The sequence below is a fragment of the Athene cunicularia genome (assembly GCF_003259725.1).
Source record: "Athene cunicularia isolate RWA chromosome 2 unlocalized genomic scaffold, athCun1 chr2_part1, whole genome shotgun sequence".
Classification (NCBI taxonomy): domain Eukaryota; kingdom Metazoa; phylum Chordata; class Aves; order Strigiformes; family Strigidae; genus Athene; species Athene cunicularia.
In genome coordinates, this window is record NW_020799095.1 from 42362383 (window position 1) to 42465016 (window position 102634).

General features: G+C 37.4%; 1 protein-coding gene across 1 annotated transcript; it reads left to right on the forward strand.

Moving 5' to 3' along the window:
* Positions 1-2646: 2646 nt before the first annotated feature.
* Positions 2647-62806, forward strand: VIPR2 (vasoactive intestinal peptide receptor 2). Its single transcript, XM_026842589.1, has 12 exons — positions 2647-2806; positions 16534-16641; positions 20345-20442; positions 36675-36772; positions 41116-41257; positions 44201-44351; positions 45272-45332; positions 46663-46732; positions 52020-52111; positions 55072-55201; positions 55288-55329; positions 56571-62806. Exons 1-12 carry the CDS (start codon positions 2767-2769, stop codon positions 56742-56744), a joined length of 1206 nt encoding a protein of 401 aa, XP_026698390.1. The 5' UTR covers positions 2647-2766; the 3' UTR covers positions 56745-62806.
* The last annotated feature ends 39828 nt before the right edge of the window (positions 62807-102634 follow it).

Consider the following 102634-nt stretch of genomic DNA (forward strand, 5'->3'; position numbering starts at 1 on the left):
GAGCGCGGTCCCCGGCGTCGGGCCGTTCCTCGCCCAAGCGCTTCTTCCCCGCTGCTCCCACCGGCTGCCGGTGGCCACCGGTAGTTTGCGAAGAGTTTTCACAGAGCACTGCCCTGCTACGGTGTGGAGGGTCCCTGGTAACCGTAATACGGGGAAAAAAACCCGCACCATGAATTTCTCTTTAATGGATGCAGCCGCGTAACAACGTACAAAGCGTTCAGAATATTGAAGACTTCAAATTTAGGGCATCTGCTTTTAACATCGATATGTTTTTAAGCGTGTCTTCAGTTTTCTGAAGAAGTCTATAGTGTTGCTGGAAACATGGTTAATAAAAAATTGCCCTCTAAATCTTTCCACTTTTTGATACTGTAAATTTTAAAATAATGGATGATTTCCACCAAAAGTCGGGAAACCGTGCTGAAGGTAAATTTAAGCTGCTCGTTAGAAGAAATTTTTTTCCAGTCAAACTGCTGTTCTGGACACATCAAAAACTGTTACATCGCTAAAACTACCGAGACTCTCCTCAGCTGGATTTCCAGCTAACTGTACCTTTACAATGTGCAACACAGTGCACACGGTTCTGCGCTCAGTGGTTACAAAGGATAACCTGCCCTTGGTAAAGCAGAGGGACAGGTGGATGAGCACCAGCCCTGCAAGGTGGTGAGTGCCCTCAAAATCCATTTTGGGGTTCTTGATGTGTTTCAGGATGTGGTCAGTACCACGTGCTCTTGCACCCTAAATCTTTTTAGTTTGAAGTATATCTGAGTGAAACGGGTGTATACATTAGAACAAAGTCTATTGCAGTTTGGTGTGCATCCCAGGTTTGCAAAGTATATGTTGTGTTACCTTTGTGTGCTAACAAATTTATGTTCTCAGAGTAACCTTTGATATTAGATCACTGGTACTGGGAAACTTGTAGTTGTTTTGGAAGTATGAGAGAGAGCTGTCATTTATTTGGCAGGTTTCTTAAATTGCAGTGGCAACTTTGATTTATCCCTCATTTAGGTAACATTTTTATTTACTGGAACCTACCTTTCCAAAATCCTGTAATTATACTACTTTCTGATGAGTAGGATATCTGCTCTCAGTTACTGAATTTTTACAACTGTAAAAAAAGAAAAGATTCAAAATCTGTTGTGTGAAAGGAAAATACAATTAAAACCATCATGTATACATGGGGCTTTATTTTCCAGGGGAGCTATCTGGAAAGTAGATAATACATAACAAACCACAAATATTTTCAGTATAACACTGAACTTTCTATTGTAAGTGCTAGAAATCCTAATTTATGTCAAGGATCTGTACAAATTCACTTTAAAAAATAAAAAAAAATCTGCCCTAAAATCATAATTTCAATAGTCAATGTAGAGAAAAGATGGGGAAAGGAAGTAAGGTTCTGATATTGTAGGTGGTAAAATGAGACATTTGGAGAAGGGACAGATTTTTGTGAGTTTTCATGACAGCTCCTGCTGTTATGCTGATGGCTATTACACCGTATTTTTAAAAGCTGCACAAGTGGCTTGCCCACAAGGAGACTGCAGAATAACCAGGTTCTCAGTTCTAACTCTGGACTCTGGGTCCATGCAGAATAACCAGGTTCTCAGTCCTAACTCTGGACTCTGGGTCCATGATCACAGCTTAATTAATTAAGTACTGCCATTTTTAATTTTTTTTTTTTTTAAGAGTTTTTTTTTTTTAACCAGATCCTGTTACTAAATGTCTCTTAAAAAGAGTGAGAGAAAGGAGAAACTTGGAGAGACCACCCTTTTCTTGGTAACTACAAGTGTGAGGATGTCTGGAGTACTGCATATTCACATTTTACTTTGTTATGATGCTATCTGATTTGAGCTAATCACACTGTCCCTTCAGCTTCAGTGATGTTTCCTGCTTTCCCATTTGTCACCTACTACAGTCATTTCTCCCATGCAGTCTCTTACAGACTCTGCATGTTTCTTTATTATACTCTGTCTGCTTCTGTGAATCCAACTGACTTCAGTACAACTTCCTGGTGTCTTGTTTCTCTCCCCAATACTGTTACTTCTCTGTCTCTTCACGTGGACATAAATAACCTTTTCTGAAAACGAAGGAACTTGGGGCAGGGCTATAAACAAGTAAAGGCAATAGTGCTTTAATTTTTCAAGGAGTGGAGTTTTCTTCCTGTGTAGCACTTGCTTGAATCAGATAATTGTGCTCTGTGGCCTTCAGGAGATAAAATATACATGGTAGAAAAGGGAAGAAAAGAAAAATTTACCATGTCAAAGAAAAAGCAGTTTGATCAGTTTTCAGGTTCTGTGATTTGTATTAAACTTTCAGCATTCTAACTTACCCCAAAGCCAAAAAAAAGCAAATGTGTTTACCTTCCTGCTTCAGTTTGACTCAGTTTTTCCAGAGTAAAAGACTCATGAAACAATATTGGTGAATGCACTAGAAAGTTAAATATTTTCTTGTAAATGACAACTGCCTTGAAATGCTGCAGGAAGGAGCCAGTGAACGCTCTAGTAGATTATTTTGACATTTTGTTTTGAAAAGTCAACGTGTGAGAAGCTAAAATAGGCAATGACTGGATCTGTAAAATGCCTAGCACATACCTGGGCAAAACCAGTGCCAGTTAAAGTTGTGGCTTTCATTATTACTAGTTGCATCCTTCATAAAGAATCTTAATTAGTGTTTCAAGACCCTAGCCTGTTTGTTAATTTGACACAGGTGAATGGTGTTCATCCAGAATGCAGATTTAAGCTGGAGATTCACAAGGAGGAAACAAGGTGCATGGAACTTCTAAAGAATGCAAAGCCAGTGGACTACAAAGGTAAGAAAAGATAAGCTGTAATGTAGCGTCAGCTGAAGTATTCAAGATTTTCTCCATTTACCATCTTTACTGTTGCAGTTGCTGTATCTGTAAATTATAATTTGATGTATTTTAGAATTTATGCAGCTTTTGCATTAAAGGTACAGCTGCAAGCAAGCATGTTGTGAGAGGTGTGCCAGGTGCTAGACATGCACTGGGTGGGACACTAGATGGGAGCAAGTGTATTCTCATGTTTTAAGCTGTTGCTGCTAGTATTTTCTGACTGGTAGAGAAGCTGCAGGCTGGTGATGACAGGATCAGCAGAAAAAACAAGTCTGAAGTAAAGTTTAAAGCCTTGGATCCAAGCATTTATCTCATTTATCTCTAGCTATGGCTGAAAGTAAAGTACTAGCAACAGGAATGATCTCTGGGCTTCCCAGACAGAAGATGTTTCAGATGGAAGATCAGATTGACACCCACAGTACCAGAGTCATGCAAAGGAAAAACTGGACAGTAGTGTTGTAGTCAAACCCCAAATTCTCTCTGTTACTTTGTTTTTATTTTCTCTCTACATAGAAGGATAAATATATAGACACAGATACAGCAAATGTAATTTAATACAAGAAAGAAGGAAGAGGAGATGTAGTTTACTGTTTTTTAATTTTAGATTTTACTATATTTCCTTGCTAGATTTTCATGTGAGTAGAACAAAAAAAAAAAAAAAAAAAAAAAAAAAAATGTTTTCCTTGTAAGTTGGAGCTGCTAATAAAGCCATTTGTTCAGCAGGCAAAATACAAAAGTGACTGATAAATCCAGGCAAATGAAAAGCGAATCTGTAACATTAAAGTAGCTGGGGCAGAAGTTGGTTAAAAGGTTTTGGCTTTTCCGTAAAGTTGGAAGTGTGTATTTATTACTTTTTTTTTTTTTTTAATGGAAAAGATATTAATGGTTTATGATTAGTTATCTTTTGTAAACCATATGCTGGAAATTGCGAGCAGAAAGCAGTTTCTACACACCTACAGGTGAAAAGGCAAAAGTGCTTCTTGGAGTGCTTCATTTGCATACATTTTCTGCCCAGCACTCTGGTAAAATGTGAAATATTGAAAGGAAGGATGGGCTTTCAGTGAGGCTTAGATAAAGGGGAAAGAAATTTTAGATCTAAGGGCAACTGAACATTTCTTGATTCAAAACACAATTTAGATTTTTACAAAGTAATTTCGCATCTAAAACTAATAATTATATTTCTGTTGTTAAATGATCTTTAAGTGGCTGGAAGTAATTAATTTCAAATTAGTTCTACAAAGCTCTAAGCCTCGTTGGTGTCCTGCCTTTTGATATGGTAGTCCAGGTATGTATCATCTCAGAATGACTGGGCTCCTTGGAATACTACAGCTCTTGGAGTGTGGTTGTTTTCCTTTGGCTGAAGTAGGTGATACATAGTGCATTTGTTTTTTCATATTCACTGTTTTGAATGCACTCTGAAGATGATTATGGTACTTCAGGGACTTGCCATCTGCAGTGCTCTGTGAGCATAAACATGAGTCCCAACTCATGATGGTTTCTCCACCTCTCTTCTTGACTTAAATGTGTAACTCCCACTAATATCAATTTGTATACAATAATTAAAAGTATCAGCAGCAGTTTGTATTTTACTATAATTTCTCCTCTTTATTAATCCAGAACAGTAATTAGGAAAATTATAATAACAGGGAATAATTTGCATGGATATCTCTCCAAGTGAAATCTTACTGGAACAATTCATCTACATTTAGATTTTTTTTATTTATGAGTGGTGAAGAGAGGCGGCTGTTACATAGATAATACTAGTGTGAAGCCAGATGGAAAAATAATTACTAGCCCAGCTTAATGAATTGAATCTTGAATTAATAAATTCACTATTAGCTATTATACAGCTTTGAAAGTCAAGCTTTCTTCAAGATCCACTTTTGTGATCCAGATGCTGGGCTGCTCCAAGGGTATCCTTGTGCTGCACACCAGTTTTATCTTGGGTTCCCTAGGGGAAGAAAGAAATTTTCTGTTGATATTTTCTTCACAGTCTCTTTTCACTGGAAGAGGGGTGAGGCAAACTGCTATGGAAGGACTTCATGCCTTGGAAGGACACAGTATGTCTGATAGTGTTGATTCAACACTGCAGGTCGTGATAAAACAGCAGTGGAAGGATTTATAGATTGCATTGAATTCCTGGCTGAAACTAAGGGAATATTCTATTTTGTAGGAGGCTGGAATAAAGGCCCTGTGGTAATGAACCCTTAAAAACTGTATGTTTAATGTTATTAATGTTACAGGAGACTTCATCCTATGCTTCATGTTACAGATACCTTTACCTTTGCCCGTTCAGAAGAGCCTACGATAAATATATGCATTTGCATTTCCAAAAATACCCATTTCTCTATGTGCCCTTATTTTCCTAATAAGCTCTCTGTACTCATACAAAGATGCAAGGAGTATTTTGAACAGAGACTTTAAGAATGTCACAGTGATACTCTGACTATTGATAAAGAAGAATTACTAATGAAAATTGGCAAACTGGAACTAGTCCAAGTCCTAGCTCCACACCTAAAACTTGTGGTACATTTGAAACATAATTCATTACAATAAATTCACAAATCCTATTTCACTTTCTCCTGAATGGGAAAGATGGACACTTTTCTAACTTTAGTATGCACTACCTGCCTTACAAAAGCTATAATGAAATCTAGTGAAGGTACTGTATAGAGTTTGGAAACAAAGATTCACTGAGATTTTCTACTGGAGGCTTGGGCCTCCATTATCAAAATCAGCGGGATTTTTTTCATTAACTTCTTGGGCACCTGAGAAGCCTTCACAGCTCTAAGTAATGTGCTCTAGAATTTCTAGCATGCATGGCTACTGAATTTTTAAAGATCCAAATTTTATGGGACAGGCAGTTTCTCCTTTGACCTAAATGGCAATTACATACTGCGTACCTTATTTAATACTTCTCAGCTCCAAGTTAGAGTCAAAGGAAAGATTTAAAGGTGGTTGTAGGGTTGCGTGGTTTTTTACGTAATAAAATGATGTTATAGTCATCTGAGCTGCCTCATAACATCGGCTGAGGAATTTCAGTAATTCTTGTAGCGCACTTAAAATCACTGACTACGAATTCTGTGAAGGACTTGATTACTTCATGGCTTAATAAAGCAACAGGGTGTTTTGCAAGGAAACACTATATCAATACTGCACAAATATCCTTTGAATGATGCTAAGGGTATATTAAAACCACAGGACTGACTTTGTCTAAATTCTGCTCATTTACCAACATCAAACTGTTAGACATTCGGACCTCCTGCTTTGCACCCTTTGGGGGATTTTCAGGCATTGGCACTACTCTTCTGTTAGTGGAGAGCAGTGCACTCCATTTAGGGAAGAAAGTCACTCTCCGAAGATCTGTGGCAGTGCCTTCCTCTCTGTAGCGCTCTCTAGCAAATCCAGTTGTTTATTTTATGAAGGCTGCATTGGCTTCTTTGTGCATTTGTTTCCTTCTTTCCTCATATAATTTGGCACCTAGGGTATGGATGCACCTTAGCTGGAAGGCAAGGAGAGGAATTTTTTTGTGTGCTTTTTTTGGAAGGCAGATGAATTGTATTCTAAATAGCTCATAATAGCTATGAATTTTGAGGTCCATATGGAAAACCACTAATTTATTTTTTACCTATTACTGATGGCTTGTCGTCTTACAAAAAATAGAAAGCTTCCAATAAAAGTGATTGAAACTACATCAAAATTGGCCCACTGCAAATTTCTATCTTTATTCAGTATTTAGAATTTTTCCTTATAAAGTGATTGACTTGTTTCTGTTTACCTTTAAATGAAAAGAGAAATCTTATGGTCAAAAATACGGGGTTCTACAACAAAAAGTTCTAAAAAGATTTTGTTATCAGAAAATTAAGTCTAGAGGGTTTTTATTCATTTTGGACTTAGTGGCTGCACAGTTAAATGAGTCTTTTTGGCTCTTGCTTTCCAAAATGTGTTTTTGAGAGACCCATATGCCAGACAACATTTTTAATTTTAGATATCACATCTTAACTTTGAGGAAGGGATGTAGACAGAAAGAGAAATGGCTTTGAAAAGAATTTCATAAACTTCTCAGAGAGACTTCATAATGCAGCTAGTAATAGGAAATTAAAACAGAACTACCAAAATTATACTCTTACTTATTCATAAATGTAAAGCAAGAGGGACGAATGTTTCTATATAATCCAATCTCCTGAATTACACTGCCAGTAGAATTTCACTCTGATTCCAGCACTGAGCTCATGATCTTGTGGGTGAAACAGAGCACGTTTTTCTGGAAGCTCTTCAGAATGGTGGGATGAATATTAAAGTGTTGGACCCATGCCAAGTTATCCAAAAGTTAGTTTATCCAACTAACCTCTGCTGTTAAGGTTATTTTACCAGTAAGAAAGGTGTTTATTTTGCATTCTAATCCACATACACACACATCTCTGTATTGCACTGAAGGACTGACTCTGAGTATAACTAAGACAACCTGACAATCACTTTCTCCTCCACATCAATACATAGGAGACTTACACAAAGCCAGGTGAGGCATTTTTTTGCTAGGTGAAAAGGAATCTCCTCAAAATTCTTGCTTTCTTATTCCTTCCAATCTCATCAAGGTCTTCCATCAGTTTTTGTTTGGTTTTGCAGCTATTTTCTCTGTAGGAGTCAGTAGTTCAGACTGCAGTGTTGCTTAGAGTTATTTGAGGTAGCATTAAAGGTAGAATTAAATGAAGTAGTAGGATCATGGAACTTCCTTTCATGCAGCACCAGTAGTTCTTGGCAAGACAACTTTAGCTTTCTTGAATCTCTGTGCTGCTGCTTTTCTAGCTGTAGTACAGATGTGGCTATGTTTTAGTTCACACATTTTTTTTATGAGGGGAGCTGAAGGGGCTGCTTTGAATGACTATCTTGGCTTCCATTCACTGAAGTATCATCATTAATGACACCGTATAAAACTGATCATCTCTATGGTGTTGACAGTGTCTGGGCTTTATGGAAGCTATTCTTATTTATTTGAAGGTAAAAAAGAGGCAGAGCTGGTTTGTCTTTTGAGAAGACTGGGCGATAGGTGAGAAAGGATGTTGAATGAAAGGAGTTGCCTACTGAAAAATAACCAACAGGAAATAAACTGCAAAGACCAAGAATCAGCCTCATTCAAAAATCTCATATAATAAAGGTTACTAAGGGTGATAGTAAGAAACTTTTTTGGAAATGAGAGAGGCAACGTGTGGCCACAGATATACTGGACAATTTTGAAGGTCTGAAATTTCTACCCCCCTGCAAAACGTAAATAGAAATTCAGCCGCAGGCATTAATAAATGGCAGTTGAAGCCCTGAAAAAGGAAAGTGCACAGCCGTAAGTGAACTTACTGTGTTTTTCAGAAGATTCTGAAAGAAGCACTGGAGTCTTGATAAAGACATCTGTGGCCATGGCAGTCTACTCTCCATGACATCCAAAGTTCAAATACCACAAGCCATAAGCTTGTATACCAAAACACTATAAACCTCCAGCAAATACAACAAATAGCACATGGGTTAGACATAATCCAAACTAACAGAAATATATCTGGTCCCGATATACAGAGTCTTTTAATATTTTGTGGTGTGGCTTATATGAACAGTAGATTGATATTTAATAATATTTTTTGAAGAATGTACAGCATATCTAAATTAGGGCAACATGAAGATGAAGGTACCTCTTGAAGTTTTGACTATACGTCCATTAATATCTTTGCAGTATAAGAGAAAATGGTGTTCTTATAGTAAGATAAGGGTGCTGTCCAGTCATACAAAATAAATGTTCTTGTCTCCAAATAATATTTTGAGTAATTGGTAAGAAGGATTTATTTGGCGGAAAAATGGAAAATGCATTTTCTTTTTCAGAGGGCTTTTTTCAAAGTGTTTAGCTGGCAACTTCCATGTTTCCATACAGAACTCTAAAATTATGTAAATTACATTAAAATATAAAATTGTCTTACGGATTCTTTAATGAGAAACTCTTCTTCAGAAGGGAAATAAGGCATTTCTTCTGAAATGTTTCATTTAGTGAAAAGCCAGTAATCCCCTAGAAATCTCAGTAACAGTATTTTTGCCATTCCTGGTAATAGTGCTAGCTTGTGAAAACCTATAAACTTCAGAGACTTTACATGAATGTGAGGTAAACTCATTTGGTTTCGTTGTTCTGTTTAACTAGCTAAATCTGATGTATACTGTAGACTTCCAAAATTCTACTTGCTGTGTATGAGTAGTTTTTGTTGACTAGTAATTAAAAACATTTTCCTTCGGATTTCCTCCACGTGTCTAAATAATCAGACCTTGTGTACGCTTCGGTTTCACAACAGCGCCTTCGTTCAACATAGGCATATTGGAGCTGCTGCTTGAGCGCTTTGCGGGCGGTGTTTCCAGTTTCACATGATCGCAGGCTGGCAGCTCCTCGTGGAGGGGGTTTGGGGGCCCCTGGGCGGGCAGGCCGGGCAGGGCAAGGCCTGGCAGGCAGAGCCCATGCTACCCCCAGCCAAGGCAGCCAGAGGGCAGACATGGGCAGGACCAGCCCCAGACGTCAGGCATCTCCCTGGGGTAGGGACAGGCAAGGACATTAGCCTGCAGGTGGGGGTCAGGGTCGGGCCTGGTGCAGGGAACCAGGGTTGGACACAGCCCTGGGGTGGCCGAGCAGGGCCGTGGTGGAGGGTCGAGGCCCAGGCAGAGGCAGGCACAGGCACTGCTGTGACAAAGCTGAGCTCAGGTGCGCTTACAGCATCGCTGAAGGCCCAAACCTGAGCTTAGATGGGACCCTGAGCAGAGGCGTAAGGCTGGTCAGGGCCATTAAGGCCTATTAATGCACTCAGGGCCCTGACCGAAGTAGGCAGCATAGAGCTTTAGCAAAGTAGCTTGGAGCAAAGGTATTTTTGCTAGTCTTATTCCTGTTACCACTTTAAGCAGTTCGGCTGTGTGTTTGCTTTGCTTCTACTTTACTAGCTTGCTGTTTCTCTAGTGCCTCCTTTTACTTTCTTTCTTATTACTTGTGTGAAAATGTGGAAAGAATTTCAGTCTGTATATGTTCATAAATTCTCATGCAGTCTAAATTACATGCTGTGGCATTCAGACCTACAGTCTAGAGAACATTGCCCATAAGAGGTGAGATTGCTTCTGCTTTGTCAAGCAAAGTACAAAAATCAAAACGTTTCCCTGTTTGAAAAATAAACCCTAGACTAGCTGACAACTTTCTGGCTGATTTTCAAAGCACTCTCTCTTTGTTTCATGTATCATGCACGCCTAGACAGTTTAAAAAATGCTAAACCTCTCCTTGAATTGGAAATTTAAAAAATCCAAATGCAAAGTGCCACCTAGTGGTTAATGTGTAGATTAAACGTACATATAAACAAAACTTTCCAGTATAAACCAATGTGTTACACATTTTTATAGGTGAAGAAGCACATCCACGTAAGCAAACTTGTTGCTCAGAGACTGGATCTTTTGATAGCAGATTGGTGAATGTGGTGACAATACTTACATAAGCTCAAAAAAAATCAGAAACACAATGTAGTTTATAGTCTGCCACATTTCCTTTCACTATGAAGTATCTGCGAACGCATCACAAGCATTAAAGACCAAACATTCAAATGAAGTGACGCGTTGAAACTAGCTAAGAATAGCATCTACAATATTATCTGGAGGAACTGGAGGGAAGAGCAGTAGAGGAGTGATACCATGGCCACACTTTTGAGTCATTGAGCAGAGGTTTTCTGGGAAGATTGATTGTTTCTTTGGATACGCTTTGAATGACACACCAGAGAAATACATGATGCAGATAAAGAGGTTGAAAAGAGATTGGTATATGTAGGGTGCAGGAGTGTTCTTCTAGACAGCACAGAAATAGGGATGAAGAACCTATTTTTCTTGCCTTTCATAGCTTCATTAATAGGTAAAGAAGAAAGTAAAGAGTATAGTAGTAGAGATGTGCAGAAAAAGTTGAGGAGCTAAGACTAATCAAGACCTGGACTGGTTTTATATGTGTACAGAGTAGAGTGAAAGGACAAAAACAATCAAGGCTTGAGAATTTATTGAAGTAGAATGCAAACATAGAGACTGAATCCATTAATGAACATAAAAGGATGAAAATATACATTAAAATACATTTGCATACTTAGAATATTTTTTTAAATACTATAAATAGAAGTGCAGACATATGAAATAAACATTGGAGCAATTTGTTTTATTTAAATTTGATATATTTTCTACAGAATTATGGGTAAAATTGTTACTAGAACTAAAACTTAAAACTTTATTTAAAGCTAAAAATAAAAATGTTTTGTATCTTAATATCCTTTGGAGACAGCAGGAAACAGGCTTATATATGTGGGAGATGAGTAAAACTTCTAGAGAATAAGAGTGTACATAATGATTTTATGAAATGCAGCAATGATGGATGACAGTCCAGAAGTCATAACACCAAATGAATTAATGGCTGGACACAGAGTAGTAGAGAGCAAGTGAGTAGAGAGGGTAATATCAAGCCTGATCAAGTTAGATTTCTATGTGCAGAAAGAGACACATTTAACATAGTATTTATCACCTCTTCATTTTCCAACAGTGTAGGTATTTATAGCACTGTAGGCTTCTCTGTAGTCACTGGGGAGAAACAGGCAGTTGTTGGCAGCAATTAATCTGGCCTATTTTCATGTATTTTAGGATGAAGTGAAGAATTCTTCTGTCACCCTCTGACAATATTGCATATGTTTTTGTTGTAAAATGATACTATGGTGGGTAAAGAGCAATATCTACTTGAAGACCTGTGAAATTCACCAAGGTCTCCAGTTGTGCCACATTTAGAATTTCCAAGATCAGTGGGAAACTAATTCCTAGTTTCAATTGTGCACAGTTAAGCTCGTGTTTTACAATAGGGATATGTTTTTGGGATGGAAGAGACAAATTGATGCAAGTGAAGTAAGAATCGACTTGTTAATTGTATCCTGCCTCTGCAATGGGGTATGTTTTGCGAAGTGAAGAAAAAGATATATGACTGCAATATTGTCAAAACATCTGTAGTAATAGGAGGAGAGGGAAATGAGGAAAGGTGTGACTTGAAAGCTCAGAAAATGCATATTGTTTAACAGTTGTACTTCTAGCAGCCTCTAGCAGTGCACCAGTAACACCATCATTTCAGCATTCAAACCTAGACCAGTTTACAGAAGTACACTGTAGTCAGTGATTATAAATGCCTCCAGGACATTTCAGCAGTTTCATCAGAATTCCTGTACCATAATAAATAAGCCTGTAAATATACATAAATTGAGGCTTAATGTTCTTATTGGAATTCTGATGACAACAACTCAAGTTTCACTCTCATAATTGTTGATGCATTTGGATGTAGCCTAGGTGCAGAAAATAACATCTTTTGTGTTATTTCATCTATTTGATTTAAGGAGTCTGAAAAAATATCATTCTATCCTGTGCTGTAGATGCCTGTGAAGTCTTAAAATACTGAAGAAAAAGTGTAAAAAAAAAAAACAAAAACCAACAACAAAACAAACAAAAAAACCAAAACCATTCACCAGAAAACACTAGTGACTTGTAATGTTTTGAATGTCAAAAACTTGTTTACTGATTTCCTTCCTGCAAAGCTTGTTTCAAGTTTTGATGCAAATTGTGTTAGTTTTGGTGGGAATAGGACTTGTACCTCATTTTTTCTGTATAATATTGCATGTAATTGAAGCTTGAATAAAAGTTTTGTGGGTTTTTTTGTGGAAAATATACTAATGGAGCTCTGAAGTCTATGTTGTTCAGCTGCCTTTTTATCAAAACCTTAGCACAGTCCATACAGCAGTGTAACAAAAATTTATAAAGGCCTCTGAACTGTTTGCAAGTTACTGTAGCAAATCCACAATCTTACAGAAAGCATATTGAACAAAAGGGAAAATTTGTGAAAGTCATCAGCATTTATGGGTATGCATGAACACTTTCATGACTCATGTCAGCTCTCACTTGTTAGTGGAAATGAGGATGAACTAAAAAGGTCTGAAGTCGCACAAGATGCTAATTAGTCTTGTGTACTCTAGGGGTTGTTTGTGCTGGCTCAGTCAGTACATCCATCAAAGCCAAAAGAGTTTCATTTTGTGACTGTAGTTCTGAATGCTGGCAGATGAAGAAAATAGTTTCTTTGTCTTTCTGATTACTTGTATGTCACGTTGTTGATGTTGTTTCTGGCTTAAAATCAATTGGGAAGGAAGCATGACCTGAATTGCCTGAGGTAAACATTCTTTTACTTTTCATAAGCCCTGGTGTTGCATCATAGACAGTTGGACTTGATTTTGATCCAGTATTGCAACTCAGGAAGCACCTAAGCATGTTTAAGTTCCATTGACTTCAAAGGGTATGAAGATGACTTGCTCAGATGTAAACCTCTTAAATTATATACAGATGACCAAGTCAACATCATCTCAGAGATACTGTTACTAAGGCTAACAGAAATTCCACAAGTGCTAGAAGGGAGTACAAGGTAGACAGGTATAATGAAGCATAGATAAAACTCATGAGTTAATTATTAAAGAAATGTATGAACTGCTGTAGAGGGTGATACACTAGAAAGGACAAACTTTGCATGATCTCAGGGAAAACAGAAGTGTTTATGGAATCTAGAGAGTATTACACTCTGAGTCAGTTGCTAAAAACATTCATTCAAGAGGTAAGGACCAGAAACTTGAAAAGAGTTAATTGTTAGTGGGAACAGGAACTTCTCAGCCAACTGTGGAATACAGCTAAAATGAATTTCACTCTCACAGTTACTAGTCCTGAGTAAGTCTCCCTTACCCTAAAGTAAGGCTACAAGGAGTCAGATACGTTGGTCTAGGAGTCAGAGTTTGTTTAACTTGGAGAAGAGTGATCTGATTGCTATTTTGTCTACCTAATGGGCTTATAGAGAAGATGGAGTCAGACTCTTCTCAGATGTGAACAGAAGAAAAACCCCAAGAAACACAATGGGAAACAATGGAGGTAGCCTGCAGCAAGGGAAATAGTAATTAGATACATAGAAAAATTCTTTGTGGAGGAGACTGTGTTTGTGCAGGTTACCCAGAGAGGTTGTGATACCTCAATTTTTGAAGATTTTTGATGCTTGACTGGAAAAGGTATTGTAGTGAGGGTGGGTGTGTGAGGTAATGAACATTTAATACATTTCTTGTATACCTTTTTGGAGGTTGATACAGCATAAAAGGCAGTGGAGGATATGGCAGTACATGATATCTATCCACACAGATAAACTTTGTGAAGTGTTCCCATTAGTAATCCCTTATTTTTGACATAATCTTTCTGAATTCAGAACAGATGCTTCATTTAGAGCTGTATAAACCCAAAAGGAGTGAAGAGAAGAAAGCCAGTCCCCATGCACAAGTGACTCTGGAGAACAGCATTTCCTTGGGAAACTGTATAAAGGGGACTCTATTGAATTGGTGACCAAATGCAAACTTTACCCCATAATCCTCCTCTCAGAAATACAGAATCACAGAATCATCTAGGTTGGAAAAGACTCTGAAGATTATCCAGTCCAACCATTAACCTAACACTGACAGTTCCCAACTACACCTTATCCCTCAGTGCTGTGTCAACCCGACTCTTAAACACCTCCAGGGATGGGGACTCCACCACCTCCCTGGGCAGCCCATTCCAAAGCCCAACAACCCGTTCTGTAAAGAAATGCTTCCTAATATCCAGGCTAAACCTTCCCTGGAGCAACTTGAGGCCATTTCCTCCTGTCCTATCGCTTGTTACTTGGTTAAAGAGACTCATCCCCAGCTCTCTGCAGCCTCCTCTCAGGCAGCTGTAGAGGGCGATGAGGTCTCCCCTCAGCCTCCTCTTCTCCAGACTAAACACCCCCAGTTCCCTCAGCCGCTCCCCGTACGACCTGTGCTCCAGACCCTGCACCAGCTCCGTTGCCCTTCTCTGGACACGCTCGAGTCATTCAATGTCCTTTTTGTAGTGAGGGGCCCAAAACTGAACACAGGAATCGAGGGGCGGCCTCACCAGTGCCGAGTCCAGGGGTCAGATCCCTTCCCTGTCCCTGCTGGCCACACTATTTCTTGGCCCCCTGGGCACACTGCTGGCTCCTGTTCAGCTTTCTGTCAATCAACACCCTCAGGTCCCTCTCTGACTGGCAGCTCTCCAGCCACTCCTCCTGAAGCCTCTCATCTTTTTTAATCTCCAAACCCTATTCTTGGTACAGCACAGAGGCTCCTTCCCATCTATCACACTTAGATGTCTTCAAAGGAAAGCGAGTCCCATGGGAATGCTATGCCACTGGCTCTCATGCTGCAGCTAGGGCAAAATCCACCTGCCACATTCTTGTGCTCCCTAGTTTACATATACTTTAAAAGTAACTTAAACTTAGAAAGTAGGATGCTAGACACTTTAAGTCAACACAAACTGTCCAAGTTTAATTGCACTAATATGGTTTAATACAAATATAGAACTTTAAAATATTCCTTTTTACATCTTTATTTAACTCAGGTGGCTTGATTTGGGGCATGACCTCACTAGCACAGGTAAATGAATAGTGAATTGCTAATACTATAAATATGCTGAAGAACAGTATTATACATGCATGTAAGCAATTTCTAATCCAAGTTTCATGTTTTCTACTGAGAGGAACAAACTGTCCCTTACACTTTCTAATAATCTTATGGAGATAATATTGGTAGGATAAAATTTTAATTTCTCTCTTTAGCATTAATTACAAATTTAAATTGTGAATTGTCAGTTGCCTTATTTGAAGACATAAATGCCCAGAATTTTGCATGTGATTTTTTTCTGAGATAGCTCAAACTGAGATAATGAGTAACATTTCCTTACTTTTTTGTCATCATAATTCTTCTTAAGACTTATATTCAGAAACCTTCATAACTCTTCACTTAGCTTAGAAGGCAGGCATTATAAGTAGACACCTTTAAACAAGTGGAGCATGATTGATCCAAGAGCTCGTAGTGAACTATAGGAAGATTTACGCTCATTCACAAGATACTGCTTTTGGGCCACATTTATTTAGGTATCATCATGGGCAAAACTGTAACAAGTATTTCCTACCTACTAGTAACGAGATGTTACTAGTGCTACAATAAAACATGCCTATAAAATTTAATGACCTCCCCTTCCTGAAATCAATGTACACAAGCATTCTTTGTTCAAATCCCTGTTATTTAGTTTAGGAGAGGTGATTTTATATGTCCGTGCCCATTGTCCCCAAAATTCTCCAGTCATGGTGCGCTCCTATTGTATTTGTGATGCTGAGTCTGATGAACTACTGAAATATTTCTTTGTGATGTTCTAATCTGCCTATTACTGCAGATTAAAAAGTTCATTTTAACTGTGTTTAAGAGATCCCCAAAATTTTGGAAATGTTAGTAATCCATATAAATACTCAGAAGTTACTTTTTAACATTTATTTTCTTAGCATGATCCCATCAAAATGACATAATTTTAATGAGACACTTTACAAACAATATGTTAACTGACCTAAAAATATACTGATTAATCAGCAGACTCTTATGATTCCTTTACTGTTTTCATAGAAATTACCATGTTTGCATCTTTCTTGAAAGAGGCTAATCCTTCTTGAACTAGCCATCCAAAGTTTCCACCAAGTCTTTATAAGGTAAATACAGTAGGGTGATTCAGACCAGACTGAGCTTTCAAATCTTTTACTGCTGGTTTTGTTTCAGGATGTGTTGGAAGCTGGGATAACATCACGTGTTGGCGTCCTGCGAGGATTGGAGAGACTGTCACTGTCCCTTGTCCAAAAGTATTTAGCCTTTTTTCTGGCAAACCAGGTATTTCATTTTAAGATGTATTTTTGCTGGCTTCTCTTTGGTATTTTATAACATAATGTGCTAAAAATGGTTTATTTGCAGTTTAAGGTTTTTATTTTCTTTTTAAAGAGTTAAAATAATAGGTTCTTAACAGAACTCTTCATGATATATCATGTAAACATAAAATAATTGTGTTCCATGTGGTGTTCTTTGAGTCAGATACTAAATATATATTCTGGTATAGTGACACCATGGCTGAAGACAGTTTGCTCTTTTTTACCTATTAGTGTTAATTATTAAGGCAGCTGAGCTTGACTGATGTCTTTAACAGTTTCAGGTCACATGCAGGTAACTCCTTCTGTGCTTAGGAGGGGAGCTCTTCCTTGCCTGCATGACAATAATGAACCAACATTAACATTTAACACCTAAAAATTATCACTATTGCTGTTTAAGGTTGTTATTATAAAACCTTTTATTCTGTTTTTTAATGGAACTTGAAGAGAGCTCCAGGAACTCAGATTGCTGAAATGTTTAGCTGTTTTAAGTCTACCATCCTCTGTACCATCTTGTCAATACATTATATTATCGTTTGACTTTGCACTTTGGCTTGTGAGTGAGGCTTTAAAAATAGATGATGCACACACAGCATTTCACATATGTATCTCAAAGCAGAGCAGGAAAAATCTTATCTGTGTTGCACAGGTGAGGAACCTTTATCATGAAGAGCTGGTGAAAGATGCAAAACTTATCACAGTGATTTAATTCATCTTTTGAGGTCTCTGTAGAGACCATTGTAACAATATTACTTTTAACATAGAGGCTAACATGGAGTATGACTAAAAGACCTTTATTCTCAAAACTGCTGATTAAGTTTCCTTCCCTAAAAAATAGATAACTAAAACAGTCTACAGATGAGAAAAAAGGTTTTCATTCTTGGAGCTGGTGAATCTTGATTATTTTATCATGATGGTCTAAACAGTTTATAAAGGAGAAGGTATGTGTAATCTTCACTAAATGTTGTAAAATCTATAACAGTATTCAAATAACTCAAAGATTTTAAAGTGTTGTCATGAAACAGAGAGGACTAATAAATATCAGCAATTGAAAATGTGAATTAAATCAGCTGCTTCTATCTGTTTGCCAGAAGATAGAGCATGCACACTGTCTCTGGAGTTTGGATGTTTGATATTTAACAACTGTTAGTACCTTATATTACAGTAACATTTTAATTTTCCTATAAAACATCTATAATAAATATTTAAATCTAAAACCTTCACATTACAACTGTATCTCACTTGGGCATGTTGTCATTAAGACTGAAAGATCACTTCCTGTTTATAGTTTGCTATAATTTTCTTGTGTGTAGCTTTTTATATAGTTACTTGTTTACTTCTTCCTTGTGGAGCTAACAGGATCATTTGTTAGAGGCATCTGTTAAGAGGATTTTTAAAAATCTTGTCTTTCTATAACTTCAGAGAAGGAAGGCAGCAAACATCTTGTATGGTTGATTCAATTAAGATCTAATTGTGTCAGCACCCTTATAATTCAGTTATGGTCAGGAACATATAATTTATTTAATTCATACACAACACATGTGAAATTCACTTGATTCTTATGGCAGGAAATTATTAAAATATCTTTAAATTTAACTCTTTATTTAGCCAGATTTGTGAAATGTATGCTTTAGTTTCCTCAGGATTTAAGAGGAATTAAAATTATACTACAAGATGATCTAGACTACCTTATTTTTTATGGAAGCATTCCAGATCACAACTAGGCTTTTAAATACCATCAATTCTTTAAAGGATTTCTCAATTTAAATTGTGAATTAAAAAAAGTAGTTGTCTTATCATCTTTACAACTTTTGGAGGACTGGCTGTTAATTTCTTCTTTGATGTCACGGAGATAGTTAAAGTATACCACATAATTAATTCTCTATTGAATATTTGTAACTTCATATTAAATTAATTTTTACTGTAAAAGTAATCGTATTATCCTATAATGGGTTTTTTTTTTTATTGTACATGATAATGTAGGTATCAGAGAGTTATTTTTTATTTTATATATGAGTATCAGAAAGTTATTGAATTAAAAAGTGCATTTTTAATTGAAATATATGTGTCAAGTTGTAGGTTTTAAATGAGGTCGACATCTGAAATATTTAATTGCATGGAACAATACTATAGAAATAAACAATGTCTTCCATAGGATATTGCCTAACTGTCTTTAAGTTAGAAGACCTTACAGTATTTTCAGTAGAAAATATTTCAACATCTTGAGTACATAGTCTTTTTCTTGCAAAACTAGCTTTGACGTAATTTGTGGTTCTTTTAACACATTCCTGTGCTCTGCCTCGTCAGAGAATCTTGATGTACTTTTAAAGTGAAGACTCTTCAGAATGCATAAATAAGTTACATTTTCTTTAAAAAATGCCATGTCTATGCCAAATGGCAGAAATGGTCCTTGTTGTTTGAGGAGACACTGTAGTTTGAGGTCAAGGCCTTGTTATAAACTAGAAAGATTTGGTTGTTCGTTGGTCAGCTGTTTGTAGGATATTTACAACTTTCCACTGAAGACTTTATACAAAGAAGAAATTCCAGTAACCAATAGCAAGATAAAAATCAAAGCTTTAGTTTGGAGTGTATATAAACACATTTGGTTAGTCTTGGCCAAAGTTGATCTGGGACACATAAATTTGTTCTTGTGGTGAAAAACAGGCATCTTTAAGTCAGTGAGAGACTACTCCAAACCAAAGCAGTACATTATTATAGATTTCAAATATAACGGATATAACAGTTGCTGTAAGAAGGGCAATGGGCAGTTGCTTATGACCTAACATTGTAAGAGTAAGTTATAATAATTTTAATGACTATTCCTTATTCTCACATCAGACTCTTCAGTTTTCTCCTATTGAAGCTGATCCATATTGTATGACTTTTATTTCGTATTCATTAGATTAAAGAGTAGAATTCTGGGTTGCCTCTTCTCGTCTGCATGACATTATCTGCAAAAAGAGTCAACTTCTCCTTTCAGTTCCAACCAAAATGTCCTTTCTGAAATTAATAGATGTTCAAAATTTCTTTCCAACCATCCTTGTACATCTCCTGTATGTTCCTTAGACTACATTGTTTCAGTGTTTGGTTCAAAGGGTGGGATTTGGCATGCATATTTATTTCCCTGTTCTTCAACCTATTATATAATTTGGCCTTTAAAGTGCGTTACCAACTGTACCAACATTTGCTGTACCAGTAATTCATCACCATAATAAGAGCTTTTATAACTCTTCAGTAGATCATTTGCTATTGCCTTCTCAGAAAAGCTTAGATAGGCTAGAACAACTCTCATTTAAATTACTTTTCTACCAGATTACCTACAAATTATCCCCTTTATAGAGTGACCTGAAAGACCCCTTCAGAATACTTTAGATAAAACAGCAAAATATTACAGGCTTTTGCAGATGTAACAGAAATAGCTGTTATACCAAAGCAGAAGCCTGCCATCACAGCTTGGAATTACGTTTGTACTCTAGTGCAAAGGCAACTCAGAGCAAGAGTAAAAACCAGGTAATATGAATGAACAGCACATGAAATGACTGAGTTGCTTTAACAGGAGTGCTAGAAAATGCAGGATGTTAACAGAATGACAAAATTATGTTGTCTAAAGACTCATTGATGAGGAGACTTTGGAATCCTCATGATTTAAATTCTCAAATTTTGCTTTACAGGAAATATTAGCAAAAATTGTACGAGTAATGGGTGGTCAGATATTTTTCCTGACATCTTAAGTACTTGTGGATATAATGACTATGAAGATGATTATAAGGTAGGAAAAATACTTTTTCTATTCATTTAGATGCTGGTGTTCAATACAGCTATCAGACATACTGCTTCTAAATAGTACCCATTTTACTCTGTTAGAATTAATGAAAATCTGTAGTAATTTTTGGTAGTATTGATTGCCATATGCTTGGGTTGCAAATGTCATATAAGATAAAATCAGAAATATAGAATTCAGTAACTGTTCGAAATTCAAGGCGATAAATGCTTGGTAATTGCAGTAATGCATCTGTATTTCTAATACTGCAGTGGCACTCAGCTTGTGCAAAATATGGTTTGCATTGTGTTATTTCTAGAAGTTTCTATCATAACAAATCCTACTACTGTAAGAATCAGTTAATAATACATGCACCACTTGATACCAGTGTATTGTTTAAGTAAAATAGAATTAATTTAGGTCATTGAAATTATTGCAGATTTATATTGGACCTTAGCAACTAAAAGTCATTCAAAAAGATATCACGATATCTTAAGTACACTGTAAATGGAAAAATGAATTTGTTCACGTTGCAGATACTCTTTTTTGTTCTTTTTGATGAGGGAAATAATTTTTCCATCATGTTTTGCCTATTTTCTATCTGTTTTCATGCTAAGGCTAACAGAGCAAGATTTTGTTTGCAAGCATGAGCTCACAGTCTCAGTAAAACTCTTAGCATGCACAGATTAAGTCCTCTCATGAATAAAGGTACTTGTCTGGTTGGATTTTTCTGGGTTTTAGTACGTGTGGAATAGCACTAGCAAATCTCTTCTGTCTGTTTTGCAGAGATGTTCTGTCATTCTAGCTAAGACATGCAGTTCTTGCCATCTCTTTCTGTATTTAAAAGTCCAGCCATTACTGTAGTTGAAAATAGATAATAAAGAAAATGGATAGAATATGTTGTTTTCCCAGCTTTTTTGAAGACACATTCTAAAACATCGGTATCATCCGACAGTTTGGGAACACACATGCATTGCTGCTAAAACAGCCATTTTAAAACACTGTCATTCAACCCAGACATTATTATGTGGAGTGAAAATGGGTCAAGACTTAAAAATTCAAATTAACAAAAAAATAACATTTCAAGTAGTGAGAAATACTTAATTAACAGATGAACTAGTATAATAGAAAAGCAGTTCTTGTTTGACATATTCATTACTAATTTAATGGAGGAGAATGAAATGTGAGTTGACCATACTTGCAGGAATGAACCTAGAGAAAATGGAAATAGGAAGTAGTAGCAACATTTACAAAAGCCAGGTAAAAAAAAGCAAATAAATTAGGATAAAAATCAGAAGAGAGATGTGGAAAGTGGATACTAAAAATATTATTAACAAAAGTACAATAGATAGAATATCATAGATGTCTAACATTGATAGTATATGAAATAAATGCTTAGCATGTTTCAGGGAGGGAAAGGGAAAATACAAGAACTGATTGTATTTGAAGCAGCATTGCCTGAGGGTCCTGTCCTTTTTTCTCAAATACCAGTGTCACTGCTTAAAGAATATTCTTTGTCTGAAGATCATAAACTGGTTATTTCAGTGGGACAAGACAATAATCCTTTTCTAACCTTAAAGCTGACAAGTCAAAAAAGTGGATACAATAGTGCTGGCTTGTCAGAAGGTAAGCTGTTCCTATGCAGATATTATTTTTTTTGTAGTTAAAGAAATTACAAAAGTCATCAGAGTAAAATCTGGAAAGGGAGAAAGGAAATCATATGTTTAAATCTGTCTCTTCATGGGAGACTATAAAAAATGCAAATATCATGCAGTTGAGAGATTTCAGGAGGTATTTGAGGTTCTACATCAGCCAACTGTTACACAGAAGAAAGATATTTTCTTGAATTCAGATCTTAGTCTTCAATGGTAGAACCTCAAAATAAAAATTCTTTACTCAACATAAATCAGTATATTTCATTTATATTTGACCTAGAATTTCAACAAAAAGATCTAAAAATGATATCCTAAGTATCTGGATACAAAATACTTTGGACACTAAAATGTTATGCAACAATATGCTTTGTGGATGATGTATGAGGTTGCCCTCAAAGTTACAGTAACTAAGAAGATCATATTTTAGGGAAGGTGGCAAAATACTTTTCTTATGGCAAGTCTCAAGTTTTCTTCTATATGCTTTCTCTGAAGACAGTGTTAAAGGAGAAGATAGAAACTGTCTTTGGTGTGAGTTTGGTGCCTGCATCTTCACTGCTGAATGACTTTCCGTTATAGATCTAATTATTTATTCTTGTTTTTTTGCTGTCTTTTAGGATAAGGACTTCTGTCTTTACTTCAAAAGGAACTTATTTCTATACATATTTTATAGTTATTTTTTATATATATATTTATATTTATATATATATGCATACACCCAGACATATATATCTCTCCAGATATGCATCTATTTTGGGCAGTTTTGAATATTCTAGAGAAGGCTTTATAGAGATCAGTGAGCAAATACTGAACAGGACATTTATTAATAGATACAAAATTTTTATGATGAAAATGCACTGAAATGAGAAAGCTTATTTAAAAATACCACAAGCATGTCATCTGTTATTTCTCTGCTGAAAGAACTTGTCTGCTTCCACAGTTTGCGTTGATTTTCCTGAGAGTTAAAATGTTCGATTTTGTCAGTATACCATGTCAAATGGTATATTAGTAGGTACTATAAAAAGAAATGGTTTGCTTAACATTTTGAAATTAACTATAATTTCCTGATACAGCACTCTTAAATTGAATGTTTTATTTTATGTTAGATGTTAGTATTCTTTAGTGCTCCTACCTGTATTTATTGGGACTAATTTGACAAGTATGACAGTGTCTGAACAAATTATCTGTTCGTTGTTATCACATCAAATTGTAGATCTAAACCTTTATTTTATACTTCCAGTCTCTTTCCTATAAGTGAATTGGTTTCTGCTAACATTCAAGATCAAGTTTTAGGTTAATCTCAGTAATTCAAAGGTTTTGCGCTTTTTTTTTTTTTTCTTTTTTCTTAGTTTGTGTTGAGCTCATGGTAGCACAATGGCAAAATGAATAGCTTGATTTGACCATGCTAGAAACACACCTCAGGGTGTGTTAACCCAACCCAAGCCTCACTGCAACATTTCTTTGACATATTTTGACATCATCTATCTAGGCTGAACAAGCTAGAGATGTGTCCTAGCTGTCTTCAGAGGGTATTCAACAATCTGTCAGCATTCTTAATACACGACAAGGTGCTTGGTGAATGTAAAGGACTGAAAGATGTCCACATTATTTAAAATAATGACTGGCTCTGTTAATACAGCTTTGTCTAATCTTAGCATGAATTGTCCTGAGATTTATTAGATCACACAAAAAAACCCAAGTTACAGGCTATGTGATTTGAATGCAGAGGGTCAGACAAAGACAAATTAATGGAGAGAAAGATCCTCGGGGCTATTAAATGTGGTGATACTATTGCAGCTTGTGCATAAGTAGAAGCATCATCTATGGAAGTAGTATTTCCCTATTTGGCCACTGTCCTGAAGCATTCACTCTTAGGCTGCTGTCAGAGAGAAAATCGTGGGTGTGCTAGCCACTATGCAATACAGATACACCAGCCAAGACAAGTGGAGTCAAGGCAGTGAGGTCAGGACTGACAGAAACACTGTCTTGAATGCCGGTAGCTACCTTTAGAAAACAGATGCATTACTACTGTCTGTGAAGTGGGTCATTGCACTGGACTAATGGATTGTTTGTATTGAGTCTGAACTGAATCCTTCGCTCTCAAAAAAATGCAGTGCAGGGCAGCCATCTACCAATGCTTTTTCTGTGTGCCTGTAAGTCATGTTATATTTATTTACATTACATTCTCCATTTTTCATTACCTTTTCCATGAGATGTGATTAAGATACCACTATTCCTTAAAACAAATAACAAGATCTTCCATTGACATCAAGTGAGAAGGAGTATGCCTGAATATAAGCTGATATTCTCTCTTGTAGAGCACAGTGGGAATTTAATTTATTAATTTCAGACTGTCCAAAGACACTGCAGAATACCAGTATGCTGTGAGACTGTTCACATTCATGGATACACATATGCTGGTGCACATTTACACAGGAAAATATGGAGGTTTATGCATTTATAAAGTTGTCATATCTCCCACTATGGTTAGGGAACTTTTGAATAAGAAGATACTCTTACTGACATAATTAAAATTAATGAAGCAATTTTTACTTAAGGCAATGTTGGTCTCATCTTTTTTGAGTGATGTTTAGGCTTAAGGTGAATTGAAGGAGAATCATGTCAGAAAAGGGATAGCATTAATTACTTGCATACAGATTATTAAATACCATGAGGAATACCAGTTTTATTACATATATTTTTAGTAAATTTTACTTTTCTCTGCATGACAAAATATGTAAAAGTACCTGATAAGAAAAAAGTAAATTGTCCACAACATGTAATCCATCTGTTTATCTCAGTGTATATTTATTTACTTATAAGTAATTACTACTGTGTTGTTGAAGTTAATTTTGCAAAAGGAAAGATCTAGGTCTCTTTATTCCACTTCTATTTGCATTTGCTCATTTCAGGGTTTCTAAAGCACTGAATTAATTTGCTAGACTCAGTTTTATTTTACATTGTTTGTACAGTTTAATGTTATACGATATGTTCTTCTAGCATGACTATTTGGCTATTAGGGAATGTACTTTGACACATGTATCATAAAACTGTAAGACTACAAATTTTAATATAGTTGTAAGTAACCATATCTGTGAATATTAGACTCTTACATACAGTATTACAGCAATATACTGGCCCACAGAATAAACAAAATGAAGAGTCACTTGGAATGATAATGATTGTAAATACTTTAGTAATAATCAGTTATACTTCTGGTAAAATGAATAAAGATGTGTGGGTTTTTCTTTTACATTAAGGGTGACTTCTGGTCAATAGCAAAACTCCTTTGGACAAAGAATCAAGCCCTAAACTTTCTTGAGTGGTTTGCTCTTCAGCACTGAGTTACCCTCTCACCCCTAGAGGTCCTTCCAAACCAAGGCTGATGTTGAAAGATCTAATGGGTAGCTGTCAACTTTGCCGAGGAAACTTCTGTGCTATGTCTATTCTGTAAATAAACTGAAGACTTCTGTCTCCTGAACTTAATAAAAATAATATGAAGCTAAAGGAAACATTAATCGAAAAAGGTGTCTGTTCTAAGAAAACAAAACACAAGTGTGTGGAAGAACAGATTTTACAAAAAAGTGTATTGAATATAACACTAATTACACAGAATTTTATTAATCCAATTTAATTTAGTTTTATATGTGGGTTTTTTGATACCCTTTTAACTTTAGACAGCCACAAAAAAAAAAAAAAAAAAAAAAAAAAAAAAAAAAAGAAACATTTTAGGATTAGAACTTTATAATCTAGAAAGCAGCTACAGATTCTGTAAACGTTTCCATAATTTTGTTTTGAAAATCATAAGCCGATGATTTTTGCTGTGCCTAACCACGTATTGAGTTCAGTTTAGTAGTTATAATTTGAATATTTTCTTCAAAAATTTAAAAGTTGGATTTCAGTTTTGGAATCAGTGTTGCTCAGATAGTCATGGGAATATTTTGCAGAGGCCAGCTGTTCTTATTACTGTTGCACAAGCACTGTATTTGTTAGTCTTGCAAAAAACTTCATGTAATTTCAATTTCATAATAACTTTTCAATTTCATATGCATCTCATCAATTTATGCTTTGAATACAGTTATAAAAACTAGATGGGATTTTCATATTTATTGTGTGTTAAAATCTTTTAAAAATGTAAGTATAATTTAGATTTAAATTCTGTTTTGGTCATTCCATACCTTATTTAAACTCATTTTACTCCTGCTAATCTTGTACATTTTTTATTAAGTTCAGAGGTTAAAGCTAAAGTTTAATTGAGAACTGGATAATTATGGTTCACACAGAATAGTAAATAAGAAATAAGATATGCCCATTTTGCATAAAAGACTGATTTTTACTTGCTATCAGATTTGTTATTTCTTTGCCTGTTTCTTTTTCAGCAATACAATATAAAGAGTTTGTTTCTAAATGGTACTATGTAAAATACAGAGTAGTATTTAGTAGCTATAACTAAGTCAGTAACTAAATCTAAATTTCTGGTTTTCAGCTACCACAACACAATGCAGAATTTAATTCTTTCTCTTTATGGGGGTTGTATAGATATTTAATAAACATATAACTTCAGAACACCACATGCCAATTTTTTTATTGTGTCACTAGGGGTTGTAAAGGTTTTACAGGCAAATTAAGACATTTCTGTTTATGCTCATACAGGATATTTAAGTAGCAGTATGATTGCATCCTCTTTAACGCTGAGTTTGATAAAGTGCTTCATGCTAATTGTCTAAGATTTTTGCTTGCTTTTGAAAATCATAACACCTGAATTTAATTAATTATAATTTTTGATGTAATGGATTTGAAATGTAGTAGTGATTACTTAGCTTTCCAATTGTTTGAGAAGCAGGGTTAATTTTTGATCAGTAGAAAATTTTAAAACATTTAAGATTTCTTACCATTATAATAGTAGACCAATAAAATGGTCTGAGAGAATGAAGTGTGTTCATTAGTCACAATTTAAAGTGTAGAATAGAGAATAATTAAAAATCTGTGTCATATGGTAAAATAATTTCAATTATGTAATTATTTTTGTACTGGCTTGTACTTACTTTGAACAAAATGCACATGGTCAAGTACTAAGGTAATATCAAACTGTTAATCTGCTGATTAGCTTCAATCCTGACATACTTCCATGTAGTTATTCCTTGTTCATCCCTTTGGCAGATGAATGGCCAGCAGACAGGTTCAGTCCTACTGACACCGAAAGCTATTGTGCTGGACTAAAAGTGCACAGGATTCTGGTTTGGATTTTAGTCAGACTATTTGTTGTAGGGGTCATGCATGTGTACAAAATGACAACCTCTTCTGTTCTCCCTAGTGGGTAGAAGTGATAGGAGTCATTTTACGTCCAGGCTGCCTGACAGTTAGTTACTGTCAAGCTCAGACTACATAGCTAGAGGTTATATTAGAGGCACAGTTACATCAGTGTGGCTGGACAACTGATGCTTTGTTAGAAAGTTCATTCAGGGTTTCACCTGTTTTTTTTCTTCCTTTAAGGATTCTGAAATCAGATACAAGTAAGACAGGTTCAATTTCAAAAGATTCAGTCAATGGAGTTTTTCTGAAATCAAATCTAGACAGACTTTTCAAGATGATACGGCATGATAAAAAAAAAAATTAAACAGGTCCAACTTTTTTGTTGGGCATGTTTCAATCAATCCAGTGCTGTTTGAACCACAGGTACTCTCTTTATGCCAAAGTGAAAACACTCTTATAATGGCTGAAAAATATTTAAAGGAATATTTTCGGTGTCATGCAAGTTTTTTTATAGATGGCAACAATTTTGGTAAGTTTATGAAGTTGAATGCAATTTATGGATCTACATCCATTTGAATGCATGAGTTTTATGATGCCTTCAAAAACTGACAAGGTGAAGGACATTTCAACTTACAGTGCCATGAACATAGTGAATATAGCTGGTGTAGTCCCATCTGCTTCAAGAGGTTACATATGACTTATAGACCGCATGACTCTTGGGACAATGTAAAGATAATGGCTTTTGTATTTCTTGCCAGTGCTATAGAATTAGCCATTAGATGCTTTCTAAGGACTGAGATCATCTCAATTGCAAGTTGATAATAGCTGAAGCATGAGAGAACTGGAGTAAAAGCGGCGTAAAAATTCTCTAGTGAGAATCCTTTATTGCTTTCAGGGGATTTCTGGAGCATTCACAATTCCCTTTAGCAGATGCTTTTACTATTGACTTTGGAAATTCACTACTTGCACATAAAAATAATCTCAGAAATGCTGTTAGATAACTTTGTGTTGAATTCTGAGACAGTCTGCAAATCCATTTAAGCTGCTTTACTTCTCTTTGAATGTTTATGAACAACTTTTAAGAGAACATTCTTCACTTTTTACTTCATATGTTATTCCTTTTGTCTGTTTATTTGATGCCTTTGCAGACTGACAGCATCCAAAGCTGGTTAACTTGGCAGCATGATGGCAGATCATAGTCTAGCCAGGCCAGTCAAGAGCAGACCCAAAAGGAACAATTTGTCCACTTAACCATGAGCACCAAGGGGTTATGAATAAAGTATAAACTCTTCAGGAAATTGTGGAGGCATTATTACAGACAGGTCAGTCAAGAACTTTGTGCAGTATACTATAGTAGTAAAAATAAGGGAAGGAAGCCATTAGGGAAAAAATACTTTTTGATTATATTGTTCTCTCTCCTTATTTGAGTTTAGATTCACATGTCAGGAAATAGAGGGTACAAGTCAGAAAGGCAAGTTATATGGTGAAATATTAAGAGGATACATAGCTCCAAGACACTGATCATAAGATAAAAAAATGTGTTAGAGAAGGGCTTTTAACTATTAAAGTTTTTGTCAAACAGTTTTTCCTCAAACAAATGCGTCATATGGATGCTATTAAGAAACAACAAATTTGAAATAGCCATCTTGGGGTTTTTTAACATACTATAAAATCATTCGGCAGCACTGTCTTCTGCAAGATACCCTTTAAGAGAAAGGCGCATGATATTTTGAACAAAAATAACATCTGCGGTTTACAGTAGCTAGAATTGGAGCAGTGCTCATGACATGCTCTGAGCTCATTTTAGATCTGGTGAGAATGACAACTCCTTTTGACCAGTGTTTCATCTTGAATGAATGTAAATTTCCACAATAGCAATGAATTAAAAACACTAAGGCTCAGACCTGGCTACCCAAAAACTTTAAGCAGTTTAACTATTTGGTTTTGAAGTAAACTGAATTGATGAACATAGTCTTTAATTTTATTTGTTAGGTTTATTTGAATTACCTTAGTTTCTAACTGACTTATACAATATACATCATGTGCATGCATACATAGCTGTATGTATGTATTAAAGCCTCTATATATTGTGAGAATGGTGCAATACAAAATTTAAATCCCCAGTTTTTGTATATTTCTGTGGGAAAACAGTATTTAAAGCATAGCTTAATCAGTAGCTTTTGACACCAGACCTTTTAATAAATTTACCTTCAAAAATGCCACCTCCCTCACTTCCCTGTAATTTCTCTGTACCAAGCACTACTGGGTTCTTTTTCATTAGTCTTTAGTAACTTTGAGATACGTGCTCACTGTTACACAATGGCATCACTAGGACTGTGTGCAGTTGACAGGAATAGTATGATGGCTGCTAATGTACAGACACATCACAAAACTGAGACTTTTGAACACTACGCAAAAAATATGTACTTTTGTGTGGCTAGAATTACAACTCAAATTCATCTGGCTAGATTGTACAATGTACTCATCTGCATTTAGTCCAGACAGTTTATGCCTTCTCTATATTCAAGGGAGATCAAGTGTTTGGAGGCTGAATGGAAATTGTATCATCCTAATTTCTTTGAATTGCTACAACCACAATGAAGTGCATGGATCATAGTGTAGAAGAATCTGTTCTCTTCCATTGGCTCCCCCTCTCTCAGGGGACAATGACTGATTCTGTTGAGTTGCCTACCTTTTAGAAAGATTATATGCCACTGTTACATGTATTAAGCTAAATAAGTCTCACCTTATTGATATTTCATCTAGTCACCCGTAGTTATTTGAAAGGTTTTAAAAGAATATGTTACATTTTTTCATCATTATATTATTACTGAGAAAACAGACTCATGGCATCAGAAATCCCATGACTGTTAGATCTCAATTGGAAAAATTACAAATAAAAGCAAACCCAAATACCAGACTTCAAAGGTTGGCCTTCAAAACAAGACGGAAAAAATAAAATAATGGACATAGAACCCAAAGTTTTGCAATGTTTTCACTGCCTAATGGAAAGCTGACCAAATCAGTGGACAAGTTCCTGGGGCAGAGTCATGTTGTCTAACTATAGACATGTCAGCTGTATCTGCACTAGTGTCTCTAGGTTCCATTCATATTTAATTAAGAAAAAGTAGATGTTTTTACTTCACTATCCTTCTAAATTATTTTAGATGCCTGTCTTAGGATGACATGAATAGCACTCTGCTACTTCTATTCATTGGTTATAAAGACAAACTAGATACCTAGCTCAGATGGCCTCATCCCTGCAAAATTCAGTGGCTATCAATGTATCTGTTTCTTTACTGTACTGTCCTGCACTTTATTCTAGCTTGTTTTGAAGAAGTAAACAGGAACTATGCATTCCTAGGCATGGAAAACTTTTACAGGAAGGCAAAATTGCTTATCCTCGAATCAACTCTATAGAGATCTCCCAAAAAATTATTCCACAAAAAATAGAAAAAATAGTTGAATTACATAAACCAGATAAAATTCAGCATTGTTACTCAGTGTAGTGGATTCCAAGAAAAGGGGAAGGAAAAGATCTATTGAGTTCAAATTGTTCTTGACATGAAGCAATGCAGAACTTATAAGCAGAATCAGAGCTTTCCCATGGGAACACTGGTCTGACTGCAGTTTCCCAATAATGACTTCCAGTCCAGAATCATTCATATACACAACTTAGTGCATGCCATCTAAAGACTATGGTGACTGTCGATTCTTAGAGTCTGTAAACCAGTTGATTCTGTGTTAATTTATGGAAGTATAATAGGTACTGTGTCTAGGACTGGAATGAAGGGAGGAAAAGAACGTAGAAGCAGTGCAATTCATTCTGAAAAGAAGATGGGCAAAAATATGGAAAAAGTGAGCAAAGACAATGCAGACTAAACATAGATATAAATTTGATATTCTTGGCACCAAAAATTTTACATATTTCCTAAACAAAAACTTCCAAGCCAAGACAATAAGGAGAATATATAATCCCTAGATCTGGTATGCTTGGGCCTTTTAAAGGATTATTAACATCATAAAAATACAATACATAGATGAGAGAATTATATGATTACACAAGTGGTGACTGTTTATAAGCAGCAAACTTGTTGATTTGCAAATAATTGCATCAGAAGAAGTGATCAGAAGACAAGAGATTTGTTCTTACCCATTCAGAGTAGAAGCCGAATGTGAAACTTTTCACCTTATGCATCAGGTTTTCTTACCTGGTGAGCAGTGACCTGGCTGTGTTCAGAACATCAGAGTAGGTGCTGGAACAAATTTCTTGGGTCTCTCAGTCACGTCTGTGCCAACACAGTCAACCACATCAATTTCTTTCCAGTTGTTTACATTCACATATTTACCACATATTTTGAAACCTGGAAGGCTGAAATTCAGTGTGCAAATCAAAATTCCTAAAGTTAGATATTTACTTCAGATGTAGGTGTCTATTCACTAGTGTGTGGCAATAGGGCTTGATGTGATTGCCTCAAAGTAAGTATCTCTTGTCATTTGACTGGCCACTGCCATTCCAGCAAAGAGGTCCTTTGTCACATCTGCCATGCAGATGTCTTAGATACCCCAGGGTATCTCAAGTAGTACTAGCTGACTACATTTAGGCAAGGAGATACAGTTTGTTCACTATGTTAGCAGAACTTGTGTTGACCAAAGGTGACGTTTGAGTCTCTCTTTGGTTTTCTTTTATGTATTTGAAAGGAAAGAATGGGTATCAGTGAGTTGAGGTATTCTATACTGACGAGCAGAATGCATACTTTTGACTGACTGTGATTTAAGACATTAAATGTAAAAGTGCTGATACAGCTTAACTGAATCATTATATAGGACAGTAAGATGTGTAGTATGTTTGCATTTGTGTGTGTTTTACAGCCTGGATAAGTCACTCAGAATGATATGGACATATACCGATAATATAGTCTTTGGAATACACTCCCTGCAGTAGATACAAAAACCCTCTGGGTGAATTAATAGTAAAAGATGGTATGACTAATTTTTGAGAAATGAATGTTATATTCGGTGTCAGGTAGAAGCCAAGGAGTTGAGTAATGAGTTCTCAAAAATGTCAAACATGTTCCATAATAGCTACTTTCTATTGTTAAAAGGAAATGTGCAAGTTGAAATTACTTTTTATAGTTGCTGGACTCTTTGATCTCTATGTAAATACAGGGTAAGTAGTCACTAGCAACAGAATTATATAATCAAAATTGCTAATATCTTTATTGTAAGCTAAATGTATTTTATTAATTCAAATATTTGTAAGGATCCCTGCATAAAAACAACAATGTTTCTAGTACTGTCAGCTTCCTATTAATTCCTGTGTGTCATATTTGTGCAGAGTTGTTTACAAGGCCTACAGAAAAAGGGGTCTGAGGCTGTTGTTGATTAACTCCAGCCAGCAGCTCAGCCTCACCCAGCCTCTCGCTCGCTCACCCACGGTGGGATGGAGGAAAGAATTGGAAGGGTAAAAGTGAGAAAACTTCTGGGTTCAGATAAATTCAGTTTAATAGGTAAAGCCAAAGCCACACACACAAGGAAAACAAAACAGGGAATTCATCCACCACTTCCTATCAGCCATCTCCAGGAAAGCAGGGCTCCATCACGCATAATGGTGACTTGGGAAAACAAACTCCATAACTCTGAACATCCCCATCCCCCCCCTTCTTTCTTCTTCCTGCACCTTTATCTGCTGAGTTCAACACCATACAGTGTGGGATGTGTCCCTTTGGTCAGTTGGGGTCAGCTGTCCCAGCTGTGTCCCCTCCCAGCCTCTTCTGCTCCCCTGGCCTACTTGCTGGCAGGGTGGTGTGAAAAGCAGAGAAGACAGCACTGTTCAGCAATAGCTAAAACAGTGTTGGTAACACACGGATGTTTTAATCACAAATCCAAAACAGCACCCTACAGGCTGTTATGAAGAAAATAACTTGATCCCAGCCAAAACCCAGACAAAGGCCTAACCCAAATGTCAGCAGTGAGAGAGTCAGCACAAGAAAGTTTCTGAATAAATCAGGGAGGTGATGGGAGGAAGTTTAATGTCTAGCCAGAGGGAACTAATCTTAAGTCTGGAGTACAGAGACCGTGGAACTTACAAAAAAGTATATAGTTGGGTCAGTTTAGTTATCTGTATAACAGCAAATGCATGAGTTGGCATGTGTCAATCTCACACACTTCTTGTCTTGGAGTTATTTCTGCTGTTTAGGCAAACCTATGACTGTCTGGGGCAGATCTTACACTGAACTCATAGTACACTTTAGCTGCTCAGCAGTGGAAAGGGAACTTACAGCTGCTTTAAGATTTTCTAGCACAATGAAAAAACAGAATAGGAGGGAAGAAGTAATTTCTGCTGGGCACTGTGAAGGGCCAGGGCACAGTTTGCATTGGAAGTCCTGGTTTAAGTGCTTGCCTTTTGAAGGCTATTATTAACAAATACTAATTACAGGAGGCCAGTGGTTACTTTAACATGTAAGGATTTGTTAAGATACTTGGTGATTCTCAGGATGAGAAGATGAGTGGTGTAAAATTGTCCCTGTGTCTGTTCTTACCTGGTGATGTGTGCTTGGCTTTAGGATACTTGGGGAGACCCCTGTCTCTGCTCTGCAGCAATGTGATGTTGAACTTCACTGTCACTGTTAAAAGTGTATCTCTGCTATCGATTTTTCCCTATAAAAGTGAACAAGAAATCTACTCAGTATTTAAACAGCACAGATTTATTGCTGTTGCAACTGCTTTTGCAAATAACACTTATCACCCTCAAATTTACATTACTTGCATGATGGATGTTAACAAATTTAGAGACCATTCAGGCTTCTATTTGTATACTTGGTGGAAATGTACTCATTAGAAATAGGGTCTGCAAATGCCAACAAGATGATAACAAATAGAACATATTGTGGGACTGATGTGCATAATTTCTAAGCTTTACACTGTATTTGCAACTCCTGATGTGCACAAGGTCAGGAAATAAAATTCCTTTTCTTCCAGAATACTGTTAATGGGGACATGCAGCTGACAAATTGTTAAGTCATTTGTTGGAGTATCCATTTTCCATGATTTTGCAGAGCAGGTCAGGTTGAATAAATGAAGGAGGGTGCCCAAGTATTTGCAGTATTCTTGGTGCCATTGGCTGTTGTAATTGCTGCTGAGAAACTTGTTTATCACTCCATTCCCAGAAAATTGCCTGGAGACTGGCTGATGTTCCTTTTGCTAAGACAGAAGCCAAAAAGAAGCGTAGGGGTGATCACAATGCTTGTCTGTAGGCACAGCTTTTAGACCTGTCCAAAAATGAGCTGAACTGGGAAGTATAATTCTGCCATTCTAACAGGAAATTGAAGGGCATTTCTTCAGAACTGATATTGTGTGAAATTATGTTAATTTTGAAAAAAATATTTTTAGAATTGAATTTGAAAGCAATTTTGAAAACATTGTTTAAAAAACATTGGACTACTTAGAGTTTTATTTAGCAAACACAGGATTCATGTGGAAAACCAGAATATTTTTGGGGCATCCATCTAAGTGTAAGCATTTGTACACTCTGGGTAGCTACACTTGAATTAGTCACTGTGGGGCTTCTTGTTGTCTGTAGAAATATATCCAATGAAGTCCATGTTGACTGCTTACATAGATAAAAGTGCTTCCTAGAAAGCCCTATGAAGAGACCCCACATTGCCTTAGATGTTTATATTTGCAGTGTAGATACCTCACTCTAGGTGAAATAGAGCCTATGATTTATGTCCACAGAGAGTCCTTAGGAATACAGTGAGACTCTGCAAATATACATCAGAATCTTTATGGATACTTTAGGTTTTACCATTTTAACCACCCAGGGGTACTAATTTAAAAAGAAAAATTTAAAAATTTTTAAGTAACTGTAACTAATGTTTATTCAGCATTTTAATGGAGGAACTTATGGTCATTCTAATGGCACTGGAAACTTCATTAACTCCATATTTTCCTTCTATCTCTGCAGTAAATGATTATGTAAAGCAAACAAAATACTAAAATATCATGACTGTTGTCAAAAAGACCATCACAGCTGACTTCTCTAATTAAATAAAGAGATTTCTGTTTTCTGTGACACCTCATTATACCATTTTTAGCTCCTAACAAGCATGACAACAAGCTATGAATACACTTCAGGTCTATGGCAGTTGTGTTTCCCTTATTTTTCCCCTGTAACCATATCTACAGTAGTGCAGTTGCAAGATACTTCATTTCACATTTCATTTAGTCTTTTCCATATCTGTATGATATTTGCTAAGTGAATGTCCAGCTAATTTCATCATGAATCAGGATTGCTAGTTATCCCTTTATTTGGCCTTTTAAATTCTATGAAAATAAATATATTAGGTAATTTACTTTTCCTTTTTCTATCTATATTTATATTTTAATTAATTATTTTTATTCATTTATATTTAAAAGTATTGCTTCCTTGCTACATTTTACAAACATTTTTCTAGAAGATCAGTGATATAACCAAGTGCACTAAATATTGAAGCTCTGTCTGTTATACATAGAACGTTCTACACTGCTATTAAAACCTTTAATTTCATAACATAGTAAAAAACTTTACAGCTTTACTATTTTATCTAGCTTGAGTGGAAAATAATGTCAGTCTAATGACTTTGTTGTAGGCATAAATGAAGAAGCAAGTTAATTCTGAGAATATTTAGCAGGTGTTTTTTTTTTTTTTTTTTTTTGTTGTCATTCAGAATAGTAATATGCAGCTGGTAAATTTACAGATAACTGCAGTTAATCAGTGGACTGTGTACTTCAGTCTGCTTTTCCTCTGTTGAAAAATTTCCTTTCCAAGTTTTAACAAATAACTTTACTAAAGAAAGAAAGGGTTGTTTAGGTCACAATTTAATAAAGTATTTGAACATTTAGATTAGGAAATTAATGAGACTTAAACATGTCTTTAAAATTAAACTCGTGTATAAATGCATTACAAAGTACACCAGAGCAGAAAGACTGAGAGACACTCTATCTTTCAGAGATAATCCATTCTTTCAAACTGTGGCTCATTCTTCCCAGTTTATGTTTATGGAAGCTGATTAATCTTCCTTTGACCTCATTGACATGGGATAATAAGCTGAAATTGTACCAGCTTGTGTGCCTAAGTTTTCAGTTCCTGAGGCTAAATTTTCTACTAAGGTCAATTGGCTTGAAATTTTGGATTGCAAAACCATGTTGGAATAAAGATATAAGGTACTGTAGAGGAAAGAGTGAAAATAATGCTATTTATTTAACCTTCAGAGCTATTTAATGGAAAATTATATCATTTCACAGTCAATTTTACCTATCACTAAGTGGTTTTTGCATATATATTTTTCTGTGCAGGTCAACTTCTATGTAAGTGTGAAGGCAATTTACACCCTTGGACACAGTGTATCTCTGATTGCTCTTACTACAGGAAGTATAATTCTTTGCCTTTTCAGGTGTGTTTTTTTCATGAATAAACATGAACAATGATGAGATGGTTTTAACTGTTGTCTGATTGCTCAGATATTTAGAAAATGCATCAGTTTTACACTTTTCTCACTTAAACAGCTGACAATAATGTAATGCTAACTTGATTTTTGCTAGCACCAGACATCATAAAAAATTTCAGCACTTTACAAATTTACACACATTATAGCCCACAGAAGAAAAAATAGTCCTTTAGGAATGGATTATATAAAGCATTTTATATTTGATTAATAAAAATGACACCTTGAATTGCTCTTGAAAATTAGTAGGATGCTGGTCTCAACACTGGACAAGTGGGCAGCCATATTTTGCAGAAGCTTCTGAGTGGTCTTCAGGAGTGCTATAATCGAAGGTAATCATTAATTTCTCCAAGTAAGGTTGTAAAGGTATGGATAATTATGCTGAAGTGCTGAGTGTGCAATGTTGGGGTTTTTTTTAGACAGTGCGAGGAAAGGCAGTACTGTTTGTTGGTTTTGTCTAATTTTTGGGAGTTATATAGATTGAAAGCAGTCTCCGACTGGTAAAAGAAATTGCAAAATGGAATTATCAGTATCACAGCTTTTCTCAGTCTCTCCAGTTTCATGCCTTTATATATCACTTCTAGGTGTCTAATAGGATAGCCTTTATATTTTCCATCATAAACTTCACACTTTTCTGTTCCACTGCACCAAGAAAAACAAGAAAATGCATCTCTCAGGTTTGGTAGAAAATAAGTACACGTAATTTGTAGAGAACAGTGTGTTGTTTGTCAGAGCCTCATTCCTCTCATGGCAAGTTCTGTAAGCCTTTTAGTCTGCCATTAAGTTTTCTCAGTATTTATATATTCAGAGACTATTTAGAACAGATATATAACCCATAATTATATTTTTGAATATCTTTGAAAAAATTTGAGCCAATCACAGTTATCTTCTTTCTACCAACAAATGCTACAGGTAGATTGTGCATTTTCAAAACTGCTAAAACCTAGTAACACATTTAAGAGAGTGTTAGAGACATCTGAATGTTGTCCATCACCAGAAGTCAGTTATAACAAACAGATCAAGAATTTGAGAGGTGTACTCAAAACCTTCAGTTTAAATATCCAAGTTGAGAACTCCCCAATCTCTGAGTCAGTGTAAAGACCCAAAGTTGTTGTTTTTTGGTTGTTTTTTTTTCAAGGTGGAACATCAGGACTTCTAAGTCTCCCCATAAAGAAGCCTGTTTGTTACCTACAGGAAGTGTAGGCGCCTCCTAACATAGTCAGATGAATTACGAACACAGATAAATTTTAAAACCACCCTATTCTGTATATAGTTTCCCAAGCACGTAGCAAGCAGCCAGTTATTATGGAAGGCTGCAGTTGAAGCAATTGTAAATTATGAGTAATAGAAGTGAATGCAAATGGCTATGTGTGTATGTCTGTTTGTCTCTCAGACATGTTGTAGGGCATGCCATATGTTATGGTAATTTTTAGTGACTGAGTTTGGAAAATAAGAATGTTTCTGTAAGTTTTAACTCTTTGCTACTCAGCTGGTAACACCCTCTATCCAAGAAACATACTTTGCCCTGAGAGGTACCAGGGTTCTTTATAGGGAATGTCAATATACTTTTATAAAGATCAGTCACTCACCCCTGAAACACATTCACCTTTGAATGTAACCAGAAAACTTTCATCTTGCTGTGTTTAAAAAGGAGAGCAAAGAACAACTATTCTAAATGAAACTATCTAAAGATGATTCGTTGGTTAAGTAGTCAGGTAAAAATCAGAAGTTACTAATGCAGTATGCTTGTCAAAATCCTGATTTCATCCAGCAGGATTAGGATTTAAACTCTGGGTATTAATAACACAAGAGATTATTAAAACTGTACATTGCTAGATTTTTATATGTATGCTTCAAATTATATGGCATTTAATCCTGAATATGTGCCGTATTTTTAATGAAAGAAAACATGTAATAATGTGGAGGTTAATTTAATTATAGATAATGTATTCATGACAAGGAAGTGGAAAATTTTTTTTAAGTATTACGACTTGACTTCTGCAGTCTATTATATATTATGTACTGTCTGTCAGAACAGATACAGCCTCAGGATTTTGCTGTTCTTCACAATATCAGCCATAAATGAATAAAAGGCAAAAGGAGAGTTGTTTCTGAAAGTTTCCATGCAGTTGCAATATTCTGTTTTGCATTTATTCCAAAGAACTGAACTTGATTTTAATCTTTACAGAAACATTGTATGGGTTCCCATTATTAGTGTCTGTACAGGACACATTTAAAAGCATTGTACAAGGAAAGGATTTTATATGTGGCAATCTTTTAATCACAAAACAAAGATATAAAATGTGAATTTCTCTAAATACCTTGCCAGACTAAGCTGACAGCATTTTTCAAGTTACTATGGTGCCACTCCTCACATAATATTCTATATGCTTATTATAGTTAAAGCTAAGTGGTAACTTTCTGGCACACTGTTTTCCTCTTGGAGGTTGCCAATTTGTCAGGCACATTCTTGCTTCTGCAAACTTAATTTATAAACAGCAAAGCTAATAATTTTGATTTAGTCAAAAGAAGTTGCTTTACCCTTCTTAGAATGTAAGTTTCCATTTCTTCATTTTGAATGTCTAGGTTTTAATATATCATAAAGTTTTAGAAAAGTGGAAATCATAATGATTGAAAATAAATAGTATTTTTTAGATATTTTTAAAAGGTGGGTTTGTTCCAACTCAAAGTGAAAATAAATTGTACAACAACATATTTCTACAAAACACTGACATTCTAGATCTTACTGTAGACCTTATTATACTCCTGCATAACAAAACCTTCCCAAAAGAGTCAGTTTCTCTGTTATGTGTTTCTTACCAAGGAGAAAAATATGAATCTCCATCATTTCTGTAAGATGTGCTTTCATGTGCATCATCTGTAAACATTCCTCACATGGTACTTTTGTATCATGAGGTAGTCATATCAAAGGAGTAAGCATGCTAGCTTTTATTTCATTGTTAAAGAACAGTATTTCTTTTTTATTCTGAGTCATTGTACATATCTCAAAAAAAAACCCACCTTCCTTCTAAAATATTGGTTTGACAGTCTTGTATATATGCAACATTTATTATTTCAGTTGCTGAATGGAATGAAGAACTAATCATCTAAATTAGTTACTCAAGAAAAATATTTTCTTCTGCTTGCAGCTTGCACGTACCTCTGAATTCCATAGGAATGTACAATGCAGTCCAATGTAACAGGAGTATTTCAGTTTTTCTCAGAACCTACGTCAGCAAATGACATGCATAATCACAGAAATCACTGGGTTTTTGACAAATGCTTTAAGTTCAGCCTGGTTTTATGTCCTTTGCCACACGGAGCTAGGCACATGCATTTCTTATTTATTTCCTTACAGTCACTGTAACTGTCCTTGCTTTAGTAGTTTCAGAATGGATTGTTTAGTGTTCTTTGGTAAATATAAAAATGTGAAGACTACTTGGAAGCTGCCACTGCACACCACCATAACATCCTATTGCATCTTCGTTCTTTCATTGCTCATACTTGCTAAATGCCCAGGCTTCTGGCTTATTTCCAGGTGCAGTTCAAGGTGCTGATTTTGACCAAACAAACCTTTTATCAGTTTGGTTTCTGGGGATTTTCTATTAAAAAAATCTGTTAAATGAGAAGATCTTGAAGGGAATGTTCTTTTAAGTGAAAAGTCCTCAGTTTATACCTTGTTTCCCCTGGGCACTCATTCACTTACTTGAAATATTTAATTTGTTATTTGTCAGGCTTTCACATGGCTGCTGGACTGAAGAAGTTTTGTCTTATTGGATAGAAAGAATAGGCAATGTGATGTTTTGAATGCATTTTTAAATTGTTCCTGCATACACTCACATCAAAGGATGAAAAGCCATTATATAGCAAAATGCAGACGTGAAATAAAAAATTAAACCAGACAGTAGTAGGTAAGACCATCTGAAATACAGGATAATCAGAGTTTTAATTGTGAGAAAAACACGAGGATGAGGGCACACACAGAAGGATATAGTAATCTGTGAGTTTTGTCAATGTATGTTAAAGTCTGGGACAAATCCCACTGGGATCTGTTGGTTGTTAATAGTGAAAAGATGTACAAAATACCTTATTTGTATATTTTGGACAGCCTATAATGATGATGAGGATGATGATGATAAAAGAAAACAGCAAGGCAACACTGAGAATATGACAGGAAGAAAGAGTAGGCTCTTAAAGCTCATACTACAAAGAAACAGTTGGAGAGTAGTAGAATTAGTTCAAGAACTTTCTGTCTAGAAATCTAAAATGCCTGTTTTTAAATCTCTTCTTAGAAAACTTCATTGTACTCGGAACTACATCCATCTGAACCTGTTCCTCTCTTTCATTCTAAGAGCAATCTCTGTTTTAGTCAAGGATGATATTCTCTATTCCAGCTCCAACACAGCTCACTGTCCAGAGGATCAAACCTCATGGGTAATAAACCTCATTTGCTACCTGGTATAATGCTGTTGTCACAAATTTTCCTCCCTGGTCCCTTTAAATATTTAGGAATATCAAGCTGTCAGTGTAGACAATTCTATAGAGAATACAATGGCTAGTAAAACGGTCTATTAGAAGTAGCCAGAGAAAGAAAGTTGCAGCACAAGTAACAGAACTTAATGTTGGTTTGCATGTTCATGAAGGGACAACATCATCTGCCAAAACATGTCATCACCAGCTGTAGCTCAGAATAAATATGGCCACTGCATTAATCAGCTGGGAGAGTTTAAGACAAACAGGAATATCATCAGCTGGGAACGATTAAAGGCAGCTTGTCTGGAAATGTTCCAGCAGCTTTATCAGGGGTCCAGAAACTAGACAGGTATCAATGGAGGGAGAGAAATGAGTCAAGGAATTAAATGTCATCAGTATTATTTAAATATTAACTCCTCTGTACTTTCTGGCAGTGACCGAGGTGGTGTCATCTGCATTCTTGGCAAGATAATATGTTTATTCCATTTTCATGCAGGGAGGTTAAAAAATTCTCAAGTCTTGCTGTTAAAAGACTGACCACTATATGATATTCTCCATTATCTGCTATTGTTGTTTCAGTCAAAAGTGCTGCAAAAGAACCCTACAGATATTGCTGAATACCTTCCGAATTTAATTTACTGCAGTTTAAGCTTCTGAAAAAAAATGGAGGGAAGATATTTTTATATTGATGAAGCCATATTGTCCCAAAGCATAAAGTTCTTAGCAGTGACTACAAAACTGTATGTATCAATTAGTAATCTTTAGTAGTCTTCATTTCTAATGAAGACAAATAAGCTCTGAGTTAATAGACCTGAAATAGGCAAAGTACTTAGTAGGCAGACTGCCAGGGGTAATCAAAGGTTCTTAGGTCCTTGAAAAATTCATCAGTGAACTCTCAAAATGCTACTTGATTTCTGCAATTTTGTTTATTCTCATTATTCTTATAGACTGCAAAGGCTCATACTTTCATATTTGAATATGTCCAGTTGTGTGGACTGTTGAGTAATTTCTGTTGCGTTATATGTGGGATGATCTGACACCAGCTTGGCAAGGCTCTTTTGTCTTGTATTGCCTGGATGCTACTTTTCTTATATAACAGCATGTAGGGTTTACCCCTTTTGTCACATGTGTGTGATGTTCCACAGTTCTGCTGCACGTGCAGATGTCTAAAAGCACACAATTCAGAATGCAGTGTAACTAGGTCCTGAATCTGAATGGCACAGAGCCATAATTCTGTCTGACTCTTTACTGACAGATACCTTCACTGTTCAGCATCTGGAAATACACTTTATACAGAATTAGCTGAAGGAGGAAGGGAAGATATTTTGATATGGGATTCTGGTATGTAAATCGAGAATATAATAAATGGGAGTCTTGGAATTTAAAAGAGATTACAAAGATTTTGGATTTTGCTAATCTGGTTGTAAGTAGTCATACGCATAAAAGAAAATTTCAACTGGTATTTTGAAATATTTAATTTTCTCCATCTCAAATTTTATGGACCATTACTGGTCTGCAATGGGTATCCCTTCAGTGGATACAAAGTCCAGAGGCAAGATTAGTTTTATTAAACAAGATTATCGAACCAAGCTGTTTCTCTGGGCTTCTGTCTTTCTCACTGGACAGTTTATCTCATCTGCTTTAAGCCTTTCTCTGGACATGCTTGTCTCTTCATGAGCTGTATAAGGAGCTAGTCGTCTAGTAGGTGGCTAGCTTTCACCAGAAACCTTGCTTGTAGGCAGCTAAAATTAGCTGAAATTAATTCAAGCATTTGGGCTCTTACTTAGTTGTATAGGCATGCACACAGGCATAAATATGGGCTTGTATGTTGCATGGGATGCGCTGAGGTATCTCAGATACCACAAGGGGCTGATGAATACAAAGAATTATCTCTGGGAGATCTATGCCCTTCTGGTTTCGAAGCTGGTGACCGGGGTCCCTGAGGGCATCTCACTTCATAATAGACACCTATGTTTAGACAGAGGAATCAGTCACTAAATGAGTAAGTTACCTACTTAGGTATTTGGTGTACTTGGAATTTTAACAGAAACAGTGGAGGTATGGAGGGTATTTAAAATGGGGAAGGGTGTAAAGCAGGCAGAAACTAGAAGCTTTATTTAGTTCATTTTGTTTAGTCTGTTACATTCACCATATCATCACATTTCTCAGCTCAGTCTCAGCAGAAACATTTTTGTGTTCAATTCTCGCATCCAAGATTGCTGTTGGGAAGTACCAAAGTAGCAGGAGCCAGCACTGTGGAACATCAGCCACACAGACATCTGAAAATTAATTCTGAAGAGCAGCACACAGACTATAAGTATATGGGAACTTCATTTTATGATACATGCATATGTGTTTTGATAATTAAGAAACACTGAAGCATTTTCTAAAGGGAAAACATCATTTTTAAAAGTCCAGTCAACTTTTTCTTCTAAGTCTACTTTCATGTAAAGTTATATTTTTCACTCAGTTTCCTGCTTAGCCTTGAAAAATTTATAAAGCAACTTCTTTGTTAATTTTTATTATGTTAGGAAGCCAGTTGGGATTTTAATATATTTATTAGCCACCTAGTAGATCATTTAATCTAATAGCCATTTATTAACTATCGCAAATATGTGCTTTTATTGATAACCACAACCTTTTACAATATTTGTGCTCGGAAGTTTTTAAAATTTCTGACTGAATTTGCTATGAGAGTCATCTAAATAAGTTTATATAATTAATTTTCTTTTTACATATACAGTAACATTTACAATGTCTCAGTTTGCTTGACTGAATAAAAAAAATCTCTACAGGATCTGGGTTACTATTATTACATGCAGTTAAATCCTATAGGATATATTAATAACAGAGTAATACAGCATCTTTCCTGCAACAACTTTGATCTTTATTCTTATATTTCAGGTGGGCTGCAAGGCTATTTTGGTATTTTTTCAATATGGTGTGATGGCAAACTTTTACTGGCTGTTAGTTGAAGGACTTTACCTCCACATCCTCCTTGTGCTAATATTCTCCCCCAACAGACACTTCACAATCTACCTGCTGATTGGATGGGGTAAGAACTTAAAACATCTTCCAATAATATTATTTTTTTCTGTATGACTGTACAGGTTCAGTATTTCATACCAAGGCTGTCCTGCTGTTTCTGTTGAATGACTCCTCAGACTCACTAGTTCCTCAAATCAGCCCCAGCAAAAGGTTACAGCCGTGGGAGAGAGGGGGAACAGAACTGCTGAAGCATAACTGCTAGCTTGTTCCTTGGCATGGCTCTGACCAGTGCCAGTCCGCACAATGCCCAGAAGTTGTTCAGGATATAGGTTGGTACAAGGACTGCTACCACAAAACATGTGATTCAGGCTGTCCTAAATTGGGAGGAAGAAGAAAGTTTATCTGTACATCCACAAGCTATGCTATACTATTTGCCTTTTCAAAAAGCCCAGTAATATTGTCCATCTGGTTTTAAATACATGTATTCCTTTCATTTCCAGAAAGTACAATGACATTTATACAGAGCACTTCAAAGTTTCCAGTAATAGGTGGCCATAAAACATTTAGGTATTGCTGGGAAATGGGAATGTGTGTGGAAATGGTTCCTTATGAGATGATTTACACTTCAGTTTTATAGTATAGTCCTTGGAAGTGCATTGGGAATGCATAACTTGTATCTGTCTCCCTGTAGGTCACTCTGACAGCTTGAAAGAAACCTAAGAAAGGCATGTTCTTTGTGTATTAGTCATTATGGCTGTATTTTTCTAAGAAATAAACCCACTTCCCTGCAGTCTTTGTTTGTAATACATTGCTTACATCATGTAGCTCGTCAGATGGGCCTCTCCATCCACTCACTAAACTGTTGACTATATGCTTATATTTGGGGAATAATTGCTTACTAGCAGGCTGAACATTTTTTTTTTTTTTTTTTGTGTGTGTGGACTTATAATTTTCTGATCATCCTCTAAATCTCTTTGGGTTTTTCAGGAATTCCTACCATATTCATTATTACGTGGACAGTGACACGGATCATTTTAGAGGACACTGGGTATGTGTGCAGGGGAGAGAAAGCTTAAAGCCTCCAATTGTGCCAATACAATCCTTGCCTTGGGTATGGTGGTGTTCACACAAAAGTAGTTTGCTGTTCTGAAGGGGACAACCGCAGAACTGAAATTTCAGATATGGCAATAAAGGAACCGGTGCTTTGGAGCTCTTCAGCATGCTGTTTATGCTTGCTGTTTATTTGAAAAATTCTGAAGGCGGAGATAGGTTATGACTAATGTTACTCCTTGAGACACACATTTAGAGCTGTATCTGCTTTGGAACTCAAAATAATACTTAAAATAGCAGTGGGCGTCCGGGGGTTCAGTGCTGCAATACAGTGCAGCAAGATGCTAAGCATTCTAATTTGCTAACTAGCAACTCAAAGTATTGAAATCTAGATAACTTTGTGTATATCTAAATTACATTCCCAGAAGTGAATCACTGACATGTAAACGTATATAAGATGCATGTAGTCAGGTAAGACTATGACTAACTGGAGCTAGGCCTGGCTTTTGGCATGGGAAGGGGAACCGAGATAAGAATTTTGTAGGAAGACAAGACTTGTTGCTTCTGCTGGCCCCAAGCAATGGGAGAGCATTCCTAGGTGATGGGACAAACAGTTTTCACACTTGTTTTTTGCAGCCTGACTAATATTTTATTGATTCAGTAATTAAACTGAAAATTCATGTCCTACATAATTTCTAAGTTTTATTTGCAAGACCTCTAACATCTAAACTGCAGACCAACACCCTTTTCCTTTGCCATTATGATCACAGTTAGAGGAACTCTGAAGGGTATTGCCCTTGCTTAAGATTAATCTTTCAGAACACTTATTCTCAGAGTATTTGGACCAAAAGTGCTGATACCATAGTGAAAATTAAATTTTCATTTTTTTAGACAAAGTTTCAGGTTCAGTCTCACGTTTTCCTAAACCAGCCAGCTCTAACCTAAATATCCCACAAGGAATCATGTAATTTCAACTCTATCTGTCAGTTGCTTTAGATCTTCCTGATACCCAGAGGCTGGTGTTAAGTGCTTGTTGGATAAGTGTCCTTACACAAAGTGAAACTAAGCTTGATTTCCCTAAAGGCCAACGTCCTCCATGATGTCAAATGGTACAGTCTAGTGTGCCTTATGTTTTAGCTGATTTGAATATACATATTGAAACCAGGGAAATAAAATTAAAAGCAGAAAAAGATTGACTGCCAAATTCTAGGCTAGAACAGACATTATTTTAGTGTGCTTTGACTTGTATATAAGAAATACTTCTCCTCATATGTCTTGCTTGCCAGATGATATTAATGTCAACATCATTTTCCCTTTTTTTTTTATAGTTGCTGGGATACAAATGAGCATGGTGGTCCCTGGTGGGTTATACGAATACCAATTTTAATTTCTATTATAGTAAGTAAACTTTGAAGCATGAATTATAGATCAGTTCAGCATTGTGCAGTGCATATAGCCATTATTCTTTATTGCTAGTTACAGATAGGCAAGAATTCCACTTTAATGAAAAGAAATTGCAGTGTAGGAGAAATGTTAAACAGATGCCAAGACCGTTAGAATTTGTTGCCTTCTAAATTTATCTGCCTCCTATTAAATGAGCAGTTGCTTTTATTTGTATGTTGTTCTTTCTTTAACATCTCTCCTGTTTATGAGCCTGGGGGAAGCAAAAATCTAATTATACTTTTCAATGAATTGCAGATTTGATTTTGCGTGTAAATAGGTAGCCCCGCAATTGAGATTCTGATATTATTGCAGCCATAAAAAACTGTGGCTGTGTATATCTTTCTTTAATTGGTAGCCTACTGAAATATATATTGAAGATGAAGTATTTCCAAAAGAATACCATTTGAGAATGTTTCATGGGGCTTTTCCTATGTGGAACTCATTAGAATTATTGGAGTAGCATAATAAAATTCCTGTTTGCTGTGATGATTGTGCAATTAACTTTGGTCATAATATAATAGGGTTATATGTCCTTTTCTGAAAACAGTCACTGTGCAAATGAATATATTTCAGATATACTTACTTTATTTTTAACATTTTAGTCAGAATTATTAGGGTGATATTAGATTACATAAGATTTCAAGAGTCCATATTGCACTTGGGCTTGCCTTTCAATCTGTGCCTTCTGAAGGTCATTTTCAGAGAACTTCCTAACATCTTCATCAGATGGAATTCTGCAGTGTTTAAAGAGAAAGCAGAGTAGGCACATGTGTGAAATGATGTAAGATAAGGACTCACAGAAGAGATGTGTTATGATATGAAGAAATGGGCATGCAACAGAACTACATCATGCAGAGTATACACATACCACAAATGAGCTGGAGAATGGGGGATGGTCCAGAATGAAGAAAATGTGCTGAAAGTTAAAAGCAAAACAAACCACCTGGGTTTTACAGAAAGATGAGTCTATTCTCTGGATGTTCAGTTTTAACAGCTCTATCTGGTAGACAGCTGAGACTTCATGTGCCAGAAAGCAGTGCTTTTCCAAAGTCCTGGACCTGGAAACAGAAGTTATCCAAGTGCTCACTGGCAGACTTAAATTGCAGCTGGATCTTAGCAAAGACTGGGAAATGAGTTGTGAATTAAGGAAATGGAATACTAGTCAGTCAGCAAAAGTCCAGTATATCATAAAATGTGACTGGAATCACTGAGGCAAAGGAAGTGTCATTCTCTTTTTTTTTTTTTTTTTTTTTTTTTAAAGGTTCTATTACTGATTTGATACAAAGGGATTGCAAGATACAGGGAAACATTTAGAAAATGACCTTTTTTGGCTTGCTGGATGCACATATTTAGGATCTGCTATCTCCTTCCAGATATGTTTCTTCTCTTAAACCACATGTTTTAGGGATGAGAGCAACTAAAGATGGCCATGTGATTCTGCAGTGCCTGCTGTATGAAACTACGTACTTCTCTGATTAGATGATTCTTCAGCTGGTTGATCAACTACATTTTGCATTTGGGAAGTTAAGCTGTGAAAAGAAGTTATAAAAGCAGGAATACTGACCCTTTTCTGCTGGATAAGTAATGTATCTTTTTGGAACATTGAACTACAACCAACATTATAATTGTGGCAGCTAGGATGCTAAGCAAATTTACTGCTGTGCAAAGTAAAGCATGCAGTCATAGAGCAAGAGAAGCTAATGAAATGTTACATAAAATTGTTATTTGATGAGTGAAAAACACTACATTCATGAGAAAATAATTTTCAATATACATACACCATGATAAGCCCCAACATTTCCTGTTACCTTCAGAAAAAATAGAAATTAAAGATTCAAATCTTTGAACAATGTGGTCAGCACACTTGCCATTCAACAATGAAAATCGATCATTGCAAGTTCTTTGGATAGGTGGTGTGAAAGAGTCATGATGTTTCTCAACGATGTACTCACTCACACAGTGCCTTCAGTCTGCTCAGGAATGTAGGAAGACTGGAAGATTTGCAGAGAATGTTAACAAAGATGACCAGCAATAACAAATGGCTTCAGTAGTAGGAAGAACATCTGTGTTAAGTCAGTGACGTGAACACAAGAAAACTCTGAAAAAAGCTAAATTTCAGGAAAATAAAGGAGCAGAACACCTAAGCTGAGAGCTCTCATTGACTGTCTTATGTAATGGCATGAAAGAAAGCCCAGAGCATGGCTGATATTGGAAAACTTTAAGAAGAGGAAGAAGAGTGAAAAGAAGAGTAGAATAGAGCATGACTGAGAGAATGTTGCCATTAATATACTTCTGAAAGAAGGAGGAAATCGAGCAAAGGTTTTAAGGAACAATGGTTTAACCACATTAGATTTAACAGGAAGTCCACTCAGTCTTCATGCCTTATTGACTTTTTTCCATTAATTTTTGTTAACTCCAAACATTTTCACTGCTTAGAAGATTATACTGTCTATAAGGTCATTATCCAGCAGTAAACAGTGTTGTGAGAGCAAGTTCTGAAGTCACTTCTCAAAGTGGGAATGGCTTCAGTTAATTCAGTGTCAGAAACCTTCCCTGGCATCTCCTGACAATTTTGGCGTGAGAAAAGTTATTTGGCAGGCTTCCAGATTTCATGCTGTACACATTGCAGACATATTTAATTGGGGGTGACTATTCCAGTTAATATGTGTTACCCATGTTCTCCATTAAGCAAATGTCTCCACAGCTGCCTTCTGCATACTTCCACTTGCATAAACTGCTCTCATTTGGGAAGGAGTGGTGTTCGGGTGGAAACAGTACTTCCATCACATCAAAGTAACTGAGAAATATTTTGCTTGTTATCTCACATTGCAGGTAGTGTAAGGGACTAAATAGCAAGAAAGAAACAACATTAAGACAGTTTAAATGATACATACTGAGGCAATTTGTTTAGACTCAAAATCTTACTGACAGAAGTGAACCTGTAGAAAAGGCTATCAGCAGCATCTTGCTGTTACTCCACTAAAGAAGCATCATTTGTCATCACTCTTGCACTTTCTCTACATTTACATTATTTTCTCATTTCCCTGTTCTTAGATGTTCATTGAACAGTATACATATTCTATCTTTTATTTACAGATGTTATGCTCAAACAATTTTATGGGACTGAAAAGCTGTGATACTAAAAGTAAAATTCCAGGGGACTACTTGTTTCATATTCCGTTGGAACATACTATTCTAAATCTAAAGGATTTTAACAAATGATCAATTCCGTAATAATCTTAGATAAATTAAATTGCTTTACTGTACTAAGTCAGTGGCAGTTGCCACCTTTAGATCTTTTTACCCAGTTTTAGTGGGCTGGATTTACAAGCTCAGTAGTACCAAGGAGTGTTACAAACTTTAAACAAGAATGTATGTTTTTCATTAATTCAGGATTATGCTTACAGACAGAAAGGTGTGTGTTTGAAAACAGACTTAAAAGTAATACATGAATGTCAGTCAAGAATGTGAGTCACCTGATTGTAGCTTTGCAAATGATTTGATGCTTCAGAAACCAAATATATGAGTGTATTCTGTTATAATAGAAACTAGGGATGCCTGTGAAGAACAAGAAGTTATTCTGCCAATCCCTTTGCAAATACAGAACACAGATTTTTTCCTTCTCGTATTTTGTAGCTCACAAATATACAGTGAAATGGAACTCTCTCCTTGTCCACTAGTACTAGCTTCAGTGAATGTGACAAACTAAATGTATATCCCTTGGTCTGTACACTGCTGTGGTAAATCTGTAGATTCAATAAGCAATAACAGGCTTCTGCCTGTTACTTTCATAGGAGACTTGCATCAAGCAAAAATCTAAGGCATCATCTGCCTTAAAAATGTATGTTTAGTTGGATAAAGGCCTATATTTTCTAACATTTATTTTTTAATTATTTTTCAGAAAATACTAGATTTAATTTTCCTATTTTTTAAATCCCTGTCAGTTCCTGTCACTTCCCTTCACCTGTCATTTTCAACAAAATATTAAATACGGAAGGGCATGTGGTTGCTGCGATCATAGTTTATTTATTAATATCACAAATTATACCAGTTATGTCAGAGAAGACACAAAAATTCATTGAACTTGAAAGTTTACAGACAAATTGTTAAGACTGGAAAATGAAGAGTTCTGGCAATAGATCAAGGCAGAGACTGAAGGTTTATAGCAGTGAGGCAGGTGCTGTCTGGTTGGGTACCCAGCCTCCTGATTTTGGGCTTTGGGATAGGGTTAGTTAAAAACAATAAAATGCTCATTTTAACAGTGATATAAATTTTTCTCTAGGTCGATTTCTTCTAAAATGTGTGCATTTGATACAGATGGTTGTTTATGTAGCTGTAGCTGTAGTTTTTAGCTCATCTTGTTGCTGTGAAGGTGTGGATTCCAAGTGTTCCCTCACTTTAGTATGAGCATGCAATACTTAGTGTATGGTTTTCTAGACCGCATCAAACAATCCAGCACCAGAAGGGCTGGCGAACACAAGATGTGAAAAGACAAGGATGAAGAAATAATGGGAGTGAGACCTAGGAGCTACTGAGTCTTATACTTCAATTTTCTACATTTATCAGGGTCTGATCATAACTTTTTTTATGCAAGTGCCTTTCTGTGAACTAAATTAGGAAACAAAATAATACTACTGTTCTATCTCAGGGGGCTGTCACAAGAATTAGACTGCAAGGATTCAGTTCCTTCAGTGATAATGTCTGCATCAGTACTCAAGACAGACAGACACTAGTGAGGCCCTTTTTGTGCTCGATTGGAGTGTACAGATCACCTGTGCAACAAACTTCTCTTCCCCTAATTAGGACAGGATGTATTAAAAGTTAAGTCAAGAGGCAAGAGAAGGTCAAAACTCTGTATGTGACTCACATTTTCCTTTGGTCTTCCAGTCATGAATCCACGTGACAATTTAGAACAATGCTTGATTGCACCAAATCCCATCCAATGTCCCATCCTGCCAGGAAACCTGTCTTCAGCTGAGCTTTTGGAAGATGGGCATTTCTGGCAACTGGATCTTTCAAAGGCTTTTGCTAGCCAGTCTAGAACTGGCAGCCATGAAGAGGTGTGCAGGACATAACAAACCTAGTGAAGGCAGAAAATACACAATAGGTTTGATAATGTAGAGCTTGATGTGTTCTGGCAGGAGGTGCACAACACCCTCTGCTGAGTTGGTTTGTCTGACTTGGTAACTTGCGTATTGAGTGGAGAAGTCAGAAATAACCATTATATTTGTTTTCTTTGCAGGTGAATTTTATACTTTTTGTTAGTATTATAAGAATCTTACTGCAGAAGTTAAGATCTCCAGATGTTGGAGGAAATGACCAGTCACAGTACAAGTGAGTCATATTTTTAGATATTATGTACAGAACCGAAATAATCTCTGAAAGATTTCCTCTTCTAAAACCTGCTACCAACAATTGCTGTGATACTATAATTACATTTAATTCAGATGTACTTTTAGATGTGGTTTGTTTTTCTAGAGGAAAACAAGTGTTTCTGATTTAGATCAACTTCATTTCTGTTTAGGCTTTCTTCCTTTGTGTTTTGGTTTGAACATCAAATCCTCACATCCATTGTTTCCACATCTTTAGAATCAAGGAATGTTGAGGGGCAATTTAAATACATTGCTAAAATTGGATTTGTTTTTTATTATATTTCCATATCAGTTTTTGTTGTTTATTATAATACCTACTGGATACTGTAATCCAGAATCAAGACTCTGTTGTAGTAGGTCTTATTTTAAAAACCCAGATACAGACCCTGAGTTTGACACTTCAGGATGTTAATATGGTATTTCAATGACAAAACCTAACATGAACACTGAAAATTCAAAATATACAAGCGGCCTTTGAAAATGTGCTCCTGGATAACACCTTTATTCATTGAAAAAAATACTGAATTTCTATCCTAAAAGCAAATAAAGTAGTGCGCTGAAGTAAAGCATATTGTGAAAGACAAGAGAACTGGGACTTTATGTGTTTTGTAAACAACGTGACACATTTCATGCAAAAAGTGATGGAAAAGGCAATACGACTAGACTGACATTTGCTTCATAGAGCTACAAGGATCCTCCTTTGTGTTTGCTGCTTGAATTGGCTAAACATGTGGGAGAACCAAATCAACCTAGATTAAATTATGCAGTTGCCACATTATTATTTAGCACAATGACCAACCTATGGGCAGGAAATCCCCTCAGGTTTACTTCTTGTGACAGGAACTTTGATTCCATGTGGTATTTATTTATTTTATGAAAACAAGGCACTCCCTCCCTATCAGCCTGATCATTTTTCACAGTTTACGGTAGTGCTTCATAGTGTAACATGTTCATTAATAGCAACTTTGTCCTTCATTATTCAGCCCTGTGAATTCTTTGCTTTTAGTGTTTGATTGCCTGATTAAGTTTGGATTGGATGGTCTTTAGCCGATACCCATGGGAACAGTAGATTAACCTCCTCAAGAAATACTGCATCTACAGAGCAAATTAAAGGTCTGGAAGGCTCGTTTTTCAAAATACATCTTCTAAAATACAGAGAAGAATATTTTGTCTATCTATACAGAGAAGGCTATTTTGTCTGTCCCTTTCCTTCATTAAAATGTAAGTGCAGTATAGAGAAAGTAATATCAGCTAGACAAAAATTAGTAAGACGAGAATGGAGTGAAAGTGATATATGAGTCTAGAATGAATACTACTCATGCAAGTCACCATTTTTCTTCCTTTTCTCTATCCCACTTGCTTGTATCTGGTTCCATCCTTTTTGTTGCTCATTTTACTTTTGCAGTGGATAAGGTTAAGTTCAAATAAAATCAGTTTTCCATTTCACTTGGGAAGACAGGAAATTTGCTGCCATCATCATCTTCTGCAGTTGTAAATGAATTTCTTCTGCTAAGGAAATCCTATTTGTCCCACTTACTGCTATCACCTGCGGATGTGAGGGTTTTACTATTCTTGAGAAACTTTGCTGTCAGAACTGATTTTTTCCACATAAACAGATGCAGCCTCTGGGACATTACGAATGAAGGAAGGCCATGAAGATTGACACAGAAAAAATAAAACTTCTTGAAATACCTTGACTTTTCTGTTAAAATAGCTGAATTCACAACAGCATCCAAAGGAAGGCCATGAAGATTGACACAGAAAAAATAAAACTGCTTGAAATACCTTGACTTTTCTGTTAAAATAGGTGAATTTACATCACCATCTTTTCATTGTTGAATCAAGTTACATTCATCAAGGCAGTGATGAATTATGGGACTCAACATTATAACTTCTTGAATTTTATCTGATACCAGACATCCATAATCATGCATGACTGGCCCTGTATAATATATAAAACTGATGTTATTAGAGTGAAATAAGTGACAGATAAGGAATAATTAGCAATTCATCATTTCAGTGGTTTCGCAGGCAGTTTGTCAGAGCTCCTCTGCTTAATAATTTAAAATTCTCCTTCCTTGACGTCAGTAGCATCTTATGCTAAAATTTATTATGCAATTGACTACACTGAAAATTAGCTAATGGTATATGCTTAATACCATCAGTATAGTTAAGACATTTTAGTATTTGGGAGTAAATCTGAAATTGCTCATGAAAATCTCACAGCTGAGATTATTCTGGATAACATTTCCTAGTATTTCCTGTGTATGTGCAATGTACAGACTAACTGTGCAATTGCACATTTAAAGGAAATTAACATCAATTAATTTTTAAGAGAGATTTTACCTTCCATACAAGAAGATGTGTCAGTATGACTTTGCAGGAAGGCTTATTGCTTTCTACTCTGAACCCTTCATGCCAGGTAAAAGACATTTTGAGAGATCTGATGGCAGCTTGTGACACTTTATCAGGTGTGATCCTGTGCAATAATGCAGTAAAACCCCACCCCCCAATACCATGACATGATATCGGGCTGGGAACTGGATGCATGTCAAAAAGACACAGCAGAGGGCAGGTCCTACACCCTTCTGCTGTCCAGAGGGCAACTGAAAAAGGGTCTTTTGGTTTAGAGACCTGCAGCCTTTTTCCCGCCTTTGTCAGAATGCCAGGTCAGGAAGATCAAGTATAACATGGAATTGCACGTTAATTTATGGAGTTACTATGTGACCTGTAATCTCACAGCAGGCTTGAAAGGAAAAGAATTTGCAATAAATGACTCTTATTAAGACTGTTTATAATCTGAAGTTATATGAGGTTTCTGTAAACGACATTGCTTCAGGTTCTTAGTAAAACAAGAACTTATCATTAAACTTTTTTTTTTTTTTTTTTTTTTTTTTTTTTTTTTCTCTTTTATTTGCCCAGGAGACTTGCAAAATCCACGTTGTTGCTTATTCCCTTATTTGGAGTTCACTATACAGTGTTTGCTCTATTTCCTGACCGCAGTTCCAATAATTATAAAATAATCTTTGAGTTGTGTTTGGGATCTTTTCAGGTAAATTTTAAAGTTTCTATTCAAAAAGAGTTTTATTGACCTAGATTGGTGCTGCCTACTAACTAAGGAATATTGTCTCTTTCCAGGGGTTGATTGTTGCAGTCCTGTATTGTTTTCTGAACAGTGAAGTAAGTCTCACCTTTCCTACTGAGGATGTAAAATATTGTTTCCAGTAAATGTATAAGTTCCCCTATAATTCCACTCTGATACATGAAGCTGTTTTATAAGATGTTTGCATTCCTATTTATAGAAGATACATGTGGCAGTTTCTATGCAACAAGAGAAATCATTGTATTTGGGTGAAGAGTTAAGAGCTGTTTGAAATCTAATTCCTTGCAAACTGAGGTGTTAGTGTGTCTGCTGTTATTTAACATGATCTAATTCTAGCTCTGTTAGAATCAATGTGGATTATGCAAGTGAGATGCAACAAGTCAAGAAATTTATCCAAAGCTTGAAACACCACTTAGTAAGTATTTAAGGGTAATCATCTGACAAAATCTAACACCCAGAACAGCAGCAAATTTTCAAAAGTGCTCAGCACGTAGCAGCTTTCCTAATCTCGACTGAGGAAGAAGCAAGGAAATCCTTTTGATGGTAGCCACTTTTTAAGGTAGAATATACATTAAACAGCATGCAGTGTCTGACAAGAAATCTGTCTGAAGAAGACACCTGCTTGCACAGGGGATTGACATTCAGGTCTCCTGAGTGCTATTCTGGTCTTTGATATTCATGAAATGCCTGATTTTGGGCTAATCATTTGATTCTATGCTTTAAGTATGTATGATTAGTAGCTAGATACTAAAAGACAGTGTTGCAGCACAAGTGATACAAAACTGATTTTGAAAGTGGCCTTGAGGCATCTCCTCTCAGATAGTGTAGGCACAAACTTTGCCTCAGTTTTGTAATCTCTAGAACAAAGGGAAGCTATCCAGAGGGACCTTGAAAGGCTTGGGAATGGGCCCATGAGAACCCCATGAAGTTCAACAAAGCCAAGTTCAAGGTCCTGCAGGGCCTTTAGTGAAAGGACAAGGGGTAATGGTTTTAAACTGAAAGGGGGTGGATTTAGGTTGCATGTAAGGAAGAAATGTGGTGGAGGCACTGGAACAGGTTGCCCAATGATGTTGTGGATGCTCCACCACTGGCAGTGTTCAAGGCCAGGTTGGACGGGGCTGTGAGCAACCTGGGCTAGTGGAAGGTGTCCCTGCCCATGGCAGGGGGGGTGTGACTAGATGGTCTTTAAAAGTCCCTACCAACCCAAACCATTCTGTGACTGTATTCCAAGAGGTTCCCCATTTGAGAGTCCATAAACATGGAAAAAGTTCCTCACATAATGTTTCAGCTCATCTTAACACATTTTTTTTTAACACAGGTGCAAGGGGAGCTGAAAAGAAAATGGCGGAGTTTGTGCTGGAAGCAGACAGCAGGCAGAGACTACAGACTCCACAGCTCTTCGATTTCTCGAAATGGATCAGAAAGTGTTTCTCAGCTCCACCGGAATTCAAGGGCTCAGTCATTTATGCAGACAGAGACCACCATGATATAAATCAGCTAGGTCCCCCAAAACATGAAAATCTGTGGGATATATCAGTCATTATGCAGCTTAATGTGATATTTTATAAAATGTACAGTTTAGTGCTTTGCTTTTCTACATGTTGGTATTTGGGAAATTGGTTTGTGCAGCCAACCAGTTAATAAGAGACACCTGCCCCATGGATGCTTTCTGGGTTTTTTTAGTAGTATTCATATTAGTTCTGATGTTATCTTGCTATTTACTAGCTGTAACTATTCAAAAACATTTACTGTAATGGTCCTTTTATCCTCCAACATGTCTACAAGAAAGATGTGTGGTATCCTGTTCAATGTAGACTGCTTGATACATGTTGGAAAGTTTAAGATGGGGAGCAAGAAATTTTCTTACACTTTATTTATACTTAAGGAAACATTTCTTTCCTAATTATGGAAAACAAATTAAAAATAAAGAAATGTAAAACTATAATTAACTGCGCTGAGAGTTTAGTGTGCTAATCCAGGAAATCATTAGCATTTGTAGGTAAAAGGTAGTACTTCTCAGCTAATTGTATAAATTTCAGAGATTACTTTCTACAGTTTGATTCCAATCCTGTTGTTCCTTTCAAAAGTGCCTGGTTTTATGTTTAGGTGCAGAAAGTAGGACTACCTTTGCAGTCCATAGGGAAAAGACTACTGTAACAGTTTTAATTAAAACATTAGCATTTTCCAGTAGTGCTGTTGCAAACTCCAGTTGTTCTCTTCTGTTTAAAATGAGAGATTTGTGCTCTTTTATTAAACAGTGTTCTGAAGAGGTGCTTTATTGCTAGAGCAATCTGGTATACGTTACAGCCTTGGATAGCATATTGCTCATTGAAAAGATAATTTTTATATAATATTTTCGTTGAAATTGTCTCTAGAACTACATACTTGGCAGCTACAAGAAGGCATATTGCATTAAAGTTACAACTCCCATTTAAGGAATAATGTAAATTCTTTTAGCTTAATTCTATTCTGTATCTATCTCAGTTGATAAAATTTTGTCCTGGCCATGACTCCAGAAAAAAAAAAAAAAAAAAAAAAAAAAAAAAAAAAACATAAAAGGCATAAATAGAAGGAATTCTCAATGATGCCAAGCCTCTTATGTAGCCACTTGGTAAAAAAAATGACACAGAACTGACAGATTTTTATAGACACAGAACATTTGCATTCTTTAAAAGAATGAAACGCAATGATGTTTACTTCCCATGTCACTTTTAACCATGTCCACTCTAAATAGCAAGTGGGAATTATATATATTTGCATGAGTACCTCTGACCCATAAAATCAATTGCCCTGATATTTCAGATAACAGAGTGTATGGAGCTAGCAGAATCCAGGGTCCACAATATTGCAGGTAAAAGGAAGAACAGCAGCAAGGACACGTCTTGACCTTCTACATGGACATTCTTGAAAATATTGCCAGTACTGGGAATATTGTTGGCAGCCGTCAAAGTGTCCATACACCTTTTGGTCTGATTTAATTTAGCTATTTGTCCGTCAAACACAATTTGTTCTAATGGGATTACCCTGGAGTGATACAAAGCTGTGTCAGACCAAAGATAGAAAAGCCCTCACAGTTCACATAAGTACTGCAGAACAGGTAACTCTCTGAATGACGCCAAACTTTACATAGTAGGTATCATTTGAGTTAAACAATAATCACTTGATGAATTGTTACTTTGCCAGATTTGACTTTAAAGAAGGTATTGATCATCTCCAGTCATTCAGACTGTTTCCTGCTGTCAGTTGGTGAAGTAACTGTGAGATTCTGGCATGCAGTAGGCTGCCCAATGACAGTCCCATGGTGTCTAAAGATATGCCCCTACACAGGTATTTAAACTAAATATATTCCCAAAGGATTTAGACTCAGGAACCACTGCTAAACTTTAGTATTTCTCCTGGATCTCTGAACAACCTTATCAACAAACTCTTCACTGCAAATATATGAAGACACATTGGAACTTTGGGGGCTGCTCCTATACCTAAATCAAACACATCTTTGCACTTCAGGCTTCTATGTCTGAAGTGGCATTGGGACTGTATGGCTCCATGAGATGTGACGTGCAAGATGTAGGTTTTTTCCCCAAATTCTTAGGGTAGAAAAGCACACTTGTCAAGCATTCAAGTGTGCTCATCTTTATGTTCAAAGGAGGTTCTCTGAGTGAGTTGACACACAGACAGAATGATGGTATAGAAATAGAGATTTCAAGCAATCTGTGCCATAAGTCTGTTCTGCATGATACATCACCAATTAAATGTGTCTATAAGTCATTGTATCCTAGAGAAAACTATCTTTGTTCTAATTAGGTGATCTACATTTTAATGATTTCTGGATTATAAAACAAAAAAGCTTAAATAAGAAAATACATTTTGAGTTGAAATGAAACAGCATAGTTTCCTTTAACAGGGTGCAGACGCATTTGGATTTGATTCTACTTTTCATGTAGAAATAATGCCATATAAGACAATGAAGTTCTACCAGTGGGAGAACATAGGTGGTATCACTAAGTTTGTAAAGGAATACGTGGGCATGCAAAGAATGGCACACAAGGGAGAGAGTTGCTGCATATATTTTTCTTTCAAACCAGTGAAAAGTGCAGTACTTTAGAGAACCTCATCCCTCTATTAAAAATCAGAGAATCTAAATACAGAAAATATATTTTATGAGAGTCAGTTTAACTTCATAATGATTTATGCAAGCATTTTCATGTCAGAAAAGGCTCAGAAGGCACAGTGCTCACTTGTTTTTACTCCCAGACAATTCTGACTTCCAAATAATTTTATGCAGTTACAGCATCAACCCCATCAAACAGTCAAACCTGTTTGACTTTCAGCTGCCTTTTCACACAAATACACATCATGTTAAGATGTATGTAAACGATGCAAAACAGTTTGACAAATCTAGTACTTGGTCAATGTTTTGTGACTTTATGACACCTAGAAAGAAGATAGCTTCTCATGGCATTGTATTTTGCACAAGGATGTGGAGTTAAATGCTCCTGCTCTGTGCTGTGGTGACTCTAAGGGTCAAAAGGACAATGCAGGAAAACATCATTTGGCCTTCTGTCATCCCTAAAAGCTAGTTGTTGCTCAGTCCTAGCAGCATCGGGGAGGATGTAGAGGCAGCAAGACAAGCATGTGCTTTCCTGGCATGGCCTTGTCACACAGTGCTCCTCCCTTTCTTTCTTCCTTTACTGCCTTTCTCCCTTTGGTTGCATCAGGGTCCAAACTGACTTGTAAATTCTTCAGATCAGGAAAGCTGGTTTTCTGGCCCCACTGAAGAGCCAGTAGCACATCATGTAAAGTTACTGAACAAGAATGGTAATACAATTCACTCTTATACTGCAGTTAATTGTACTTTACTTTCCTTGGAGCTGCTAGATTGGCACCATTCATTCTGTGTGATTTTTATCAGCATTACCTGCTGCTGATGCCTGAGGGACACAGTGACAGATTGCTCTCCAGTTGCTAACCATGATCAAAATCTAAATATAAAGCGAGCGTTGACTCAAATTTTCCTCTGCAGAGTTGATTTCAGCTAGGTGCTCAATAAACTCAGGTGAAATTCATCTGCCATGGTTTTGGTATCTAAAAGATGGATGTGTCTCTCTGAGCTAAAGATTTTTAAAGTGCCTTCCATAGTCATCATAGAGAAATAGGCACTAGTTGAAGATGATGCATCCCATGTTCCACTGGGCATCTAAGGCAGGTGAGCAGAATCACCTTTTTCTCTATGCTCAGTATAAAATGAGCCAGGATAGCTAGCTAGTAATTAGAGTTCTCACTCTACATCTAAAATTAGGTAAATTGAATCTCTCTTGGAGAGGCCATTCAGTTATCTGGCTAATGTTACCCAGCTAGTCCTTCTTTGTGTTGGCCAAAGTTATCTTCCAAAAAATGTGCAGGATGACTCAAAAGTTCAGGCAATGGAGAATCCCTCGGTTCATCTGGTAGAGTGCCCTTGTGGTTGACTGCCTTCTGTGATAAAGCCAATAGCCTTATGTCCGCTTTGATCTGCCTGGCTTCAGCTTTCAACAGTTGTTTCTTGTTTTGGGTTTTTGTCTTTTGAAGAGAGGTCATGCACTAAAAAAAAAAAAAAGAGACCACCAGAAATATTCTTCATGTGAAGTCTCTTGAAAAATCACTCTTTAAATCATGTCTTGATTTCCTGTCTGGGAAACTAAACATGTCAAGTATTTCAGATTGTGACAGCGAGACGTTTTCTCAAATATTCTTCCCAGTTCTCTTCTGTGCCCCATTCCATTCATAATAGCTTGAGCCAAGAGAAACAAAGAAAATATTTCACTATCTCCTCCTTCAGGACTGCATACACCATTGACCGTATTTCTCACTCCCACTTGTAGCTCACATGGTCACACCTCTGGAAACCTTTGACTTTACATAGTCATTTTAACTGATCAGAACTGGCTAGTGACATGCAATGAGATTATTTCTGGCATGTTTTCTATCGTAGAAACTAGTACCTTTTTAAAATATGTTGGCTTTGGTGTCTCAGTCAGCTTCATTAATGTGCTTTGCAAAATAACCTTAGGAATAAGGAGAGCACCTTTTTAGCCATTGAAAGCAGTGCTTGCTTTCATGAAATATTAAGAATTTGAGGTGTATTTAAGTAAGTACTCTATGCACTCCATGATGGAGTGCCCAAGACCCTGACAGATTGCACCTGAACAGCATGGTGATGGGTGCTGCAGGTTGCCAGCTGAGGAAATTTATTTTAAGCATACATTGGAACTGTACTGTAGTGGCAATAACTAATTGATGGCAAAAAGCATTACAAAAAGCCTTCTGCAGTCAAGTTGAAGGCAGCCCGCCCCACTCTGTCGCATCTACTTCATGTCCTGATGCAACCCAGACAGACTTCCCTCTGCCTTTAACATGATGAAGAGGAAAGCAACAGGCATAGACCCTCAGCAAACCAGTGAATGTCTGGGACAGATTTATGAAATAAGGCATTGCCAAGTGCACGTGTCCCACACTCCATGCATAAGGACTAAGATGAGTCATGTGCATTATTAGTCTCCTATTTTTATGAGTTCTAAAAACATCTGTTGACTCTGAATTTGTCCATTTCAGCAAAGCAATTGTGAATAAATTCCAAATTCACTTTGTACAGAATTTTTTCAGACATCTCTAGTGAAAAGTGAAGCATTAAATGTCTGATTAAAAGGAAGAACTGGTGAATAACCTGCAGAAAGCTGCGATGTATATGAGGGTTACTGTCTGAGCAATTACTGTCTGTGCATAGGGATACGGGAAATACTTTTACCAACAAAAGTACCTTCATGTTACCATGAGTGCCTGTATAAGATGTGGGCTGTCAGTGTTACCGTGACATAACCAAATAGCAGAAGTTAGTATGCAGTGCTGTTCTGCTGATGAAAAAAACAATATTAAAATAAGAATAATGGGTTCTAAGAGTTACAAGTTACTGTTACAAGAGTACATCAGGGTAACATTTAAAAGGAGCATTCAGGGATGTGGTTTAACCACTCTGTGTTGAACCTGGTTCTGCCCAATAACAGTATGTAGTTAAATCTAAGTCAGTAACAATTCCATTGTCAGCTAACCCAGTAGCTGAAATGTCCCAGTCCCCTTTATTTCCCAAAGCAGTGTAATAAGTTTATGATAACCTGCAGCTTTTTTCTTCCTAGCACATTAGTATGAGTATTGTTTTGAAATCCTCTTTTTTCGTCTTTATCGATAACAATTTGTCAAGTGTGGTAAAAATTAAACATAATGTAAATTAATGTGATTATTTTTTACAAAATGTATAGACTATGATGTTGTATAGATTAATGTGTGTAAATAGGTTTCCTTTTCATACTGTAATTCACTATACTTTTCTGGTTTTGCTCTTTTGTTCTTTTCCGCTTTCAGTTTTTAATGTCATGTACCTAACAGCCTTCTCTGAGATATGTTATATATAAAGCTGTGAACAAATAAGCGTTTACATCTTTATGCTATTAGAGGTAATAGTAGTTAATAACACCATAATGGACTGAAGAGGAATCAGAGAATAAAAATTTTAAAGGTTTTTCACAGAATGTCTTTTATCTATCTGATTTATCTCTTTAGGACATGTACTCACAAACTATATTTTCAAAACTGAAAGTGGTCCTTCTGCCTTGGCAGCTCAGGATTCCTCAGCAATGTAATTGAAATTGAATTGCATGGAAAATGAAAGGTCAAGGCTGCTCCTGACATGGGAATGGGCACAGGGGAGAGACACGCTGGGGCAGGACTGGCAGGGGTGCGCTGCTGGTGGGGCCTGTGCAGGAGGGCAGCACATGGAAGAGGAGGTGGCACCTCATGGGGCAGCGCACTTCCCCTGGCAGCACCCAGCAGGGACAAAGGATGGAGTGCTGTTTTGCTGTTCCTCAGAGACCAGGGAATCTCTCCCCTTCTGTGTGTATCTAGTTATCATGGAAGCTGTGGCACCAGGAGGGGTCTTCTGGCCCTCTGAGAGACCCGAGCTCTCATCCTCTCCCACCTTACATGTGTGCCTGTATGAGCTGCCCTTCACAATTACATGACTGCAAAACGATGCAGTGTCCTTGCCCACATGCATGTGCTCTCTCCCCCATTGCTAACTGGGTGGCCCCACAACTAGGTCACCTTGATGTCTGCAGGTGAGCTTCTTTAGGGCTGATGAGTCTGAATGTGCAGAAGAGCCAGGGTACAGGTGGGCAGGGGTGCAGGCAACAGCACCTGCAGGTTTCCATGTCAAGTCTGCATCCTGTTGAATGCAAAACCCACACCCCTTACAAAAATTCTGCATAATTTTAACACTCTCAATGCTGGCAGACTGCTGTATCTAGAGAAATGGATGTCCCCAGAATAAAACCAAAAGTCAGTGTATTGGGGAGCAAAGAGAGTAAGGGAGCCTTCACTCAAGAAGGAGCTTAAAGACGTGAACACTTCTATTACAACTTCTGCGCGGTTATGCTAGGCAGGATCAGCTGCAGGAGTCTCTCAGCTCTGCACTTGTCACCACTAGCCCACAGGCAGGCTTGAATACAGCACAAAGCTCCCAGTGTTCTCTGGCTGTACCAAGGAGCTTCTAACTGGGACATTTGAAAATGTAGAGGAGATCAGTGCCTGGGATAGTGAAACAGTGAGAAATACTGGCTGTGTTCTGCTCCCCTCCTCCCTAAGACAGCAAAAGAAAATGTATTGCAAACTGTGTGTGTGTGTGTGTGTGTGTGTGTGCGTGCGCGCATGCAGGTAAGTTTGGGTATGGACTGCAGAATGATGCTGCTTTTACAAGACATCTTTTTTTCCCTTGGCAGTGTGTAAACCAAATCCCAATCTAGCTCCCAATACCAGTTCTGTTTGCTTGTACCCCAGCAGAAGTTGCCCATTAGGTGACAGAGTGACAGTCTAAAAAGAGATTTACACAGACCACAAGGAGAAACCAGGCACTTGGCGAGAGGCTTGAGAGCCTGTACTCAGGAAAAGCAGCAACCTACACCTCAATCTACATTGTCTGTGTGTAGCTTCCCTGCCAGACCATGTTGTCAGTGGAGTTTGAGACGTGACTTTTACTGCAGTGACTCCATGGCAGGATAGAGGTTATTCCAGTTTGAAAAGGAGATTCACTGGAATGCACAATGCTATTGAGTTAATACAAAGTTCCAAATAATTAGACTCTATGTGTCCAACTCAATAAAATAAAATGTTTTCTGTAAATTAATTTCTATTGTTTATAATTGACTGTATTTTTTTTTTTAATACCCTCATCTTTCCTTAACAACACGGGCTGGGATGTATTGTGAGCTAGCTGACATATAATTTAGGTTGAACTATTGTATCATATCATTTAATAAGCATATGTTGTATCAAAGTAGTTATAGATTTTTCACAGAAAAAAACTAAATATTTTTTAGTGATATCCTACAGAACATAGCCAGTGCCCTGGGATATTCAATTAAATATGATTATTGGATTTGGTAGACAAAAGAAATCAAAATGAAGAGCTGTGTTTTATGTTGAAGCCCCTCTGTATTTCTGAGGTGGTGCCTTTGTAATTGAAGCTGCTTTTCAACACAATCCTGTTAAGCTGTGAAATTCTCTGTTCAGAAAGGCTTTATTTAGCAATAGCCTTCAGCCACTGCTTATCCCTGGTTTCCTGCTTACATTCTTCACCTGCTCTTAATTGGTGCCTTGGGTTTTGGCTGACTGTCTCGGTAGGATATGAAAAAATACTCTGCAGATAATGAGGGAATCAGTAAGCAAGTTTATAACAATATAATTAATAATGGATCCTGACTACTAGGGGACATTTTGTTATCCAGAGCCGTATTCATGAGAAGCAGTTTGAAAATTAAAATATAATCTGAGAAAATTGTGCTGGAGAGGATGATTGTGTTTTATCCAGGTGATGAATTGGACAATTTAATAATTCCTGCAGATTCTAGCTTCTGTTATTCAGATAAGTACAGAAACCATATGGCCTGTTTTTAAAAACACTTAACTTGACCTTATTACTCAACAGTAAAAACATGAAGAAAAATACTGTTTCCCTCAAATACAGAACATCTTTAATCATTTTTCCTGTAAAGACCATAACATCCTGTTTCTTGGATTAAGGCAATAATTTATCAGTTTAGACACTTGAAAGTATCATTTTGTCTTGTAACATATGGAATAAGTTTTTTAAAAATCCTTTAAAAGCCCAGCATATACCTTACTCAGGGTACAGCTCTGGTTACTCATCCTGATGCCCCAAATATGAGCTGACTCCAGCTTGCAAGACACAGGCAAAGGCCCAGTTCATTTCTACTTAACTTTAAATATCTCAGTTAAGTGTTCTATTTATAAATTCACTTTCTATCTGAATGCAAAGCCAAAAATCCAGCCTGAGTACTGATGGTGCCTCTGGCTTATCTCACATCCTGCCCCAAGGGAGGGCTGCACTAAAGATCTGCCTGACGCCTGCGAGGAGCTGCAGCGGGGGACCCGTGGCCCCACCATGGATTCAGCAAGCCCTGACAGTGCTGCTGCCCTCACGCACACAGGGTTGTGCTATAGATATGTTGAGGTGTTGCTATTATTTCAGCTGCTTAGGAAATCTGAATAATAATTTAAACTGAGTGATCACTAGGTTTTTTTTGTCCCACTTCCATGACATTCAGTGGGAAGATATTTACTTTACAATCTTCTCTAGCTTCCCTGCAGTGCAATATTGAGTTTATAGCAATGCTTTAAAATAGCTTAATGAGGAGGGAGAGGGTTTTATTTAAAAGGATTAACGTTGAGTAACAACTGTTCTTGGATGCACAAATGTTAGCAGAAGGAGTTTCTTATGGTTCTGCTACCTATGCAAATTTCCAGACAAAAGTCAAATATTGACTGGCACTGCATAAACTGAGGCTGAAAGTTACAGAGTTGTTTGTAATCACCAGAAGAGTGAGGTTCTGAGAAAGCCTTATGGCATCTAAGGAAAAATTTCACTTTCAGATTCCTGTTCATAAGGTTTAGAGGAAATAACGTGGTATGAGTCTAAACCAGCAGGGGATTAGACCTCATGACCCATGCACTTGCACTTTCTATACTCCCATAAGACTATGGGATCTTAACTGCATTAATATCTTGAAAGTTTTGGAAAGAAATAGGAGAAGTTAAAAAGAATTTGTGAACTTTTCCAAATCTGAGAGTTTAAACACGTAAATGAATCAATCACAAAAATAAATCGGTTTTGATCTGTTTTCAATTGGTATCATCAAACTCTCTATTAATGCTGTTTCAGTCACTTCTTCCAGCTGTAGACTCAGTCTGACATGGTTCCATTGTGCCTGGATGAACAGAATCTGCTGTTGACGTAGATACTTTGAAGGAAAATTTGAGTACTATAAAGAGCTTTTTAGTCTGAGTTCATCTTGTGCCTCTATTGTGCTCTGCATTCATCCCTAGCCTAGAAAAGTTCTTCCAATTACCTATTCATGTACTGATCCATGAATAGTACAACTGTACTTCTATATATGTTCTCCAAATGTCTGCGCTGAATAGTTTGTTTCCTCTGAGTTGTAATTATTCATCTCAGCATTTGGCAATGGTTTTGAGTGTTTTTAACTTTCCTCATGCAATGTGTCATCAAGTTTAAAAAATAGTGATTCTTTGGACAGTCTAGATACTGAAGTATTTTGTTGGCTCTTAGGGTGGAAAGTGGCTTCTGACCTTCACAACTTGCAGTCTTCTGCTTTAGTACATTTTAAAATATCAGATTAATTCAAAATGATAAAAGAAAAACATACAGAAAAAACAATACAAAGTTGAGGAATAAAATGAGCTCAAAACTAGGACCTTACTTTGAGGAAATAAGATTATACTCTTGACAGATGGAAGTGTGAAGGGAAGCTTGGTTTAGGGGGCCACATATAGTACAAGGTGGGTGGAAAAAAGGTTGTGATAAAAAGTCAAGAGCTTTGCTGAAGATACCATTTGAGACAATCACTACCAGGGGACCATTTTCACGGTCTTCCAAAAAAACTTTCCATTATGTATATATGAAGCTAAACTAGAAGCTAAATTTTCAGAAACATGCACTGCATAAAAAACCTGTACAGTTTTGCTCCAGTTTGTCACTAAGTTATGCAGACTAAAAAGTTCAGATATTCAGGTACAATCTACCTATCAACTGATGGTCTACATTTCTGTCCTCCTAAATAGAAATTTTACATACTTTAAGTGACATGAAGGCCATATTTTGGCTCTCTACATATGACAAAATGAAAACTTTTAAAATAAAGAATATATTTCAGAAACACCGATTCATCTGCTAAGATAGAAAAGACAAAAAAGCCTTTCATACCACCAGACCAAGCAAGCATTTTTACACCAATAAACAAATTAAGTAATACATTTGGGAAGGATTTAATATAAATCATGATTCTTGGTCTCATTACCAAACTGAAACACTGTGGTATTAACTATGTCACCTGATGGATTTTGTTTGCTGTGATTCCCCAAGCCAAAATCAGTAACTGAAAAATAATATTCTCTAGACTTTCTCAAGTATTTCCACTGTATTACAGATTTTTTTTTTCTGGACCCAGCATGGCTTTATTCTTCCATTCTCCCAAACCAAAACAGAGTAATTTTGGCTTTGACTCTTTCATAAGCATCCAGGTTGTACATGTTTAATTGCAAATGATTCACTAATGGTACAATCCCAGTAGACGTCAGGCTGCTAACCATCAAAGTACAGCTCAAAACCAGCTAAGCAGAATGCCAGTTTTCAAAGATGACTCATTAAGTTGCCCTTCAGTTTTCTACTTGTGTATAGTTAATATTTTGTTTCTTTATTAATACAACTTAGTTTGCCATCTGCCTTTGTAAAGTCATAAATTTCAGATGCAGAGTCTAATTCCTGCAAGGTAACCTACTGCCTAACCCAACCTCAACTATGTCTCTGCTCTTCCTGACATTTTCATTCAGTCTGTTCTTCATGTTCCTCAGCAATAGGGACTAAACAACCTTCCCAAGCAGAAATCCCATCAGGGAAGGTTTTTCTCATGAGCTGTGGCTGGTGTAAGATCTATGCTTTGTGTACAGCCCTTCCTCAAGTGGAATGTCCTGGTATCACAGCAGTTCTTTGCAGGAAAATAATTGCTGCTTTAAAATAAGTCTTCTGTAACATGTTTCAGTTCAGCTTCTGCAATGAACAAAACAAAAAATAACCCCCCAAAATCTGGATATCTGTTTGCCATAAAAATTTATTGCTTTAAATATTGAAATGTTCAACTACTGCTCTACTGTATCTGCTGGGGGCATACAGGTGACAGTATGGTACCAGCTAGGAATATGTGCCCATTTCCTACAAAGGAACGTATTCTCAGGCCCATTCAAATATGAGTACATTTTGAGCTTTAAACCTATATTTAAGTCCCAAAACATCAATGGATCTTAAGGAGATGTTCTGGGGTTTTGCTGATCATAAACACAGTTTAGAGCAACAGTGCTTGTTCTTCCCTTGCTTATGCTTCATGGTTCCAATTATGTAAATTATATATGATCTTGAGAATTTTTTACCAGTACTTAGCCATCTTATAGCACCTGTTTGTAACTCATCTTTTGCAGTTTCCCAGGATGCAGTTTCTTCTTTTGCAATACTGTGAATACTTTATGAAGCTGTATGTATTTCCCTTTAATTTATATAGACATTGCTTGTTTGCTGTCATTGGTCTGCACCTTATTATTGTCTCTGGATATATTTTCAGAATTGCTGTGGAAGAGGAAAACAAGATCAGAGCTTCAGTAAAGATGAGACAGTCATGAGACCCCTCAGGACAGGAAACTGGGATTGGAACCTTAAGCTACAAGAGTGAATGCCAAGGCAGAGAGCTGGAAGACCAGAACATGTCATCATGCTGCAGGAAAGAGCTTTGAGCATCCATACTGTCATGGGCAGAGCCAAGGAGATACAACCAGAGCCTCCCACAGCAGGGTCTGAAACCCTTTCCTAGTGGTCATGGTGTTGACATAAATTGACACCCCACTAGAAGAGTATAAGGGGAGGGCTTGGATCAGCTGCACCAGTGCTAAGGGAGCTCTTGTGAAGGCTTCAGTTTACTTATTTCAGCGGATGATTTTAAGGCACAGCAATCTCATCTGGAGCCATTGGACAGCAGTGCCGACAGCTCCAAACTCACAGTATGACCTCCCAGTTGTGGGTTCCAGCAGGATCTCTGGCTCACACATCAGAAGGTCTCGCTATCATTACTCATGATTTCTGTTTATTATTTCAGATATCTTCTTGTAAATGTTTGTTTTAACTCCTGACATGGGGTTTCAAGTACGGAGGTGACTGTTAATTATAGATCTGATGTATGGTTTGAGAATATCATGGCAGTTACTTAAATCAAGATGGATTTTGTCAAAGGTAATTACTAAGAACTTGAAAGATTTGATGTAGCACTACTTGGAATAGATTCTACCTGGCCTATAACCATGTTACACTGGAAAGAGAGAGCTTGAGTAATTCAAACACAGTTTCAGATTTTGAAGATACAGGACGCACTGTGCTGTTCATGAGACATAAGAATGACCAGACAAGATGCAGTGGGCCATTAGGCCGAATTTTGTTTCTTCTTCTCTTGGTGAATAGTAACTCGGAGCTAGTTTCTAACTTAATTTCAACTAACATTAAACAAGTAAATACTTATGCAAGTCCATCTAGGTCTCAGCATCACTCAGCATTCTTTAAAAATCAGCCATTGTAATGTAGATGAGGAATTTAAACAAGTGGAGACATGAGCCCACTAGATTTTCCTTCTAACCTTCAATGCAATCCTATTTTAAAAACAGTTGTTTGGATGGATAATAAGGATAGCAGTCTTGTACAGCTGAGTAAGTCTGAATGACATTTACAGTAATTCCTGCTCCTTCCTACATCCCTGTTTCTCATACATAGATTCTTTCATTTTTTCTCTCCCACACAGCAATATTGTTTGTTATTTGTCACATGCTGCTTTAGTACCAAATTAACAAACTCCAGAGGTTATGACTGGACACTGAAAAAAATAGGATGTAAATCATTGACACAGGACACTGAATTACTGCAGAAGTTTCTGTGAAATTAATGATTGTACTTGAGAATAATACAGTGTATTTAAAGTACTTAAGGATCTCCGGTAAGTCTCACACCATCCAAATGAGATAATTGTCGTTAAAGTCATGTCCTTGATGGGGAAAAGTAAGAAATTTAGAACTTGTGACTCTTCCAAGTCAGCAGCAGTATCAGTGACTGAAAATCAGAGGTTTGCCTACATTAATGTTCCAGGCATAGACAACTATGTGGACTAATAAGTGAGGTCTGACTTTCTATTTGTCTGCATAGTGTTAGTTTCTCATAACTTTACTTTGAATACCATTTTACTCCAAGAATCATTTAACTGGATTTTATGAGATGTCCCTGCAAAGGAAAATAATTGGTGTAAAACGATGATAAAGACCACAACTATCTATTATAAACTGAATATTGTGTATACGTCTGTTAGTTTTCAAGAGGGTTTTTTTGTTTGTTTATTTACCTATTTAGAAACATTTCTGAATGCATTGCTATTTCATAGATAGTAGATTGTCTCATACCAGATCAAATCAGTGATCTTATGGTCACCTATACCAAATGCTTTAGGAAAAACATGTCTAAACGTTGTTACTGAACAATCTCTTCTTGGTTTAATTCTAATCCAAAGCATTCATGATTTACAACCAGACACATGCAACACTCAGCTCCCTGTGTTGCATTTTAACTATTGTGTAAGACTCCCCCAGGTCTAATATATTTTTTCCCCACTCCTACCCCAGTGTAGACTGTTATTTATAAAGGGTAACTTTCTTTTTGGCTAGGGTTGTTGACGTCACCAGGGCATTTTCTGTGCTATACAATATAATACTTGAAGTAGTCTAACATTTCCAAACTAAGACATTGCATTTCCTTATTGGTTTCTAGCCTCTGGGATCAAGTGTTGCTCTGTGTTGCTCCACGCTGCTTTATTGCACACCAAGATAATTTCTTCTGTTGCTGATGACTGGAAGATGTTCCTTACCCAGACCTTAAGATAACAATTTCCAGGCTGCTTACGCAGATGAAAACACTGTGATGTGCCAAGGCTTTTTTTTTCAGGATTTCTACTCCCAGAGGAATAGAAAACTTCATCACATGTCAGATTTCTCAGACTGTACTGTTTCAAAACCCTTAAAGATTTGAAAGAAGAGATAAAATTGCAAAATATCAGTAGACTGTATTTAATAAAAAAATCATTCCTTAGTTGCTTTCATCCCAGTTTCAATGAAGGTGGAACTAACTCTGTGATGTTAAGATGAAGTTTTAAGACTGTCCAAAGCAGCAACTTCTTCATGTGTTCCCTTACTTTTCTCACCCTGTAAACACGGGGCTCAAACCCCAGAATTTTCATCTGCTCACACAAACTAGAAAGCCTTATTGTGCCCATTTGTCTGTTATAAATCTTTGCTTCTTTGTTTCTTGCTGTTGCAAGAGAACACCTTATGATACTTCTTTTTCCAATAAGGAAAATTTTCTCCTTGAAATTTTGTAATATTGCCCATTTTATACTTTTATTCACATATTTCTCTTTCATCTGTCATGTCCTTTTGAAAATGCTCTAGTAAAACATTTTGCATCATATGAATAATCTTCAAAGCACATTTTTGCCAATTTCAAAGCTGTTTTCTCTCTGTGAGGCTGTAAAAAGATCTAAAGATGATAACACAGGTGGTGAAACAGGAACAAAGCTACTTAATTTGACTACTATCCCTTTCCCTAATACGTAGTGTTTAGGGCCCCATTCCATTCAGATCCTATTCCATTCATGAATAAATTATGGGTATATTGGCAGTATTTGTGGGTTTCGGTTCACAGTATTTATTTCTGAGAGTGACATCCAGAATTTAAATAATGCAGCAAACCCCATGTATTGCCAGCTCTGAGTCATTTTGTGTAAGGAGTGCAGTTTACTTCTATATGGAGCTGGTAAGAGCAATTGAACTGGTTTTGTTGGAAAGGAGCAAGACTGTGATCAGGCAGTTAATTAAGCAATCAGAATGATTTGTTTGTGATACAGCAGGGGCTGTCAATTCACATTATTTGTTAGTTTAGTTTCACTGAAGTGGAGCTGAGTGCTAAGGGGTAGTTTTCTGTCTCTCTCCTGGAAATCAGTAGCGATAGCTGGTGCAGAGCAATCTTCAAGATCCTGGTCCAGCAGGCAAAGGCCAGGAATTGCAGTATTTCAGCACTGTCACAAATGAATGTATTAACAGGGTTATGATTTAGCAGCAAATCAAGATTTATTATTGACTAGCGGCACTTAATCATTAACCAATTTAAAGATTTACAAAATAATTCAGTAAAATATGTTATCATTAAAATAGCGACTAAACTACAGATTCAAAGATGACAAGATTCACACTAACTTACTATATGGTACCTTAAATTAAAACATATATACATGCACATTCACAAACCCAAGATGTACAAACACACAGACAGACAAAAATATTTGGATCCAGTAGAATAAATATGTACCCATAGTCATGAAAGTAACTGTGTATACCCAAACACATCAGTAAGCAGAGAGAGAGAGGGTGAAAGATAAGCTAATTCAAGGTTAACTCCTTCTTCTTGAGTATAGAGTAAATACTCACAATGCATCAGCATTTCTCAGTGGGTGATAATTGAGACTCAAGTGGGTCGACTTTGCTCTGGCCTCCTGTCAGCTTTAATGATGCCTTTTTTTGGTACCTGAGAGGTGTCCCAGCTCAGGGGAGATGATGGTCACAGGCCCACTATGATCCAGGAGAGCTCAAAGGGTCTCACTTGGGGTAACTATTTATAGGGTCCAAGATAACTGACTTTTGTTAGATAATTTTCACACCAGCCCAGCTCAATACAATTATGTATTCTGGTTTCTTCCACCAGTTGCACAAGAACTTGATGGGGGTGCAGTTCTGTTACTGTTCTCCCTCGACCACATCCCAGGTACAGGTGTACCAGTCTGTCAGGAGGTGATGGGCTGTTATAACTGTTCCCAAGTGATAGGAAGAGCAGGAGCCAGGCTCATCAAAGAGGTGCCTTAACAGTCTGGTTTACTGCCTTTAGCAGTCCTTACCTCCCCAGGTTGGTATGTGGCCAGGAGGGAGATTGGTCTTGGAATCACACCAAGCACTGAGTGGCCCAACAAGGAGAATGTCGGGGAAGGAACTGCACCACCAAAGGCAAAGACATGAAATGTGCTGCTAATCAATCTGACTTTCTGTCTCTGATACCTTAGCAAAGCATGATTCAGTCTCTGTGCATATCTATCCCAAACAGAATGTCACCCTGCAAATTATGGTTATTTTTAACATAGAGCAGTTCCCATCTGTGTTTCACCATGCTGCCCATCAAATGGTTAATTTGGCACACTCAGAGTCGGTATAGATAAAGGAATGGGGGTGGAAAAAGGGGGTCAGAGGCTGCTTGAACCAGAAAGACAGATTTACCACACTGTGCCCATGTGTGGTGATAGTATGTGATCCTACCTGTGGCCTTTCAGAGGAACTACAAGTTGGGTTGTCTTAGAGCAGGAGCAATTGGCAAAGTATGAATGTAATGAAATTTTAGTAGCTTGAAGAGAAGGGACTGAAGAATGAAAGATAAGAGTGTGCCAATATTTCATGTTTAAAATCTGCAGTGTATTAATAATTTAGACTCCTACCAAGAAACAGAATAAATTCCAGGTGTAGACACCCTGTAACGCACATGATGAAATATAATTTATATTAATCTTTTGCAGCTCTATTCTGTCTCAAACAAGTGTGTCATAGTGCTTGAAAAATATCAGCTAATAAATTCTCCTGGTTTATTAGCTCGATAGAATTAATCATGGTTTTTTTCAAGAGGAAAACTAAATATTTCAGATATGCTTAGTTGATACAGGAAGTTTGCCACGGTCCAGGAGATAATCCAGACCTTCTGAATCCCAGCCCTGCTATTTAGCTATGAATTCAGCTTTCCTTAGACTTGACTTTTTTTGAGCCACATCTCATACTCTGAAATCGCCTTCTACCCCACCAAACTTTTAATTCAAATTGGTTAAAGGTATGATTTTGGGGTGGATTTAGGAACTTTTAGTGAAAATATGCATGGAGACAAGCCTAAAATTTACCAGCAGACAGTCTGGCTTGACACCGATAATGAAGAGACAACATGGGAAATTCAGGAATAGACATTTTTGAAAGTCTTAACTTGACATGTTGTAGGGTTGCATGTAAATTGTATTAAGATGAAGCATGCTGTCATTAACACAATCTACTCCTTTTCTGGATGACAACAAGGTCAAATCAGCCATTTGTCTGCCAGTTTTCTCCTTTCAAGAAATATGTGCAAGTTTACTAAAACCCTTGTAAACTGCCCTGGGCTATTCTTGTGAAATCATTCTGGAGGTGAGAGATAGTCTGTGAAATGTGATTTTCTTGAGATCTGAAAATTCTTATTCTCTGTTCCCTCCTTAACTGCTATCTGAGTATCAACATGATGGAGTCTCTCAAATCCCACATTATTCAGAGCTTTAATGTATCCTGCACTCCAGACTGCAGCTACCCCAGAATCCCCTCTATATTAGGCTTCCTGATCTTTTACTTCTAATTCTAATCTTAGTTTTTCAAATGTTAATTAATCTAGATTATTTTCCACTAAAGCTTATGTTTGTGTTTAAAAACTCTACAAATGTTTTGAGTTTTATAATATGCTTCTTAGAATTAAAAGATCTAGACAGATGTATCCCAAATCCTTGCTGACTGAAATGCTGGGGTTTCAACCCCAAGCCCCAAATTAAGGCTGACATATGGGTGATTCTCACAGCCCTTCACCAAGGGGGGGTGAGTTTCCCTTTAAGCTTCCCTCCAGGGTGTGGCCGGCCTGGCAGGGAGAGCCATGGGGTAAATGAGCCCCAGATGTCTGCAGTAAGTAAGCAAAGGTCAGGTGTCCCACTGAGGGATAAAAGCTGGGACCACTTGTAGGAAGGGGCAGTGTCTGTCTGTGAGGTGGATGCACTTTGTGGAATTCCCTGTTGGAGAAGGACCTCCTGCCTTCCTGGGACTGGGCTCCAGTCAGGTCTGGCCTTTGTAAGTGTGGGCTCTGTAGAGATTCAGTATGTGGCTTCCTTGGTCTTATGTATTTGGCTTGTTGACTTGGTTGTCTCCTGTCCCTTCTATGGGAAACTGTATTTCACCATTTGTTCCACCCATTGTTGGTTGTGTGGTGGTGTTGTTGGGGTCAGTAGGATTGTTGTCAATTATGTGTAAGCTCAACCGTGTACTGACCCTTTTGTATCAAATATGATTTGGTTATTGGTTCATCTTATGCTGGCTGTGTCCCTTATGCTAGGCCTAATAATTGGCAAAGCACTGACTCAGTCCTATCCTGCTCTTTTAGCACCTTTTTTTAAGATAAAATTAGTATTTCCTGGGCACAGGTTACTATATATGTATATTTATGTATAAAGCATTCCACTTGGAAACCTGCATTTCCCCCAATCACTTTTTATTTCTACAGGAAATAACCTTTACCAAACACCTTCTGGGACTGAAAATTCTTCCTCAGAGTAGTAGTGGCAGTTCATAGTCAATGATGTGACTAATACACCAGTCTGTCATCCTTTCATTCTTTTTCATAGAAACATAGAAATGTTGTTGGAAAAAAAACCCCTCTGGATCCCTAGTACTCTGAGGGAAACTGTTGTCACCCTGGATGATGACAACTTTAGCTTTGCCTAACCAAGTCAAGTCTTGGAAGCTCCAAGGGGAGCAGTTCACTTCATAGTCAAGGTCAGTAGTAGTAGCCCTTTGCTCAGTGGGTTTCCATCTCATGTTTAATCCCATTTCTAACATTCTGATCCTCAGGTGCTATGTAACTATATTTACACAACAAATCCCTCTATAAGGATGATTTTTCTTGACTTTGTCATCAGCAGGTTTCATTAGTAAATTTCTACATTTCTTGACCAAGGTCTTATGCCTTTAATTGATGATTACTGCTAAACAAGATTAGTCTCAAGATTGATTCCTGAGGAATTCCTCTGATATCTCCCTCCACCCTAAATAGGATTGCCTGCCACTTCAGCTTTTTTCTGCACTACATATACTAATCTCAATCCTCTCTGCCTAACTGACATTTTTAGACAGTCACATGACAGATGTTTTGCACCAATTCAAGTGCATAGAACACTCTTTGCCTAAGAGATCAGCTGTTATTAAACAAGGATATTGGATTTTCCAGCACAATTAGCCATGGCAAACTCGTATTTGATTTCCTTCTATTTTCTATACATTCTATTCCTTAAGTTACTTTATCTTTAAAAAAAAAAAAGGTGTTTTAAAAGCTTTGCATCCCATTTAAGTTACAGTAACGTTGTAGATGTTTGTCTGATGTCCTTTTCTTCCATGCATACAGCTACAATGCTTGCTGTTCTCTGGACATGTGATACAAGTTTGGTGCTTTGGACTATATTGTGTGCCAGTTGGTGATATGAATTTGTAGTTGGCATTTTAATGGCAAGTGACATTCTGGCCATGGACTGACTCCTGTTCTGATTAATTCAATCAATTTAATAGTTATTCAAATCTGTTTCGTGGAAACATGTATGGCTACATGCTGGTAACTATTTCAATGACTAGAAATGTATTTGTGTTTCTTTTCTGGCCAGAAACAGGCCATTTTTTAAGACTAAAGCTCCAAATCCATGTTTATAGAAACCCTTGGAGGTGTCCCTGAAATGCGTACTGTTGTAAATGAGGGCAGAGCTAGTTTACAAGTTCCTATGCAGCTATGGCAATGGGAGCATTTTGCTGGAATACTTGTGTTGCAATGCTTCTGACCTTGTGATGCTCTAGTATCTTCCATGGCTTCCCCTATTTCCATCCACTTTGAGGATTTTCAGGGTCCTGTGACAGCATCATGACTAGTCCCACATTTCCACCCAAAAGCCACTCAGTTTATCTACCCGCCCTCCTGGCAGTCCCAGTGGGCTGTCCTAGCATGCAAGCGCACTCAAATGATTTGCTGGCTGAGTGCAGCTTGAAAACAGTCATCATAATTTTTGAAAGTTCAGGTTATCATTTTAAAAGTTAATTAAAATAAGATTTGAATGTCAACTTGTCAATTTGAACTGGAAGAACAGTGCAGAGGACTTGGCAAGCTGTCTGTGAAAGGGATGTGTTCCAGCCTGAGGAAAGCAGGAGTTCATCGTTAAAGACTTGGTAAATAATGACCTGCTCATAAAGAATAAAAATGGAAGCTTGGAAACTCATGAGCATTTTGAAATGGCAGGAGCCATGTTACCTGGCATCTGAAATACATTTAAATTACTATAAATGTCGTGGATCAGTGATCACTAAACTGCACACTGGAAGGAAACTAGTGATATAAAAAGTACTGAGAAAAGCCAGAACTGAACATTAGTAATTTTCTTCATAAAAAGCAAGTTTCCATGACTCATTCATATACTACCAATTATATGTGTTTAGAGGCTGAAGTTTAAGATTAAAATAGTCAACTAAATTTAACTGTGCCATTATCTTTATGTTCTTGCAGAAATATTTTGCCCTGGCAATTGCAGAGAACAGCAAAGTGATTGTGAGCATAGGTTATGATAACATCCACCCATAAATTGCATTTACTGCTTATATAAACCTATGGATAACATTGAGGGGTTTTTCATTCTTCTAAATATTTGCTTGCCAAGGTGATACTGTTTAATTCACATCTCCAAAGACCTTTATTTTTACAGATGCGTTTTTAGTCTTTTCATAAAGACATTATTTACATGCAGTGTGAACAGAACTTCTTAATGTCCTGGACCACAATGTTTAGAGATTGTTAAAGCCATTCCGGCTCAGCTAGGCATGATGATTTTCACTTCCTGTCTTGGTTTGTGTTCACCTGTGAATAACTTATTTGACAATAAGAACATAAAAACTGTATCAATCCAGATATAAGACCAGGTGATTAGTCTGTCTCTGTCAGGAATTTGTGGTGGATGCAGGGAGAAAAGTGATAGGAAGAAAACTATGCATAAATTGTTCTGATAAAAATATTCTTTCATGCGTGTTGGAGTTTACAGTAGTCTGGGAATATCTCGAGTCAGTTTCATCCAACAACTGCTTACTCCTTAGTACTGACTGTTAGGTTTGTCCTCTGTGAATTGCACTGAACACAATTATATCTTTTTGATTGACATAGCATCCTCAGTCTGAGTACTACAATTTCACTATGCATTGTCTGAAAAAATAATTAGCTTTATTTTAACATTGTAACCTAATAATTTGTTATGAGAAGTTGTGAGTAATGCTTTCCTTGTTGCCCCATTTGTGAGTTGACTCTAGGGTACCTCTCTGCAGTCATCACTCTTCTAAACCAGGAGGTGCTAGGATATTGTCCTGGTTTTGCCTGGGACAAAGTTAATTTTTCTTCATAGAAGCCTGTAGGGTGCTGCTTTGGATTTGTGACCAAACAATGTTGATAACAGGCCAATGTTTACCTATTGCTGAGTGGTACTTACACAGAGTCAAGGCCTTCTCTGCTTCTCACAGCACCCTGCCAGCAAGGAGGCTGGGGGAGCATAAGAAGTTGGACCAGTGACCCCAGCTGACCAAAGGGACATCGCAGACCATATGGCATCATGCTCAGTAATAGCAGCTGGGGGAAGAAGGAAGGGGAGGACATTCAGAGTGATGGTGTTGGTCTTCCCAAGTAACTGTTACAGGTGATGGAGCCCTGCTTTCCTGGAGATGGCTGAACGCCTGCCGATGGGAAGCAGTGAATGAATTCCTTGTTTTGCTTTGCTTGTGTGCACAAGTTTGGCTTTACAAATTACACTGTCTTTATCTTAATCGAGGAGCTTTCTCACTTTTTTCTTTGTTTCTCTTCCCCTTCCCACTGTGCGAAAGTGAGTGAGCAGCTGTGTGGGGCTGAGCTGTCTGTTGGGGTTAACGTGCAACAGCTATTTAATCTGTCCCAATACAGTCGGTGCTCTGTCCCTCTGATCATGTTCTTTCCCCCCTCTTTGTATTATCTCTATCTTTGTTGCATCCTTTTTCCAATAGGAATCAGAACTGCACACAGCAATAAAGTGGGTACACCATTGACTTCTACAGCTTAGTGATGATTTCTGTTTGTTAAGAAATACATCTTTAAATTTAAGATCCTTACTTAATGTTCTCTTTGACTTTTGAGTAATACCGAGCACCAAGACATTATTTTCATGCGATTAGCTAAAGGCACCTGAGTAGCTATGGTTCATGTATATGTGGCTGCAGCCATATATACATACAGCTAGGGGTTTTATTTCCCATCTGCGATCTTCTGTCAGGAGTAACTTCCAGACTAAAACTGACTGAAAGCAAAATGAACTTCAGAAAAGGATACATCAGAAATTTATGAACCCCATCCATAATGTTTTGTTGGGTTTTTTTAGAACACCCTACCTTGAAAACTTTGCAGCACAGAAGTCCTATGGATTTGCATGAAATATTTGAGGAAAAAAAATATTTGTTGAACATGAATCTGAATCCTTTTATCAGCAAGATATTATTTTTTCTGTAATATTTGGTCTCTTTTTTTCATTATATGGCATAGCAGGAGTATTTTGAGTTGATTGAAAAGTGATTTATAATCAGTGGAAAACAGAACCTAAAAAGCTGAATTTAATATGCATTTCTTTTCACATCCATTTCCCAGTGAGCCTCTTGCTTTTTTTCTCATGTGGTTTTGCCCTGTCTTGGGAAACACTGCAATTACAGTCAAGTAAAATCAATTCAGCCCTTAATTAGAATAATTTAATTCCTAAGGAAATGGAAGAAACGCCCCCAAAAACCCCAAACCAATAACTAAAACCAGTTACTTCAGCTACAGATTTTTTGGTGTGACTATGTTTGGAGACCTTATAATGGAATTCCTCTGCCTTCAATAGAAATGGTTTTATACAAATGAATTTAAAAGAAGAGAAATCCTAATTCTCAAATATTAGCTGTGAGTCCTTTCACCTAATAGTCATAATAGAAAATGGCTGAGAGATGGAGAGGAATTTCAGTTAAAAGCAAGTAATTCTTTTTAGATATTAGATATCAGAACAGTTTATAAAATGGAAAAACATGAACAGGTGAATAATCTCATGGAATTTACGCTAATTAAATCAGGTGAATAAAAATATTCTAATGAAGGTTTTTTCTAGAGACACAGATTAAATGGTTGTTAGTGTTCTAAACATTACAGAAAACTGCTACTTTTCTCTTTACAAATATATAGTTATTAATAACAGGTAATAAATTAAGGCTATATCTTATCTTCAGAAACATCTGAGTGCCTAAAGCAAGTCTTCCCAAACCGAGTTTAACTGAATGACATGATCAGTCTGAGAAATATTATGGTACATGTGTGTCTGTGCTTGCTTCCCCTCTCTGCCAGGTCCTGATGTGTCTTGAGCAAACAGTTACCTTTGCAGTCACTGAACTGCAAGAGCCAGCACTGATGCAGATAAGGAGATACTTCTTTAATGACTGTTATTTTGACTGAACAGAATCTTAACACCCTTGTTACAGATTCTTTCATTGCTTTTTGTTCTTCCTCTATTTAATACTGATTTGATTGTCATTCCAACACACACTTCTTAGTTTCTCTGATTTTGGGCTTTTCATAATTGCAGTGCATGTATATAATACTTCTTAATTTCAGAACTTATTAAAACAAACCTGCAATGCTGAAAAGGTAATTTTTCTGCAGGAGTACTGAGAGGGAGGAATATAGATGTTCATTTCACCTTTTTATATAGATAGCATAACAGTTCATAGAATTTTATTTGGGGACACTTCAGTCATTTGTTGCTGTTATTTAACTGTTGCATATTTTGCCACTGCACCTGCAACAATTCAGCTTTTAGCAAGGTGAGATTTTAGTACTGTACACTCAAGTGACTTTAAATTCTCTGACACAAAACAGTCTATTTGTTCCTTGCTTTTGCAGTAAATATTTCTTTCAAAACCCACACTTTAAGGAGTTAATGGGTTATTTTTCTCTAGAGTATTCCCCAGCTCAGGGATAAGAAGAATGGCACTCAGGTCAGCATTTCTCAGAGGAAGTTTGTCTTGCTTGCAGTCCCTGAAGGCCCTGACTTCATACCACACTGTGGCAGTGGAAGCGTTTTGTCATTGGGTTCATCTCAGACATAAATGATTTGATGCTGTCGGTGAAGCAGGGTTTTGATTTTCTCTGCACTGTATGATTTTATAATGCCCTTGCCAGTCTGATGACAACCCTCAAGGCAACTTTCAACTGGCAGTTTTAATTTATCCTTTATTCATTTGACTCTGAGGTACTTCTTTCATTTCTGTGGGGCTTAGCAGTGGCTGAATTATGTGTGAAACAAATCTGAATGCTATATTGATGTCTTTTTGAGGTTATCTGGAAATCCCCTGATGCTCTTAGTCTTTTTAATATTTCATTTTAAAATAAAGTCTTTAAATCTTGAAAAAATATCACCAGAAAAACACTGTTTCTTCCTACCTGCTCCTGAAGTCCCTGTCTCCAGGCAGAGGGTCAGGGCCCTGCAGTCTGACAGCTCCCAGTGGAGGGGATCTGGGGGCCACAGGAGCAGGCAGGGCCCACCACCCCCTGACAGAAAAGCTGGGGGACAGCAGGGTCAGCCCCAGCCCCGGGCATTGGGCCCCGCCCTGGGGATGGGGACAGCCGGGAGCCTCTCCCCACAGCCAAGGGACAAGGACACCCGCAGCCCTGGGCAGCAGCAGCAAAACCCCTGACACGGGGCTGCTCTCAGAGCCATGACAGCCAGTTTCTTCTGGATTTAGTAAGGATTATTCTTCAACAATGCCAGATAATAAATTTCCCTCTTAATATAAATTATTTGTAGCGTTCTTCATTAAGACCCACTCACAGCGTTCAAGGACCATTCTCAGTTGCCCATTAATCATGTATTATGCACATAGAAAGAGTTCTTGCGCATGGGTTTGCTTGATGAAGGTTTCCATCAAAATGCAGCAAGTTTGTGAACATATTCTCAACAGATGTTTATCTATGAATATTAGCACGTGATTACTCCAAAAGAGATCCGTGAAATGCCTCATCTGCTGAGTACTTCAGTGAACTAAGTCAGGGCATAAATTGTCAGAGTAAATAAATCCATTCAGATAAATCCAAATCTGCCTGCTTAGACAGATTTTTAAGAAAGTCTGTATTTGTGCAGTGTCTTGCAGTCTGCAGTTGTGTTTGTCATGTGCCGCTTGTAGAGCAGGTAATTAAATTGCTTCGTGGATAGTCTCAAAATTCACTCAATGAGCTTAAAACAAAGCTTGTTTTTATGATTGTTTCATATCTCAGCATTAATAAGATTACTGTCAGAGGAAACATCAAGGGAAGAAAAAAACATAATTAAATTTTGAAATTATTTCATTATCTACCCAAAGAGGAGAATTGTTAATCTCCCATTCAGTAGCTCATACATAAACTGATGCATCCCCGCAATAAAAATCCCGGTAAAACACATAAATTTGTTGGGACACTAAGGATAACTGATGATGAAGATCTATGCAATACCTGCTGGGTTGCTACAAAGCTATTTAATTTAATTTAATGTCACAATATCCCTGGTTCAGTGTATTCAGTGAATTAGTATTGAGTTAGTTCAAATTACAAGGAAGTGCCTCAGAAGCCAAGCAGCATAAGATAATTACCATTATGTGTTGACAGAATAATCTCATTTTTTTCATAGACCTTGACTAAGCAAATCACTTATGTGCCTGCTTCCCTGGCAAAACGTTTATATTTGATTAAGAATCCCATACACATGAAGCATGTGCCTGATATACAGTATGACCAGTCATCATTTTTATTCAAGAGATTTAAATAGACTTTGGATCAAGTCCCAGACTGCAGTGGTCTAGTTCCTTACAACACTCTCTTAACTTATAAGAACATGTAAAGGTCCTGAAATTTTGTTTTGTTAGAGCTACATAACAGAGTGAAGAGAGGGTATGCAACACTCCATGAGGTTAAGTATTAGTGTGTTATTCCTGGCCCTGCAAAATATTACAATATATTGCTAAAAATATTATCTTCCATTGGTTCTATTTTCCAATTATTGTACTCATGATTCAGTACTAAAAATAACACTCAACAACAGGCTGAAGTGTTCTTTGGCCACAAATGTTCAGTGTGGATGTCACTCAAACTGGGATTTTTTTCAAGCAGACTGTAGAAGTCAACTCATAGTTATAATGCACACTTCTGTGTGTGCTAGTGCACAGTTTACATATACAAATAGCCACTTGTATAGCTTACATCGTTCAAGGTTGATAGGCCTTTGAAAATGCCACCTTCAGAGAGCCTAAAATGAAAGAATCAGAGAGTTGCAGAATGACATCAAGAGCTTTTCACTAATAGTAACTGTGGTATTGCGTTCCTACCGCATTCAGATAACAAATGAAAATTATTTCCTTTGTTACCCTTCATGAGATATGTTGCTGACACAATACTGAGTGCATGTGTGACAAGTCATTTCACACAGAGCAGTCATTTAAGAGTCCATTTATTTAATCTTGGTAAGTAGTAAAACCCACATCCTTATGCTGCTGAATTCAATTGATTTCATTTGTCTGTTCATCTTGCTGCTTTTATGTTTGAGATTTTTGACATCCACAGAAATGGATGTCTTTAGGCAAGGTGCGCCATTTAGTATTCTGTAGTGAAATAGCACTGACCTACATATATGTCAGCAATAGCATAAGGAACACTATAAAAATAACATCAGAAGTTAATTTCCTCTAAATTTTGTTTAATGAGTTATTTGAAAATCATAGAATCACAGACTGGTTTGGGTTGGAAGGGACCAACCTGGCCTTGAACACTGCCAGGGAGGGGCAGCCACAACCTCTCTGGGCAACCTGTGCCAGTGTCTCACCATTCTCATAGTAAAGAATTTCTTACTTATATCTAATTTAAATCTCTTTCAGTTTAAGTCCATTACCCCTTGTTCATGCCCTTTTAAAAAGTCCCTCCCCATCTCTCCTGTAGCCCCCTTTAAGTATTGGAAGGCTGCTTAAAAGTCTCCCTGGAGCTTTCTCTTCTCCAGGCTGAACAACCCAAACTCCCTCAGCCTGTCCTTACAGGGGAGGTGCTCCATCCCCCTGATCATCTTCATGGCCTCCTCTGGACACACTTGAGCAGGTCCATGTCCTTCTTATGCTGGGGAACCCAGAGCTGGACACAGTCCTCCAGGTGGGGTCTCATGAGAGCAGAGGGGGAGAATCACCTCCTTCGACCTGCTGGTCACATTTCTCTTGATGCAGCCCAGGACACAGTTGACTTTCTGGGCTGAGAGAGCACATATGGTGGCTCATAGTCAGTTTTCCATTCACAACACCCCCAAGTCCTTCTCTGCAGGGCTGCTCTCAATTCACTCATGGCCCAGCCTGAATTTGTTCTTGGGATTGCCTCAACCCATCTGCAGGACCTTGTACTTGGCCTTGTTGACCTTCATGAGGTTTGCATGAGCCCACCTCTCAAGCCTGTCCAGGTCCCTCTGGATGTCCCATCCCTTCCCTCCAGCATGTCAGCTGCACCACACAGCTTGGTGTTGTTGACACCCCTAGCTGAGGGTGCATCAATCCCACTGTCCATGTCACCCAGAAAGATGTTAAACAGCACCAGTTCCAATACTTACCCCTGAAGAATAGCACTTATTACTGGTCTCCACTGGGACATCAAGCCGTTGATCACAACATTTTGAGTGTGACCATTCAGCCAATTCCTTATTCACAAAGTGGTCCATCCACCAAATCCAGTTTAAAGACAAGGATGTTATATGGGACGGTGTCAAATGCTTTGCACAAGTCCAGGTATCAAAATGTTTGCTATGTTGTTGGTAAAGGCTTATGTGTGTGTGAAATGCTTCTTTACTCAGTTCTGGTCTTTTTTATGGACACTGTGAGGCTGTCTGTCAGCTCTTATTAACATCTACACTAAAGCTTTTTGTATTTCTTAGGTTTGAAGCTTTATAATTTACAAGGAAAATGGACCTTTGACGTTTTTCTGCAGAATGGACTATAATCAAATAAGATGAGCAGTATAGTTTAATGCAATATAGTTATACTTGGTATTAAATGCCTTTTGGTTAATATGCTAACAAGCACTCCATGCAGTCTTAGAACAGTGACAGAGATAAGAAACTTGTATCCATAGCAGCAATTCACAGAAAACAGTCTCTATTTCTACTTACTGTCTATTGTAAGGAAACTGCATAAAATGTTCTGCTCAGCAGGGAGGAAAGAAACTAGTATCCCACTTGCTTCTTTTGTTAATAGGAAAGTGGAATGATTAATCATTAAAGAACAAAATGTAATATAGTTTGTGGGAACAGTGATGCTATCAGTAAGAACAACACAGAGGGCACCTACACAAGTTACAAACCCATGTTAAACAATATTGGGGATTATGGCGTTTGGGATAAAAATCAAGACTGAATTCCTAATAGTTTTCAAATCTGTTGTTTTTCAGTTTTCTAACTTCTGTGTAAGTATCTTGAGGTACGAAGAACATCTTCTACCATCTCCGAAACAAAACTTTCAAACATTTTTATTGATATTTATTCCCTCTTTAAAAGAGTGGGTTTACCCTGCAGTCACAATGTTCAAATGATCTTATTCATCTTGCCACTTTACTCAGATGTTCAGTCCTAGAAACATATTTCAATACCATACTGTTAATGTGTCTTTTGGTTTTGTCTTTTCATTACTCCTTTCAATCAGATAGAGTGTTCTATTTCTACAATGGCAGAACGAGCACACAGAAACCACAGGCTCTTAGAGAAGTAGCAGAAGCTGTGCCAAAGCAGTAACTTTAAGTGCAAGAATGCAGGTTGTTAATTTAGTTCTTTAGGTTGGAATCATGAAGATGCTTCCTTACTCTTTAACCTAAACTGGAGACTGGGATGTGAATCACCTTCTGAAAAGCTGCTTTCAAATAGCCATCTAGAGAGAGGGAGTCTTCTGTTCTTATTCTCTGCAAGAGAATTTTCTCATTTCCATATGAAAGGCACAAAGGCTAATAGAGAAAATAAGATGGAGATTTATGTTTTAGAAGTTATTGGAGCTCCAGTCCTGACTCCCACTGCTGTTGATGTTTTTTGTACTAAAGATCATTGACTAAAATAAAATACATAGGTGATTAGGTGTCACCATACCCCTAGCCCCTTCTCCCAGAAAGACTACTCATCAACAAGCAGCACTTCAGTTCCTATTTTGTGACTCTCCCTTTTCATTTCAGCCTAATGGTTTAGTTTCACTAAGAGGATGAAGAGCTGCCACATTTTCTGACCTGATCTTAGTCTTTAAGCAATGATAGCAATTATGTATGTGACTGAATCGTCTAAATAATTGTTAATTAAAATCAAGTCTGTGCTGTACAGAATAGATTCCCAGTGTTGCACGATTACAGTCTCTTCTGTAGTTGGTCAGGGACAGGAATGACAGTAAGACTATGACTCTAGGACTGTCTCCATTCTGTTGTCCTCATGAAAACAGGAATCCCTGGACTTATATTTTTGTTCATGGGGCATTATAGATCTTCAAAGAAATTCTGTGTTTATCAATATGCATTGGTCTCGTTTCCATCCTCCAGTTTTACTGGGTTCTTTTACACACAGGACCACCATGTCTTGAACAATGACATCTGCAGTTGGATAGAACACATCACAGGGTTTAAAGCAGGTACTAGCTTGGACATGTGGAGTCTCCAAAGCATGGGAAGACATTTTCACTCTCTCTCTCTCTATATATAGTCACTATATTGATCTGGTGCATGCTTAAGAGAGTAGTTTAAATTCTAGCAGCCTGGGAACAGGTCCTGTTATCTATCTGAAAAGATAGAGTACTGTCAGTAAGTTTACAATGAAACAGACATATCTTAGTTGTAATATTCCTGGGAAAGCACTTCAAAGAGATAATTCCTGGAAGAAGAGCATGAAGTCACAGGCAATAAATCCAGCTGATGTTTATAAACTATGTAGAGTTTTGAAACAACTGAATAAAATATGCTCACAGAAAATCAGACAGAAAGAAGACCTTTTGTTCTTGGCCTCATAGTTTGTTTGGCAGTCCAAATGAAATGTGGGGTGAGGGACACTCCCACTGTACCAAGGGCACATTTCACTAGTATAGGAGTGGACTGTCCGGAGTCATGTCTAGGGTATAGAGCAAGGAGAAGATGAGGAAGTGAATAATTATTTTTTTCTGTGGCCAATAGCACTTCTCACTGTTCCTGAGTAGTTCATTATGCACCAGGTCCTTTGTGAAGATGTAGATACTCCTAAAGGTTTTCCATTAATGAAGTCCAGAGCAAACTTTTGCCTATTGTGTCCAGCTGAGGACTGAAAGGTCACTCTCTGCCCATATACAATTGCAGACTGACACATGGCAGGTCCCAAAGGAGTGAGAGATCACCAAAAGGTGCTGCTCAATGAGCCAAGGCTTGTTGTAGACCAGAGTGACAAAACAGATTTTTCTCCATTTTGTCCATACTGGATGTATGGAATCAAAACATTGTGACTGTAACTATAAGATACCGGCCATGGGAATGCTTTTAATTACAGCCTTTCATAGGGATCTTCTTTCTGAAGATCTTTTTTCTGTTGCCGGCTCTGAGGCTGCCTAGGCAAGTGGTCAGCCTTCAAAATCGCTGTTTCACCATGTTGTTTTGTTGGGTTGATTGGTTGGTTGGTTTTTAACTGCAGAAATCTTTATGGTTCTTAATAACCTGAAAATAAAAATTTAGTTTGATCACTACCAGGCAAGTCACATCTTCTGGTTAGAAGTTGTGGCTTCTCAGCAACTTTGTTGATCGAGCCATTTGGCAAGGAGTCTGATATTGATACTGGAGAGTCATAAATGTTATCAGATGCCAGTGGATGACTGGGGCTCCAGAGATAAAACTCATCCTTCCAGATACATAGGTACCACTGATGATAGGAAGACCCTTTAGAGAAGATGGTAGCTGAGATGTGTATTAAATCACAAAAAAAAAGTTCTGATGGAATGTTGAAATTGCAACATATGATCAATAACTATGTTGCAGTGGACTCCAACCTGCACCTCTCTGAACCCTGCTACCTCTTTTCCCCAGAACACCCAACACACAACTCATGTGCTCTACTTGAATCAGGACACCCCATGCTTAGCAAGGATGTTAGCACATACCCTATAGTGATGGGATAAAGCCTATTATCCATCAAGGCCATGCAAATTTCTGTTCATTGAAGTAAAATATCAATATCTCAAATATAGTTTCCATAAACATCTACAAAAATACCAGTCTTTAAGCTCCTAATGCAGAATGCTGTTCTACTTCTAATTATACGTGTGTATATATTACTGTATATTCACAATATACACACATACACTCCCTTTAACAATAGAAAAACACCACCTACATGCAACAGATGGTTCTTCATTCCTTTCTGTTTAGTAAAAAAATCTGTTTAATTAAATTGTAAAGCCTTTCGAGACATAATTTCTTCAAGATAAAAAACCAGGTTGCAGCATAGTCTCTAATAATTAATGGAAATATTAATAATGCAGCATCTTTGATAGCAGAAAAAGAATTGGACCTAATAATCAGCTGTAATTAAATGAAGGGCCACATAGGAGATTTTGTCTTGGAAATCACTTTTACGCAGAAAACAGATAAAGTCAAGAAATCAAGAGAAATTCAGTACACAGCTCACAAGTCAAGAATGTTTTCTGCAGTAATCAGTGATAAATATTTCTTCAGAGATATCTATCTCTGCAGGAAGGAAAAACATCTAATGAAATATATGCTGCTGTACAGAAAATTAACGAGTGAATTCACTGAGAACATGCCATATAAAAAAAATGAGTCAGCATACTGATACATCAATACCATGGTATAGGCATTAGCATAAATATATGAGAAAAGAATTTCTCAATTATATCCACACTGAACTTTAAAAAAAAAATATCCCAGAAAGATAATTAGGAAGTTTTTTCCAGTTCTAGAGAGTTCTGCCTTGTCATTTTTTTTTTTTTTTAACTTTTAATTTGTCCTATTTAATTTGACTGGTTTTGTAAATAGATCATAGAATCATGGAATGATGAACCTTCTGTAAGAAACCTCAAGAAATCAGCTGACTTGCAACCTCTGTCCTCAGGGATCAACTCAATCTAAACCATTACTTCAGCATTGTAGTGCCATGAATGCTGAAGGGTCTTTCCTGATAAACCTTGCTAAACAATTTCTGAAGCATATTTCCTCATCTGTACTAAAACCTTCAATTAATAGAAATTCATAGAGTCACTGGGCAGCATGCTTAGCAACTTTTTTCTTTTTATTCTGAAGTGTTCAATATTTTTCAGGCTATTAGTCCCCTGATAAACTATTTTCTGCTATAATGGAGATAGGAGTTTACACTCAAAAATGACTGTCTGCCATTAAATTACATTTAGGGAGCCCAGTGTACAGTTCATTTCTACTTCATTCTGAATTTTTATAGAAATACCATGTGGCAACTGCAGCAGAGGAGATAGAAACCCTTTCATAAATCATGCCATACTGTCATCCCACAATAGTTCCCAGGACATCATACTTCTGCTCGCTTTTTAAAACCTCAGTAGAAGAGGGAAAAAGGGAACAAATTATATAATCTTAAATTTCTCACTGATTAATTACTGTCACTGACATTTACATGACAATCTTTTCATATATTTCAGTTTCCTAAATATATGACTGTGTGAGAAAATAACTTAAATAATCATTAGATCATTACTGGCATTCAAAGAGAAGGAATTAAAAATGTCATTGCACCGCTTATCCCATAAGTAAAGCACTCAAAAGCTGAGTACAGTTTTATGAGGGCTGAACAGTATCTTGCAGTTAGTATGCTTTTCTGACAGTGAAATATAAAAGAACAGCCCTGTTACAGTCAGAGATATCCTCATGTTTTGCACGAATATGTTCTGTATCACTGCCACAGCTTGACTATTCTCTAATTTAAAGTAAACTAGTCAGTGCCTTCTTAATGACTGTTCTCTGTTATAATTTACAGCTTGCTTTTGGATGTAACAACCATATAATATATCTCCCAGAGCACTTGAAGAAACACCACACTTCCCGTGCAGTCTTCCAGAGTACACAACTCTGTAGGCACAAGCTGAGGACACATTTTGTCTTTTTGCTTCCCTCACTCTGTTTTGAGGATTTCCCTTCAGAGTTAGAGCTCAGCTAGTCAGTAGCACCAACTCACCCACTGGCTTCTCCTCTGCACCAAAGATGCTCCATGCATTTGCTGTCTCATGCTCGTGTAGAGATAATGTTTGCATTTTGCATTGATTATCATCAGCAGTTTATGCTGGGAAAAACTGCTCCACTGGGTAGCATTTACTATAATTTCAAGTAATATTAAATACTAATTTCTGCATTGTGCTTTTCCTCTGGTTTTCTGTCATATGCTTATTTAAAGAGATGATACAAGAAATAGTGCTCACTTGGGGAGATGACAGCTTCCAACATTTTTCATGACTGATGACAGAAAGCAGAGAGAAATTTACATTTGTGTATTTTGCCTACCAGAGAGAGCACAAAGACACATTTGCTATTACTGGTGAGAGCAGAGTTGTTTTCAACTGGCTCTGCTCCCGCCACTGACCGCTCGCACTGCTGCTCCCTCTGACATAGGGTCTGGGCTAGGATTACCATGCTTCATGCTCAGGGTCACTCTCTGTAGTTGGGGTAAACTCAGCCATGCGTATTTCTTCCCAGCTCTGAGTGCAAAAGCCCAAGCCCAACCTGACAAATTTAGCACACGTAGAAGGATCTTTGTGAGTGCCCTAAATCTCAGATTAAATCTGAACCTGAGTGCTCTGGAATGCTAGTTGTGTGGATAGTAAATGAAGCTGGGCTTTACAGTATTATTTACTATTTACTAGGTCTGCATGTACTTTTAACCAATGGTGTGAGTATATTGGAGAGGAAGAGGAACAGAGTCTGGTCTGAGTAAGTCTGAACATGATGTCAACAAGATTAGTGCAGTTTGGAATGAGAAAGCATTAAAGAAATCTTTTCCAAAGATGGAGTTACCCTCATTTCCCTCATAAGTTTTAAATTTTGTGTCTCCTTCATCTACTGAGGTGATAATTACTTGGGATGGCTATCAGAAGTTGAGCACCAATTCTTTTAGACAGAAAAGGCTTTTCCTTTCTCCGGAAAGTAGCTGCATCCATCCTAACAGTATACTCCAGTGTCATTAAGGACAACGGCTCACTGAGAAATGACCATTCTGCCTAGTAGCAAATCTTCCATTTCCTTTGTTATTCATAGAGCTTCTTTCCACTATGGCCAAGAACTGTGTGTTCAGCCATGAACACACAGTGCAGGCCTGCAGGAAGGGGAAGATGCATAATTTATGTTGCGAGCCAGCACAGTGTCTTGCACACTCTAAACCAAGCACTTCCTATTTCATGACTTCAGCCAATTCCACAGCTGGAGAGGGTTTCTGTCCCGTTGCATATAAGCCTCCTTTGCATATTTCAAAGTCTTAGTCCTAAAGCAGAATTTTATTACTTAAAGGAAAATAAAAATTTCCTTCATGCTATCAGCAATCTCAAGCTAAACGTCTTTTCTTTTTCAGGCAGTTGCAGAGTATGAGTGCTAGCCCAAAAAGGGAAGGATATACTTCTTGTTCCAGGTACAAAATCAAATAATCAGAGAAATTCTGCCCTCATCTTCAACAGCAATTAATCTTTGGGAGGACATGAGCATCTGATTTTCCTCATTGCTCTGTTATACCGGCTGTCACTTCAGCCCCCAGCTGTGGTATGTGTAACCCTTCTTTGCTGCTCGGATATGCTAGTTACAGCTGTAAGTCTGATCACTCAGTGGAAGACATTCAGATTAAATGCAGACATGTTGAATTTCAGTCTGTCTTTCTAAGGCTGTGATACCTGAAAGATATTGTGAGTACTTAGGCCAGAAAATAAATCAGGATTTAATGGTAGCCAAAATAACTGAAAGACTGGTCCTTTTTCCACAGCAGGAGCAAATAACACCACACAAACTGATGCCGTGAAAGTTTCTTGCTGGAAAGGAACAGTAAAAAGACAGATAAAAAACCCAGGATAATTATTTTATGAATTGTCTTTTAAGTAATAATATATTAAGTGGTGCTGTATTACTGGCAGTGGGTCAGTCCATGACAGATTTGTTTTGCTCTGTACTCAGTGAGAGTTCTGATAGGAATAGTTAATGGCGTTTTGAAATAATTTTATTTTCAGTTCAAATCATTTTACATTTTCATTCCCTTTATACAGCTTAATTGATTTAAGAATAGCTGTTGCTGTAGTACAGCATTTTTCTCTGGACATTTCACAATGTTCTAGACAAATGAGAAACTTTAGAGGAGAGAAATGAAATAACAAAACTTTTAAAACCCTCAGCCTCTTAGAAGAAATTGGAAAAAATTATCTTTATTCATTCTAGAATAGAGGTCACAGAAACATGATAATAGTCTTCATATACATGCAAGGATTGTTACAGATATGATAATCCATGTTTTTCCATTTCCACCAATGTAAAACTATGACAGAATCAACTTCATATGCAGTCAGAGGAGTGTGGGATAGGAGAGTATGTGTGCTGTAGGAACTGATAAATTCTACAATAGGTCACCAAGGGAGATGAAAGAATCTGCAACATGTAAATTTATATTAAGATTTATGCCTTGGATTATACACTATGTGTGCATGTTTTATACATATACCTGCTAATGATGTGCTGGTCTTACAGATGCAAAATGGGGTAATGAAACAGCAGGCTTTTCCCAGTCCTTCTGTCCATGATTTATTTGAATTTATAATAGGGAATCTCAAAACAGAATCCAGCCCACTTAGCAGTTAGAAAGGCACATAAATCCTAGTAAGTGTTCTAGGGAAGATTTCTAGCTTTCACTCTCTAACAGTGTCAATATCTAGGCAGATACTGAGTGACCAAGAAATCAGCTTGCTATTTTTTTAAGTAACATAAAGGTATGAAAAGGTCTACGCTGCACTTTCTATAACATTCACTCTAATCTAATTGCTCTAATTAGATCTAATGGAAAGGTTAAGAAGGGCAGGTTGCTTTTCCTAAACTGAAAGGACCGAGTCATCCCTTGGTTTCCCAGCTATCAGTTGGGACAGCAATGGGCATGTCATAGAGTAGAAAATGACCCCTGGAGTAGCATCTTCTCTCTCTATTGTGCCAAGTTATCTCAGAAAGTTAAAACTGAAATATTACCACCATTGAATTTGATGGGAATCTTTCCACTAGCTTCATCAGAACCAAGGTTTTCCTCTGACATCTGGGTTGAATACCTTCCAGAATGGAGCATGTTTAGCTGTGAACTGTCTGCAATAACTCCATCACTTTCAGCTGTGGGAACACAGCCTTGCTTTAAACTAAAGGGATACTCTGAATCTCTGGAGTCTGTAAAAGCTCATCTGACAAAACATGACAGCTGTGAAGTGCTTTCAGTGCATGAGATAGGGAATACCAGGCCCATACACTATACCATCAGGTTCTTGTTTTAAATGTAACCAAGCCAAATTTTGCAGGGAGTGACTTCATTTGGAATAACTTCGGAAAGTCAGTGGGAGCTTTAGCTCCCTTACTGTCCCTTAATCTGCTCATTAAAATTACACAGCAGCTCTATGCAGGTTTATATACTTCTCTCATCCCCTCTCATTTCCCAGTACCTGCAGCTCTCCACTGTGGGATCACCCCTGACAGATGACCCAACCTGGGTCTCATCCACCCCATATACTGCAAAGATGCATCCATTAAAATAGTAACACTATGTACCACACCTACTGCCACCACCACACACCTATCTTCCTCACACATGTGAACTAATGATTCGTGCATGAGACAAAGGTAGTTTGCTTCATTGGATATCGATTAGTTTGATCTATCCTCAATACAAAACATGCTGCCTAGCACTAAGCATGTCACTGACCTTTCATTCTTGACTTGGCAATCTTTTCAGGATTTCATCCAGATTTTTCCTTTCTCACCAATTCCAGATGTCCCAGAGCTTGGAAACAAGAGTGCTTTCTAAAATGTGCAGCTTAATCGAATAACTTCTGAGACTGGAGAAATACTGTGGTATTAATCTCACTGACATTCTGACTTTCTTAAACCTTTCTAAGGATATGGCATCAGAAGACATCTGTTGCATTCAGTTGCATTCAGACAGATAGTAAACACTGTCAAATTCAGTAAGTACCTACAAACTTTTCTCTGACAGTCCTTGCCAGTGTGGTATGAAAGGGAATATTTGAAAAGATTAATCCTTACTCTAAGACTCCCCAAGATGCTGTGAGATGATCAGAAGGTAGACTAACATTATTTTTCTTGCAATATTCTCAGGAATATTTTACTGACTCATTTTCACATTTAAGCTTTCTATGGTCTATACCTATCCTAACCATAATCTCTTCTATGCTGTTTAAGCTCCTGACTTCTGCCTAAACTAATATGTCTGCATGCTGTGATGTAAACCTTAATCGCTCTAAATTTCCTTTCCCATTACTTACCATTGCATATTAGGATGTTCATAGCCATTGCATTATTCTCTTGAATAGCCCTCCTTAAAGTCTATCTCCATTATGATTACTGTAGATAATTTAACAAGAGTTATACAGATGGAGTCACCATATGTTATTTATTAATTGGTGTTCTAATAATTTGAGGTACAGACATTGTTTATGAGGTATGAGATTATATTTTTATAATTAAATATAATAAATCTTCAAAAGTCAGCTTGGCAAAGTAGTGGCTCGATGATGGAAATTACTAAACAGAAATACATGATATCAAGTGAAACAAGTTAAGATAAAACTGAAAACAGCAGTTTGATGGATAAGAATAACCATCCAGGGCTCTAGTAGATATGTCAAGGGTAGAACAAAGTAGGAGGAACAGAAACTGAGACAAGTTAGTAGGAAAGTATTGCTGCTGATGCTGGTTATCAACAACAGATGTAAGACACCTTGATAAAGATTTTTTTAAAATAGCCAGACACAATAAAATAATATAAAAGATGGGGTTTTTTTATTTTAAAAGTGGTTACTGCACTTCTGAATTATAAAAGAATGAAAAAAAAAAAAAGTCCTAAAGAAATAAAGTAATATCTTTCAGGACACATATGAGTTATGAGGTCACCTGGTTCTTAACCAAAAACTGAGAAACCCAGAAAAGATAAAACTCCTACCAAAAAATTTAAGCTAGCCTTTCCATTCCTTTGCCATAACAAGAAAAACATAATTGAATCAATAAGAGGAAAAGTTATTGAATTTGCACACTTCACTTTTTCATATTTCTCTGCTTGACCTTATTGCATTTTCCCCTGGGATGTCCTGTAATCATCAGAAACTGAGCTACTACTGTTTGGTGCTGCTCCATCTCCACAAAGCTGCTGAGCCAGCACTTGTTATTTACTTACCTTAAGTGCAAAGTGAAATGAGTTAGCTTAAACCACCTGACTCATCTCAGCACCTTTGGGACAGTTCAAAAGTCAGTAAACAGTTAGAGAAGATTAAATTTGCTTTGCTACTTGCAGCTGAGGATGTAATGTGAATAGTTCCTCTGATGCAAGGACTCTCCACACGCTTAGCATTTATGACTTCCCATATTTGTTTGAAAAGAGGTGTATGCTTAGACCATTTTTCATATGTGAGCTCATGTTTTTAACCCTGAGAGTTGACCGGTATTGTTTCTCCTTCGAACAGTCCACATAAAGTGTCACCATGACTGCCAACAGTAAGATAATGAGAGGAAGCTTATCAGAAGACTTTAGCATGGGCAAAATTATGCATAGTTAACTGGTCTGTTCTGTCATGATGACACACAACCAGTTTTGCACCAAGACTGTGGTCTCCTTACTGTCCTTGTAAAATACATCACACTCAGGCTCCTTTCTGACACAGGTCAGATTGCTCAAGGCAGCTGGAACTAGAGACTGGAACTTTCAGAGATTTTTACTCCACATGTAGGATGAGTATGACCAATGTACAGAGGCGACTACACTCTTGTGAGCAGAAAAAAAAGGACCAAAGCCACCTGGAAGAGGTTCAGAGATGTGGCAGAGATTTGGTTCTTAAATAGTGGAGAACAAGCAATGATTCAGCCGTGCACTGCAGCACATACTTTCTTTCAACTGAATGCTTAAATCTACCCTTGGGCAACAAAGTTAAAGTTTAGCCATGGTTTGGTGAATCTCTACCTGATTTCATGTCAAAGAGAGACAACTTGCTTCCAAGTCTTAGAAGGAAATGTGTTCTCCCTTTCTTCTACCCAAACCAATTTTTGTGCACACTATTGCACTGCACTATAAAAAAGTGATTGAGTTGTTGCACTCCTAGCCAGGCATTGATTGCAACAACCTAACGCTAATGTGCAGACATTCAGGATTGAGCTATTTTTCAAATTGTAACAATGATCAATAATTGTTACCAACTACCAAAAAAAACCCCAAAACAAAACAAAAAACAAACAAACAAAGAAAACCCCCCAAAAAACCCCAAAACAAACCACAACACACCTGGAATGGTATTTATGCCCAGCTTGGCATCTGCACAGTGAACACCATTGTGTATCTGTGTGTGTGCGTTACGTGCAACTTGTACACAGAACTGACAGCCAAAGCAAATGAGGCTTAACTTAATTCCCTGACTCTGCGATGATTTCATCCTTAATAGCTTGTGTTGAGCTTTCTGAGTTTTTCCTTCTCCTGTAATATCATCAGCCTCCAAAGGCAGCTGATGGGATTTTGAACTTTGCTTGTGTATTTAGGCTATTTCTGTTCTGCCACAGGAGCACAGAGCATCACATGCCAGGTACCCACTCCTGGGAGCCTGAGAGCTGGAAGAAGAAGATGGACAGAAGTTCAAATACCAGCAAGAAGCAGAAGCACTATACTGTGCTCTTAATAACAAGTGTCAAAAGACATTTAGAAGGATACTTCATTCCAGCTTGTACCGAGCGCTGGTGACAAGCAATGAGCTGAAAAGGAGTGGGCTGACCTAGGCATTATTTTTTGCAGAAGGAAGAATTTCAGCACTCAGTAGCATATCATGCAGTGGTTCTGTATGATAGGTGGGTGCAGCACAACCATGGCCAAGAAGTATGGTGATGACATGAGCAAAAACATTTATGACTTCAGTCTATCAGCAAGTGCTGTTCCTAGAGATGAGCAAATGGCATAATCACTGGCCGCAGGTTGTGTACATACATAGTCACTCCACATAACCTCACTTCCCCAAAGGAAAATACATTTCTGAGTTTAAATGGAACCGAATTCAGAGCCACAAATGAGTAGCCTAGATGACCAGTATTTGCATGTGAGAAACATGATTAGCTGAGTTTAATCACCACGCTAAAATGCAACCTCTTTTCCTGTTCTTACCTCCAGACCTGCTCCCCCATGACCAGTCATCAAGTGCAGTCCTGCCAAACACCATCCTCTGTCCCTTGGGCAGAAGTTTCAGTGACATAAATCACTGATGGAGATCTCTGGAATTGACTTCAAATTGTACCTATGGATTTCAGAGGTCCTTCCAACAGTACTTTCACCTGGTTTACTTCATTTGTAGTGAAACTGAAAATAAACTCCATCTTTTTTGGCCATGTCTCAGAAATCTTGTGCCCACATTGGTCTGTATTTGGGGTGACTCCTACTTATTGGGAGCTTTGTGAAATAGGGGGTACGTTAACCTCAGTGCAGCAACCATGTGTTAGTCCTAATGTTTAGTTTCTCTCCGTGCTGATGTTCACTTAATGAGACTATTATCAGCTCCATTTTCCAGCCTGTTCAAAGGTGTTAAGTAGCATTCTGGAAATTTAGGACCACATCCTCATTCTGCTTTGTGTTATTTTGGCATTTTAGTTTCCATGAAGGTATTGAAAAATGAAATAAACATAATCTGTTATTAAAAAGTTGTCTATACTTATGAGAGCTTCACAAATGCAACCTGGCCTCTGGAGGGGAGACTGATTTTGCCCATATGAGGCAAAGTGAGTGAGTTTTTGATAGTCAGCAGGGAGACACAAGAGGACAGTCTGTCCTATCTTAAAAGAGGTGTTGAAGATTTCTTTTCCTTTCCTCACTCCACTTGATAGGATCAGTATTTTTCTGCTGTAAAGGTCTCTTTTGCTGTGCTTTGTTCCACCTGACAGTGGAGTTGCTCTAAGTGGCATGATGTCAACTACGAGAAAGTGAAACCAAGGAAATTGTGTTATGTGACTTTAATCTTATCAAAAAAGAGGATATCTGCTGACAGATGAGGTTAGATGACAGCAGTTGTCTTCTCTGTGTTTTTTAGAGGGAGAGATCTATAGAACTAATAACACAACACTTTAAATTTTATTGCATATATATGAATTTACTTCACTCCTCTGCAAAATTTAGGAAAGCTGTGAGCTAATTTTAGCTTTGCAAGTGTCCAAGGTGAAACAATAGCCTTCTCCTGTGTGCACAAAGATGAGCTGCAGCCTCAGCACACTGCCATCCCTTGGTGGCCAGGGTCCTTGGGCTGCTTTCCTGATTGCTCATCTTCATGGTGAAGGACTTTTTGGTCACCACCCAAAACCGATAGAGACACCAGACACTTTGCAATCTAAAAAGGATTATTATTGACAATCCAAGTATAACTGCTACTGCCTTTCACTCTCCAGACCTATCTGTTAATCTGCACGTAGCTGTAAATAATGCCTTTGCTGCTGGAAAGAACCAGTGCTGGAGGAGTCACCATCACTCAGGCACGATATACAGTAGCCTGGCAGCAATCCAGAACCCTCATCTAGGACTCACACCTCACAGACCAAGAACAAGTTAGTACTCCAGTTTATACCTGGCAGCACTTGCATGCACATATTTATTTTTAGAAACAGCCATAAAGAGACCGGCTCATTATTAAAAATAAAATAAAATCAATAAAATATAGCTAGAGCATTTCCATTTCAAAACCATTTGAAATAGCATTTTCCAAAGAGCTAAAATTCTCCTCCTAAATCTTGACCCCTGCCTGTCCTATCCTAGATGGCAGACAAATGGTACTTATTTTGCTCTATTTAGTTATCTAGGAGATCAGTGCATTGGAAAGTGAACAGTAATTTCTTACTTGTCAAAATGTCAGTAACGTATATTTTAGAATATTACTGTTTGTTTAGTAATATTACCACTTATGCATGCATTTCCCCCTTATTTATAGTAATATCTTCAGACACAGCCCATATAGTAGGCATTAATCTCTGGGATTAGGGTCACCTTGGCATACAAGCTCTCTCCTCTGGTTATGATGCTCAGTGTGAAATCCTGTACACCTCAATCTTTGACATATATGTACAAAAGTCTGGTGCAGAGGTGACATGGATAAAGGAAGCATCTTAGGATCCAGCTCTCCTAAGTGATACCATGAATCAGATACTGTTTTCTTCATATTTTAGCACTACTTGGGTTTGCAGATGGGTGAAGGTCCCCCCACCAAGCTTTGGGCCAAAATTACTTCAGGCACTGGTGTTTTGCTGATGCCAGTGGGCACCATGATCACTGAATCCTTCTCTTAGCAAACCTACAGCTATAAACTCCTCATTTCAAATGCCAGACTGCTCTCACCATGAGGTAGGTGCAGCCAAGACATGACACAGCAGCATTTTAGGTGCAAAAGAAAGTTTAATTAAAAGCTTTAAAAGTGACACTTGAAGAGAAACTGGAGGGAGTGAGTTGCATAGGTCCGGTACTCTTGGTACCTTGACAGGTCTGCACACCTTTCCTGATCCAAGCACTGATGGCACTTTAAAAATGGAACAAAACTCACTGAAATGCTTTTGAAACTCCTACCCGTTTTCACCTGCCCACTTTTTGTGCATACCCATGCTCAAAGAAAATGCTTTTTCTGCACCTCTCCAATTTATCACAAATCCTTTCAGTTCCAAAATTATTAAATGAAAGATAATTGTCCTAAATATTGAATTATGAAACTGTTCTGCTGGCTCTGTTGTCAGCTGCTGCTCCAGAGTGGCCTTCAGTGCTCTTGCTAAAACAGAAATAGATGGCAATAATCTGACCAAAGTCACTGCAGGAGGGACCGCAGGAGCTGGTACCCATCCGCTCCCCAAGCACGGCTCCTCTGCCAGCAAGCATCATGGTGGCCCCAGTGCCCTTCATCCCATCGAAACACCTCCATTCTCAAGCATTTGAAAAACACATAACAAACATTAATGTGTAGGTATGGTCAACCAGCTTCCTTCCGCCTCAAGATCAGTTTGCATAGTTTTGAAAATCCTTTGAAGTAATTTCACCATAACAACATGTTTAATTAGTTGAGCCATTTTGGTGTGTCGGTTTCAGCACAATTAGTTGCTCTCCATTATTCCAGTTATTCATGACAGTGACACAGTTTTTGAAGATAAAAGGTTCTCAATCACAGCTTATTAAGTAGGCAAGTGCAATCAAAGAGCAGCTGTCATCAGAAAGAATGAAGCACAAGGGCCGCCTGTCTGGGAATGCAAATGAAGCAAGCCACATGTATGAAATACAGGCACCATATCAGACCGTGAAATAGCCCCTCTCCACTTGTGCATGCTGCTTCTCCCGCAGTGCTCAACCTGCAGAGGCTGGGAGGAGGAAGCATCCGTGCCAGGGGAGTTTTCCTGGCCCCAGAAGCTAAGGACAAGTTTGCTGTGACAGTAGATATGGGATAAAAGCATTCTTTCACAATCTTGAAGCTAAAAGCAAATACCAAGAGTACCAAGATAAGCCACACCTGATGCGCTGAATAGATGATGTCCATTTCTTTGCTGATCTCTCCCTCCAGACATGCCCACCTGTGTGCAGGGAAGCAGTGCTCTTCAGCTTCCTCTGAGCTGCCTCCCTTTGTCCCTTCTTGCCTCCTTTCCAGGCACTCACTGGGCAGTCTTTTACACCTTCGCAATAGCTGAGACTGAGAAACTACCCTCCCACTGTAAGGACACACTTACACACCATGCTATGCCCTTTCCCCACAACTCCAGCTTTCCCTGCACTGCATACTTACAATTCATCTTTCCAGAAACCTTAATAGCTGGGACATACAAACACAAACTATTTTTATGAAGGATTGTTAATTAGGCTTTACTCTTGATATCACAAGAAATGAATTGGATACACGTACAGCTATGCCAAAGGAGCATTAAGAATCACAGGAAACTGGAGCTTTTATATCCCTGAGGTGTGTGCAGATTTGGATTCTGTAACTTAAGAGTTCACAAGTCCAGAGTTTTCACTGGATCACAGAGTATTTGCTCTTGGCCGGTTTCTTTGTGTAAGGAAGGTAACACCTCCACTCACATCAGCAGTCACTTGTTCTGCTCCAGTTGCAATGCTCCTTCCTTTCTGCTTCGCTTTGGAAATCTTCAATCTCTAAATGAAAGCTAGCTTTCTCATTTCTCGGGGGAGATTAAACTGGTTGACCTACTGTAACATCACTAGCCTTATTCTATGCCAAAATATAGATTCCTTATTTTAAAAAGTGAGTGATCACTTTAAGAATACTGACATATTCCATTAATGGATCTTTACTGGAGCCAAATAGGCTACACCTACACTGCACAAGGGCTGAAGCTCACAGGCTCTGCTGGAGGCTAATTTCAACATACATCTAATTTCCCTATCTAAGCAAGTGTCCTTAGAGCAGGGTCTGACAAAATTTACTGGTATTCCCAGGTGTGATTATTACAGAACACATCTTTATAGTTGAAAGTGAGACAACATTTGAGGCTAAACCGTGCTCTAAATGCAACTCACCTCAACATAGAGATGAATGTTTGGAAGAGTTTCCCTATGAGGAGTCATTAATATAGTATGAGAAATAATTTCCCTATTTATTTCTCAGCTGAAGTTTCCCTTTTCAGATAATACAAGATCTAGGACATAGTTAATGAAACTGATCAGCCAGTAGGCTTATAACAGAAGCATTTATTTACACAGTGTAATTATTGGGTGGAATATATTGCCACAAAATTTTTGGAGGCCAAAATAAAAATAGCTTTTAAAGTTATTGCATGAATTAATGGGAAAAAATGCCTCTCTTTCTCTTAAACACTGTGATCTGCTACCATCTGAGTCAGAAAATTCCTATGCCACAGATTGCCAGAAGCTTGGAAGACATACCATACTTGGAAGAAAAGTATCATTGCATGCTTCCTGTGTTACTCTGTATTTCTTTCTTCAGCATTTGCTGTTGGTCCATGTGGATGGTATACGATCCACCTGTTGC

Coding starts and splice junctions, on each gene's coding strand:
- VIPR2 (XM_026842589.1), top strand. CDS start 2,767: ATGGAACTTCTAAAGAATGCAAAGCCAGTGGACTACAAAG. Junction 41,258..44,200: donor CAGAGGATCAAACCTCATGG/GTAATAAACCTC, acceptor CTTATATTTCAG/GTGGGCTGCAAGGCTATTTT. Junction 45,333..46,662: donor ATCATTTTAGAGGACACTGG/GTATGTGTGCAG, acceptor TTTTTTTTATAG/TTGCTGGGATACAAATGAGC.